Source organism: Neofelis nebulosa, chromosome 7 (genome assembly GCF_028018385.1).
Source record: "Neofelis nebulosa isolate mNeoNeb1 chromosome 7, mNeoNeb1.pri, whole genome shotgun sequence".
Taxonomy (NCBI): domain Eukaryota; kingdom Metazoa; phylum Chordata; class Mammalia; order Carnivora; family Felidae; genus Neofelis; species Neofelis nebulosa.
The window spans coordinates 11,770,281-11,914,459 of NC_080788.1; the positions used below are offsets into that span (position 1 = coordinate 11,770,281).

General features: G+C 47.1%; 1 protein-coding gene across 2 annotated transcripts; it reads left to right on the forward strand.

Annotated features, from left to right (window-relative positions):
- Nucleotides 1-24,084: 24,084 nt before the first annotated feature.
- Nucleotides 24,085-91,534, forward strand: ST8SIA2 (ST8 alpha-N-acetyl-neuraminide alpha-2,8-sialyltransferase 2). Of its 2 annotated transcripts, none has more exons than XM_058736688.1 (6): nt 24,085-24,333; nt 56,911-56,973; nt 60,732-60,860; nt 64,761-65,018; nt 71,026-71,319; nt 87,046-91,534. In XM_058736688.1, exons 1-6 carry the CDS (start codon nt 24,236-24,238, stop codon nt 87,329-87,331), a joined length of 1,128 nt encoding a protein of 375 aa, XP_058592671.1. In that variant the 5' UTR covers nt 24,085-24,235; the 3' UTR covers nt 87,332-91,534. The 2 variants fall into 2 exon arrangements, with proteins under 2 accessions (XP_058592671.1, XP_058592672.1); XM_058736689.1 differs by lacking the exon at nt 24,085-24,333 and adding an exon at nt 56,522-56,791.
- Nucleotides 91,535-144,179: the final 52,645 nt, after the last annotated feature.

Sequence of the window (144,179 nt, forward strand, 5' to 3'; positions counted from 1 at the left end):
GGTTATTCAAATGGGAAGTTGCTGACACCTTGTTTATCTGTGATGAGGTGGGAGGAGAGCTCTGGAGATGTCTGATCTGTAATCTCATTTGGTTCTTCAATGGCTGGAAGGCAAGAGGAGTCTAGAGAATGAAAGTAGTTTGTCAAGCAAGAAGTTGGACATGGAGTGAGAAAGGTGGGGGGGGGGGGTGGTGGCTGGACAGTATCATGGATGACATCAAAATTAAGGCAGGGTCTCACTGGCAAGGGCCAAAGACCCATGTGGTCTGACCAACCTGAGTTAGTGTCCCAGGTTGAGGCTATTAGCAGGCAAGTGTCCCAAACCAAGATCATTCCAGAGGGAAAGTGGGGAATAAACTTGGTGCTCAGCCCCCTTTCACTCACAGGGCAAAATATTAGGCATGATTTCCTTCTGTCTTAGGTACTTTGGATCTGATGAGTTACCTGAGAAGCTCTCAATATGGCTCAGCCTTTAGACGCTCAACCATGAACAAGCTTTGTGTGCACTTTCAACAAAGTCTACTTTTCAAAGGCAAAAATTGGGAAATAGTGAAAGAAGGACTCGTCTTCAAGGGGAAATTTTATTGCTTAGGATTTTTAAATAGATTCTATGAAACAGAGTTCTATGGAACCCAGGACCACATATGATAGGTGGACTTCTACGGATGGCAGAATTATTGATTGTGGATTACTTTTTTTCAAAGGAAGGGAATTAGAAGTCTCTTTTTGAACACCATCCTTATGACAAGTTTAAAGACCAAAAACTGTCCCAAGAATATTAGAGATATCTCAGGGCAGCTTGCATGTGGTTTGTCATGAGTTATTTTACCACTATTGCATGATATGTTAGCATAATAATGGCCTAGTGGAATCATAGATCATCCTGGAGAGATGGCAGGGTACACTGGAATGAATATGGGTGCTCCGGTCAAACAGACATAGGTTGAAATCCAGTGTCACAGTCAGCTCAGGCTTCCATAAAAAATATGGCATAAACTTGGTGGCTTCAACAATAGACATTTATTTTCTCATGGCTCTGAAGGCTGGAAGGCACAGATCAAGGTGCAGCATGATTAAGTTCTGATCAAAACTCTTTTCCCTCATTTGCAGATGGCCACCTTCTCATTGTGTCCTTATATGGAGAAGAGAAAGAGCAAACTCTGTGATGTCCTTTCTTATAGAACTACTAAGCCCATCATGAAGGTCCCCACCCTCATGACTTCCTCTAAACCTAATTATTTCCCAAAAGCCTCATTGCCAAATACTATTTTATTGGGGGTTGGGATTTCAACATATGAATTTGGGGGAGGTAAAAACATTCAGTCAATAACACTCAAGCACACCACTTACTAGCTAGGGGGTCTTAGGAAGGCCATGAGACTTTCTGAGTCTCAATTTTGTCACCTGCAAAACTGGGAGACCTGGACAATTCCCCAAGTTAAATGAGCTAAAGTACATGAAAACCGCAACATAGTCCGTGGCACATGGGAAGCATCCCACATATGTTATTGATGCAGAACACTTTTCTTCATAGACAGAAGCACCATCTACACAGATAATAAGGTAAGAGCTGATTCTGTTAAGGCAGCCCTCACATTTGGGTCTCACTTCTCTCTGGAATCAACAGTAGCACCAAGGACTTCAGAGAACATCATTTAAAAATCACTCATCTGGCATAAGTCCACCACACCTACTGAGTAGTCATCCCACCCTCACTTCCAGGGGTCCTAAATGCAAAATGCACACTCATATGAAGACACTGTCATAGCTCAGGCAAGCCTGGACTCCTGAGCACATCCACACCCTCAGCACGGGTGTCTTTCTCTGTACAACCATCTTATCCCAATGCCCTATGTTCTCTCTTCGATGTCCGTAGCATGCCTCCCACTCCAAGCATGGACTTAGATTCTCAGCCTCTTCCCACTTGTGTTTAACCCTACCCCCCCACACACACACACAAAAAAAAAAAAAAGGAAAAGGAATCCAAAAGATTTATTTCTTTCACACTCCAGGTTAAAAATTTTGGAAGGGTACAGTGTGTGTATGTACCATGGGTCTCGGTATAGACAAACTTACTAGATTTAGGAGTCTTATTTTCTCTTAAGGAGTTGTACAGCAGGTTAAAAAGTGCATGATTCATAAGTTTTGCATTCATTAGCATCATTTCTGTGCTGCTGAATGCATAATTCTGACTCATAGTTCCCACTGAACCTATAAGGAAGAGGATTTATTTTATCCTTTCCTTTTATTCATTGCTTTTTCTTCATTTTCAGTGTTTCCCTAGGACTGTGTCATGGGCAAAATTTTGCCTGTGGTTAGAGATGGAATTATAGCAGTGGGAGTTGGGAATCCGGGTACCAGTCTCTGGTTGGCTGGTACTTAGACCTGGGTGGCATGAGGTTGTTTTGAGAAGAGTTGTGGCCTCAGCCAAAATGTTTCTTGCCAATGCAGAAGAAGTCTTGACCCTAAGGTATTAGGACCTACTCCTTAATATTTTATATTTTTGATAAGCTGCTTAGACAATGTATCTTCCTTTCAATCCAACTATCCTAAAATTCATAACTAGTTTCCATCATGAATAGCAGTTCACAGAAGAAACATAAGATGTTCACTCACACATATAATGAAATGATTTTCATTTAAAACAACAAAATACCAATTTCTTTCCACCTAGCAGATGGCAAAGATCAACAAGTTTGATATAATGTTATTTTAACAGGTGTGGAGAAACATTTTGATGGAAGAGGATATTTGCATAGCTCTTTGGCAATGGCCGCCAAAATGTAAACTGAATATGATCCCTGATTCAGCAACTCTGCTCCTGGGACTTCTCATAGCTACAATGGCCCATGTGAACATGGCTGGAGAAAATCCCATGCCTGTGCAGATTGGACTCCTTTTAATTTTAGCTTCAAATCTCAAACAGCCTCCCTGACCCTGCTCAGGGATTCTACCACTCTTTCCTAGTCTCATGACTTCCTGTTTCTCTAGATGACCCCATTATACAGGTGCCTCACTTCTTACCTTGAACTTCTCTCAGCTAGAGATCCCTCCTCAGTCTTCATGGAGAAAGAGATGCAGATACAAACTTGTTCTCCCAATTTCAAAATTATGGCAGGTCTATCATGGGAAAGGAAAACAGCCTAGGATTTGCTAGTCAGCTTTAGAGGTAAATAGGTTTAAATGTCACCTATTAGCATGAGATTTTGGCCAAGTCATGTAAACTCTCTGAAATTCTTCTTCTTTACCTAAATAGCCTAGGTAGATCCTGGACATACCCTTGAAGGAAAGAGAAGAATCGAGAATAACCAAGAATGACCAAAGTCTCATACAAATAGGTGGCATTTAAACCCATTTACCCCTGAGGCCGACCAATCACCAAATCCTGTGCTGTCTTCCATGCACAGACAAACCCTCCACCATCTTTCAGTATGTTTTCTTCCTCTGGGTTTTTTCGCCTACCGTTATAAGAAATAAACTAAATTCTCTAGTTATCCTCCAAAGCCTCTTGTCAGGAAAGGACTTTTCTTATCAGAAAAGAGATCTTATTAGGAGAAGCAGGGATGAGGCCCCAGGCAGGTCTTTGTACCTTCAAAAGCAAAGGTCTTCTACTAATTTCCTCCCATAAGTACTTTCACACAAGGGAAACATTCAAAGATATAACAGGGAGAAAACAAAAAGATCCACACTCCCTCCCCTTGATTGTTTCAGGTTAATAAGCCAGAATTTGTGCAAATGGATTGACTATGATGGCCACATGAATCTGAGCCTGCCAAAAAAGATTACTCCAAAAATGAGCACAAAATGGACAAGTCAATGCCACACTCAAATGGGGTCATGATCTGCCTGTCACTCACTGTCTTCCTAAAGACATCAGATGGCATAACCTCCCAGGGTCTGGGCCATCAGATGGACTGTTAAATCTGAATTCATTCTGTATGGATGCAAAATGTACTCGATTTAGTCAACTCAAGAGAGGCTGGAAGCCAGCAGTGGGTTCCACAAAGGTTTTAAAATTATTTGCTGATCAAGGAGACTGTGAGCCCCAGCCAGCATACACCTGCAGAAGCTGGGGAAATATTCATGGGTCCTTGATCAAGGGATCCAGATGTAAGATTGGATTGGGCAGGACTGTGGGAGTCATTAATGTGTATGCATGTCATAGTGTAGGGTCCTTCCTCCTGGGACTCAGGCACCTCTTCAATCAAAAATTGGCTGAAACCAAGAATATGGGAAAGGAGATGTAATATTTTATGGAGGTGATTGCCCCCAGTCTTCTTCTCATCCATCCTTGATTTCTTCTGGTTTCACAGCTGAGCAGTAAGTACCCTTGTCGGATGCCATATATTTCATCTCTAGTGCCACTGTGTTCTATTACCTGTCTCCAGAACATTCTGAATTTTCTGTGGGTCAAGCCTCTTGGATTCCACTCCTGCCCTGGTCCTCATCATGATAAATGTGCCCACATGGCCTTCATTGTTCCAGTGCCCTCTCATCCCTATTGCTCAGTGTGCCCAGCTCAGTAACAGCTTCTCCTATCACCAGCTCTGGCTTATAGAGGAGTAAAAACCAGTGAACTTTTTGGTGATTCTGGTGCTCCCGAACCACTGGTCTTAGAAAATGGTATCTTTGAGACTTCCTTAGATAATTTGTTGAGTCTCCTGGCTTTACATGACATATCCACTTCCTAAGGGACCTACAGCCATTAATTTGCATAGGTGTACACCTAGAGAAGGGAATACTCAAATGTTTGGAGGACTGTTGGACACAGGCCTGAATTAACACAGATACTTACAAACCTAAAGCATCACTATCCTCTCCTGCTCTGTTAGGGAAGGGATCAGATGGGGTCCGGGTAATAAGTGGAAGCCTGGCCAAGTCATGGCTTACAGTAGATCCTCTGGGTCCATAGGTCCACCTACTAGTCACTTCAGGGCCCCAAATGCATATTTATGGTTAACATACGTGGGAGTTGATGCAAACCCCATATTGGGTTCTTGATCTGTGAGATGAGAACTATCACAATAGGGAAGACCAAGTGGAAGCCTCTGGAATGGTATTCACATTTGGAGGTAATTCCCATAATTCTGACATTTCTGTTCATCTTTCAAGCCAAAGGCCGTGCAGGAATGTTTCTATAACAGATAGCCTTAGAAGCTAGAAAGAGTGTTTTCCCTAAAGATAGAAACTGCAGGAGACATTCCAAGATGATAAAATCTCCCTCCTCCCAGGAGAGGATTTTCTTACCTTCCAGAGTAATGAGCCTAATCTGGAGAAGAGGATGGGCATGTTTGCCAGCAACCCTTATAAGATTTAGCATTTCCTAAGCTTAATGTTTCTTGGCTGTGACACAGACCTGTGTGTGCAGCATCTATCCATTCCACATCACCCATGGTATTTGGGGGGGGGGGGGGCAATGGGAATCCATGCAAATACATTGTGCCATGACTAATGAATTATCTAAATTTATTTTTCCTCATTTTTCTCTTACCAAATTTATGGAAATGTAGAAACCAAATTTTAGGAACTGCTTGACTGCTTGGTTTAACACACCCTCCTCCAAAACAAGATAGTAAAATTTCTTTAGGATGGTAGAAATTAGTGACACTCTTGAAGACCTAAAGCTGGGGTTGGCAAATTAAAGTCCATAGGCCAAGCCCATTCTACCACCTGTTTCTCTAAATAAAGTTTTATTGGAACACAGCCATGTTCATTTGCTTATATATTGTCTATGGCTGTTTTTGCACTACAGTAGTAGTGTCAAACATTTATAACAGAGATTGTGTGGCCACAAAGCCTAAAATATTTATTATCTTGTACTTTAAAGGTTTGCTAAAATCTAAAGGTTGCAGGGTATGAAATCCACATCATACCTCAAATGAATTCATCAATATGGCTCCTGGCAGAAACCAAATGGATCCTGAAAAATGACAATAAAGTGCCACAAACTCAACAATAGTACCCCTAATAGCAGCTGTCATGTCAAATACATTGACGTTGTTAGGGCAAATTAACATGGGCTCAGGTACATGGTATGAAAAGAGGATCTGAAACAGTATTCATTCACACGGAATGGGCAACACTATATATTCATCATTTTGTCCCAGGGATATAGGAACCCTCCTGATAAAAGAGATAGGGATGATTTGGACATCCCACAAAGCCTCACATCTTCTACATTGATTACATTATGATAATTGGGCCAGATAAGAAAGAGTTGGCTAGCACACTGGATGCTTTGGTATGACACATGGCCCTGATGGTGGAAGGTAAACTGTGCCTATGCAGGGCCTGCTACATCAATACAATTTTTAGGGTTACAGTGGTCGGGGGCATGCCAAGACATCCCCTTCCATCCTTCCAAGTAAAAGATAAAGTATTACATTTATATCTCCAGCCATGAAGAAGGAAGGAAACATAGTGCCTGGTAGGCTTCATCGAGTTCTGGAGGTATCGTATGCCACACCTGACATTACTGTTCCAGCCTACAGACTGGGTAAATTGAAACACTGCATACTTTGAGTGGATCCAGAACTTTCCATCATGATCTAAGTCTCTCAGACCCACCACGTCCTAAGGTTGGGCTGGCCCAGCAGCAGCCCATCATAAAACGGAAAAGAAGTGTGCCCAGAGGGCACAAGGAAGCTGCAGGAACAGATTGCCCAGGTCTATGACTCCTCCCTTAGCTCATGTCTGCAGCTGTATTAGAACCACATATAACTGGTTAAAGGAAGAAAACAACAAACCTTGGTTTATAGATGGATCAGTACCATGGACTGCATGCTTACATACCCTCAGAATTCATACGTTGAAGACTTACCCCCAATGTGATGGTATTCAAGGTAGGGTCGTTGGGAAGTAATTAGGTTTAGATGAGGTCATGAGGGTGTGTCCCTTGTGATGGGATAAGTGCCCTTATAAAAAAGGAAGAAGCACCAAAACTCCTCTCTCTACCATGTGAGGATACAGAGAGAAGGCAGCTGTCTGAAAGCCAGGTAAAGAGCCCTCACCAAGAACTGAACCTGTGAGAAAATAAATGTCTTTTGTTTAAGCCACACAGTTTCTGATATTTTGTTATAGTAGTCTGAGCTGACTAAGACAGCTTGGTACACAGATGTGAGCAAAAACTGGATGATGGTTGCTCTAGAGCCTCACTCCAGGCAGTCTTGAAAGACAGTGGTGAGGAAAATTCTCCCAACAAGTAGCATTTCCAGCAGCATGCTTCATTGTCCTCTTTGTACAGAAGGATAAGTGGCCAAAGGTGAGAATATATATGGCTCGTAGTTAGTGTGATTAGCCTGGCTGAGTGGTCGGGAGCCTGGACACAAAGATTTGGAGATTGAGAACAAAGAGATTTGGGTAGTGGCATGTGGATGGGCATATGGCAGTGGACACAAGGTGTGAAGATCTTTACATCAAATGTTAACATCTACCAATGAGCACCCACCATGAATGAGGCACAAAACAACCAACAAGACAAAATGACTCAGCCATTTGAATCATCCACCCTGAGTTATTGGTCACCCCAGTGCTCATACAATAGGCACATGAATAGAGTGGCCACAGAGGGAGGGGTGAATGCTATTCACAGTCCCAACAGCATGGGATCCCACTTACCAAGGTTGGTAAGCTACTGCTGCTACCGAGGGTCCATTTTCCAGCCACCGAGAAAACCCTGAGTGCCTAATATGGCAATATAGTTTAAAGAATATACAGCTGGCCACTTAAATTCTTCCATTCTGGAAGAGCTAGAGATCCTTTTTAAGAGGAATAGACGTATATTCCAAGTATAGTTTTGCCTTTCTTGTCCACATGGCCTCAGCTAGCACCACTCTCCAAGGGCTTAAAATGTTTGATCCACCAACGAGGGATCTTACATAACATTGCATCATAAGAGGCACACTTTGCAGCAAAGGAGGTGTGGAAGTTGGCTCATATGGAATCCACTGGTCATATTACATAATGCACCACCCAGAAGCTGCCAGCCTTATAGAGCAACGGAATGGCTTGTTGAATATTCAGTTGAAACACCGCTTAAACACAATACTTCATGAGGATGGGGTACCATTCTCCAGGATGCAGTATACACATTAAAGACCTTTATATGGCATTGTGTGCCCAATGAGAAGAATGCATGGGTCTGGGAACCAAGAGGTGGAAGGAGGAATGATCTTACTTAACATCCCTCTCAGTGACCCGCTGGAGAACTTTGTGCTTCCCATCCCTGCAACTGTGTTCTTCAGAGTTAGAGGTCCTTTTTGCCAATAGGGGCACACTTTTGCTAGAGGCAGAGCAAGAATGCTATTGAGTTGTAAGTTATGATTGCCACATGGGCACTTCAAACTCCTTCAGTCCAGAGACAAAGAAGAAAAGCAAGGAATCTCCATTTTGACAGAGAAAACTGTCCCTGAATGTGAGGAGAGATAGAGCTCCAGGTTATCTACTCAGTGCCTGTCAGCTGGTCTTCCCTTCCAAATGTGAAGGTGAGGGGATGGTGCACAACCCTGGCCTAAGAAGGAACGGCGACAAGGGACTCAGACCTCTGGATCACTTTATCAGGTAAGCCACTGAGACCAGCAGAGGTACTAACTGATGGTGGGGGAAATCTAGAGAACAATGAGTTCCAGGTGGGGCCCAAGACCAGCTGTCATAGGCCCTTCTAATCTTTTTCTCCTAAATTTTCCACAGGACGGGAGCAGCACTCTGGGATCTCGGCAGAGCTGCTTGGGAATGTACGTGAAGAAGTGAGTCTGGTGGTGCAAATAGTGGACTGTGGACACAGAGACATCCACTAAGATCCCTATGGAAGAGAAGGCTTGTTCCTGCAGCTGTGAAGACTGCTCTCAGAGGACAACTTCCAGCTGTCAACTCCTCCAGGTTTTCTCAGCTGCAGAGAGTGACCTCACCCAAGGGCATGTCTTTCCTAGGGTAATACAACCAATGACCCATTGTGAGGAGTATAATATCTGTCATTTTCCACTCAATGGGGAAAAATCTCTGGTTGGCCAAACATAGTCAAGAGTTCCCCATGTAGTTGGCCAAGCTTTTGTTAGGTCCACATAGCACCACTCCCCCACTCCCAACCCCCAACCCAGCCTTGCTCCCTTTACCTCTTTTTTACTGTGGTTCACAAAGAAATGAGCTGCCCCAAGCCCTATTCAAGGAAAGATATGGTGTCCAGAAGATTCAGTTAGCAGCTTCAGTGTCAGCTCCTTCCTGCTCTGTGTCAGGGACAGATAGCCCCGAAGCAGAGGTCACTCCCCTCTTGGGGGCAGCTTGCATCCAGTGGCCCAGAAAGCTCGGCTATAGAGGCTCTGCCATTTCAGTCCCATTCCAGACATGTCTGATGGACAATATTTGCTCCAGAGTCCTCCCAGCCCCCATTAGATGAAGCTGTATTAGTGGACACTGTGATTCAGTTCTCTTTTCTGCCCAATCCTGTTCCCTTCCCTTCCTTTCACAGGTGTTGAACCCTGATGAACGTCTTGCAAACCAAACTCTGTTTCAGAGAACCCAACCTACAATGAAAAGAAGGGGGGAAATGTGAATTAAAGTCACCCCAAATCACAATTTCCACCATAAATATAGAGTGTGTCTCAGACACATGATAGCTCTGTCATAAGTATATGAAATCAGCCAAATAAATTGTAAACTGTTAAGTCACCCTTCTGTTTACTCAATGACAATGTCAAAATCTCAATGTTTTCATCAGAATAAAATATAAAAGCCTGTCAGTGCTGCATCTAAGTGATGTGTAGCCCCCAAACGTTTTAAGAATGCTGGATTTATGCCATCCAGACACATTGACGTCTACTATTTTCCTATATATACCTCTAGATCTCTTACCTGGGGTGTTAGTTATCTATTGCTACATAACAAGTTACCACAAGCTTAGCAGCTCAAAACAACACACATTTATTATTTCAGTTTCTGTGAATCAGGAATCTAGACACAGCTAAGTTGGATCCTCTTTTTAAGAGTCTCCCAAAATCTGCAATCAAAATGTTGTCCAGAGTAGGGTCTCATCTGGAGGCTCAATAGGGGAAGTTCACTCAATGGTTATTTGCAAGATTCAGTTCCCTATGGGCTACTGGCTGAAGGCCTCAGTTCCTCACTGGCTGCTGGCTAGAAGCCACCACCTCCACCCTCATCCCCATTCCCTGCCAGGTGGGCCTTTCGGACATAATGGCTGTCTTCACCAATGTGAACAAGCCAAAAAGGCAGCATAGAGAGCCCAAATGCAAGACAAAAGTCACAATCTTTTGTAGCCTAATCACGGAACTGACATCCCCTCAGTGTTGCTGTATTCTATTGGTTAGAAACAAGTTTCTCACAGGAAGAGGGTTATACAAGGCTGCAACACCAGGAGGCAGACATCCCTGGGCGCCATTTTGAAGGATGCTCACCACACCATGCATCTATGTGCATGTTAATAGTTGCAAAACTGGGGTCATATTGTTCTATAATCTTCAACTTACTAAAATGAAAAACAACTTCGATATATCACCTATTTATGATGATATAAATATCACCTATTTATGACTGCTAATGACAACATTGTATTCCACTGGATAGCTGTCACATGATTTGTTCATGAAGGCCTACTGCCAGCCATTAGGTTATTCTCAATATTTCATTTCTATAAATGACATTGTCATAAACATCATGTGTCTAGACGTGTCCACATTCAATTATGTACTTCCTAAGGAAAAAAATTTCTAGAGATGGGTGGGATTGTTAGGTTGAGGGAATTCTCTCTTTGAACACTTCTGTTATGTTATGGGATGTTTTCAACTCCAATTAATGGACTTGTTTGGTTAACGACAGGCCTCCACTCCTCTCTGTAAATCATACTGCTAACCGCTTCCAGGGCATGCAGACTGTGCAGGAGGTGCACACCTCCTTCCTGGTGGGTCTGCACACTTGTATTCTCACTGATCATCAATTCTCGTATAAGTGCCTCGTATAACAGGGCTTCCATATATCGCCAAATTGGCCTCCAGAGGTGCTGCTCCAATTTACCCTCTCTGAACAGTATAGGGGATTCTCCCCCATTTAATATCTATTATGTGGGAAGGTGCTAACCCATCCTTAGTGAGGTACACACTTTCTAGGTTCTTTTTCCTAATGATGCAGGTTTCATGTTGATCCAGTTCCCAGATGGCCCTGGAGCCAGGCAGAGATCACAGTGTGTGAATCAGACTAGATGTAAAACAACAGGGAGTGGTGGAGCCTATTGAGAGCTGGGAAGCCTGTGGTCCCCTCGAGGTTTTCAGTCTCAAAAACATTTTCAAACGCTTGGCTAGTCCAAGAAAATATTTGGGAGGCTCGGATTAAACTTGGGCTATGAGTTTATGACCCATGATTTACACTTCAGAGAAAGACAGTGGAGAACAGTTATTGCCTCTGAACATGGAAAAAAGGAAAGAAAAAAAAAAAAGCATTGCCTAAGCAAAGCCAACTGCCTCAGACAGGTGACCCAAAAGCAACACATCCTTACTACAAAAAAAAAAAAAAAAAAAAAAAAAAGTCATACAAAATGGGCCAGCAGGAACTCCAAGATGGACAAAATGCAAAAATCAATAAGCCTTCTCTTCTTGGGAAGCAAAACAAGGTGTCATAAAAAGCATAAATGAATGAACAAACAGTGACAGCTTGTGGGAACAGTGTTCACTTCCTCCTTATCTGCCACAGGACCAGAGCTCTCCTGCTTTCAGAACCTGGGAGCAGTGGGAGACACACTTATAAATACTCTGCACTCGCCATGAATTGCAGCAGCTTCAATTCTACATCCCTGGGGGACTGACTATAGGAATCCATTAAGTTAATGAGGGGTTGGGTGCAGCTATATCTGTGCAACATGTGACAAGCGTCACCCCATAATTGAATCAGGGATCTTTTCCAAAGACTCTGGGGGAAGAGTTCTGGTTTCTATTTCTTAATACCATAGCACTGGGCACAGTGGTGGGCACATAAAGGGATGATACCAAATAGTGCCTCATGGCCAGTGCATGAGCTGTAAGGACATGGATGCCGTATTAATATCACTCCCGTCCTCCATTCCCTAGGAAGCGAGCAGATTTGCAGTTTTATGTACCTTCCTTGGGGGAGGGGGGAAAGGCACCAAGAGAAAGGCTGATTCTTGGTCTAATTATATGTCGGGATAACTGGGAAAGTGGAAAACATTTCATATCTTCTAACTCTTCAATTTGAATAGCTGGAAATGCACATCTACTGTTGTTGTGCCCAAATCAGGGACACTGCATTGATTTTCACCGATAGTGCAAAGTGTCCATCTATTATTGATTTCCATTATGGATTATCTGAAGAACTGCTCAAACTTACTTCCTCCACCAAGGCTGGAAGGGGCATTAATAAAAGGACCCCGCTGCACAGATAACTTGGATCTTCCAACCAGTTTTAGGTGATCCATGGTCATCTCCTGTTTTGCTTGTCTTGAATACTGATTGCTGGAGATGCTATGTCTACTTCTCATCTCAATCCCAGTTACAAGCTTGAAAACTGGCTGATGGAAAGTGGCTTCCGTGAGTCGAACACAGGTCAATAAGCAAAATGCAAGATTCTTGTCCCTCGGGTGCTCCTGTGCTCTCTAGGTTCACATTCCCTCAATCTCTCTTTTTGACCCTCCCTGGCCCAGGATCCACCCCCGCACAGGCTCAGCCCTGTAATTCCATTTCATTTTTGGAGACCCTTGTCTAGCACGGCGCCACCTGGTGGCCCCTCTCAGCGATTGCAAAAGCCCAGAAAAGTCAACCAAATGAGTGAGGATGAGAACATCCTGGATTGATCGCATGAAAGAAATCAAATGAGGGATAAAGAGAGATAAATTCCTCCTTTTGCGGAATGGCCCATAAATCCCCAACCTGTATGACAGCACAGGAAGGACTGATTCTGCAGAGACTATTTTACAAATATCAAAACTATTCTCTTCTCCACGTCTTCTCTCAAAATACCTTTTACATCGTGTTTTGTCAGTGGACAAGGATCACTTTCGAGTGGTTAACCACTCCCAACGGAAGCCTTCTCTTTAGTGGCTTCTGAAAGCAAAACTGTAAAATGGTTTTCTACTATCTAGCAAATTATGATGAATCATCAATATTATTGATACTTAATTCCTGCTTTGCACAAAGCGTCTGGCTCTCACGAAGGCTAGCTGCGTGCTATAGTCCTGGATCCCAGCAGGTACTCTGCTGTGAGAAGAAAAAAGGAACAAAGTGGCAGTTACCTTTTTAAGCAATTATCTGGTTTTTTTTTTTAGCTACGCTTTGGAAATGACAACGAAAATGTTTGTTGGATATGATTTTTACATTTCTCTACCTTTTAAAGTGGATGCTGCTTAGTGATTTCCACCACATCATGATTTGTGGTCAATTACATTCTAGAAACAAAGAAAAAGAAGTTCTTTTCCATCAGCTTCCTCTTTCCCATTGGTTTCCTCGCCCAATGCATGCCCCTAATGGATCTTGAAATGAATATAGTGGTGCTGTTATTTTCTTCCTTTGTGCACACACCTCTGCCAGGGCCAGGCTCCGTCTAAGCCATGAGGACACTCATCCTGCAAGGAGGACGCCTGCCCCTGGGGCAAGCAAACAGGAAGTAAGAAAGAGGAGGGGACGATGTGTCCCCCCTTTGCTGGGCCTGGAACCATAAGAGAACGTTTTCTTTTGAAATGAGCCTCACTACAGAAAATAAAAGAGAACCAAGAAGTTGGCAATTCAGGTGGAAAGGTAGGGTGGCAACACTAGAAATGTGGGAGCTCCTTAGAAAAAGCCAGATGGGGACGCCTGGGTGGCTCAGTCGGTTGAGCGTCTGACTCTTGGTTTTGGCTCAGCTCATAATCTCATGGCTTAGTGGGTTTGAGCCCCACATCGGGCTCTGCACTGGCAGCACGGAGCCTGCTTAGGATTCTCTCTCTCTCTCTCTGCCCCTGTCCCACTCTCTCTCACTTTCAAAATACAGATAAACTTTACAAAAAGTACAAGAAAAAGCCAGATGAAGCCCTTTATACCTTTTAAGTACAAAATTAAGTGCCAAATAAGTACTACAAGACTCATCTTAAATGGTCCACAGTAGGGATTATTCACACAGAGAACAAGGCAAAAGGAAGGATATTGTAAAGAAAGCGTTCTGAATCCAGCTGTCAGTGGTTCGTCGTCCGTTTTGCCCGCCCCCGAGCACTCAAGAACCACAATCCACACAAACAGCTGAATCCATGGACGTGAGCCAGTGTGTCCCTCTGGTAAAATTTAGAGACTTTGGCCAAGGATCTTATGGGCATTTAGAGAAGTATAATAAGCCTCTCTGGGGCCTTTCTGGATCTGAGACCCTGGCATTTTCCTTTTGGAATAAAACTGAAAGATCAAGCTGGCCTTCCTAATCTCTCTTGGATGTACGTTCTGCTGTACTGGGAAAACCACATAGCATTTTTCTGACTCAGTGTGTGAGTAACTTAAATGCTCACAGGGACTGCTGTTATGTGCCCAATTTACCTCTGGTGATGTCAGGTGGCTGGAGGCCATGGCTGCTCCCAGGGCCACTCAGGAAAATTTACGAACCTGTTTTCAGAAGAAAGAATGACCCAGAACTTACTTGTCATGTCAGTGAATTTCCAGAAACCTGCAAAATGGACCATATTTCTTCCATTGGATCAAGGCTATGACTGGGGTTCTGTTACTGACCAGCGGGCTTGGAAGCAAATAAATGCTAGCTATTACCAATAATATGTGGATATAAAGGCAGATACACAGCTACAAATCTCCATAATCATTTAAAATTATCAAAATCATCTCCCTGTTGGTGAACATCTGCTCTTAAGCTTTAGTTATACATGGGATCCCAAAGCACTCTGAAGGATATTTGTAACAACAACAAGAACAAAACAAAACAAAACAAAACAAAACACGCAACACTACTAAGCCGTAAAGATAATCTTTCTCCCAAAAATGTCAACGACAATAAATGTTACGTAGTAATAATGCCTTTAGAATTTGGAAGAGTTTGAGACAATTTGGATTTTACTGTTCAGATTAAAAAAAAAGTCTGGGGGATCTTAAATTATTGCCTTCTTTTTTCATCTCAATAAATTTCTTCCCACCAAAAAAAAAAAAAAAAGTGGGGAGGGGTTAGATATTCCAAAATAGGAAGTGGTCACATAGCTACATTCAAAGTGAGGGTCATTCTTCTCAAAGAGAGCTGTGTACAATGAGATGCAAGGACTTTATGTGTGTGGATTTGAAAAGGAAGGATGTCTTGATTATGTCCCTCGTGTTTGTCTTTCCCCCTCTGCCCCTCATTTTAATACATCTTCAGTAGAGTCGCCTGCACAAAACCTTCAGTGGCAGAGTGTGAGCTATGGTGAGAATGGAGAGGAGAGTCAGTCCCTTCAGCCCCAGGAGCTGGGTGATTTGAAGCATCGTGTGGGTGGGAGGCTACTTCCTTCTCTCCCTGCACACCAGTCACCCCTTTGGTCCAGAAGCTGGGACTTGGCTGTGACACAGAGCCACAGAGAAGTCCGGGTTCCATGCTGAGCGGGTGGCATTAGGTGAGAACAAGAGGAAAGCATCTCCAGGGCTCCCAATGCCGGTGGGCAAAGTTTTATGGATTGTGTTTTCCTTCACCAGAAACGGCAGTATGAATATTAGGCAGCTGCTCACAAAACATCAAAGAAAGAAATTGCAAAACCAATTTTCTTTACTAAATACGTGTGTTTCTATTGGGTTATTAAGAAAGAATATTAAATTCTGGCAGAAAAAAATTCAAGGCAGGGAAAATAGGCGCAACAAATTGTAATGACTTTTTTTTTTCCTGATCACAGAGTAATTTATGGTCATTGTAGAAAACGTATAAAGTGGAAAAAAGTGTGGAGAAAATAAAAAGCAACCCAAATTTCACCACCCGGAGATAACCACGCCTTGCATTTTACATACTGTGTATCTTTTCTCTTTTTGCATTATCCTAAATAATAAACAAAAGCCCGGCTGTAACGAACACTTACTTTATGCAGGCATCCTCCTAAGTACTTGAGTTACCTTCTTACCAAAACTCATGAGCTAAGTAAGTGTTATTATCTCCCCCATTTAATATCAAGAAGACAGGAACTTAGATCAATATCACGGAAAAAGCGAAGTTCCAAACAGGAATCGGTGTGATCTCAACATCAGCTCCTGTCAGGACCTTTCAAGGTGTGGCACAGGGGCCAGCGCTGGTGTGTGAACTGTACCCTCCTGGTCCATGCTGAGACAAGCACAGAAACCGAAGACAAACGTTTAGAAACATTCACAGCAGTTCCACGTTTTGCAGCATCTGTGTGTGCGATCAGGGACTCCCCTCGATGAAGAGGGTTTAGGGGTGCTCGACAGGCATGGTGAGCGGCGCTCGGTGTGAAATGCCCACTAGTGGGTGCTTTGCAATCAATGACACTTAAGAGCGAATAAAAACCCCGGTCCGGTTCCACTAATAGTTTGAGAAGCTCTACGCCAAGCCATGTCTTTAAATGTAGGTGTTATCATAATTCAGCTGTGGTGAAGCCAGTGATCAGGAGACCGTGACCATTGGAAAGATGCTTTGTTACAGCTCCCGCGAGGAGAGCACAGGCCGTGCCACACAGGGCCACAGCGTCCTTCAGGAGGCAAAGGAGTGGGAAGAAAACGTGGGCAAGAGCCTTTATTGTGGTTTTCACGGGAAGGAACAGGTTGTGGCTTAGGATTCACTTGTTTGTGTAATTTCAGGGGACTCTGGGGCACAGGGGCTGTTTCTGGCTGTCGGGTATGAGGCCTTGGGGTGATGAGGGCACAGAAATAGTGGCCCAGAGAATGAGAGTCCACAGAGGAGGTGGATGGGCTCTGGGCTCTGGATTGGCTGGTTTGCATACGAAAGGCATACTCCCAGGCAGAACCCTTACTATCTCGAGGAATTGACTAGTCCTCCGAGGGTACTTTCCAGGGTCAGGGAAGCCGTAGATGTCAAAGCATTAGAATAGAAAGATCTGCTTAATTCAGATCACTGTGCTGCCTCCCTAGGGCGATAACAAAGAGATAAATGTGGCAAACTAGGGAGTGGAGAAACCGGAAGACATCAACAACGTGGCACTCAGCTTCAGAAACAGCTCTGTTGCCACGGACTCGGGCATTTCTGGTCAGTCCGCACAATTATCTGAAGGCAGGGCTAATGAGGACTGGTGTGCAGAGCTGAAGACGGGAGAGAAAAACCCTGCGGTGAGTGGTCTCTTCCGTTCCCTTTGCGGCAGATCCCGCCACTTACCCCTCACATCTGCGCTGCCCTTGTTCCATAATGGACTATTGAGCTGAGCGCCCAGAGAGCCAGAATCAAGGTCTGCTTCATGCTTGCCCTGCAGCTGGGTGAGGTCGTGTGACAGCATTCTTCTGGCTGAAGGGGACTAAGCAGAAGCACCGTGTGGTAGGTTTCAGGAAGTTTCCTTGCTTTTTTATCTCTTCCTCCATTCTACTGCTTGGAATCTGGATGCGATGAGCCATGAGGAAGAGCCTCATCAAAGGGAAAGCTGGAAGGACCTGAATCCTAAGAACGTCAGGAGCACCCTGGCCTAAAGCCAGCCCTGCCTGCCTCCTTGGGCATTTGCACAGGAGAGAGAAATAAACTTGTTTCGAATAAGCCATTGGCATTTAGGGTTCACTGTTGCTTGCCGCTTAACCTAATCCAAATACACTCACGCAGCCCAAAAAAAACACTGTCTCTAGATCTTCCTGCAGTTTCCCAGTCTGCTTTGTCCAACCAGACTGGGGGAACTGGGGAGACAGGATGTGCAACCACAAAGACTCTGAGGCAGGAAGAGGTAGAAGACGACGCCCAAAGGGACATTTTGCAAGAAATGCATTTGGGTCCCAGGGCACTCTCCTTTGGCCACTGCTTTATGCCAAGATCCTAGCAGGTCGATATACCACTGAATGCTGCCACCGCTTTGAAGACTATCCCATCTGGAGTTTGCTGTAGAGATGTTATTTCACCGGGGCGCCTGGGTGGCTCAGTCAGTTAAGTGTCCGACTCTGGCTTAGGTCATGATCTCCTGGTCTGTGAGTTCAAGCCCCACGTTGGGCTCTGTGTTGACAGCTCAGAGCCTGGAGCCTGTTTAGGATTCTGTGTCTCCCTCTCTTGGCCACCCCCCCCAATCACTCTCTCTCATTCTCTCTCTCAAAAATAAAATAAACACTTTAAAAATTTTTCTTTAAATGATATTTCACCAGGGCACCTGGGTGGCTCAGTCGGTTGAGCATCCGACTTTAGCTCAGGTCATGATCTCACAGTTTGTGAGTTCAAGCCCCGCATCGGGCTCTGTGCTGACAGCTCAGAGCCTGGAGCCTGCTTTGGATTCTGTGTCTCATTCTCTCTCTGCCCCTCCCCCACTTGTGCTCTGTCTCTCTCTGTCTCTCAAAAATAAATAAAAATGTTAAAAAAAAATAATAAAAAAATGGTATTTCACCAAGCATGCTCACCAAGTTCATTGTTGCCACTGGTCACAGGTGTGCTGACGGTGACCCATGCTGATTGCTAAACAGAGCCATGTAAACTCCCACTAAATAAACTTATTAAACACAAAAGCCATACGTACTCAGAACTCATCACTTCCTAATTTTATTTTCTACCTTTTACTACTACCTATGCCCTTGAAATGATTTCATTTATCACACGTATGTGATGGACATACCATACCATGGTGTGCCACTGCCCACCCTTCCCAACATTGCCTTCAATGACATGATGTTGGTGGCTTGAAATTGGCCACGGGGGGAACCGGTATTCATTGGGTTTCTACAGCACTAGATAATGTGGGACCAGAAGAGGAATAAAGCTCTCTACCCCTTGGGAGTTTACAATCTCCTCGAAATGTCATGAAAAACGAGGTGAAATTGTGCATGTGTGGGACACCTGGCACGGAGTTTAGCTAGGGGACAAGACAGAGAGGATCCTGTTCTCAGCTCTAAAACTCTAAAACTAGCAATGGGCCTGTGGGTTGTCCCTTGATCTCTGGGTCCCAGCATTCTCTATCTGTAAAATCCCATGGGACCCCGAGCTCCACAAGGGCAGAAACTGTGCCTGCAGTTCACCACTGCCGCGTGGGCTTCTAGCATAATTCCAGACACACCATAGGTGATGCAGCAATATTTGTTAAGTGAGTGAATGGACAGGGGGCATGCTGTCCACCCAACTTTCCAGCTCTGACAATGGAGAGGTCTGTGATCCAAACAGAGGCTAGGAAAAGTGATACAAGAGGGAGAGCCAGGGATGGCTGACAAGAGCCAGCTTCCTTGGATGCTCATGGGGAGGGAGTCATGCTGGCATTTGGGCAAAGTTGGACGAGCTGATTCAGACATCCCAGTTGTAATTTTGCTCAAGCACTGTTGAGAATCATGAGAGCACATTCCTTTTCATTTATCTCTGCCATCTGGTCCTTGACTTCATGTTTTGGTTCAAAACCACCTTTAATCCTGACTGAAGACTTTGGAAAAATCCCAGCAAAATACTGAACCACCGCCCTCCCCCACCCCCCACCTTCTGCTATTACCCCCAGCTCCCCTGTGGAGCCCATTCCAAGTCCCTCCCAAGGTCTCTAGCAGATAATCCCAGAAACATTTACAGCACTTGCCTGGGTATATTTCTTTTCTTTCTTTAGCTAATATACAATTTTGCTATTTACAAAAGCTACAAATGGAATGCAAATGTGCCCATTTATTTTCCCATATTGTTATCAACGGGTTCTGATTTTGAAGGGGGAAATGTTGCATTTGTGAGAACATTCAAATTTGGTGTAAATTTCAAAAGGGAAGGCAGGTTCTCTCCTTATAGGAGGTGCAGAAATACAATAGCCTATTAGTCTGTTCCAACTATGATATTCTAAACTCTTTACCCCCTCCTAAACAGCCCCCTCCCCTCTACTAGGCTATTCAAAGCTCCTCCTTCAGAGATGTGAAAACACAAGGCTATTACCACTCTAATTTTTCCTTAAGCGTTCTAAACTGCTTTCTGAATGAGTTCAAGGGTGTTCAGGACTGGGTCAGAATTCTGGATAAGAAAATTATTATTTATCATTGAGGGGTTTGGGGTGTTTTTTTCTGTTTTGTTTTGTTTTTTGAGATTGGATTAAGGGGCACCTGGGTGGCTCAGTCAGTGAAGCACCCAACTCTTGGTTTCAGCTCAGAACATGATCTCAGAGTTCATGAGATCGAGCCCCGCATCAGGCTCTGTGCTGACAACGTGGAGCCTGCTTGGGATTCTCTTTCTCCCTCCCTCTCTCCCCCCACCTCTCTCTCAAAATAAATAAAAGTTTTTTTTTTTTAAAGATTAGATTAAAAGGACTGGTTTCTTCTGTGTGGACAGATAAAAATTGAGATTTATGATTACAGTCTCACCAGTGATGGAGGGTGTACTGTGAGTGAAGATAAATTTGTTCCCTGAATCCTGATATACCCAGGCCGAAGGGGATTCCATTAGAATCAAAGATGCTGCCTACTTATACATCCATTTAGAGCTGCCCAAAGTGCTGAGAGGACCTTGGCATTCCCACAATCCCAGAAGTCAATGAAGCCCAGAGGAGGCCAACTGCATTGCAATTCCCTCTCTGCCAACTGAGCTATCTTGGGCCATCGAGCCTCCTTTGAGCCTCAGTTTCCTCAAGTGTAAAATGAAGATGATGGCACCTGTGCAAAACGATTGCCAAGAGGTGTCTTTTTTGCCCCCAGGAAGTAGTTCAGATGGAAACTCGCCATATCTGGGGTGAGCGGTATAGAGAGTTTGTTGATGTGTCAGTGATACATACGGTTTTGGGGTTTTCATGAACTTCAGCTCTGGATGGGGGTCCCCACTGTTGAGGTCAGCAGCTGGAAAGAGAAGCACGCCCTTAGCCAGAGTCAGAGACAAGGAAGGGCTGCCTAATTGCTACGTGTGAATCCACTAGGTGCCTTGGGGGCTCTGCAGAACCTCCTGTTACTCTATCCCTCATTAATATGAACTTCCTAGGGCCTTATCAGTTGCCCAGATAATGAATATACTACCATTAATGTGAGTTAAAATGTTAATGTGTGGTAAAGACTTTTAATTTGCTGTCACTCCCATCTAACACCTGTGTTTTAACCCAAATACTAACTTAACCTAAAGATGTGATCACTGTGGGTTTTCCCAGTTTCTTGGAAAGACCAAGGCAGGAAAAGGGACATGTTTAAACGGAGGGGTCGGAAAGAGGGGAGCGGTCAGGATGGCTGAGCCAAGTATGTGTGCGTGTGGCAGTTAACTCAGCATCAGCAGCGATGACACTTACTGCCAATGCAATCATGTTCCCTCTTTCCAGACTCCAGGAAAAACTCAGTGTTCAGAGACAGCTATGAGGCAGCGAGTGTGCACAGGGCCATGCAGATTCAAACTGCCTCCAGACAGCATTGAGGTCAACTGTCATGAGGGTTCCCTATCACCCTCCAAATAAAATCCCGTCCCAGTAACTCTCAGTGCAAGGATAGCCTCAATAACAAGGATAGCCAGTTTTTTCCCAGCAGGTGTAGTTGAAGATGTTGCTCTGTGGGTCTGGTTACAAGCATTTCTCTATAAGGGATGGAACTGTCCAACAGTGTCCACGTTTCCTGTCCGGTCCTAATGACTCGTCTCAAGTGAGTCCAAAGAAGGAAGGCCCTGATTTGGATGAATTTAGGATCACAATAATCTCTCCATGCTGTTCAGCATAGTAAGAGTGTAGCTGGTAGAGAAGCAGGGAGCAGAGAAGAGAGAGGCCAGCCAGTTTCTTCTTGCTCTCTTGTGTGATCTTATTAATTAGTTATAAGCTATGCAGGAGACCATAGCTATAGTGCAGCTCACTCACATCCCATACCATAATTACATCTGTCTTCCTCCTAAACCATGAGCCACTAGAGGGCAGGAAATGTCTCTCTCTCTCTCTCTCTCTCTCTCACTCTCGCTCTCGCTCTCTCTTCCTCCCTCCTTCCCTCCCTCCCTCTCTCCTTCTCCCTCTCTCTCTCCTCTTCATAGCTCTAGCCTGAAGCACAGAGTGGCTAGCACTGGGTAGGTGCTCAATAAACATTGCTGAGTAATGAAGTGAATTAGTAAGTGATTGAAATATTGAGTAGCGTAGCAGGTACAACCTGTTCTTTCTTACCTCTCCCTGTTCAGATGTCACAACCATTCATCTCAGAAAAATAAAACAACAACAAATGCGATTCAACAACCCCTTAACCACCCATCAAGCAAGACAGAGGGAAAGATCAAGGCGATCAGAAGATGTGGAGACACGATGGTTAGACCATGTGGCCAGCCACACACACAGATGGTAAGCCCTCTTTTGATGCATGTTACCACCTCTAATGGACTGGGAGATGGGCATCCAACATTGTACCTCAACATCACACTCCAAGAAAAATATGGGGTATTCTGGAGAAGCTCACTGTAGGAATGGAGGTTTAAGAGGCTGGGAAAGGAATTAAATGCTGCCACGGGCATTGGTACACCCCTCCAATGGGGACAAGACGTCTGCTCCCCACAACCAAAGCTCTCCCCCTTTCTAAGGGCTGCTTCCCTTTCCTGCAGAACCGAACTTATCTCCACTTCCAGGATCAACAACAGCTGTCCAGCAGCCTCCTAGCTTGGAAGCCTTGGTCCTGTCCCTCCTTCCTAACACAAAGAGGCAGGATTCTGGCCAAAACCAGTGCTTTAAAGGCCCTCTTACCTCCCCAAGGTGACCCTGAAAGGACTTAGCCACTGCCAGCCTCTCCCCAAACCCTCTGAGAACGGGCTCTGTATTGGTGGCGCTGAAGAAATAGCCAATCTGCACCCCCCCTTCATTCTTCAGTCCTTTCCAGGCAGTTAAGATATTCCACACAGCTTCTTGAACAGGACCCTTTTCCCCAAACTCAGACCTCAAAGACCCTTTCATAAACCCGGCCATCACTTCTGGGAAGTTACATTTCCTGATTTCAGGATTGTTACAATTAGTGCAAGAAAAAAAAATTAGGTAATTATCTAATTCCAGTAAAACTTAATGGGGCCCTTCCCAGGCTAATGGTTGGTGCAAAATGTAATTTGAGTTAAATTGTCTAAGGCTGGAGAAGCGAAAAATATTCGGCATGGGGGGCATATTTTCTAGGAGGCCTTTGTGGGAGCCATATTTTTTAGGAGGCCTTTAGATCAAGGTAGGACTGGGTGGCGGGGGTGGGGGGTGTTGATTTTGCAAGGAGAGGGTAAGAGCTGGGGAGAGGAAGCCCAGCCCAGAGTTAGAAGGGCGAGGGCCAAGGCAGGGTGGGCGCTGAGTCCGCCATTGTGGGTAGAGCCGCCACTCCGGCAAGAGCCCAGAGTTCTAGCCAAGGCTGTGTGACCTCAGGCAACTCGGGGAGCCTCTCCGGATCCACTCTCGGCTGTATCAGTGGTGACCAAGATGACCGCCCTGAGGGGGTGGTTTCTCACGGGCTGAGCACCTGGCCCTCAAATTGCAATCTGCATCTCCGCCGAAGTTGGCCTATCTTAGGTATCTTTTCTCTCCTCCCCTTCCCCCACCACCCCTCCTAATTCGTCAACTGCTGAAACATCTGCCTGGTTGAAACCGCCTCCTCGCCGAGCGCTGGGGGCAGTCCCCAGGTGTAGGTCTTTGTGTCGCCAAAACTTTGCAAGGAAGCGAGGGCGCTGGACAAAGAGCGAGCGCGGGAGGGCGTCTGCCAGCCGTCTAGGGACGCCGGGCGGTGCGCGCTCTTCCCTGGGCTCAGCGCGGTACCCGGACGCCCGCGGTGCCCCGAGCCCAGCCTCCCTAGGCGGGGAGTGGCAGGTTCTGGCCACATCCCAGCGCCCTCGGGAGCTGAGAGAAGAACCAGGCGGGAGAAGCAAAGGCGGATGGCTGGACATTGGAGTTGACTAGGGTGGGAGGAGGCGAGCTGAGGCGCGGAGCAAAGCTGTCAAACTGCACTCAGAGCCCCGCGCGGGGCGGAGGAGGGAGGGGAGGGGAAGGGGAGGGAGGAGAAGGGAGGGGAGAGGAGGGGCGGGCAGGAGCGGAGAGGGAGCGAGCGGGCTCGCCGCGCCTGAGCAACCCCTGTCTGCCGCTGTCGCCGCCGCCGCCGCTGGCCCGCACTCGCCCGGAGCGCAGGGTGTCTGCCCCGCTGCGCGCCGCGCGCGGAGGCTCCGGCGCCCGCCGCTGCGCCCTCCAGCCCCCGCTCCTCGCGCCGGCCCGCGCGGGTCCCGGCGGGCGCGAACCCACCATGCAGCTGCAGTTCCGGAGCTGGATGCTGGCTGCGCTCACGCTGCTCGTGGTCTTCCTCATCTTCGCGGACATCTCGGAGATCGAAGAAGAAATCGGGTAAATAGCTGCGCCCAGGCCCGTGCGGAGCCCTGGCGGGATCTCTCCCACCCCGGTACTCCGCCCCCCACACCCGCTTTGTGTGCGCCGCGCCCCCCTAACGCTCAGCTGGAGAAGTGGGGGGGAGGTTTCGGCCCGGGGAGGCGGTGCCGGGGGACCGGGACGGTTTGGGGAGCTGAGGATGGGGGGCGCGGCTGCCGTGGGGTGTCCCCAAGCGGGGAGCACGGGCAGCCTCCAGCTGGCCCGCGTCAGGGAGCAGACTCGCCCACCCTACCCCCCTTCCCTAGCTTGTCCGCGGGCGCTGTCGCCGGGTCGAGGGAGGGCGCCGGGGAGTGTCTGGGGTGGGCGGAGGGGCCGAGAGTGGAGGAGGCAGGAGTTTCTTTGTCTCCAGCTCGGCCGCTTTCTCGCCTTGGCAAAGTGGGCAGGGGGCGCGCGGGGATCTCTGTGCTGGGGGAGGGGATCCCCGGGTCGGAGCGGAGGGCGGGGGCTCTGCACTGGCTCCCGGGAAGGGGAGTGTCCCCAGTACCCACGGACTGGCACACGATCCTCCCGCCGGCCCGGGAGCCCGGCGTTGGGGCGCCGGCTGGTACCGCTAGAGGCGGAGCGCTTGGGGCTGCGCTGAGACTCTCGCTGTCGCCTGGCTTTGGACGCTCAGCCAACCCGGCGGCGCCCCCTGCGCCCCCGGGTTCCCGTGCGCTCCCCGCGCCGATACCGAGACCGAGACCTTTCGAGAAAGTCTGTACCGTCGCCGGGGGGGGTCTTCGGGGGCCCCCAGGCGCGCTGTCTCGCCCCGGCTTTTCTGGGATCTCTCCAGAGGTGGGGAGGGACCGCGAGCCCCTGCCCTTGGCGCGGGACTTCCAGGAGTGCGCACTTGCGGCTCGGGACGCACCCGCCGTGGGTCCGGGAGGCTGAGACTCGCGCCCCGCCCGGCCACCTCCCGCACGCTCCTCGCGGTCTCTCTGCTTCAGCGCCACAAAGAGCGTCCAACCCGCGGCGGGCAGGTGGGGAGGTAGCTAGGGTTCTGAGGGGCCCTGTGGAGAGCTTCCTGGCCCAGGACAGGGAAAAGGTGAGGTCGCCGAGTGGGCAAAAGGTCCCCTCTTCCTTGGGGCTACGGCCGAGCCGGAGCCCTACTCGAGTCTGCGCCGCGCGCGCCCCCTCCTTTGTCCCATTTGTTGCCTTCATTATCACAGCGAGTTTAGGGCCCGCTACGCCGACACGTCCCTCAAAAGGGGAACGCCAGGATCCCAAGGCCCTAAGGACCCAGACCCCAGACCCGGGGGGAGGCGCCCACCTCCTACTCTCTCTTCTCCCTGCCCCTTCCCATCTCAGGAACCCAAGAATTCCTTCTGTGAACTCCACAGCACTTCAAGAACCCCTCTGTCTGCCTCTTCTTCGTCCTCGGTTTCCCCAAGAGCTCCGCAAACTTTCACAAATACTGTTCAGTTAATACATGACGTTCTCCCAAGCGGAGATAGAGGAACACGCTACTTTCCGGAGCTGTTCGCCTCAAAAACCAGGGTCGGAAAGGAAATCAGGCAAGCCAAGTCTTGGGGTGATGGATGACCCGGTGGGGAGGGCCTTCCTCCCAGTTCTCCCTCTCTCCTCCCAGATGTGGGCTTGCCTGGCCCAAACCACTTGCTGGCCTTGCCAGGTGAGAGGGACGGATCAGCAGCTGCCCATTGTTCTACTATAAAAACCTAAGGAGTGCTGCACTCATTCAGGCATCCCTGGCTTATCCATTCCCCAAACTTTTACTGAATAGCTTCTACATGCCAGGGACTTTTAATTTTTAAAACAGTCAGGAAATCACTTTGTGCATAATGCTGCACTTTCCTGCCAAATGCGTTATAGAGCCCCCACACCCCACATCAGGTTACTCCAACAGTGTATCCAGGAATAAGCCAGAAGGCCTGAGCTAAGAAGGACATTTGCATATATATATTTAAAACCCGGGGCTTTTCTGCTATGCGTGTGCCCCTGGAGACCTGTTTCATTGGGAGGTTCCCTGTTTAGGCTGACCCTGGGGAAAATTGTCAGACAGGTCAAATGTGTTATCTTCTGTGGCATTACCCTTCCTTCTTGGTGCCCCTGTCCTCAGGGTGACCCCTGGCTAGACCACTTGTGACCCAAGCTTGAGAATATCCTCCCACTTCAATCCCTCCCCCAGGCTGCCCCACAAGTGTTTAAGTGGAGTGGAGCCGTATCTAGGATTCACCGTGACTGGAGGAAGAAGGACATGGGGCAGAAGACTAGAATCCCAACAGGTCTGATATCTGCTTCAAAGCCAGGTTTCAAGCTCAGTCGTGTATATAACCCTTGGAACCAGCCCATCTTTGAGTAGCCAGTAGGGGCTCAGTGGGTTAAGAGCCCTGGCACAGTGGCCAGTAAGGGGCGCCAGGAGTAGGGTTCTGTCTTCCTTATCATAGTCCTTCCTGGGGGACCTGGAATCACACTGAAGACCATGGTGCTATTATACCAGGCATGCCCACCCTTCCCCAACTTGACCTCCCCTATGCTAGGGGAGATGGAAAATTACCTGCTGGAGAAGACGATGGTTCTGTAAAAGGATGGCTGTTTCTGGAAGGCAGTGAAGAGTGGGGACCTTGTGATTTTGAGGAAGGAAAGAAGGAAGGAAGGGGAAGGGGAAGGGGAAGGGGAAGGGGAAGGGGAAGGGAAGGGAAGGGAAGGGAAGGGAAGGGAAGGGAAGGGAAGGGAAGGGAAGGGAAGGAAGGGAAGAAGGAAGGGAGGGAGGAAGCGAGGGAGGAAGGGAGGGAAGGAAGGAAAGAGGGAAGGAAGGAAGGAAGGAAGGAAGGAAGGAAGAGAGGGAGGGAAGGAGGAAGGGAAGGAAAGAGTGAAGGAAGGAAGGAAGGGGAAAAAAGGAAGGAAAAAAAGGAAGGAAAGGAAGGAAGGAAGGGAGGAAGGGGAAAAAAGGAAGAAAGGAAGGAAGGAAGAGAAAAAGGAAAGAAGGAAGAGAGGGAGGGAAGGAGGAAGGGAAGGAAAGAGGGAAGGAAGGGGAAAAAAGGAAGGAAGGAAGGAAGGGAGGGAGGGAGAAGAAAAAAAGGAAGGAAGGAAGACTTGTCTTTCTGGAGTAAATATTCAAAGGATTAAGGAATGAGAAGTGAACAAGGAAAGAGAATTGTATATGCATATCAGGTCGAAAAAACTGAGATACACTTTTCTTAAGTTCTCCATCCGCTTTCTTGTAAAATGAAGCTTCTGGTATGGTAGTCTCAGAGGTCCTGTCCTGCCCAAGTAATCGTATGATGGGTTATGAGGGGCAGGATTTTCTTTCCGAAGCTTTTTCTGAGAGACTCGTTTCTTTTCCTCCGTGATGGTTTTCAACTTCTAACTTGCGCACTTGTGAAAATGCCTCCCTGGGGCTGGAAGAGAAAAGGAAATGTAGAAAGATGAATTCTCTGCAAAGCACTCAAACAAAGAGCAAATTCAAATTCTACATCCAACGTTGGATGGGGCTTTGATAAAACAGCCCCCATGGATTCATGCCATGCCCCAATTTTTAGACCCAGTTGTAAGCTACAATGTTTTTCTGATTGTCCCCTGAGCTTCAGTCTTACATGTAACCCACAAGAGAGGAGCGTGAGGCACGGCTGTCTTGCCCACCATGGTGTCCCCAGAACCCAACACACAGAGCATTCAATACACATCTATTGCACTGGCCCAGTGATGGCCGTGCATGGCATCCTTGGGCAAAGCAGACACCCACACAGCCTTAGGATGGAAAGGAAGTGTGAGTTTCCCCCTAGGAAACCTCCTCCCTTTTTTACAGTTAGGGTAAATTTGACCCCGGGAAGCAACTTCACCTATCCAACATCACACCCTGACCTGGTAAACAGAGGCCAGGCCCGCACAGACCTCCATATTTGCAACCCAATCCCCTCCTGCCCAGAGGATCTCCATGAACATAAAAGAGTCTCTGGTTTCAAAGGAGGTAACTGGCAATAATAACAGTCATCGTGATAATGGTGAAGATGAAGGTGATGACGATCATTAGCATTTATTGATTTACTGAGTGCTTGCTAGGAGCCAAAGGCCATTCCAAGTGCTTCATAGATGTTAATACATGTTATCCTCATGGCCACCCAATGGTCACCTCCCACTGGCAACAAGAGCTACTATTTGTTGAGTTCTGTTGTGTCAAACATGGGCTAATTGCTTTAAAGTACCACTTCACTCAATCCTTACTGAACCTCCTTAAGCTAGGTACTTGTGGCTGTCTCCAAATTATCAATGAGGAAACTGAGGCTCAGAGAGGTTTGTTGATCAAGCAAGTGACCCTAGTTCTGTGAGAAGCCAAAGCCTGTGCCTTTTTTTTTTTAATTTTTATTTATTTTTGAGAGAGAGCGAGTGGGGGAAGGGCAGAGAAAGAAGGAGAGAGAGAGAGAGAGAGAGAGAGAGAGAGAGAGAGAGAATTCCAAGCAGGGTCCACACTGTCAGCACACAGGCCCACGTGGGGCTCAACCTCAGAAACTAAGAGATCACGACCTGAGCCAAAATCAAGAGTCGGATGCTTGACCGACTGAGCCACCCAGACACCCCACAGCCTGTGCTCTTGACCACCTTGCTAGACTGCCCTGCCCTGTGGGTTCTTTCCCCCTGTGCCAATAGTAGGCAGTGGGTCTTAGAACTTAACCCATTCCCCAGGGATCTTCCACAGGCCCAGAGATTTCCTGAGAGACTGGTCTGGCCTCAGAACCTTATAAAGAGGGAAGGTGAATAAAGAAGACTGTGGAAGCACTGAGCGCCTGTCTCCCCAAAATGCCCCATTGGTCCAGTCAAGTTCAGTAATGGCGCCATCCCCCTGGCTTGCCAGACAAGCTCCCATGCCATAGGCATGGGCATCCTAGGCTCACAGCTGGGGCCTTGGCTAAAGCTTCCGGAGGGAAAACTCTCATCCCTCTGCAAATCTGATTCAGATGTCAATTGAAAGAGAATGCTGGCATCTATGTGCCATATGATTGGGCATCCAGGGGCCTGGAGCAGGAGTGATAGTAAAGATATTTAACAACGGGTCTATTGGAAGAGACATCCAACTGGTCAGAATGGATGCCATCCAGTCACCCTGGCCAGGGGTCCTAGTGCACCTCAGGGAGACATCAGACCATGTCTGGGGAAAGTAAAGGCAAGTTGGGGGGCAGAGGTGGGGTTCTACCTCTGGTCCTTGGCTGTGACCAGATCTGGGAGCAGACAGCAACTGTGGCCGTCAGCCAAGAGTGAGGTGAGGTGCACCTTTTGGTGGTGGATGAGTCCAGGCTGATGTGAAAGAAAACAAGCTCTCCTCTTTGAACATTTGAAGTGCAGGCACTTTGTAAGAAGCATACATATTTGCTCAAGACGATACAATCTTTTTTTTCATTCTTTTTTTTTTTTTTTTTTTTTTTGGAAGAAGCTCATTCTTCTCCCCAGTCATGGTGTAGTTCCCTCACCTCGCGTAGAAATATGACTGGAGGGTAAAATAAGAGAGAGAGCTCTGGTTTTTAAGTCACTTGCTCCAAGTCCTCTTGCCAACTGTTCCTAGCATCAAATTTAAATTGTAAATACAGATCCGTCTTAGAAACCAATTCACCACTCAGGGCCTCTTTCCCCTTATAAAGCAGGGTTGCTAGGTTTTTAAAAATTATTTAGGTTTTACAAATTGGGGATGTTGTGAGTTGCCAATTATAAATACTTCTCAGAGAGAGTGGAATTCCAGAAGGGCTCTCATGGCTTTTAGCACGGTGTACAAGGTAATACATAATCTGGCCCCTGCCTCCTGTTTCAGCCTCCCTGGGTTCCAGCCATTCTGTTTTGCTTACAATTTCCCGGGATGAGCCATGCCTCCATGCCTCCATGCTTTTGCACATGTTCTTTCTCCTTTCTGGAAAAGCCTTCTTGCACATCCTATCCCTCCTGAGTCCCACCCCACCCTATCCTTCCTTCCCCTGCCTCCGCTTTCAAGGCTGAGGTCTGGTATCAGTTCCTTTGTAAAGCATTTCCAGACCCCAGACCCTCCTTGGACAGTCCGCGGTAGCTGCCCCTCCTGTGTGTTCCCTTAGCATGCTGTCACGCCAGTATCCACGCCAATGAAGAGAGACTCGATTCTGTTTTAGTTCTCCCTGCCCCCAGGCCCCTGGTGATAAGCATATGGTCTAGTGCATAAAGCCCATAATATATTTTTTTGGATGAGCAAGTTCAGGCCTAGGACATGGCGAAAATAAGCTTTCAGTCTTTCTGCCCCCAAAGGTCTATACTAGTCTAATAACAAGTAAACACCCTCCACTTAGTCAGAAGGCCCTGCTTTTTCCGCCATATGCATCCAACATGGAGAGCACAGCCCTGTTAAGGGCATTGTTCATCATCTTAGAATGTTGGAGGCGGGCCAATGGAAAAGCCTTTCTAGTTTGTCAAAGAAGGAGACCTGGTGGTACGTTCAGAACTGCCAGTTCAGATAAAAACCATAGCTGTAGAGACCCACCTCCAAGCCTCTGTTTAGCTCTTTATCCTCCACTGAGCCCCTTCCAGCCCTGCCACTGCCGAGAGTGCCAGTGCCCCCAGACGTCGTCCTTTTGCCCGGAGAGCAAGTGCCAGCCCTTGTGCACCTGTATCACCTTAATGCTTCCATACGGGTGCTAAGAGCAGACTTCACTTAGAGCCAACTATTTCCTTCCAAGGGCTGATCCCCAGAAAGGATGCTGGAAGTTGCATGTTTGAAACACTGGGAGTATAAGAGACGTGAGGTCAGGTCAATGTGTGTGATCTCCAAGACTTTTGTTATTAAGCATTTTTAACTGGTGTTCTGATTTTCAAACACTGAGCAAACCAGGGAATCGTGATGGATGGGTCAAGACTTGTGGCAGCTGTGTGGACCCTAGAGAAGCTCCAGAGATTCTGGAGGAAGTTCTGGAGACAGATGGAAAGACAGAATGAACATAAATGCCATGGTGGGGGGAGGGGGGCGCAGGAGGGGTGGACACATCAGGTGGCCATCTCCTACCAGGGGATGGGTAAGTCCATTTGTCCAAGAGAAGTTCCAGGGTGAGACACTTGGGTGCCATCTGGGTCCAGGAAAACTGTCTCCTGTGTCTGAATGACTGCCGGTCTGGGGCTTCTCCTTAAGTGTTGAGATTACTCACTCTCCTGGGTGGCAGCTGGGTTGGTTTTAAATTCTCCCCAGTCGCCTGCAATTCGTCACTAGGCTAGGAAGCTGCCCGGTGTCCTGACGGGACCTGTTTGTCCCCGCGCTTCAGCTGTCACAGACTTCACAGTGGCAAGGGGAACTGCTCCATCTGGGGAGAGAGCAGTGGCTGTGACGAGACATGTATCCTGGTGACATGCCAGCAGGAGCGGCCCTTCTGGACACTTGTCCACTTGGAATCCTGATTCGCTGCTCTTGGAAATCCAGCGTCCGCCTTGCGGGGTGGGTGTGGGTGTGAGGTCCTAAATTGCTTTGCTCTGCAAACAAGGAGGCTCTTGCTTTGATGCAGACTTTCCCCCAACACTTTTGTGTTCTTATTGGAGGAACATGGAGGCCCTCAGCCCTGCCTCTAGCCCCTTTTTGAGGCTTAAAGTTTTTCCTTCCCCTCTAGCCTCTTAGTCAATGACTAGGGGGTCGAAATGATCCTTAGATCAGTGGTCCCAAAGGCTGATCTGCAGACGGGTGGTGATCTGAAAGGGAGAAGAGAAAGAAAAAAGAGAAAAAGCACAATGCATCCATGACAGTTATGTTCTTTTCAAGTTGCTCATCACCATTGCTGACAATGACTCTTCTTTGTTCAGAGATGACGTCCTTTTTTCTTTGGGGTATTCCTCCCTGAAAGAGGGTGTCAGTAGATAGTGATTGTGACAGTCTTCCTTAGCCAAAGAGGTTGATAACCCTATGACTCCCCAAATCCCAATCTGGGGGAAACATTACCCATCCCTGAAATCAAACATACTGGGGTCCGAGTTTGCCTTGAAAGGTAAAGGGAGGTGGTTGCTTCTGGAAGCATGGCTTCACTACTCACACATCTTTTCTGCTCAGAGGCGGAAGCCAACAGAGAATAACGCATCACCTGTGGGTGTCTGCTCTGCGCTGAATGATACTCTAGACCCGTGAGCCTTCTTCACCCCTGTAGCCTTCCCAGAAGTCCTGTGAGGGCTGTGTTACTGCCTCATCCACAGATGAGGAAACTGAGGCACAGAGCAGTTAAACAACTTGGCCAAAGTCACACAGCCAGTAAACTGTGCAGAGCTGGGATTTGAACCCAGGCTCCGGGAAACAAGGAGAACTATCCAGAAACGATGTGCTAAATAGCATCCAGTAGGGAAGCAGGCATGCTCCTGCTCCAAAGGCTAAAGCTGGGAAACACAAAGGTCTGTGGGAAGCACCAGTGCCAAAAGAGACCCGCGGGGCGGCGGGCCAGTGCCGAGGCCGAGACAGCATCCTGCAGCCTAAGGACCACTGCCGCGTCGAATCACCCTGTGGCACAATGGTGCTCCCGCTCTGCCTTCTGTCTTTCTGCCTCCCCCAGCCACCTGCTTGCCCCGCCAAGTCTCATCACATCGGCTCTGGAGCACGGCATTTGTTTGCCTGTCTCATTACCAGACAGACAGATACACACTGAAGGAAGAGAGAAACAACACAAATGATTAAGGCCTGGAGGAATTTTCTTCTGGGGAAAGACAGAAGGGCTGGGGCTTTCAGCTTCCTCAGGCCAGGCGGCGGGGGGGGGGCTGCTGGCGAGAGAGGAAGGAAGCTGCCAGGGGAGGGGACAGGCTTCTGCCGGGAGGAGGTACCCACCCAAGGAGCCCTGTGGCCTGGGGACTGCCTCTGGGCCCCCCGTTCTGCCAAGAGCCCCACGGGTCACCCGCTGAAGCCTCACAACCACCCTCTTTGCCCATTTGCAGAGGAGGAAGTGGAGGCCCGGAGAGGTTCCAGGATTTACTGAGGTCACGCAGGTGGGGAAACTGAGGAGCTGGGGTTCCAGGCCGGTTGGCCTGATTCCACGGCCCACGCAGGCTGTAGCCACTTTTGTGCACGGCAACTACAAGGCGGCTGGTCCTGGTCTTCCAGCTCCCGAGGCCTCCTCCGTACACTCTGCACCACACAGTTTGTACAGGGGACTGGGGACATCTGACACTGCACACTAGACTCACGGCAGGGCAGGTGAGCCTCCGAAACGCAGCGATGGCCTTTGCCCTTGGGCGCACCGTTTCGGCAGATGCTGGGGGAAGGGGCAGCCACGCTCAGACTCTGCCCGGTGAGGCGTGGGTGTGTGTCGCTGGTTACCCATCTCCGATTTCAAGAACAAGAACATTGGCTGCACTCGGAGGAGCGATACCCAGGATTAATTCACACCTTCTCTCTCGGTAAATGCCACCGTGGCTTAAATAATGAAGGGAGGAGGCAGAAGATATCCAGAGAAAATGAGTTGGTAAATTCATCAGGCCAGTGGCTTTCATTTGCTGTTCTCCTGTGAGAAGCAAATCCTCTCCTATTGAACCTCTGCAGTTCCCAAAATTTGGGAATTGGTGCTAAGAGGACCCTGGGTGATGTCTGACTATACCCTGATGGGTAGATTTAGTTCCAAGGAGAAGCAAAGAGAAGGGTAAGAAAGAAACCTGCAATGGTGCCTCTATCCCGGCCCTGGGCAGGATGCCTCTTGTGCTGCTGTGCATGAGCACGGCATGCTGACAAACGGCCTTGCATGGGCCCGCGTGGTCCAGCCTTGGGGGTAGGACCAGCCAAAGCGCCACGGCCCCTTCTCCAGCCTGCCTGGTGCTGCCCACCAAAGCTCCGACCTCTGGCAGTGTCAGAATAACTCATTTAGGTCTTCCCTGCAAATTTCTCTCAGCTGCCAACCTGAGGGTTACTGTGAGAACATTGAGGCTCTGGTCTCTTGAGAAATACTTATTGCCTGTGTGACCGCAGGCGGGTGCCCTCACCTCTCTGAGCTCCACTTTCCTAATCTAAATAACGGGGTCAATAATATCCAACTCACCGTGTTCTGAGGATTAAATAAAACACGGACTATGGGAATGAAAAATAGTATAGCCGTTATGGAAATCAGGACGGTGGTTCCTCAAAAAATTAAAAATGGAATTATCGTACGATCCAGCAATTCCACGTCTGGGCGTCTACCCCAAAGAATTGAAAGCAGGGGCCTGGACAGGTGTTTATATTCCTATGTTCACAGCAGTATTATTTACGGTAGCCAAAAGATGTCCATGGGTGGATGATAGGATAAGTAAAATGTGGCATATACAACGGGATATTACTCAACCTTAAAAAGGAAGAAAACAACGTGGATGAGCTTTGAGGACATGATGCTCAGTGAAATAAGCCAGTCACAAAAAGACAAATAGTGTATGATTCCACTTACAGGAGGGGCCTAGAGTCGTCAAACACATCCAGACAGGAAGTAGCAAGGTGGTGGCCTGCGGCTGGGGGAGGAGGGAGCTCCTATTTAATGGGTACAGAGTTTCAGTTTTGCAAAACGAGGAGAACTCTGGAGACTGGTTTTACAACCACGAGAATGTACTTAGCGCTACTGAACTGTGCAGTTAAAAATGGTTAAGATGGTGAATTGTATGTTATGTGCACTTTACCACAATTAAAAACACACATACAGATGCGAGCCGCCGGAAGAGTGTCTGGCAGGTGCTCAACACCCATTGATTTATTTTAAGAGGGTAGTTAACGATATTAACCGAGCAACATCAATGGGAACGTGCTTTAGTTCAAAAAATAATATAGTGACTAAAAGCGTGGTGCGGAGGAAGTAGGGGGAGAAAAAGAAGAAGGGATGTAGACGTAGATTTTACAGAAATACAAACTGGTGTTTGTTATATTTGGACACACTTGCTGCAGGTGAGCAAATACCCAACACCTGGGATTTAGGATTGTGGAAAGTGCAAACGCATAATTTGTGTGTGTGTGCGTGGCGTTCTGTAAATACTTGTTGGTCTGCCTGCCTGTCTCCATTCGGTGGAGGAGCCCATGAGGTCTCGTAAAAGCCCAAGCCACATGGAAGGCACCAAATGGTGGGGGAAGACAGTAGGGCGGTGGAGAGCCAGCTCATCCTCCCTAGCAGAACGAGGTCCCTAGCTGCCCCTTTCCTTACCACCTGCATTGGGGTCTCCTGATCTAGTGTTTGGGGGTCAACAGTGAATCTGAAAACAGAAAAGAGCCCCCACATGCTAATGCCCAGAGATTTGGCTCTTTCTGGCCTAGGAAGGGCTGAGACACAGCTGTCTCTTCCCTTTTAGGCTCAGGCCACATGGTTCCCATAGCACAAGAGGAATGAGCAAGTGCTGTGGGTGGATTCCAGGGATGGGAAGTGCCAGAGCTGTGGCTCAGCATCACATGAGGGTGTAAGAACACACACACATTGCTAGCCCCACCCCGGAGGTTCTGATTCAGCAGGTCCCGAGTGGGGTCTGAGAATCCAAATCTCGAACAAGTCCCAAGGATCCTTGGTCCTTCCAGGCACCATCCTTTGAGAACCACTGGGCTAGAGCCTTGTCACTCAAAGGGCAGTCCTCAGACCAGCCACATGGCATCCTCTGGAGTTTTGGTTGGTGAAAATGAAAAATCTCAGGCCTCACCCCAGACCCAGACTTAATGAAATGGAATCTGCATTGGAACAAGACCCCAGGTAACTTGTGTATACACTCTCTCCATTGGTGGGAATAGTTGGTTTCTGCAGAGTCCCAGCCCAAGGCAGTGATGTAGGCCCATGAGACAAGGGGAAACCTGTCTGAGGATCCCTGTTACCCATCACAAAGTTGGCCTAGAGTTATGTTCAAATGGATGTCAAAAGACATTAATCATAATTATAGCCACTTGCTGGAGGCCTGTGTATGCACCAGGAGCCTTTCATACATTATTTCACACATTGATTATAAAGCCCCTGCAAAACCCACCTTATGGAGAGGTAAACTGAGACTGAGATAAAGTAACTACTTACTAAACACAAAAAAAAAGAACTGAATTTTCTCAAGGTCTAGCTGGCCATTTCCCAGGTGCTGGCAATTTAGCCCTAGAGATTAACCTGCTTCTCTCTCTGTGCCCCTCTCCCAGATGAGGCAAGGCAAGGAGAAATCCTAATCAAGTATTTAACTGACTTACTAAATCAGTTTTTAAGGAGGCTGCGGCCAGTCTGTACCAGAAACAACTTTGACCCAGGCCTAGAGCACGTGAATGAAATTTCTGGAGAAGCTGGACAGCAGAGCACTCCTCGACTGGATCATTAAGCCCCCTCATGAGCTTGACTGAGAGGTGGTCATTCACACAGCAAATTGCACTCCCTTTATAGTTGGCACATACAATAACACTCCCCTAGAGTTCTTGGGGTTCCCGAGTGTTTTTGGTGACCTGCCCAGCCTACAGTCTCATTCCAAACTGTGCTCTGTTCTGGAAAGCAGAAGATTTGAGGGAGGAAGCCTCTGGGGGCGATCTAAGACAAGTATAATGGAGCCTTTTAGAACCAACCTGATCCTTCAGGTAAAGACAGCCTCTGGGCAGGTCGGTAGCAGAGAATTTAACTGCGTTTATTTTTGCCGTTACTTTCTACTCGGGGCAAGGGATATTGGTATTCTATTTATGGCAGTGATATAAAGATTCCTTTTATGATAAATTCATTTAAATTTTTAAGTGAGTCATTGCAAAGTAAAGTATTAAGTCAATAATGTGGAGCTGGCAGAACACGTGAAGGTGGATCCAGAAAACAATTGACGTCTATGCAGCGACCACGTGCTAGCCTTACTTCTTCCCCCTGGTCACTATCTGCCCCTTTGGTAGCAAACCTTCGACAACTCCTTGCAAAATTCCTATAGAGAAGAAGTGAGTTAATCTTCCCCGAAAAGTACCTAGTGACAGATACATTTTCTCACTGTACCTGGGAAATTGCCCAGCGTACAGATAAGGAATGGTCCGATGAAATAATCTTGTGAACGACTCAAAAGACAAGGACAATTTCGACTCGAGAGACCTCCCCACGCCCAGCAATGCCACTAGGTTAGACCCCTATCTTGCCGTCTTAGGGCATGCTCTCCTGCTTTTTTGCACGATTCCTTGGGCTTTATGGGTCTTGTGTGTCTTGCATGGTATCTTTCTTGCCTGCCAGATAGTAGCCCGAGGAAGGCTGGGACCATTGCAGACCTGGGTTCCATTGTACTTCCAGCTCCCTGCAGGGTGCCTGGCAGAGAGTAAGTGCTGGGTTGGAGAAAAAAAGACGGAAAGGAGGGAATTAGCTCCTTGGGGTTCAGAAAGGCCCCTGACATCGACATCCTGAGATCATGTATATGTTTCTCTCCATGGCCAGAGGTGAGAAATGTATTGAGTTATATGAGCCCCTGCCATAGAACTGTCTTCTGTGGAATCCTTAGAGTTCTATCTTATTTATAGATGAAGCCCCACTTTCCTTCTTCCTGATTCCATGAAGAAAGACCAGCCCCCTGCTAAAGTATTCCTTGCAGGGTAATTCACGGTTCTATACCGGCTCCGTGGCCTGGTACACAGAAGCCAGAGGACTGGAGGGATGTGGCCAGAATCGGGAATCAGACAGGCTGGCTCCTGGCAGGCTGAGATTAAGCTGATAAAGAAGGAGATTAATAAGGGTCTGCAACCTCTTCCATCCTGTAGCATCAAGGAGGGTTTTTAAATCAATGCTGGTCTGACTGGCTTAATGGTACCTAATCTTACCTTTTGAAGCTGGAACATTTGGGAGTTGAGATCAATTGAGAGAAAATAAAGCAAAACGTGTTGACTTTTGGATTTCTTAGTCTTCATCAGAGTCCCATTGTGTAGCGTTGTTTTTATTTTCTGTCTTGGAAGCAGGCGGAGATTAGCCACAGAGAGGGTCGTTCAGCCTGGACGAGGCAGTGGTCTGTTTACTTTTGTTCTTACTGTTTTCATCTGCCACAAGATGATCTCCGCGAGGGAAGGATCCGTTTCTGTCCCGTTCACCAGTGTGTCTCCAGTGCAGGGCACGCGGTACAGGCTCGAGTGTCAGTTTCTCACATGCAACATTTCAGTGTAACCAGGGCATGCTATGCGCCACGGGCCAGTCCGCTGGAAAAGTCCATCTGCTCCCGATGCGGGGCCGGGGCAGAAACAGCAGCCTTACTAGGCGTTCACGGTGCCCCTGGAGAAAAGCCCCGGGAGGCTCCTTGGCGCCTACTTTTCTGTGACAGTGACCATGAGCTCCGTGCAGTCATCACAAAGCTGTGTGAGTAAAATGCATCCGACTCGGTGTATACAGGTGCTCACAAGCCCTCTGTTGGATGCTGGCGCCGTGCAAGGCTGAACCCAGTACAGAGAAAGGACTCAAGGCGTTTGTGGTGTGACGGGGCAGAGAATCCTTAGGGGTTGATGACAGGCGTGTCTGGAGTGAGCAACAATTTGGAGACAGGGCTTTGGTTGTGGATTCGCCACCACCGGGCCGTTACCTTAACGGCAGGCCCTAAGCTTTCTGGGCCTCAGTTTCCCCATCTGTACAATGACCATTCGATGAACTCACACATCACAACTGGGTGCCTCCCTGGATGAGCTTCCCTGCTGGATGGAGTCCAGACTCCCTGGAAACAGCAAATCCTCTTGCTATGCCTCTGAATTCCTTGCCCTGAAATTTTAGAGCGGGGCAGTAATAGGTGCTGGTCTATTTTCACCCACCATCTGCTCTCCGTTAAATAGAATAAAAAGGCCACTGTCAGAGCGGGCAAGCTAACACACGGAGCACCTGCCACATGCCAGGCATTACAGTAGACACTTTCACATGTCAACAAAGCGCCTTGATAAACTTGCAAGAAAGGTGCAGTAGCACTGTTGTTTCCCACCTTCCAGCACCACTTGGAGACTCGTTCTATTACGGCAGGTTTGGCATTGCAGATAAATTATGCTCAATATTCCATGTTTCAGAAAAGCGCCTGAGTGTGTGCAATAAAATACGAAAAAGCTATTATCGAACATAGCTAGGTTGGTGGATTTGGAAAGCCTTCTTCCTTTGGTTTTCAGGAAGATTCATCGTCACCAACCAACCTCTCAGGTGTGCAACGGCAGAGCCTGTCCTCAGCAGTGAGCCCTGCCTTGTAATAAAAATGAAAGTGACATTATTATGCTAACGGTACTGATGATTCGTACTATAGGAGTTCCAAAGAGGGAGTCCCCACCAAGGGCTGGGGACAAGGTAGACACTTTCTAGAGGAGACAGGATCAGGGTGGGACTTACAGGAAGGGTCCAAGGACTTAGCTGGAAAAAAAAATGAAGGTGGTGATCCAGATGGGGAAAATGGCCCAGGGCAAAGAAGGTATGAGTGACAGCAAGGGGCTTGGCTGGAGTGAAGGCTTCTGGGTGCCTGGAGGTGGAGGGAAATATGCCAGGTCAGAGGGCTCAGAGCCAAGCTGTCTGTGCTGAGGAACTCACACTTGGTTCTTTGGGGAGTCACTTCAGCTTAAGCTGGGGTCCGAAGACCTCTAAAGAGTCCGTGATGGATCTCAGGAGATCTGTGAACCTCCTGAAATTGTAGGCATTTTTCTGGGCAAAGGATACATGTATTTTAAAGGATTCTCAAAGGGATCCACAAAACTGAAGACAAGATGCCATGGACAGTGGGGACCCCTGAAAGGTTTTGAACAGGAGTCTGCAGAGAATATGTGAGTTGCTCAGAAGGGGACAGGCTGGGGAGACCACTCAGGTCGTCTACAGGAGCAGCTTGGAGGGTGTGGGGTGTGGTCATGTCAATGGAAAGGAAGACAGAGTTAGGGCGTCTTGGTACAGAGAAGAAGTGACAGCACTTTGGGGACCATCAGTGGTGGCCGGGACAATGGCTTGGTCTTAAACATGATGGTTTTAACAAGATGGAGTTTATCTATGTGGGAATGAAGACATTTAAAAATAACTGAATCATCAATTATTGGAGCACAGGGACAAAAGGCCAGGTGGTCCATTCTCCTTTATGTTTCAAGTATGGCCACAAAGGCGCTGAGATGGTGAGAGATTGCCCGTGGTCACCGAGATGGTGAGCAACAGGGGACCAATCCATGAGAGAATTATATTCAGGAGGGAGGTCATGGAAGATGGAGATGGAAATTGGAAGCCATTTGTAGGGAGACATTGACTGAAGCCACGAGTAGAGATGAAATTCCTAAAGTAGCAGAGACCCTAGGATTAAGCCTTGGCCATTGCCCTCATTTAGAGGGTGGGAAGGAGAGGCCAAGACAGCAAAGGCCATGGAGAAGGATGGCCAGAAAGATGAGAGGGGAACCAAAGGAAAGGCAGTGAGCAAGAGAGGTGAGTGCTCCTGGCAGGAGGACCACAGGAATGAGTGTCTCGGCTGTTGTCAGGCCTCTGGTGACCTGTGAGACAATGATGAGGTGGAAGGAGAGTTCGAATCACGGGAATCTACCCCCAAAACCAACAGCACACTGTACGCACTGTATGTCAGCCAATTTGACAATAAATTATATTCCAAACAAAACAAAACAAAAAGAGGTCCCTGATCAAAGGAGCAGTGATCACAGTCTGGCCGCACCAGAGGTTTGAGAAGGAAGGAGAAGCAGGTCAGGGGCGGGGAGACCAGGCAGGAGGACACTATTTTACAAAGGGAAGAATGCGTTTGTAAAAATAAGGCAGAGAAACCAGGAGTGGAAGGAGAAACGGGAGGTTCTACGATAAAGCCACAATGTTGAGGTGAAAACAGGCCCAGTATCAGAGGTGGGGAGGAGGAGGGGAGTGGGAATGAAGGTTCAGAGACCATATTCTGGAGTGGGGAGGGTCCAGAAACATGAATTTTAAAGGAGAGAAGGGGCGCCTGGGCGGCTCAGTCGGTTAAGCGTCTGACTTCGGCTCAGGTCATGATCTCACGGTTCATGAGTTTGAGCCCCGCGTCGGGCTCTGGGCTGATGGCTCAGAGCCTGGAGCCTGCTTCGGATTCTGTGTCTCCCTCTCTCTCTGCCCCTCCCCCACTCGCACTCTGCCTCTCTCTCTCTCTCTCTCTCAAAAATAAATAAAGATTTAAAAAAAATTAAAGGAGGGAAGATTTGGGATCCACTGACCCATCAGGAGCTTCTTGCCTGCATGCTCTGGCCTCAGCTGACCCCTCTGCCTGGGGCTCTTCCCACAGTCCTTGGCAAGGCTGGCTCCTCATCAGATTCTAGGATTCTGACAAAATGTGGCTCCTTCAATAGCTCCTCCCTGACCAGTGCCGAGTCTTCCCCCAGTCCACAGGCTCACCACTCCCCCTGTTTTGTTCTCAGGGCCACTCTTCCTTTGCTGGGACATTTGCTTTCCTCGGGTGTGTATGTGTGTACTTCCCGTCTCCAAATGGAGATGCTAAGCACCTTCAAACGGGGAGCTCCCTGTCTATCCCCACTGTGCCCCCAGAGCCCAGCTCAGGAGCCTGTCACATAGTAGGTGCTCAGTAAGTGCGTGCTCATTGGCACAAAATGACAGGAAGGCAGAGGAATTCAGCCGTGACCAACCTCTCCTCTCCGAAAAGTTTTAACGAGAACAATAATAAAATAAAACAAAGCATCTGCCAAGCTGTTTGTATGTATTCACCATCTCAGTGACTCTTCAGAGTTTACTCCCTTGAAGGAGTGAGGAGGCTCAGTTTTAAATACTCTGCTTGTGAAGGCGGAGCTAGGGAATCACCCTAAAGCCTGTGTTCTTTTGCTATTCATTTTTTGACAGCATTGGATCAAAGACGCCTTTCTGTCAAAAAAAAAAAAAAAAAAATGCCAGGCAGTGGTAGGTGCCCTGTCCCCACTCCTCCCCATTCCGAACATGCCATGCAAAACCCTTCACATGCCAGGGTGTTTTACCAGAGCATGAAAAGGGTTACATTCCCCATCCACTTGTCAGTCCGCTCTGGTCACATGGAGAGGAATTCTCTTTGCCTGTGGATTATTCTCAACTCCAGGGAGGGGCAGACTAGCCCCTCCCCCCCCACTTCACCCTAGCTTCTTCCCTGGCATATTCCATGGGAATTTGGTGGCAGGAGAAGTGGGGAGAGGGTAGTGCTCTCAAGCAGCCCCAGTACAAAGCCCAAAATTGTACCTTGAACCACTGTTCCCAGAGCACCATGCAGAGCCACCAGCCCAGACGCTGGAGGCAGACAGGCCTGTGACTGTGATGCTCCCAGGCCCCAATCTCCCCCTCTGGGAGTCTGGACTGAAGCTCAGGGCAAGAGGAAAAGCAAAGGAGGGGCTAGTTTCTAGTCCAGCGTTGCACCTTTCATTTGTGCATATTCACAACAGACACCAGGCACAGCCTGAACTCCCTGAAAAGCTGCTAGAAACATTCCATGCATGAGGGCCAAAGCCTTCTAGAATGAAAGGGTAGGAATCCAGTCGGATGGACAGTCCCAGACTCCTGCGCGCACACCCGTTATAGGACTTGGCTTCATGCTTCCTCCTCTCCACTCTGCCCGGTGATGTTTTTTGGGCATCTGTCTGCAGTCAGGTGTAGTGTCCCAGGTACAACGACTGCCTGGCCCTGCTCTCTGGATTCTCTTCTGGGTTTGTTCCAGTTACACTAAGCCCCAGTTTGGACTCCACTCAGGCTTTGCCAGGCTTTACCTGCCCCTTCACCCCAGCCCTTTACACCACGTTCCTGATTTGGAGACAATCTGTCAGACAAAGCCGGGTTCAGATCCTGCCTCCGGCCCCTCCTTGCTGTAAATCCTTGGATTCAATGCTTACCATCTCTAACTGAATGGGAATACTAAAAATGTCCAGCTCACAGGGCTGTGATAGAGATGGAAGGAGAAAATCCTCAGCAAGGGCATGGCCTGTGAGTGCTGCATGCTAGGTGCCCAGCAGTAGTAACTCTGCATGGTCACTACTCTGGGCTCTGTCCACCCACACAAAGTTCTTCTTAAGCCCCCATCCAGACACCTGTTTCTAGATCAACCTGACACCCCCTCTGTTGCCACCATCCTCCCTACGCCTATCCCTACCCCACCCCCACCTGCTACAAGCTTCAGTGATCTTTGTTGAGTGGACTCATTTTTCCATGCCCTAACTCAGCATGGCTGGAGGTCGTGTTTTCCACCCTGAGCACCATCTCTGGGCTTTTCTCTAAGGCAATCAAGAGTGGGCTCACAGAGAGGACTGAAGGAGCAGAACCCCACCGCACTCCCTCCCCAGAGCCCCAGACTCCTGCAGAACACAGGGCGGGGTTGACGATGGAGGCCACGACTGTCACCTGAAGACAGTGGGGCTAAGTATCCTTCCGGAGCGTGGGCTGGCTTCCTCTTACTGTTCTATCAGTTGGCGATTCAATCAGTGAGCCTCAGGGAGCAGCCTTGCACTGTACTGTAGGAAGAACAAGGCTCCCAGATATTCCTTTCCAGCAGCTTTGTCTTCTACATGTTGCAGGGGGCAAAGGGCTGGGGTCCTGGGTGTTCCTTTTCTGTCTACGGTTGACTTGGTCAATAAGCATCTTGTCAGTTGTCCCTGAGGAGCAAGAAATTAGTACCCCCCAGCCACTCCCTGCACATCATCAGGTCCGGCAGGGTTACTCTGCCTGGCATAAGATGGGCTTCTGCATCAGGGGAGTTAATGGAGAAGGTGACGTGCACGTTGCTACCTGAGTAACAAAGAGTCGGTCCAGGGATCTCAAACTTCAGAGTCAGGTGGGACACATACATAAGTGAGGCAGCTCAGTGTAATACAATGGGGAATGGAAAGGACTGTGGCATATCCCCTGCCCCAACTCCAGCCAACGTGAGGCATGGCTGCTTCTCCTGTGTGTCCAGTACATGTCACTGCAGTCCCACAAAAAGACCCCACTTTATCAAGAAGGGCATCAAGACCTACAGAGGTCTAGAGCTGCAAAGGTAGAACCATCAGGAGCCAGAACCCCTAGTCCCCTAACTGATGGTCCTGGCTGGCCTCCTTCTTTTTTTTTTTTTTTTTTTTATTTTATTTATGTATTTTGAGAGAGACAGAGTGTGCAAGTGGAGGAGGGGCATAGAGACAGGGGGAGAGAGAATCACAAGCAGGCTCCATGCTGTCAGTGCACAGCCCGACACAGGGCTCGAACTCATGAAGCCACGAGATCACGACCCGAGCCAAAACCAAGAGTTGGACGCTTGACCAACAGAGCCACCCAGGTGCCCCGTGGCTGTCCTCCTTCTGTATGACACAAACACTCCCTGCTGTTGACCACTGGGCAGGCAGGGTGGGGACACATCTGACACCCAGAAAAAAACGTGACTTCAAAGTCCTCTGTAACACTGGTGCCCTCGGGGGGTTTCCTCAGGAAAAGGCCACAGCTGGCATTAATGGGGATGCTGTTTCTGAATGTGGCTCTATCAAGAAGTGAACAAAAGACGGGGAAGAAAGGCCGGCTTAAGGTAGAGGCCTTTCAAGTGCTGGCGAGGTGGGTTCAAGAGCAAAGCACGGCACGGTGGACGGGCATTCTGCTTCTCTTTAAAGAGCACGGATTTATCCACAGCAGGCCACATGAATGAAATGAGAAGTCTTCAGAGCTGCCAACCTCTTGCCTCAGGTTTTGCAGGAGTATATTTCCAACACAATGCGAAAGGGAAAAATGACGGCCAAGTTTAACACTGCGTCTGCAGCAGGAGGCCCAGGGACTGCCGATGATGGACGCTAAGTAACTGGCCAGGGGAGTCACTACCATCTGAGTGCGTGTGTCCTCCCCCAAATTCACAGGTCACAATCCTAACCCTCAATGTGATGCTGTTAGGAAGTGGCACCTTTGGGAGGTGATCAGGTCACAAGGGTGGGGCCCCCAGGACGGGATGAGTGCCCTCCCTGTAAACCCCATGGAGCACCCTCGCTTTCCCCACCACGCAAGGCTAGAACAAAGAAGGGGCCTCACCTAACTGTGCTGGCTCCCTGATCTTAATCTTCCAACCTCCAGGACAGTGAGCAATACATTTCTGTTTATAAGTTCTGTTTATAAGTTCTGTTCTAGCAGCCCAAACGGACTCAGACAGTAGGATCGAATGAATTTTCATATAAAACCATTCCTAACTGTAGCTTCCAATGGCTGGATCATGTTTTGTCTTTACTGGGGCGGTGTGGGTAAAGAATCCAACTTGAGTATTTCCCCAGTTAGCTCACCAGCTGCCTCAAGACTACTTGTTGAGCTAACCTTTGCTTCCTCTTAACCCCCTGGAGCCCCCTTGACAATATATTAAATCCTTACTTGCAGCTGGTGAAGGGTGGGGGTCAGGGACTGGCTTCTGTGGTCACAGGAGATCCCAATGCCTGCTCTGTCAGTGTTTCCACTGGGCCAAATCTTTTGGGGCCCAGTGGATCTTATTTTTAAAACCAAAATATGGAAATTAATATGTCTCTTGTACCCAGCCTGGCACATGGTGGGCTCAGGCAGATGAGGTTACTAATATTTTGCACTGATCTCTTGGAATCTGCATCCCCGTCCCAGGAATATGTTTTTTTTTTTTTTAAGTTTATTTACTTATTTTGAGAGAGACAGTGTGAGCAGGAGAGGGGCAGAAAGAGACAGGGAGAGAGAATCCCAAGCAGGATCTACCCTGTCAGCGCTGAGTCCAACACAGGGCGCAAACCCATGAACCATGAGATCAGGACCTGAGCCGAAACCAAGAGTCAGACACTTAACCAACTGAGCCACCTAGGTGCCCCAGGAATATGTTTTATTAATGTGTCCACCTGGGACAGGGATTATCACCTGGATTGGAGAAAGCATCACTCTTAGGAAGTAAATTTTGGTGGGAAAAGAGCTTTTTCATTTGGGGAAAAAAAAAAAACACATATTCTGCTATACTGTGTATTTGAAAATTTTACATAACTCATATTTTGTGAGAAAAACCATAGAAAATACTGCTGGACAAAACCTTGCTGAGTTTGAATATAGAGAAAAATCAAGACTTTTAATTGGGGGCACCCTGTCAGGGGAGCAGTGAGAATCAAGGAGGGATTTTATGTCAGTGTAAAGTGGAACCTTAAAGTGTTCAGAGGAGATGATTTAATATAACAATGGATTTTCTGAGCCAGAAGGAATCTTAACGATGCCCTGAGGACTCTAACCCATCTCTTCATTGGGGATCATTCATCATGTCATTATCTAGTAGCATATTTCCTCAAGAGGGAGAAGGTCTGTCCCATGGCCAGACCCAGGAAGCCCTGACTTTACCTCTTTACCTCTCCAGGAAGGACGCGGCCACTGGCGTCACACAATGACGGGGTTCAAATAAGACGGGGAATGAGTAACGTCCATTGCGAGATATTCACACAAGAGCTCTTCTGATGGTGTGATGAGGACGTAGACCAGATGGGAATGATGCCAGGAGGGGATGGAATGAGGAACACAGATGGTTAGCATAGACAGTGCATTAAGAAGTTTGCAAAGTGCTGGCAAGACACAGAGAAAGAACTGAGGGGAAATGTCAAATTAAGGTTGGGGTGTTTATTTCAGAAAAGCAAACAAAAGTATATAAATGCTAGTGGGTATGAGCCAGTAACTTGGCAGAGTAATCAGGAGCTGGGCTCCTGAGCCAGTCTACTGGGATCAAATCCTAGTGTCCCTACTTTGTCCCTGTGCTACCGGAAAACAGTGTTTCAACTTCTCTGTGCCTGGGTGTCGTCTTATATAGAATGGATAAGATAAATATCAGAAGTATTACAGAGCTGAAAGGAGGCTGTTGAATATAAGGAAGGGAAAAGAAATAGTAGAAGAAGAGTCTCAAAAGGCAGGAAGCAATGCAATTCAGAGCCCAGGTGGAAGCAGTGGGTTTGGATAAGAGATCAGCTAGCTTCTCTGTTTTAACAAAGGAAGGGAGGGGGCAGGCTCCTTCTATTTACAAATATTCATTGGGCCCTGATGACGTCCTGGCACTGTGCCCAACACTGGGGGCGCAGCAGTCAACAAGACAGACACAACACTTCCATCGCAAAGCTTACATTCCAGGGGCAGAAGCAGACAGGGCGCTTAATACACAAACATGGTGATAAGAAGACAAAAGGAGATAGGAGTGGGAAGGGCCAAAATGGGGGACGGGGGTGGGAAGAGCAGAGCAGATGCTATTTTATGGGATGGATGGAGAGGTCTCTCTGAGAAGGTGACATATGAGCCAAGGTTTGAACTAGCAGGGAGAGAGCCATGGAGATATCTGTAAAAAGAGTGTTCTAGGGAGAGGGCACAGCCAGTGCAAAGGCCCTGGGACTGTAGCACCCCTGGGGGAACATGGATAGGTGGGCAGTAGTATTGGAGGTGAGGCTGGGATTTCCCTTCTTCTTCCCCAAGCCATGCTTCTGGGAGGCTGAATCCTCTTCTCTACAGCAGAGGGACACTTTTAGCTTTTCTGACTCATCTATTCATTCAGCACACTCTCCAGAGCATGTTTGATGTGCAGGAGAAACACACCCCACCCCTCGCAATATGGAGATGAGCAGGACCTTGTCCTATGCTTGGCCGCGTTCTGGCAAAGCCACATGCTAGGCGACACTGCAAGTGGTAGGGAACACTTGGGTGCAGATACAACCAGGACACTGAGTAGGACCAGTGCACTGGCTCGCTGTAAAGTGGGGTCTTCAGAATGGGGACAGGAGTCCGGGGGACTCAGAAAAGCCTCCATAGCCATGAGCAACTTACAAAAGTCTTCTCTGCCAACAGCTTTACTATTTCCAGCTCAAGCAACACAATAAATATGTCTCCTCTCTGACTTACAGCTGCTTTGGTTTCTGGGTTTTTGAGTGCTCAGGATTTTGGAATGAAGCATTCTCTTAGAAGTCTATTATAAAGTCCATCGCCTTTATAACATGGGTGTGGATTGGACCATTGATGAGTCCCACATGGATTGGTAATCAGTGCCTCAGTGTACTCTGAAAGGGATCTGGTTTGGATGATAAGTCATATGGCCCCCCTCTCCCCCACCCCATTACAAGGGACAGTTCGACGATGAGAAAGGATCAGGAATAAACATGGTACAAAATGTTTGGCGTCCGAGTGACTTGTTTACTTGAATTTTGATGTGCAGATGCCTCACCGCACCTTTATATAAAGATGAGGGAAATTGGCTGGCACATAATCAAAGCCCTAAGTTCACACAGATGTTTTCTGAAGTTGAGCAAAGGGAAGAGCCATGAGCTGGTTGCTTTTTGTACACCGACAGAAGCTGAGTAACAAGCAAAAGTTTGCTGAAATCAAAGCAAATGGATAAAATTTAATAATTTAATCATAAGCTAATATGTAAAGTGAGGACAGCAGAGAAGGGAGCTGAGTAGCCAACAGGGAGAGCGCAGGGGCATAAGAGAGACACCCACAGGGGTGTAAGAGCGACACCTGCGAGCTTGCTGACATAACCCTCCTCCCTGGCATCTACAGCAGATATCTCAATCACCATGGCAACACCATGATCAAGGTGGAACCCCACACAGGTGTCTTCAGAGCTCTGTGCCCAGGGTGTTTCAGTATCTGTGAGGTTCAAGAGCTTCTGTACAGTAAGACTTGCTGTACAGGAAAAGGTGTCTCAGAGACTGTTGGGCACATCAGTAAAATTTTAGGCTTACCTGATGAGCAAGAAGCTGAGTTTATGGAACCAGAGGGGAGGGACAAACTGGTGACAGACATGGGTGGCATAGAAAATAAGTCTAAATTTGATGGAAATACCATACCCAAAGCGTCACCTGCTGCCTATAAAGTCAGAGCTGCTGTGACCTTTACAGTGACACGCAGTCCTGGCTGGCAATCCAGAAGTGACTGGTCAGTTCCTGCTTTCTATGTGATCCACGACAGTTGTCATGGTGGGGAAGAGCTGGCAGTGCAGGAGGACATAGTCCTCCTGGTTGGAGCTGTGCCCAATCAGAAGGACATCATCAAAAACAAATATGGCAAAGACATCTCCCATGTGCAGGATGAGGGGCATTTTGCTCTTGACTTCCTAGAGCAGAGGTCAGCAAAGTGTGGCTCACAGGCCATAATCCAGCCAACTACCTGTTATCACGTGGCCCTCAAGCCAAGAATATTTGGACATTTTTTAAAAGCCAGGGTAAAAAAAATCAAAGGAAGTCTAACACTAATATCGAGTGCTTTATAATATTCTGCAGTGTTCTAAAGCCTTGCATTCATTAGCACATGCAATCTTTACCAAAACCCCATGAAGTAGGTAGTGTTACTCATTTTGTAGACGGGGAACCCAACGGAAGCTTCTAGATAGGTTAAATAATAGTCAAAGGTCGCACCACTAACGATTAGTCCAGCTAGAAGTCAGACCCAGGGAGTCATCCCAGAGCCTGTGTTCTCAACCCACATCCCCATACAGAGTAAGGGTAGGTAGAGTAGAAGTCTGAGAGATTCAAGTCTCATGTTCCAGTGGGTTCATGGGAGGGAAGATAACAGTGTGGTGGAGAAGCAAGAGAAGGTTTTGTGGAGGAATGATACAGGAAGACTATTAACTCTGAACTTCAATTAGGCAAATTCTAATCTCCCCCAAAAAGAACTATATTCTTCTCATTGACAGACCTATACCAAAAAAAAAAAAAGAAAGAAAAAAGTACTCAATTACTTTTTCTATTTCATCAATGAGAAATATGTGGACATTTGTTTTTTTCTCTTGTTTAAGTTCTTCAATTTTCCCTCTTGGACCACAAAGCCTAAAATATTTGCTGTCTGACCCTTCAAAGGAAAAGTTCGCTGACTCATATCCTGGAGAATATAGAACCTTGGAGCTGCAATGAAATGTGACTAGAAAGGCTGGCTCCATTGGGGCACCTGGGTGGTCCAAGCAGTTAAGCATCTGACTCTTGATCTCAGGGTTGTGAATTCAGGCCCCACATTATGAAGGGAAAGAAAGGGAAGGGAAGGGGAGGGGAGGGGAGGGGAGGGGAGGGGAGGGGAGGGGAGGGGAGAGAGAGGGGGAGAGAGGGGGGGAGAGAGAGAGGGAGAGAAGGGAGAGAGAGGGAGAGAAAAAGAGAAAGAAAGAAAGAAAGAAAGAAAGAAAGAAAGAAAGAAAGAAAGAAAGAAAGAACTAAAAAAAGAAGAAAAGAAAAAAAGAAAAGAAAGAAGAAAGAAAGAACTAAAGAAAGAAGAAAAGAAAAAAGAAAAGAAAAGAAAAGAAAAGAAAGAAAGAAAGAAAGAAAGAAAGAAAGAAAGAAAGAAAGAAAGAAAGAAAGAAAGAAAGAAAGAAAGAAAGAAAAGGGGGCTACATTTACATGGTGGTGAATGATGTGAATGCAATAGCCTCTAGTTCTTAGAGTTTGGAAAGTATGACCTTTAACTTCAGGTTTCTTGATGACCCCAGCCATTGCCTAACTCCTGACTAGCTGGTGACTGGGTGCAAGTACTTCATCAAGGACTACCCAGTGGTGTCTACTGAAGATGCCTTAGACCAAGATGACCAGAAAGCTTGCAGGTAGTATACAGGTTGTAGGGGATGGTCTCACAGCAACCAACCCAAAACGGATTACTAAGCCTATGGACAAGAAGGCCTGCAACTACCTTCTGCTTAGAGTGAATCAGAGACCAGTGACAGAGAATCTTCAGGAATGCAAATTGGCTTAGTCCAAAGGATGGGGTGCCATGTTTCCCACTGTGCTAGGGCAACTGAAGATACTTTTATTGCCAGACTCATAGTGATGATCTGCACTGGATCAACAAGGCCGGGCCCCTTGCCCATCTGAGCACTTGGCCAAGTACAACGAGCTCCATGGAGGAGGAGATGGACAGCAAAGCTTAATTTTCTGGCAACAAACTCAGGAAGCTCCTGGGCAAGAGAGCCCCCGAGCCATTCAAATACTGGTCAACCGGTAGAACCTCTGCTCCTATTCTAATCACAGGTGCTCAAGGATCAAGACATGAACGCTTTGGAGGGGTCTTTTCTTCTCTGGTCTCGATAACGTTCTGCCTCCTTACAACTGCCACATCAAAAGCCAGGCTTCTGATACATGCAACTACATGGAGGAATCTTGAAAACATTATACTAATTGAAAGAAGCCAGATACAAAGGACAAATATTATATGATTCCATGCATATAAAATATCTAGAATGGACAAATTCACAAAGATAGGAAGTAGAGGGGCGCCTGGGTGGCTCAGTCGGTTAAGCGACTAACTTCAGCTCAGGTCATGATCTCACAGTTTGTGAGTTCGAGCCCCATGTCGGGCTCTGTGCTGACAGTTCAGAGCCTGAAGCCTGCTTCGGGTTCTGTGTCCAGCTCTGTCTCTGTTCCTCCCCTGCCTGCATTCTGTTTCTCTCTCTTTCTCTCTCTCTCTCTCTCTCTCAAAAATAAATAAACATTAAAAGAATGTTTGGGGGGAAAAAAGGAAGTAGAATAGAGGTTGCCAAGGGCTGGGAGGAGGAGGGATTGGGGAGATATTGTTTCATGGGTACGGAGTTTCTGTTTGAGGTGATAAAAAAACAAACAAACAAAAACCTGTTTCTGTGTGAAGAGAAAAATAGTGCTGATGGCTACAGGATTTTGTGAATATACTAAGGCCACTGAATTGTACGCTTTAAAAGGGTTAAAATGGGAGTTTTATGGGAGCACATTTTAGCACAATAAAAATATTTTTTAAGAAACCTGCTCTTGAACTCTGTAGGGAAGCCCTAGCTCGGTCCATGTGATTGATCCCAAATGATTCATCCCTTTCATGACTGTCCTCCCAACCATGCGTCTGTGGAGCCATATACTTATAGTGTGTCCCTTGGATGTCAACAAGTAGGAACCCCAAGTGGTTTTAAGGAAAAATTAAAAAACAACAACACATTTAATATCCTCCCAAAACTCTGAAGGAAGAACCATCTGCAAATTGATGAATTATGCTTTAGTTTAATCTTTTATTCTCAAGACTAGTCAATTGCTTAAGTTGGGTCTAGACTCTTAATTAAAGCTGACAGTTTGTTTACTGAGCCTGACTCTCCAGTGAAAAACAGAGAACACAGGAGATTCTCACACAGCTACAAGACCCCAACGTGCCGGGTGTTACCTTACCCATAAACAACTGGGCTTGGGTGAAGAGGCAACACAGAAGTGCAGTGTTCAGGTTTGCTAATTGCTTTTCACTAAAAACAGAGCTAACTGTGCATGATGTATTTTTTTTAATATGCCATTTTTATGTATTGTCTTAGTTGACCACATACACTGTACTCAGAGGAAGTATTAGGTCAGTGGTAGAAGGGAGATCACTGTGCTAAACTGTTAAGCTTTAAAGCAGTCAATCTCTATTGTCGCTGTGGCTGAGAATATTTAGCAGGGTCAAATGAACAGTGCTTATTACTAGTATTATACCTTGTTTTATAGGGTTCTTTATGTGTGCGGAGTGCTTTCCCATATATTTTCTCCTTTGCGTGATCTAAGCGCCTTTGTTTCTATGACTTAAGCACACTGTGAATTATCTTTAGCAAACCTTTCCCACTTGATCACCTTCTTACGTCACTCACCCAAGCAGATATCAGCATTCCCCTAGCATAAGGAATGTAAGCTTATTTTAATAACATTGAAGGCAAAACCTAATGAGGAAAAAAAAATCCCTTCTTAATTCATGTGATTCTTGTTGAGCCACAAATCTGCAGTCTGTTTCTTTGAATGTCTGTCTGCCCCATTCTATGGACATGTGAGAGGTAAAACTATGTCTGGTACAGGTGGAAATAATATGCAGGAACACAGTGTGCACACTGAAGAGAAGACTTTGGAAGACAAGTCCCACGAAATCTTGAAGTCAGATTTCATTCACTGAGCCCCAGTTGGGTAAGGCTGTGAAGGTGAACAAGGCAGGATCCCCCCGTTTTAATATAGGTTTTATTATTATTTAGATATGGTCAGGCCAACAGATCAGGGGACAACTGCCATTAAAAAGATATTGGTTATACTCCTAGACCCCAAGAGGAGAGGACATGGTGCACCATGCAGGGCCACATGGACGAGTGCCAGGTCGCTCAGGAGGCAGGAAGATGGGGAAAACTGTGGACAAGAGCCTTTACTGTCATTCTCACCAGAAAGAAGAGTGAGGCAGGGCAAGCAGGCTGAGAGTTGGCTAATTTGAATAATTTCATCAAGCTCTGGGACATAAGGGCTGTCCTTAGAATCTGACACCTAGCTCTGGGGTGATTAGGGCAGGGGAACAGTAGCCCAGAGTATGAGACTCCAGTAAGGGAGGTGGCAGGTGTGTGGGCTCCAGATTGGTTGGTTTGCACCCCCAGGTGAGTTGTTTACTGTCCCTAGGAATTGGCTAACCCTGGGAGGGGCAGTCCCTCCAGAGTCCACAAGACCTCAGACATCAAAGCATCAGAATACAGAAAATAAAAGATGTGGTTAATGCATGCCCTCCAGGGGCTTACATTCTAGTGTGGTGAGCAGCCAAGAAAGCTGCAACCAGGACCAAATCTCTAGTCCCTGATTTCAACTCTAAGAAGAGGAGTTTAGATGATACAAATGAGATTTTTTTTTAAAGCCTCCCATCTGTGAGTCCATGATATAATTAAATACGGAACTAAGGTGACAAATGCTATAAGAGAATTGAATGCTCTGGGAGAAGGAAAAGATGGTGGAGAAATGAAAATGGAGATGGTTCAGAAGGAAGGCGCAGGCATTGGCTTGGGGTTTAGCATGGGAAGGTGATGTGGATGGGCTGGCTGGTGGGGGATTCATCTTCCCAGGGGCACCAGGCAGAAAACAGGAGTTAGAGCAGAGATCCTGAAATGGAGACAATTTGGCCCCACGGCCCCAGGGGACATTTGGTGATGTCCAGAGACATTTGGGGTTGTCACAGCTTAAGGGGTAGGGAGGGAGGCCTGCTACTTGCCGAAAGTGATGGAGGCCAGGATGCTGCTAAACACCCTACCCCAGAACCCGCCAACAAAGAAATATCCCAACCAAATGTCAACAGTGCTAAAGCTAGGAAGACCTGAGGTAGAGGAAGGCTTGGTAGAAAGAATGCATGGAGGTGTGGTGCCACGTTGGCAAATCCGGGTGCCACTCAGCACCTGGCCTGGAGGCAGGTGAAGAGAAAGACCAGGGGCAGCTGTTGTCTGGCATATGGTCCTCTCTAAACTCGGGTCACATTAAACCAGAGGGTTCATACAGACAGTGCTCTCTCACCTGGTGCCGGCTTCCATTTCATGAAAGACACTGTGCATGGAGTTTGTTGAGGACTGTTTTTTGTACAAGCAGAGTTTTACATTTTTATGAAGTCAAATCTGTCTTGTATTTCCTCTCATGATTTCTTCTTACCTTTCTGAATGTAAAAAGTCCTTCATGTACACTCTTCATACCTCAACAAGTATATGATAAATATTCTCCTCCATTTTCTTACCAATTTCTTATGGGATACCCTCCTTAAATATGTAACTATTCGATTCAGTCTTTCCCAGAGGGTGCTGTAAGTATTCTTGGGGATAATATAAGATGCTTCTAGGAATTCCGTTGATAAATACTTTTGTGTTAATGATTTTGTGTTGTCAAATAGATATATAACCATCATATCAAACCTGTATTTTCACAGATGGCATTGCCTAGGATAAGGAGTTTTTAAAGATGAGTCCATTTTAAAACTTAAGTAGATAATGGTGTGAGTGATAAACAAAATCCAGCAAACTGGTGACAGGGGTATGAGAATGGCTGAAGTTTAGGAAACACTAGTTAAATCACTTGAAATTTATTTCACGGTGTAGAATAGAGCAACACTCAACTGACTTCCCTCCACCTCACCTCCTGGTTGTTAACCAACTACTCTGAACCATTTATTGAATTTCTCATTGATCATGATTTTTTAAAGTCGTAAATCAATTCTTATATGTAGCCTTTTTGGATGATCTTTTTTGTTCCATTAACATTTCACTAGTCTTGAGCTATTACCACAGTTTGAATTACTGCATTTGACTTAATATCTGGCCATGCAGGTCTCCTCTCCCCACAAGGAGTACTGATTTTGAGGACAGGGGTCAGGGTGGGGGTGTGAAAGGTCAGTGACATGTGGACAGCAGTACACCCAGGAAAGCCCTTGGGGTTTGACCTGAGTAGCTATAGTTACAGGGCCAGAGCCCTGAGTTACAAGGACCAAAGATCTGTCATCCCAGGGAGAAACCAGGAGGAATAAAAAGGAAATATGAGACATTGATTTAAAATGTGAAGAACAAATGATATTCCATGTAATCAAGAACCAGACAGGAAGTGATGAAATCTGAGATCCGAGGGAAGAGCTGGGAGGAGGCTCTGGGTAGGACATAGCATGCTTCCTCTTGTCTGGCTGGATGTGAAGTAGGAGGACATTGCCATTGCCAAATAATGCTAAAAAGACATTTCAGTCCATCAGGAAAAGCCATGTATGTTTTCACAGACACACACACACACACACACACACACACACACACAGACTTATACCTATAGATATGCTAACCCTAAAGAAAGTAGACAGAAAAATTCAGATGTAAAGCCAGCATAGAGATAGGCATTAACATCCCCTGAAGAGTTCTCATTAAATCATAGGATCCCTCGAAACACAGAGCTTTGCTAGTAATTTAATCATTTCTTTGGATTGTACCAACACCCTGACCAAAAAGCTAGATGGAATTTTAAAAAAATGAGAAAAGTATGAAGAAATAGCTCTTCAAACCACATAGCCTATATAGATCAGTGGGGAAAAATTGTTCAATTTAATAAAAATAACTCATCTCACAACTTTTTAAAAACACACACAGAGCGCAAAGTGGAGTAGGTACCGGGGATGGATGGATTCATCTGTTCCCTGGCCCATTATGATCGCAAAGCAGGGTGAAACTTCATGGCCTGAGAGTCCCCTGAGAATGGAATTTTCCAGAACCGAAGGGATCATGGGGCTAGAAAGGGCCTTAGAAAGCTTTTATTCCAAAACTTGATATGCCAGAAGCAGCAAAGGACTCCATTATTCCCCCAGCTCCTGCTCCCCCCACAAAGTGACACCACTTAGTATTTTTTCTGCCACCAAAAAGCAAATCATTATTACATTCGGTTGGAGGCAATGACTGAGTCGATCACTGCTGCCTCTGTTGAACTTCCGGTGTCTCAGTTTTGGAAAGAATGCGATGGACCACATCCTAACACATGTGAGTGAGAGCAAGAGAAGACTAGGGGCAGAGGCTGAATCATGCTAGCATGAATGCCAAGCCATGCTGAGTCATACTAGAGCACATGCTGAGTCATGATGAGTCATGCTAGAAAGATGCTGAGTCATGATGAGTCATGCTAGAAAGATGCTGAGTCATGATGAGTCATGCTAGAACAGACACTGAGTCATACTAGAGCACATGCTGAGTCATGACGAGTCATGATAGAGCACATGCTGAGGTGTACCTGTCCTGTGGGATTAACTACCGGAGATTAATCTCAGAGGAGTTTGTCTCAAGAGTCAAATGAGAGTCTCAAGTGGAAATCTTTGTGCGGATTCAAACAGTGTTCAAGTGGGAGGCAGGGAGGATCCGGGAGGCCTCGTTCCCTGAAAAATGCTTGGGTCTGTAGCTGGGCCAGGATGTTACCCATTCTGGAGAAGCCAAAGTAAGATCTCCTTCTCCCTCTGTAGTTCTCCAGGCGGGCTGCAGGATCTCCTGGTGATTGAAGAGGGCTTTACAAAGAAGAGCTGGGTTTATAAATAATGCATTTCCTTTGTCTTGCAGGGATTCTGGAGGCAGAGGTACAATCAGATCAGCTGTGAACAGCTTACATAGCAAATCTAATAGGTTTGTAAATTAGATTTTGTGTTCATTTGTTTTTGCTGTAAGGCAGCTATTAATCTGCTTCTCCTCTTTGCTGGATGGTGCCCTTCTTCCTTAGCAAATAGATCTGTTTTGTTTCACTTTGGCTTTGCATTTCCCTAATCACTTTTGGGGAGGAGCTGTCGATAGAAGAGCCCGTGAAATGGCCCAAGGTCTAGAGGCTTCAGAGGTGGAAAACTGAGATGGGTAAGCGGTGCTTTCTGGAAAAGAGCCCACACTCTTTGGAGCACTTGAGCCGTCAATGTGCTTATTCAGAAACTTGGCATTTTTGCTGAACAGTGGAGGCTCTGAAGAGAATCCGGACTTTCACTCCATTTCATTGTGGTAGGTGGCTTGTCCAAGAGATTAAGACAGAAAATAAAACATTCGGGAACTTCACAAAGATGTCTTAAAATTTTTAGGGAGCCCACCCAGTAATGTTAACCTTGATTATTGAATGCACAATCTAAACTCTCAAAAAAGCATTTTCTCCTGTGATGATCCCTGGCCAGGGGCAGCTGGGTATGGAGGCGTGAGCACATGTTTTGTAAGCCAACAGACTCACACTTGCCACTGGCTATGGTTGGACCATGCCTCTGAGTCCTCATTCTCCATTAATGACAACTGCTCCATAGCTCTGACTTACAGTCTTAGGAGCTCCAGCTAAAGGAACGGTAGAAGGGAGAAAAGAATGCCAAGTTACTTAACATAGACAACCACTACTGAAAATGAAGGTCTTGCTTTACTTCCTGGTGGTCAGTCTTGGAATGAGAGACCTAAATTATTTAGAGCAGGGTCTGTTATTTGCTCTTCCGTAAATTTTTTTAGGTCTCTTGACCCTATTAGACCTATCAGTTGTGTCCCTCCCTGACCCCACATGATTCAGGAAACTGACCCTCTCTCCCTGATGTCATTGCTTCTGGATATCTAATGACCCCTTAACCACCTGGGAGCTACAGATGAAGCTTATACTGTGCCTGGTAAAACGCAGAAATAAAAAAGGAGGCCATGCGACCCTAAGTTCCTCTCTCTTCTACTGTGGAAAGATGTCCCCTATTGGAGAAAAAAGATCTTGCCTCCCGAGGGGGAACGCTGTGCCCCATGGTAACTTCAGGGTGGAAGAACCTTTCTTGAAATAGCGTGAGAAGCGGGAAGAAAAGTCTTGGGAGCCAAGCAGACCTGGATTCAGTCCCCATGCTTGTTAACTGGGGCTGTGGGCAAATGATCTCTCCCCTCTGAGCCTCAGTTTCCTCACTCAATTAGAACAACCCACCAATCCAGGTGTGTTGGTGCAACATACAGCACGTAAACCAGTGAGCTGAAGTGGCTCCTGGGGTCACCTAATCCATCCCCTCGATATTATAAAGAAGAAGGCAGAGGCGAGAGACCCAAGGTGACTTGACCAAGTTCCCCAGCTCAATAGCCACAGAGCCAGGTTTAGTCCAAGAAGACCATGGCCGGTGGTGGTAGATGATGTCCCCTCTGAAGTTTCACTTGGAAGTGGAGACAGAAACAGAACATTACCCCCAGCCACGCCAGTGTTTATCTCCTTCCCTTTATTGCCTCCACCACACTGTGTCCCAGAGAAGCCTGGAAACTCCTTCTGGAGGGTTCCAAGCAAATCCCCAGGGCAAGCAGCCATGACAGATCCCTCTGCAGATCCCTCTTGCCTGAGATAGCCTGGGGTCACCCAATGTGCCCCAGTTTCTGAGGAGCTTCACCTTAGACTGAGTCCACTTTAGGCCACAGATGCCAGGTTCTAGTCACCTGTTACTGACGAGAACATCAGCTAGCCTCTTAAGAAGACAACTCCCCATCACAAGTAGTCAAGTGTTTCTATCATAGATACCATCTGATGTAAGCTGCAGTGAAGCTTGGGCTCTTGGGGTGTGACAGCTAAAGCTGTGGTCCCAAGTGTCATTGCTCCTGCCTGTGCCCTGTGCAGAAGTAGGCTGTACCAAAGGTTGACAGCCACAAGCAGTTCCTGCTGGAACCTCATGAGAGTGCAGTCAGTGACAGGTGCAGGTGACACCATGGTCCTCACTGAATTCCAGAACCTTAGAGGTGGATATCTTCCTCTTCCACACCTTCTTTCTATAAGTGGGCAAACTGAAGCTCAGAGAGGTAAAGTGGTTTACCCATAGTCACACAGCCTGTGAAATCTTTTCACTACACCTTCTGCTCCCTTTCATGAAAACAGCAAAATTTCCAAGGGTCCGGTCTTTGGTTCCCTTTTCTAGTCCTCTGCAAAAGTTACATATGTTTGAATCCAGGGCCAGCTGTATCAACCAGAGGAGTCAGGAATATAGAGAAATGGAGGTGTGTGGGGAGAACGTGCAGAGAAAATTTGCACCCCCAACTTCTCTACCTACAAAAAGAAAAATAGAGCATTGACTGTATACCTCCTTAAAAGGCCTGCAGCTTTTTTTAACGTAGGTGCTCTGAGATAAACGCCGAGGACATAGATGTTTGGTTTGAATTCTTTTTTTTTTTTTTTTAATTTATTTATTTTGAGAGAGAGCGTGCACGAGCACAAGTGCAAGTGAGGCAGGGCAGAAAGAGAGGGAGGGAAGGAGAGACAGACAGAGACAGAGAGAGAGAGAGAGAGAGAGAGCAGGTGAGGGGCAGATAGAGAGGAAGAGAGAGAATCCCAGGCAGAGTCTGGGCTGCCAGCATGGAGCCCAACATGAGGCTCAATCCCACAACCGTGAGATCATGACGTGAACTAAAATCAAGAGTCGGACGCCTAACCGACTGAGCCACCCAGGCACCCCTGGTTTGAATTTTTTAGAGCTCCAAAATTTGGCATCACAAACCCACTTATTCTAAGTGGGAGAATCCACTTAAGTGGGAGAATCCACAGCAAAGGAAATTCTGCATCTGTACATATCCGACAGAGGCAGGCTGGCTACCACACTGCCTTTAGAGATGTAATTGTAACCTAGTTTCTTAGAAACCTACTAGCATAGATTGCAACCCTCAGCATTCAAGTGGGTCCGAGCATCAGGCGGAAAGAGCGTGCGCAGCCAGAATTGTGATTTGCCCCGAGGCAGGCAGGGCCAACCAGCTCCTTCACACATCCAGGCTCCCCCCAGGGTGAAATTCAAACTCAAATTCAACAAATGGTTGTTTATTGAGCACCTGCTATGTTAGACCATCGGGGAATAAAGAAATGAATGAGGGAGCTCCCTGCTCACAGCCTAGTGGGAGAGACAGACCCAACACCGATAACTCTGGGACAAGGCGGATGTGTGAGGTGGCATCAGAGAGTACAAATGAGACCGTGATAAGATAAGGGGGAGGTGGGGGAAGCCACAGGCTGCATCTCATTCCCCTGGCATGAGCTTTTGTTTTCTCTTCATTAAGTTTGCAGACCGTCGTATAACACCCAGCTGCTAATGCAACTGTGGAGTTTCACAAAAGTAGCTCGAGAGAAGACGTATTACCATTCTGACAGTGACAGCTAGATCTCCCTGGGAGGAGACGGCGGGGCGGAGGGTGGGGAGAAAGATAGTTTTAATACCCCCTCCCTGTCTCCAAAGCGTAAGGAGCTTATACCTAAGGGAGAGAGCTCGGGCATTCCAGAGGATAAATAGACTTCCTTCTCTTCTCAGGTAATAACCTCAATGTTGCTCTCCCGAAGTTCACATCCAAGCCCGTGCAAAAACAAAACTATTAGACTTGTCGTCGGCATGCTAACACATCACGTCTACCCTCTTCCTCTTTTTTCCCCCCCCATCCAGAGCTGAAGTTGTAATAAATGGTTCCTCGTCGCCAGCTGTTGTTGACAGAAGTAATGAAAGCATTAAGCACAACATCCAGCCCGCCTCGGCCAAGTGGAGGCACAACCAGACGCTGTCTCTAAGGATCAGGTAGTGGTAATTACCAATAGGACAAGAGACAGACCTGGCCTTCTTCAGCACAAGCCGGCAAATTGCCACTCTCCATCATCTAAAGAAGTCAGGATAGAAATAAAATGTTTACCTCCCACCGAGGCAGGTGTCATCTGTAAGCGATCAATTGGAAATAAAAACCCGAGACAAGCCGAGCCGGCCAGCACGTGTATGCAGCGACCGGGGCCTGAGAGGGGGCAGGAGCACCCAGCTAGGGTCCTGGGTCTGGAAGGAGTGAGGCTCTTGGGCCAGCAGCAGCAGGAGCCTGGGGGCTAGAGACCACAGGCGGCTTCTCCCGGAGGATCCAAAGGCAGGAGTCCTTCTCTGGCAGGATATGTCTCCTGCTTGGGCCAGTGTGGCACCCGTGGCCCCCTTTCTGTGCATGACCCAGAGTGGCACGACACCTGTTTGCCAAGGGAGAAGGCTGCTTAGCCAGAGAGCAGCTCTTGTCCAGCACTTGGACCGCATGACTTTGACTTAGCCATGACTGACCCAGCAGAGGGTGGTCAGTATCACCCCAGCATCGTGCTGGGGGCCCAGGGTGCTAACGTGAATCAGACATGCTAGCAGGGAGACACAAATGTCAGACAGGAGGGTGCCACGTGACGTACACAGATGGTGTGGCTTCTCATCAATGGGTGGAAATACAGAGATCGTGCTGAGAAGAGAGCACACTTCATTTTGTAAGGGAGCTGAGAGGGATAGCAGAGAAAGGAGCAATGTGTTTTGAGCGGTAATTAGGGGTTTGCCAGGCATGCCAAGCTGCGTCCCGCTTGCACACAGGTTGACTTCCGCTATTCGCGCTCAGTGCCTCTGGAGCTCTAAGTAGGAGGTAGGGGATACGGGTGGTGAGGTGGGCACAGTCGCCTGGACCAGACGGGGAAAGCCTCAACTATGGTGGCCAACCTTCCCAGGCCTTCCCCATGGGGAGGGAGAACAGGGGGCCCAGCTACCCAAAGTGTCACCACACAGAGCAGAGAGGGGGGCCCCTTCCAGGTAGGCTCATTGTCAAAATGGAAATGCCCCCACCCCGTAGCTCTCAAGGTTTTGTGTGGGGACATGAGAGGGTGTCGGGGCTGGAGAGGCCTGAGACCCAGATGGCAGCTGAGAAGCCATCTGAAGGAACGGACTTCTGCTGCCCCCAATCTGCCACCCTCACCAGTGCCCCTCCTGGGGCCCCCTGGGTGGACGAGCTGCAGGCCTTCCTCACTCGCCCTTGGATCAGTCAGTGAGAACAGCTGTGGCAGTAACCAGTTCCCACCCACTTGGGGGCTTCAAACAATGGGAATGTATTCTCTAGCTCTGGGGCTAGAGTTCCAAATGCTCCCTCTGCAGGCCCTGGGGAGATCCTTCTTTGTCCCTTCCAGATGCTTGGGGGGGGGGGGGGGGGCAGGTGAAGGTTCCAGCCCTTTCTCACCCTGTGGCCTCATCACTCCAATCCCTGCCTCCATGTCACATGGTCTTCTTCTCTGTGTCTGCGTATTTCCCTAGCCTGCCTCTCGTACAGACACTTATCACTGGATTTAGGGCCAGGTAATCCAGGACTATCTCAAGATCCTTAATTTCATTACATCTGCAAAGATGCTCTTTGCAAATAAAGCCACATCACAGGTTCTGAGGGTTAGGGATCAGAAATATATTTAGCAGGTGGGCACTGTTCACCCACTGCACCACCTATGAGTGAAATCCTTTCCCTGGCCCTTTCTCGGCCACTGTGTAGAGAAATGGACACTACACACACACACACACACACACACACACACACACACACACTCACTTTCAGAGAAGACCAGACCATGGGAGCCTACACACAGCCACCCTGGCAGGAGCAATGTGCCTTCACCAAGGGGGAAAAGAATTTCCTTTAACTTCCTTCAATTAATCACCAAAATTATTCTTAATAAAAGATGCTGGGAGTGATTTGGAATGATGTTTAATAATTGATAGTAATTTCTCATAATTAGTTATAAATTAATTCACTCACAGAGGTGTTTATTTATGGACTTTCTGGGGGGCTCTCCTTAGTTTGAAATACTATGGGGTAAGTGCCTGCAGAGGCTGTAGCAATTTCCATACTGTGTCAGTTTGCCAAATTGTATAATCCCTGGTAAAGGGCAGGGTGGTAAATAAAATTAACGCTTCTGTTTCCTATCAAGAGATACAAATTATTCAGCAAAGGGTGTCTCCCCTGCATGATGGCAAGAGTTCCCAGTCATTCATCAGGAAAGACTAGCAGAGAGGTGGTGCCCTGCCAAGCATTCTAGTTACTTCTTGGCTATTCCAGAGGCTCCCAACCCTGGGCACATGCTGGAGTCACCTGCTGAGCTTTGGGAAGCATGCTGGGACCTGGGCCACTCTTGGAGTTGGGATTTCTCAGGTGGGATCCCAGAACTTCTGAATTCTTTATAGTCCCCTGAGTGACTGAGTGGGCACCCTCCTGGGATGCACTGCAGGTTGTAAATATCTCACATCTCACAGGCTCTCAGGCATCAGTGTTACCATCTGCACAATGGGGCAACCATCTTGCAAATTCTCACCTTTGCCAAGTGCAGGAAGGTTCTATCCCTCCAGTGTTCTGTGGAAAAGAAGACTGCCATCATTGTATCTATTCTACATAGGGATTTGCTGTAGGAAATGAAGTGCATTTAGGCTAGTGTGGGTACCAAGTTTCTTTCTATTACTTGAATCATTTCTTTTTTTTAATGTTTATTTTTGAAAGAGAGAGAGAGAGAGAGAGCACAAGCAGGGGAGGGGCAGAGAGAGGGAGACAAAGAATCTGAAGCAGGCTCTAGGCTCTGAGCTGTCAGCCCAACGCGGGGCTCAAACTCACAAACCAGGAGATCATGACCTGAGCTGAAGCCAGACAATTAACCAACAGAGCCACGCAGGTACCCCGACTTGAATCATTTCTAAAGATCTTTTGGGAGATTTAGACAGTTCTTCATGTCACTGCAGCTGCCCCCCACCCCCGACTAGGATCCCCTACCTTGGCCTGAGTGGTTTGAGTAAATCTCCCCAGGTGATTCTAAGAGGACATCTATCCTTTTTCTGACCATCCCCCATTCCAACTGTGTACTTTACCAGATGATTCTAGAACTTTCATCCTAGAGCCTAGAGAGCTGTCATTTGCTCACCTTTGTTCTGAAACAGCACAAAGGAACTTGCTCGGAGGGACCAGACAGGTATCAATATTTACAAACTCCAAACTAGATAGCAATGGGTTCAGGCAGCACACTGCATGGAATGGACCGGCTCAGGGACACCAGGCAGCATGCTCAGTCTCTCAAAGGAAGAGCAGTTGACGCACCTCACAGTATCCATTCCCATTCACCCCATAGGAAACCCTTTGCGCAGAGAAGAAAACAGACCACTGAGGAGTGAGGGACAGGTGCCATCCTGGTTCAGGACCTCCCGTCAGATGATGGCCCCGAATCCTACTGAGAGGAGAGTGTGATGTATGCTGACCGCTGTCTGGGTTTATCCGAGACACGGGTTCCCTGCCACGTGGGATTTTCAGTGATAAACGCAGGTCCTGGGCAAACCAGAGCAGTAGGTCACCCTTCCTTCCAGGGCCTTCTGTGATGAGCTCACAGTGTGTCCTAATGGAGTCATTTCTCTGGGCAGTTATCACCTCTCACAGGAAGAGGGCGTAACCACAGCAACCAGACTGGCCACGCCCGTTGTTGCCTCTGGCTCATTTCTGATACTCCCCACCTGGAACCCATTCTCAGAGGGCCTCCGAACTCAGCTTCACCCGGGGGCTGGCTGCAGCAGGCCACAGGGTGACACAGGACTGGGAAAGCCGGGTTGCAGGGCAGAGGGCAACTGGCAACAGGACAACAGGAAGACCTTTTCTTCATGTGTATTTGGTGTTTGTAGGAAGCAGATCTTGAAGTTCTTGGACGCTGAAAAGGACATTTCTGTCCTCAAGGGGACCCTGAAGCCCGGAGACATTATTCATTACATCTTCGACCGTGACAGCACAATGAACGTGTCCCAGAACCTCTACGATCTGCTCCCCAGAACGTCTCCACTGAAGAACAAGCACTTCCAGACTTGTGCCATCGTGGGCAACTCGGGGGTCTTGCTGAACAGCGGCTGCGGGCAGGAGATTGACACACACAGCTTTGTCATAAGGTAACGGCTGCAGGGGCTCTGGGCCCAGAGCGACAGGCAGGTTGAAGTTGAGCCTGGCCACTTGTCCCAGTGTCTCTGCAACCAGAGACACTGTTTGGGTTTGTCCCCATTCTCAACCTTGTGCATTAGAATTTCTTCAGGTGCCTTTAAAAGTCCTAGTGTCCAGACTGCACCCCAGTCCGATTAAATCAACCTGAGGGCTCAGGGGCATGTGGCCCAGAATGCTTTTGGTGAACAGCCAAGGTTGAGAATCTCTAATCTGACACAGAGGTAGGCAGACTATGGCCCACAGCCTGCTTTTGTCAATAAAGTTTTACTGGAACACAGTCATGCCCATTCATTTTCATATCCTCAATGGCTGCTTTCTCTCTGCAAAGTAAAGTTAGATTAGTTGGGCAGGGTTGAAGAGTTGCAACAGAGAGAGCATATACCAGAAGCCTTTATATCAGGTCCTTACAGAAAAAGTTTGCTGAGCCTTAGATAAAGCCCGGCCTGACCAGTTAGTTGGTTCAAGTTTGCAAACCTCTTTTTTTTTTTTTTTTAATTTTTTTTTTTAACATTTATTTTTGAGACAGAGAGAGACAGAGCATGAACGGGGGAGGGTCAGAGAGAGAGGGAGACACAGAATCTGAAACGGGCTCCAGGCTCTGAGCAGTCAGCACAGAGCCCGATGCGGGGCTCGAACTCACGGACCGCGAGATCGTGACCTGAGCCGAAGTCGGACCCTTAACCGACTGAGCCACCCAGGCGCCCCGCAAACCTCTTTTAAGTATTCGTGAAGGTGGTGCTCCGCTCATAACTATTATCCTGCAGTCAAAATCTGGAAAGTGAAGGGGCGACAGAGAAACTTGGGCTTGAACTTGACCATCATTCTGCTGAAATATCAGCTCTCATTGTTCAGGCTCCAGGGACACATTTGGACACAGTTGCCAATGGCCCTGATACCTGACCCCCAACCCAGACAGACTTGGAAACAAGGCCTTGCTGTCCTCTGGTCAGAAGTAGGGCACACAGAGCCTCGAGTTTCGTCCCCAAACAGTGCCCCAGCCCTGGCAGAAGTGCATACGGCATCTCACGTTTCCATCGGGGCTGTCCTGATGCAAAGAGAGCCTTGTCCTGAGGCTTTGGGAAATGGCCTTTATCACAGAATTCCCTGGGCCTTGGGACATGGGATTTTAGAAGGTGTGTTTACTCCTGTGTCCACTCTCATGGAAGAGCCACCGCAACCTAGCAGCCGAACTTGTGTTAGTGTCCCAGGCTTTGTCCGTGCCTGGCATAGCCAGTGGCTCAGTCCTTCCGGTCTAAAGACTCAGGGACAGAGGGGGAGAAGAAGGCGGGCAGAAAGCGGAGGAAATGTCTGACAGAAGCCAAAGGAGGGTCGGGGGGAGGGAAGGGGACAGAGGTGTTAAAGGTGCAGGCGGAGGGTAAAAGCAGGGGTGCCAGGCAGCATGGAGGGAGGCCTTTCTGATTTGGTGTCACACATATAAGCCATGCCTTTGTCACTAGTTTTGATGACGAGGTTTCCCTCTCTGAACTAGCCCTGCCCTAGCAATTTCCAAAGGCAACAGCTGATTCCAGCCAGAACTTTCCCTTGTGGGCACTGACACAGCAAGATGAACAGTGTGGCGTCAGAGTCCCATCTTGGCTCTGTGGCTCATTTTTGTCACACGACTCGGGAGTGTGTCACTGCCCTTTCTGGACCTCTGTTTCACCCTCTGTAAATGGAGCGGGTTGGACTGGTTGTCTTTGAGGTCCTTCCGTTAGGAATACCGGCTGTGCTCTGGGCCAGACCCGGCAAACTTTGACCTTCACAGGAGCCCCCTGAGCTTATCCAAGGGCAGAGTCATCCAGTCTGGGGCGGGGCCTAAGACCATGCATATCTAATGCCCTCCCTGCTGCTGTGCGGGCTGTACTTGGAGAGCCATGCTTTGCCTCTCCCGGGGGTCCTGTCCACACCTGTCCACACGTGCTTAGAAAAGAGGGAGCTGAAGCACCAAGGAGAGAGTGCCTCAGAACAACGCACGGTTGTCCTTCGAGCTTTACACTCTGCACGTGGCTCTCACACACCTGTGTGTTTGGGGGGTGGACTTGAGTGGTCTTTTAGGACAAGATCACAAAGCTGTTCCGGGTACAGACCCCTGCTGGTGCTGAGTGGCAGCACTGGCTCCTCCGCCCCAGTGGGGCCATTCCTCTGGGCTCTTCCCATCTGGAGGACCATCTGTGTCCTCCCCCGGGGGGATCCCACAGGCCAAAGGCCCCATAAAGAGTAAACGGGGTGTGATGCTGTGGCCACTGCCTGAGTTGGCATGTGTGAGTGTGCCTGGGCCATGTCTCCCACAACAAAGCACAAGTGTTCATCTCCCCGCTGCCTTTCCCTTGGGGTGCAGGGAGGTCACCCCACAATTCCACACCATCTCTCCTGTACCATTTGCCTCTGCAAATGAGAGCTCTCCGTGGACTCTGTGTCTCCACCCCACCTGCCTCACACTGACCATGAGCTTCCCTAAAGCGGACTGCTTGTGTCCATCGCTGAACGCCAGCCCAAGCCTGTGCCTGGCATAAATGAGGGGCTCGGGGCTCAGGCTCGGAGCAGCTTCGCTGAGAGAACAGGTGCCCGGAGGGTTCTGATGGGATGTTCTTAGTCTCCATCAATTGAAGTCTTCAATCACTTTGCCTTGCTCTGTGTCATTTGGGCCCCTCTTCTGCATGGGAGACAACAAGACCTTGCCCCCTCTCAGAAAACTCAACACTGAACCATGGGAAGACACCCCCATGCAAAATGCAATGAGGTTGCAAAATACTCAGCCTCCTGGGGGACCTGAGGGCAGGCTTCTGGAAGAAGGTGGCTGACTTTAGCACATGAAAATGGTGAGCATGAGGATGTAGTGTGAGGAAAGCCATGGAAGCAAGAAGCTAGACTCATGGATCATGGAAGCTGGTGCCTGAGTGAGCCTACGTTGTCTCGGGTGTGGCTGGGAAATGGGGCCAGACAGGAGGGCTGGTCCCCACAGGGTCCCCATGAGCCTGCAATGGCAGGTTGAAGAGACTACCTAACTCAGGGTCATATATGTACAGAGTATATTCCCAGATGTTTAGGGATCAAAACTTCACTGTTTGCTCACATTCACATGTGTACGCATGGACACACACACACACACACACACACACTTTCAATAGGGAGAGTCTTACGAACAAATGCCCTTTCACAGATAAATCCCCATCATTATCATCATGCTCATTAGTAACTTAGCATACACCAGGTGCAAATCTATGCACTTCATGTTTATTAACTTATTTTATTCTTGCAACAACCCTGTCAGGAATGTTCTATCTTGCGCTGGCTTTTGCAGGGAGGAAATTGAGGCTGAGAGACCCAGAGGTCCATGGCACACTCGGGCCAGGCTCAGGCTGTGGGCCTCACCCTGTGCCTGTGGACATGCCTGTTTCTGGAATGGATGGACTCTTGTCCAGCCCACCCACAGCCCACCCAGAATTTGCTTTGGGAGGCCGGGCCTGCTGTGGGATAAGATAGAGCTGAGCAGACTTACTCTAATGTCTCCATCATCCTCACTCAAGAAGTGGCCCCGAGACATGGTCATGGGCAAATCCTGGCCTTTGCAGCCTTCCCCTGCCTGGAATACCTTCCATTAGCTGGGTCCCATGTTGAATGAGGTTGGGAGCCTGCCCCAGGGAGGTTGAAGCCCCAGGGCTCCCCAGAGTCTATCGCACCTTACTTGGACGATATCCCGAGTGACCAGTATTGTAGCTGGGTAAGGACTTCCGTGGTTTCTCTCCCCTAATCTTCTGACCCCAGAAGCCTCCTGGGGTCAGGCTCCACATCAGTTCCTCCTTTGCCTCTCCCACAGCCCTCACTGGCCCACGATAGACTCAGTACACCTGAACTGCACTGAGGACCCTGCTCTCGGGGCCTGGTGGTTGGCCTGGAAGAGGCCCCAGGCCTTCAGGAAGCCCTCAGAAGCCTGGTTCAGCTGGGCTATAGGACAATAGGGGTAACTGTCTCTAACTGGTGGACATGATGAGATGCTCTGTTCCTCTAAGGTCTGCAGCAGGGGCCCCTGAAGGTGTCTCAAGTCAGTTCTGCTCCCTTGCAATGTGTAACCACAGTCAGCGATAGCAAGGCCAGGGTGGGAATGGGGAGAGCGGGCATTTTAGGGGGTCTAGTCTGAGCAGCAAACAGGATTTTGAGCCCGACACACCAGAGACTGAATCCTGGAGATTCCCTTACTAGCTCTGGGACTCTGGGCAAGTTACTTGGCACATTCTGGGCCTTGGTTTCCACATCCATAAAGTGAGGGTGATTAACACTGAGCCAGAATAAGATGAGCAGACCTGTGTTAAAGGACCAGGGGCTGGCACACACCCGGAGCCCCAGGATGTTAGTTTTCTTTCTGATGATCCTACTTTTTCTCCCCAATCGTTGAAGGAAGAAAGTCCTGGCTTGAAAGGAGGGTAAGTGGTGTCTCTCTGGATCTCATCATTTGGCAATGACCTGTGACCCTGGTCTTCATGTCTCCAGCCTCTGTTCTATAAATACTCACTCTAATTTCTCAGACTTAACTCCACTGGTCAAAGGGCTCCTCCACCAACAAATCTTCCGGGCAGACGGCAGCAAGGCCTCCCCAGCAGTGCCCTTGGCCACCCTAGTCTGATCAGCTTGCATCACAGGCAAGAAGCCCCAGTGTGCACATGCAAGCTGGACCCGTGAAGGTGGGAGAGTTCCCCGCAAAGCAGGCCTCTGGTGAGATATCAGAGGCCACCCACCCAGAGTCCCAGGCTTGTTCAGCAAGAGATTGCAACGGCCTTTTAGTTTGTCCTCCTAGATACAATTCCATCCACTCTAAATACCTGTACAACTTCATCTTATTGTTGTCTAGCTATTGCCTAAAATGCAAATCTGTTACTGCCCTGCTCGGGAATCTTCAGTGACTCCCTATTGCCCTTGGAGCCACATCCCTGACATATAGGCCCTGCTGACCTCTCTAGATTCATCTCTTCCACACAATATGCCCCAGAAGGCATATCGCTTGCCTTCCCTTAATACCCACACTGCTCCACACCTCTATGCCCTTACATACATTTCTTGTGCCTACAATGCCAGAGCCTGATGTTTCCCAAACTGCCTGGTTATAAGAATCACCTGAAGAGCTTGTAAAACTAAGTATCAATTCCTAGGCTCACCTGCTGAACCTGGATGCCCAGGTGAGAGACACAGTGAATCTGTATTTTTAACTACTGCCTGAAGTGATTCCTCTGCTCTGGCAAGCTGGAAAAACACTCTTCTAACTGCCTCATCCACAAATGGACTAATGCTCACCCATCCTTCTAGATTTCTCTCAGTGGTCACCACCTCTGGGAACACGACCAAACATTCCTCCTTCCCATACTAATATGGGAATATTAATAGGCCAATAGTTTGCATTTACTGAGATCTTGGTGTGGTCCAACAGGGTCCTAAGTACTCGATATGCAATGACTCCTTTAATCCCTGGAATGGGGTGCTGTTGCAATCTCTATCATAGCTAAAGAAACCATTGGGCATATTCCTTAGCTGTAGGGAAAGCTCTTAGGAAGCACAGAGAGGTTGAGCAGGTTGCCCAGAATCACACAGGTAAGAAGTAGGAGTGTGCCTTCAGAGCCCTCACTGTTACCTAACGTGGCCAGGTCACACCTGCAATAGCATGGTCATCTTGTGAGCTGAGGGTGGCTTACTTGCCTCCTTCCTCTGCTACATCCTCAACTCCAGAAGGCAGGCACTGTACAGCCCCAGGGACCAGCAAAGTTGTATGTGTGTGGTAAGAGCCTAGCAAATACGTGTGGCAGGGAAGAAGGAGCACGGGTGACAGGAGGGGTGGGTGGGTGCTGGAAGATGCCCTGGGTCTTTGGGGATGAGGAAGAGGTGAGGGGAGGCAAAGGTTGGACAAAATGAAATACAAGCAACAGCGTCTCATCTTGCCCCAAAGGACCATGATGCTTTTCTCCCTGGCAGGTGCAACCTGGCCCCCGTGCAGGAATATGCCCGGGATGTGGGGCTCAAGACAGACCTGGTGACCATGAACCCCTCAGTCATCCAACGGGCCTTTGAGGACTTGGTCAACGCCACTTGGCGGGAGAAGTTGCTGCAGCGACTGCACAGTCTCAACGGCAGCATCCTGTGGATTCCCGCCTTCATGGCCAGGGGCGGCAAGGAGCGCGTTGAGTGGGTCAACGAGCTCATCCTGAAGCACCGCGTCAACGTGCGAACTGCATACCCCTCTCTGCGCCTGCTGCACGCCGTCCGCGGGTGAGCGGCCTCTCCCTGGGGGTGGGGGCCGTCACCGAGTATGACAGGTGCTTGGTGGGCAATACTCCTTTCCCAGATGCATTTCCATTCCAGCTTACCCCCCTCACTGGTTGTATGACCTCAGCACGTCCCTGGCCTTTCTGAGCCTTCCCGCCTGGAGGAAGGAGGGGCGCTGGCAGGTGGGTTCCATCTGGCATGCCAGTTTTGACCAATCGGTAGTTGCCAGCCTGGAGAGCTGTGTTGAGAACGGTCCTCCCCTTGCTGCTGCGCGAGTGACAAACCATGAAGGGCAAGGATGGAAGGAGGAACATGTGTTGGGAGCTCTTGCAATAGTTTGGGTTGGGGCTGACTGTGGCTTTGACTGGGACAGTGGTGGCAGATGGGCAACAGCTGGCTCAGGTTTGCTGAATACTTTGGAGCAGAGGCAGCAGGATTTTCTGGTGGGTTCTGCTTTAGGACCTCCAGGGTGTGAGAAAGAGAAACATCCAGGATGGCAGTTAGGATTAGAGCTTGAGCAGGTGGATGGACAGTGGCACCATTTTCTGTGAGTGGAGAGCTGGGGAGAACCCCATGCATGCCTGGGGGTATTGAGGAAGAAGGATTTGGGGCATATTAAGCTTGAGATGCCTGTTACAAACATGCCCCTTGCACACTCCTGACCTTGCAGCTTGGGTCAGGCCCTACAACCAGATGCCCATCCAGTCACATGGCAGGGAGTTCACTGTCCTGCTCTGGGCATAAGCGAGCCCCTTGTACAGACCCCCTGTGAAATTGAAATGCTCTTTACTGGGGCCTGAGCATAACTCAGTGTGACCCTGGGAAACTCTCTAGCCAATCAAAGGACTCTTGCTGTCCTCACCAAGGTGACCCCTGAGGCACCCAAGCCTGCGACCAGCTCTGGTCTCTTTAGGGTGGGTGTCAACACAGAAACCCATTGCCCCCCAAAAAGGCCTAAAGAGACATTCAGTAAGAGGCAGCCATGCTCGTGGCTGATGGAGCAGAGTGACTCCTGATGGACACAGGGCTCACTGGGGCCACATCCCTTATCCTGGAGGTTCACCTGTCAGGCCTTCCTTCAGCATCCACTTCACCCCTGTCACAGCGTGAGTCTTGCCCCCAGAAACCCCCATCTCTTGGATTTAGGTTCCAGGCCTTAAATGTTGCCTCTTCCTGGAAGGAAGAAATTCTTTGCATGGTTTGGAGGTCAGACGGGATAAGAAAAGAAGAAGGACTGCCCCTTGGTAAAGAGAAACAGTCCCTTAGACAGGGAAAGGGCCACTACCTGGAAGAGACGTACACAGCCAGAGCTATTTCCAGCTATAATTGACTCACTTTCATCTGTCAAAATAGCATTAAGCACCAGTAATAAGCCCTTTAAACAAACAGGGCGTTAATCCTGGGATGGCAACATTTTCTCTTGCAGCAACTCCAGGGAGGAAATCCTGCAGGAGAGAGAACAGGGCAGCCTTCTGCTTTTAGCAAGGGAAAGAGGTGGGGGCGGGGGGCGGAGAGGGCTTCAGGGGCCTTGGAATGGATTTCTGCCAATGAGCCTCTCCCTCTGTGGGGTCTGGGGTCCAGGAGGGCGTTACAGGAAAGGTGGGCAGCATCTGTAGTGAGAGGGAGGGCTTGCCTTGGACTTGGTGGGAATTTACCTGGGGTTTGCTTCAAGAGGAGGAGTGGGCTGGTGGGGGCGGGGGGCACGTGGAAAAAAGCCACAGGAGAAAAGACCAAGGGATCACAGAAAAGATGGCTGAGGAGGAACCTGGCCCAGAGGCAGACCCGTCTAGCATGAAAATTATGGGCTTTGGAGTTAGGGAGCCTTGGCTTCAAATCCCGGCTCCGCTACTCATGCGGTTGAAGAGGCCCACTGTCTGCCTGAGCCCTGTTTTTTCTGTCCCTTCGCTGGGGAACACTTCCTACATCTGAGTGTGTGTCCTGTGCTGACGAAGGAGACACACAGTCAGTCAACCATAGCTCCTACCACCATGCCAGCTGCCACCAACCACCCACCAAGGGATTCGACTTGACCTATAGACTTAAGAGGTAGAAGTTAGGGGGCGCCTGGGTGGCTCAGTCGGTTAAGCATTCAACTTTGGCTCAGGTCATGCTCTCACAGTTCCTGAGTTTGAGCCCTGCATCGGGCTCTGTGATGTCAGTGCAGAGCCTGCTTCAGATCCTCTGTCCCCCTCTGTCTCTGCCCCTCCCCTGCTCATTCTCTCTCTCTCTCTCTCTCTCTCTCTCAAATAAGCAAACTTAAAAAAAAAAAAAAAAAGACCATATTTAAAAGGAAGAAGTAGAAGTAGGACCAGAAGGTGAAACCACAGGAAGGAGCCATATTAGGCTCAATTTTGATAAAGGATCCTGTAGTAGAGTGATGGATGAAGTCAGAGTCACCTGTCGGGAGTTCTTCACCTCAAAGTTCCAGTATAAACTAGTTCACAGGATAATCTTGTTCCTTATTTAAAACTCTATAATTAAATTCTGTTTATGAGGCGGGAGGGGATAAACATTTTCGTTGTGATAAAATATATACTACATAATATTTACTACTTTAACCAGTTTTAACCGGGCAGCTCAGTAGCGTTAAGTATATCGACACTGTTGGGAAACAGATCTCCAGAAGTTTTTCATCTTGCAAATCTGACACTCTGTACCTATGAAACAACAAGTCCCCTTTTCTCCAATCCCTCCAGCCCCTGGCACCACTTTCTACTTCACTTGCCATGAATTTGGCTACTTTATATACTTCCTACAAGTAGATTCGCACAGCAGTTGCCTTTCTGTGACTGACTCATTTTCACTTAATATAATGTCCTCAAGGTTCATCCATACTGTAGCATATGTCAGAATGTGCTTCCTTTTGAAGACTGAGTAATATTGTTTGTCCATTCACCCATCAAAGGACATTCAATTTTCTTTCACCTCTTGACAATTGTGAGTAGTGCTATTATGAACATAGGTGTGCTCTCTCTTCAAGACCCTGCTTTCTTTTTTTTTTTTTAATGTTTGATTTGTTTATTCTTGAAAGAGAGAGAGAGAGAGAGCAGGGGAGGGGCAGAGAGTGAGGGAGACAGAGAATCTGAAGCAGGCTCTATGCTGTCAGCACACAACCCAGCTCAGAGCTTGATCCCACAAACTGGGAGATTGTGACCTGAGCCAAAGTCAGTTGCTGAACCAACTGAGCCACTCAGGCGCCCCAAGACCCTGCTTTTGATTCTTTTGGCTACATACCCAAGTAGAATTGCTGGATCGTATGGTAGTTCTGTTTTTAATTTTTTAAAGAACCTCCACACTGTTCTCCATAGTAGCTGCACCATTTTACAATCCACCAGCAGTGCCCAAGGGTCTCGGTTTCTCCACATTTTCACTGACATTTGTCATTGAATTTTCCCACATCCCTGATAACACTTGTTATGTTTGTTTGTTTTTTATATAGTAGCCCATGTTAGCTGCTTTTAAGCATACAATTCTATTATAAGAAAGTTGCTATTCGAGGAAAACGTAGGGGAAAATCCTTATGACCTTAGGTTAAGCCACGGCTTCTTAAGAATGACACCAAAAACACAGGCAACAAAAGAAAAAACAGGTAAAATGGACTTCATCAAAATTAAAACTTCTTCTGCACCAAAAAGCTAATATATTAAAAGAGTGAAAAAAAATTCACCCACAGAATGGGAGAAAATATTTGCAAATCACATATCTGATAAGGGATTAGTATCTGGAGTACATATGGAACTCCTACAACTCAGCAACATAAATAAATCAAACAGCCCAACTTAAAAATGATTTGGATAGACATTTCTACAGAGCAGATGTACAGATGGCCAAAAAGCACATGAAAAGATGTTCAACATCACTAGTCATTGGGAGAACACGAAACCACAGTGAGGTACCACTCTACACCCACTAGGATGATGGCTATCAAAAAAGTGGGAGATAGCAAGTGTCAGTGAGGATGTGAAGAAATCAGAATCCTTGTGCCCTGCTGGTGGGAATGTCAAGTGGGGATGAACTTTGAGTCATCCTAGCATCTTCACTCTGCAAATGAGGAAGTCAATGCCCAGACGGGTTGGGTGATTTGTGGGAGACCACCCAGCCAGTGAGAGGCACAGCCAGGCACTCAAGCACATCACCCTACTCTAGCCAGTGCATGAGATGCAGCAAATTTACACCCAGCCCAGTCTGGATTGGGGGCCCAGCGAGCTCAGTGGGCCGGGCGCTGCCGCACTGGGGAAGCGGTGTTAGGAGACCACAGTGGGCAGCAGCATATATGAGCGCGGTGCACAGGGCAGTTCTGAGTATGGGGCAGCTTTCCCACCAGGCACAATGCACCAAAAGGTGAGAATACCTCAGGGTCCCACCAAACACCCGCTGGCACCTGAGGCTTGACACAGTCTTGTGGAACCCCCTGTTGAGGCTCTCAGTGTCGTTTGCCCCTTGACCTCACCTTGGTCTCTGCCCTCCCTCATTCATTTGGCTGTTGGGTGGCTTGCAATGCCCAGATATGTCCACATGCGAGTCACTGTGTTCCCAGGGCTGGTTTAGTGTCCGCAGTCCATCCATTCACGGGGAAAAAATTGTGGGATGCTCTAGTAACTGCCAATAGGCTTATTGTGAAGACCACATGAAATCATGTATGTAAATCACTTCTAGAGCCAATGCTGCTTGTGTTAAGTCCATCCAGCACTAACCCCTGGCACATAGTAGAGCCATGTCAAGAGACCAAATGACCATGGTTTCAGTTTCCCTGGTTCAACAATCTCCTAGTACACATTTGTGATTATTAACCTACTTCTGGTCACTAACTGTTTCAGGTGTAAGTGCCTACTACAAATATCCCATTTTAAAGATAAGAAAATTGAGCATTGGGTGGTAAGTAACTTGTATAAGGTCCCATGGCTGGCAAGAGACAGATTCAGGACTCCTCCCTTGCTCCGGATCACCCCCGCCCCCCGCCCGCCCCGGATCCATTTGCCCCCTGTTACAATAACCAGGGAATAATGACAGAGGCCCTAGAAGAATCATGTCAGGAAGGCCAAAGCCTGAGTTTGAGCTTAAGAAAATAATAAGAACAACAGAAAGGGCATCTTATGTTTCAAGTAAGGAAAACCAAAAAGATGAGGGCAGGTGGTGCAGAGGCTACAAAAGACAGAGGGGAAACTGGACTCTTGATTTCTCTTCTACATCTGTCTTCTCAGCAAAGAAGAGCCGTGGATAGTGTAACAAAGCCTTTGGTATCATTACTTACAATCCCACCCAACTGCTTGAAACCAGTGGTTCTCAACATGGCCCCCAGACCAGCAATATCAGCATCACCTGGGTACCTGTTAGAAATGCAAATTCTTGGGCCCAACCGGGCTTACTGAATCAGAAACTGTAGGACTGGGGCCAAGAAATCTGCATTTTAACAAACCCAGTAGGTGATTCCGATGCATGGCATAAGTTTGAGAACCTCTACTCTCAACAACACCGAGACCAATTAACATCCTGGGAGAAATCGTACACTAAGACCACTGAGAAGCTGGCTGTGATCTTCTCCAAATCATACAAAAATTGGAAAAGGGCAGTCTGGAACAGCCCATCCTTGCCCCAATTTTCTAAACATGGGTGAAATATGGACTCCACTGGGCTTGTTGTCAACCCTAAGCCAGAATTTTAAAAAGGTCAGCAGTGCAGTCAATGGCTCATGAACACCTGAAGAAGTAAACACCGAGAGCAGTTGTGCTCACCGGACGATGCCAGGGCACACTGTCCTGCTCTGCTTTTCCAAGGAGGATGGTAGACAGGTAGAGCCAGGATCAATACGCTGACAAAGTATTTCTTGATGGAGAAAGAACTGCGATCTGATGGATGGTTCAAGGAGTAAAAGGGAGCAAATGTTAACTCTCTTCTCAGAGAAGCCTTGTAAGATAGACGCTATTTTCGTCCCCATTTTCCTCACAAGGAAACAGGCTCAGAAATGCTAAGTGGATCACCCCAGGTCACTCAGATGAAGAGCGGCGGGACTAGAACCCACGTGTATAGGCTTCAGTTGTCTCTACTCTTCCACTGCCATCCCTCCTCTCATGTCCTTGACAGATAGGCTGACCACTGTCTGTTGACCGCTGACACCCAAAGACGCTAATTAATTAAAGGTTGATTTCATGGGGATCTCTAAGAACATTCCACCGGCCTCCCATCCTGCCAACTATCCCCATTTTTACGAATGGCTTAGATGAAGGCATCAGTTGTCTCCTCAGCCAATGCACAGAAGACGTGACTTTTGGGACATTCCTAATATTTGGGGCTCAGAGTTGAATCCACACGTCTTTTGATGGGCTGAAACAATTAGTCAGTCTAAGAGGGAGGAATTTAATATGGATAAATGCAAGATTCTGTACTCAAGTTCTAAACAACTGTATAATCTAAAATCTTAGATCTTATACAAAATGTACAACATTTCGAGAGTCTGGGAGATCAGCAATGACCTTGGTCAGATCCCACTTGGAGACGTTTTAGGTCCCAGGCCCAGGCATGAGAAGGACCACAGTGGCAGAGAAGTTCGAAAGTTGAAAGCTTTAGACAGAGAAGTCTCCAAAGAGCATGAGAACAATCTTTCTCCGATTAACAAGTACTTATAGGCTCCCAGAAGGCTCCAGGCCTGTCCTGGGGGAACACAAAAGTCAATGCAGCAAGGATTTTGCCCTTGAGGGGCTCAAGGATTTGGCCTGTGAGGCTCCAGGTGTAGAACTAGGGTTGAGAAGGGATACACAGGGAGTCAGGTTTCATCTGGACACCGGGAAGAACATTCCAACAAATAAAGGTCATCTGAAATGAGCTTGGTTGCCTCTTGTTCAGGCGGCAGTGAATGCCGCTCGGTGGGCCAGGACTTGGGAAACCTGCCTCAGGCAGGGTTAGTGTATTAGTTTGTGAGGACTGCTATAACAAAGGACCACAGGCCGAGTGAGCTAAATTGACAACAGGAAATTATTGTCTCACAGATATGGAAACTGGAAGTCCTTCCAAGAGCTCTGAGGGAAGAATCTGTTCCAGGCCTCTCTCTTGTGGAGGACCAGCTCCCTCGTTCTCCCTGTGTGCCTGTGCATCTCCAAATCCCCCCTGCGTATTATGACATCCATTGCATTGGAATAAGGGCCACCCTAATTACCTCATTTTAACTTCATTACCTCTGTAAAGACCCTGATCTCCAGATGAGATTCTGAGGCTGACTTCCACAGACGAGTTTTGAGGGAACATCTTTCAGCCCACAACGGTTGGGCTAGATGGTCACCTTTTCCACTCAGAGAGTCTTTGATTCATTGCACCTGTGCCAGCAGAGTCTCTAACCACTGGCTACTCTGCAGATGCTTGCCCATCTGAGGTAGTTCTTGGGCAGGGGCTTTGCAGGGAGGGGGCAGCCTGGTGCTAAGAAAGCCTGCCCTTGACTCTTCATACTGGCCCTGCCCTTGACTGAACAGCTCTTCCAGAGGGCTTCTGGCTCTGCCACACTGCAGGGTGGCACAGTGCCCCAGCTGGCTGCTGGCAAGGGAGATGAGCAACCCAGCGGAAGGACACCCAGGCAGCTGAACGTGGCTGCAGGATGGGGAACACTCTGGTCCGCAGCTGGTAGTGAATGGCTCAGATTCAATGACAACAATTCGGAAGGCTGTGACCCACTGAGCGGGTGGCCTGCGGGCAGGAAAGCAGCCTGCTGCCTGGCCCGTTTAGCTGCCCAACCGTGGGCCTGGTGCAGAGGAAGCCTGTGAATTGGTGCTTAATTGGGCACCAAAAGTGCTGAACGTAGGCCGTAGGATAGCAGTGATCCAGCGGGCGTCCCAGCCAGGGCGGGAGCAGCAGATCTGCAGAGCGGGCACTGCTGCCTGGCAGCCTGGAGAAGCCTGAGGTTGGATGGGTGAGAGAGCAAGCCTGGTGCAGAGAATAAGAGGCAAGACCAGCGCAGTTGGGAGGTGGCCCCCCACACACATGCCCGTCTCAGTCCCAAGAACGTGTCCCTAGGGCCAGTCCAGGAGCCGGGTTCCAGTCTCCTCCAGGGACGTGGAGTGTATATTCCATGACGGCGTTACATGGAGGAAAGGAGAGAGGTCTGCGGTATTAAGTCATTTTTCATAGACTGTCTCTCTATTTTTTAAATAGCAAATGCACATAGTAAAAAGAAAAATCCAAACAGTCTAAAAGGATTTAAAGTGAAAAGCAAGCAAGCCTTCCTCCACAGAGGCAGCCTGTTAAACTGGTTTTCTGTGTATACTCCTCCAGAAATAGCCACTTTTATTTTTTTTTTTTTAATTTTTTTTTCAACGTTTTTTATTTATTTTTGGGACAGAGAGAGACAGAGCATGAACGGGGGAGGGGCAGAGAGAGAGAGGGAGACACAGAATCGGAAACAGGCTCCAGGCTCCGAGCCATCAGCCCAGAGCCTGACGCGGGGCTCGAACTCACGGACCGCGAGATCGTGACCTGGCCGAAGTCGGACGCTTAACCGACTGCGCCACCCAGGCGCCCCAGAAATAGCCACTTTTAAACATAAGGGAGCGTGTTTTAAGCACCGTACCTTATATATTCTGGAAATCATTCCACATCAGTACACAGCACCTAGCTCTCCTTTACAGTGTCTGGGCAATAATTTCTGCGAGCAGAAGCCATTGGTGGTCATTGTGGGTTTTTCCAATCTTGTCCTAGTATAATCACTGCGACAGTGATCATCTTATACTGACACCTGCACACATACATGCATGTATAGGCTTGCTCGTTAGATGTGCCATCGCTAAAAAGAGATGAATGTGGGTATTGTTAGTTTGTATACAGGTTACCAAATTGCCCTCACTAGAGGTAGGTACCAATTTACACTCCCACCTACGATTATTGAAAATTCCTGTTTTTCCATAACCTTGCCAATGTGGTATATTATCAACATTTGTTATGTTTCCAATCCAGAGGAAAATGGCATCTGACTGTTGTGTGAAATGGGATTCCTTTCGTTATGAATGAGGTTAATCATTATTTTTTTTCCTGTCTGGAGTGGCGTCAGTTTAACCTCCAGGATCCAGCCACAAGTTTTCAGCCCCCAAGAGGTGGTCTTTCTGTCCCTGCTGGGCCAAAGGGTGATCCCTGTGCATGAGCGACAGTCTCTTGACTCCCCAAGGGGCCCTCCCTGTAGCAGGAGGAAGCCCTGAAGGGATCAGCATCGTGATTTTTCCTCGTGTTTTTTGGCATCATACCGTTAGCGTGCCTCTCTCATGTGCAGGCCTCGTGGCTGCCTAGAAGGGTCTATGGTAAGGCCAGCCTCCTTCACTTCTCTGACCAGTGCCCCCACAGGGAATCACTGGCCTCTGCTTGCTCATTTCCACTCATTGCTTCATTGAATAAAGATTTGTGATTCACCCACTCTGTGCATGAGCTATGCTAGGATCCGGGGTCATAAAGAAGCAGGAAGTCAGTCCACTCGCTCACAGAATTTTTAATTGTAGGGGAGGAGAAAGACAAGTAAATGAATAATTATAGCATAGGGTGATAAGTGCTCTGCTAGGGAAAGAACAGCACATAGGCACAGACCCATCTGGGGAGGTCCGGGAAGTGACATCGAAGCTGAGACCATACGAAGGAATTGCCAGCCAAGAGAACTGGGAGGTGGTGATGTCCTGCTAGAAACCAAGAAGTACCTTGTAGCCATGTGGCTGTGTATGCCAGGCGGTAGGAGGGATTTCAGGCCCAGCTCACAAGGGCTTCGCAAGCCTGGCTGAGGCCACTGGACATTCTCCCGGGGACTCCGAGAGTCACTGGGGAGTTTTTGGTGGCATGGTCTTACTTGAGGTTAACCTTGCTGACTCGACTGAAGAGCATTGGCTTGGGTAAGCATGGAGGCCTGAGGACCAGGAATGGGCCTCAACCATCCACGGGACTTAGCTCTGCACTGCCCCCCTTCCAGATTTTGAGACAAAATCCCCAGCTCTCCATCATCACAAAGCTGGGCAGCCTCATCCTGAGATGTTCCCCAGGATACCAGAGCCCTACGCAGAGGGCTGTGGTCAGAAAAGACAGCTGTGGGCCCTCAGATCAGGGCCGAGGCTGTTGATGTGGATAATGGGAGACCAGGAGTCTGAGGGTCTTGTCCCCTACTTTGCTGCTGACCTTGCACAAAGCGACACCAAGTGTCCCATGGTAACTACCTGTAAGGCATTCCTGCTCCTTAAGGACAACATGAGCTATGTCCCACAAAGTGCTTTTAGTGTCTTAGAGAAAGCCCTTTTGGCGTCTTTTTCCAACAGTGGCAACCATTGCGCTTGCCACATCCCGAGCCCAGGGAGCCAGGAAGAAGGACAAATGTGCTTTGGAGATGATTTTGGCAATCCTCATCTATTGCTGTCCATGCTCATAAAATACGGCGCTTAATCGTCTTGGCAATTGGGGTAACCAATTTGAAAAATAATTACTGCCTTCTTTGAGATTACTTTGCCTTCTAATTAAAATCTCAAGACTGGGATATTAAAGGTGCATTGTCAATACAACATCCCGGATGCACCCAGCTAACCTCATTTGGGAAGGCAAAATTAATTAGTTTGTGTTTTAACACCCAGCTGTTATCCTAAGGAAGGAAATAGTGTACAAGTCGGCCACACACACAGTCTCTAAATTGGCCAGAGCGACTGAGGAGATAGAAAGGAAATCAAGGGTGATTTGTTCCCACATGACTCAGTCAGCTTCTATTACAAGCTGCTCATTAAACGGCACCCCCGTGTCCCTGTCAGACATCGCTCAGGAGTGTTCTTGTTTACCCATGGCTGCAGGATGGGAATTAAGTGGGTCCCTCTGTGCCCCTGAGCTCTCGATTCAATCTGGAGCCTCCTTTGCTGTTAACACCTTCCCCAGTGATTGACTCTCGGTGGAAAGGCTGGCAGCAGATCCGAGAGGGCAGGCATCTCCGGCCCCGGACCCGCCAGCCACAGGTACAAGGCTGTGTGCGCTGCTGGGCGTCCCCCTTTCTGCTTTTCGACTTCTTTGTATTTTCCAGTTCCATTTGAGTCAAACGTTTGCTGAGCACAATGGTAGCCAGGATAATAGTGGTTGTAGGCTGTGCTACAGTAACAACCCCCAGACCCTTCATGGTTTAGCACAACTGAAGCTCATTGCTCATTCGTGCAAGGTGTGGTGCAGGTCGGCTCCCAGCCTCTTCCAGCCAGTGATTCAGGGATCTAGGATTCTTCCTTCTTAGGCTGACACCATCTTTATGAGAGGCTTTGAGGTTCTCCAAGGCAGAAGAGAAGAAGGGAGGGACAGCTCTTAAGAAACATTGGCCCTGGGGCGCCTGGGTGGCTTAGTCGGTTGAGTGTCTGACATCAGCTCAGGTCATGATCTCGCAGTTTGTGAGTTCGAGTTCCACTTCGGGCTCTGTGCTGACAGCTCAGAGCCTGGAGCCTGCTTCAGATTCTGTGTCTCCCTCTCTGTCTGTCCCTCCACTGCTCGCACTCTGTTTCTCTCTCTCAAAATTAAATAAATATTTTTTAAAAATTAAAAAAAAAAAGAAACATTGGCCCCCAAGGGACACATTTCTTGTCACAGCCTATTGGCAAAAACTGGTCACATGACTCCTGTCCAATTGCAAGGGATACTGGGAGATGTAGGAGGGCACATGGAGTGTTTGTTGAGTGCTGCTGTCCTCACCACAGTGCCCTGGCTGCCCCGTGCAATGAGCCAGGTGCCTCTGAAGCTCCTACCAGGAGTATAAGGCACGGCCCCAGCTCTCGAGGAAATTCCAGCACTGTTTAGGGGGGGAGACCAACCCATACACTAGTGAATTATCAGGCCAGATTGATAAGCACCACAGGAGAAGCAGGAGCAATGTTCATAATAGGTGGAAGCGATTACCTCAGTAGGAACTGGGAAGGAATGGAACAAAAAGAACATTTCCAGGAAGATGTGATTCATGTGGTTAGTTTGGGGGAGGGGGGCGGCGAGGGGAGGGGAAAGACAGTGTTCACCAAGGAGACGTGGGGATGAAAGTCACATCTGCAAGGGAGGGCAGAGCATGTGTCTGTGTAACCTCAGACCTCCTCCTGATCAAACTCTTCCCTCCCCGTCTCTGAGCACAGCACTGATGTCCTGAAAAGAAATTCATATCCAAAAGCCTTCTCAGGCGAAAGGTCTTACAATCAGAAAATAAACAAACCACAAATCCCTTAATCTGGCATGTGGCCGGTGTTAGGGCTTCAATTTGCTCAGGGAACAAATGGAGCTATGCTCTCGTGCAGGGACACTGCGGTGGCTTGCACACCCCTGAGTAGGGTCAACAGCCTCTGTGGCCAGCTCGGTCCTGGCCTCGACCCTCTCAGAATCACCCTAGGGCGGAAGAGACCCAAAAACCAGGAGTGGGGAGGCAGCGTTTTATCTAAGCTCTATCTAACCTTTTCTCAGGCACATCTAGGACTGCTGCGTTTTCCCCTGGAACCTGAAAGAGGTCAAGTTCAATCTAGGAGACCCATCAATTACCCACAGATACAGTCTGTTGACTCACCCAATAGGGCCTCACATGATGTTTTTAATTTATTTTATTTTTTTGAGAGAGAGAGAAAGAGTGTATGTGAGCAGGGGAGGGGCAGAGAGAGGAGACACAGAACCTGAACCAGGTTCCAGGCTCTGAGCAATCAGTGCTTAGACAGACACGAGGCTCGAACCCACGGACTGTGAGATCATGACCCGAACCGAAGTTGAATGCTTAACTGAACCACCCAGGAGCCCCTGTTTGTTTGTTTGTTTTAATTAGTTGCCAACATTTAAAAGCTTCGAGAAATTGCATAAAAATCCAGATCTCTGATACTCTTGGGAAAAAAAATCAGAAAATTCGGCACCACCATACTGGACAATGGTAAAACTGAGTGCCCTATTAGATGCCACAGTCCCATCACTGGCAAGCCTGAGGGTGGGCACTGGTTTTCTCTACACACATCCCAGCTCCCAGCTCACTCTGTCACATCCCCTGCCAGGCTGCCGGGCTAGATGAGTTCTCTGGGCTCAATCGTCTTTAAAACTCTACGACTATTCCTTTTAGACTCACTCGTTGCCCATCTTTTCTCTAAATATACCTTCCTCTTAGTAGAACCACCTACCAGTGAGAGCAGGGCTTTGTAGCCTTGGCTGCACATTTGAATTACTGGAGAAGGTTTTAAAATTCCCAGTGTCCAGTCTGCACCTAGAGGTTGCATTCAGGTTCAGTGCTCTTAAAGCTCCAGGCCATTCAGTGGACAGCCGAGGTCGAAAACCATCGAGTTAGAACCGAAAATGCAACAGGCTAGCACAGGAGTGGGAGAGCTCCCTGTTATCAGAGGTAGTTAAGCCAAGGTGAATGAGCGCTTTGTTAAAGATGTGTGGGAAAATCCAAACATCAGCTGCTACTCTGCTGGGATTCTTCTCCTCCTTGTACTCTCCCTGCTTTTGCCCCCGCTCCCCCGGGCCCTTCCAAGCTCAGCTCAGCCCCGTTGAACATACAAGGAAGGACACCTTCTCTGGTGAGCCTCGACCTCAGCACCAAGTGACCGCTCTGAGCTGGCTCCATGACCTCCACGTATCAGCTGGGAGTAAGCTTCTCAGCAGTGCAGGGAAGAAATGATGAAGGTCTGCGCGATGTCCACACAGGTTTTCCCCCTATTTTTTCCCAGTTGTGTTTGTGGTTAGTGGAGCCATTGTCTTGCTCTCTGCCTGTGTCCCCTTCTTCTGATTCTGGGTTGAAAAATTCAGCCACAGGGAAGTTGCTTGGCCCAGACGGGATGAAACAAGAGACCCAAGCACAGTGGTCTTCAAGTGACAGGCTCATGAGATAACAGCAGTTGCCTGTACCCGCCTCCCCCCGGAGCACACGGTGCTCCAGAGAATCATGTTTGCTCTGATTCTGGCCACCTGGGACCACAGCCTCCACCAGCAAACTCTAAGGGGAGATTCAAATCACCCACCCTGACAGGATGGACCAAGGGAGGTGGGGGGTGTCCTGGAAATAGGTTTCATTATAGCAAATATTCCTGATATACTGAAATTATATGGGTTATTAGGAATCTGTAAGCTTGTCTGAGCCAACGGCTAATACCTCCTCCCCCCCACAAAAAAAAAAAAAAAAGGATTTTAAGGTTAGCTTTCTGGAATGTCTTGGGGTTTCCCTTTGAGGGCTGCAGAAAGAACCACTTGCAAAAGACAGGGCATACCTGAGCTTCAAGAAAATCTTCCCCCTTCTCACCCAGCTTTTAGCTAAAAACCACTGTGACTAATGAAGCAGTTTCAACTTCCAGCAACATGTAAATGTTCTGCCTGGCATACTTTTACTTCTGGCGTGAATTCAATTGGTGTGTGTGACTATACAGTCACACGTATCACTGTGCTCAGGTGTCATCAGGAGCCGCACTGTGGCTGGGGAGTGCATGTGTCTCACAATGGCAGGTGGAGCACATGCGGTGAGGCCCTGAGAGTGTGAGGTCAGAAAAATACAGTCAGCGTCTGGCGTGGACACATGGTCGTGCGGAGTCGGTGGTAAGGAATTCTGTCTTTCCACCGAAGCATATGTACTGCATATAAAGGGATTCAGCCTAGGGTAAAGAGAAACCTTTACAAGAAAGAAAGAGGTTATACCACACACCCCAGTGAGTTTGAAAACCAAGCAGAAGAACCACAGTGGAGGGGCGCCTGGGTGGCTCAGTCGGTTAAGTGTCCGACTTCGGCTCAGGTCATGATCTCAGGTCTGTGAGTTCGAGCCCTGCATCGGGCTCTGTGCTGACAGCTCAGGGCCTGGAGCCTGCTTCGGTTTCTGTGTGTCTCTCTCTGCTCCTCCCCTGCTCATACTCTGTCTCTCTCTCAAAAATAATATTAAAAAAAAATTTTAATTGTCCCCTTCCTGGAACCCTTTTGTACTATCGGTGGGAATGCAAACTGGTGCAGCCACTCTGGAAAAGTGTGGAGGCTCCTCAAAAAATTAAAAATAAAACTGTCCTATTACCCAGCAATTGCACTACTAGGAATTTATCCAAAGGATATAAAAATGCTGATTCTAAGGGGCACATGCAACCCAATGTTTATAGCAGCGTTTTCAACAATAGCCAAATTATGGAACTATCCAAATGTCCATTGACTGATGGATGGATAAAGATGTGGTGTATATATACAATGGAATACTACTCAGTGATGATAAAGAATGAAATCTTGCCATTTGCAACAATGTGGATGGAACTGGAGGGTATTATGCTAAATGAAATAAGTCAGTCAAAAAAAGACAGGTATCACATGATTTCAATCATATGTGGAATTTGAGGAACTTAACAGGTGATCATATGGGAAGGGAAGGAAAAATAAGATAAAAATGGAGAGGGAGGCAAACCACAAGAGATTCTTAAATACAGAGAACAAACTGAGGGTTGATGGGGGTGGGGAAAATAGGTGATGAGCATTGAGGAGGACACTTGTTGGGATGAGCACTGGGTGTCATATGTAAGAGATGAATCGCTGGCATCTACTCCTGAAGGTAAGACTACACTGAATGTTAACTAACTTGAGAAGGAAGGAAGGAAGGAAGGAAGGAAGGAAGGAAGGAAGGAAGGAAGGAAGGAAGGAAGGAAGGAAGGAAGGAAGGAAGGAAGGAAGGAAATCTAACATTTCAAACCTTAAAAAAATAAAGAAATTGTTCCCTTCCTGGAAAAGTGATTCACGAGCTCACGTTTCTTTTTTGTTTCTCTTCTCACTTTTTCTTTTTTTTTTCAGATACTGGCTGACCAACAAAGTCCACATCAAAAGACCCACCACCGGTCTCTTGATGTACACCCTGGCCACACGTTTCTGCAACCAGATCTACCTCTATGGCTTCTGGCCCTTTCCACTAGATCAGAACCAGAACCCCGTCAAGTACCACTATTACGACAGCCTCAAGTACGGCTACACCTCCCAGGCCAGCCCCCACACCATGCCTTTGGAGTTCAAGGCCCTCAAGAGCCTGCATGAGCAGGGGGCTTTGAAACTGACTGTTGGCCAGTGTGACGGGGCCACGTAAGCTGGGCACCTCGTGGGACTCAGTGGCTCACATTTCCTGCCAGCTACACCACAGGCAGATGGGAGTCGGGGTGGTACAAATTATACAACAAGCAGGCTAGTGGTTTTCTTTGTTCAAGTGTAAAACAGTGACCAGAATATATATATCTATACCTGCATATATATATTGACCTGAGTATTTATAACTGTGTGGTGTTCATCTAGCATTAGGCAGATAAGCCACAGGAAGAAGGTGTGGAGAACCCACCCAAACCAGATGGAGACTCGGTCCATCTTTAAGGGCAGAAGGACTTGACATGAAAAAGAAGCCAGTCCCATGACTTTGGATGACAAACTGCTTCCTGGATTGGAGAGATCTTTGGGCTCATGGATGGATGGAGAGCCACCTGTTGGCAGCTGCCCCAAGCCTCCGAGATATGTGGATCCTGGGTGAGCCAAGACCCAGAAGGGACATCTTGACCCAAGTCTAAAATGGTGCTGTTCACAGAGGAGAAGGAGGTTGAGGGGTCCAGCCTGGCAGAGGAGTATAGGGACACTGGGAAGCAGAGGCCGCTTCAGAGCCGTGGGCCTTGTTCCACAAACTTGGAGTTTAACTCTCCCAGGGATGATCCCCGGTGGACCCACCTGTCCCAGCCAGGCTTCCACAGCTGTGGAGGGAAGGTTAGAGAAGAAACTATGGTCAGTGCATATTCTGGCTTTGCAAGAACCACCAAGGACCTGGACAGAGCAGGCAGATGACACTAAAGAGCCTTGCATTTTTCAAAATTTGAGACCTCCTGCTCAGGGGAGCACTCCGCCCCACAGTAAGGCAGAAGCGTGTCCAGAATGTGGTGGTTTGGCGGGTGTTCTTTAAAGCAACTAGAGTCCACCAAGGAGCAAGGGGCCCTGGGATTCCACCCTCTGGGTTAGCCCCCTTCCTGCTCTGTTAGAATGTCACTGGAGGGACCGGACTGTCCCCTTCTGCCACCGGGGAAGCCATGGCAAAAGCTTGAAAGGGCACCATCAAGATAAATGTCACCCTTTTTAAAATATACATGATTGCCTTTCTGGGTGCCTCACAGAGCCCCAGAGCGTGAGACCTGAAAAAATGTTAAGCACCCAGCTTCATTTCTCTGTAACTGCTCTGTTTGCTTTCTGCATCATGCACTCGGGGGGCCTGTGCAGCCAGACTGCCTGTGTCAATGTCACTTCCTTATCATCTTCCTATCCTGATGGTCACATTAGCCGGCGCTGAGCTCCAACACTGAGGTTTTCAAGTCTGCAGGGAGCGGTTCCAATGTCCACCTCGACCCCCACCGGCCCACCCTCCCCCACGGAGGCAGTGATTTTAGAATTTCACGAAGATCCTTCTTGCCCCCTATTAAGATTAATAGTTAAGACTTTTTTTTTTTTTTTTAACCCAAAGCCAAATGCAGTATCCGAATACTGGACACAATCTCCCTGGGGAAATCTGGGCTCCATGCCAATCACTTAGGGGCTAGAATCAGAGGTCACATATAGACAAGCATCAGCCGGCCTGATTAGTTAGATGTATTCCCTCACCTGATAAATAACAGTGTTTTCAAACATATTTGAAAGATAAGTAAAAAACCATTATCTTGAAGGTGAGGGAAGTTAAGAAAAGTAACCCAGATCTGCTCCCAAGCGCATGAGACCGGACATAATTAATCAGCGGCAATTCAGAACAGGACGTTGGCTCTAAATTCATGACTGAGGGGAAGAAGAGGCTGTGGGAAGGGTACGCAGAACCATCAACCCCCACACGTGGATACCCCAGCTCCAAACCGCGACTACGATTGCCACCCTGCATCTCTGTGTTTCTTCCCTTGTTGTTCTTGCCGTTGATGCTTGAAGTCTGAGATTTGGGATTTGCATTATAAAATGAATATTTTAAAAAGCAACAGCCCTAACAGCCTCTGTGGGAACTGAGTGGTTGGACTCCCTCACAAGAAATGGAAGTAATTAGTATCATATTTTACACTTCTCCAGAGCCTTTCATCTTGAGGATCTCAAAGGCCCTGGAAGACATTTAATGTCTGAAGCTGGCAATGCCCTGGGGAATAGGTAGAATTGCCTGGGTCTCGGTGGATTAACTAAGGCTTTGGACTCCAGAACGTTCCAGTGGTGAGTCCTAGGGAAGCTGGGATGCCAGGTCCTGGGGTTGGCCCCGCGCTCTGTGTACCGGCCAGAGCTCCGTGGAAGAGATGATTTTCCTTCTGTCCCATATTGAGCATTGTCCCCCATTGTCCCATAGTGTCCCATTGTCGTGGCTCCTTTAAACTGACAGTGGCGGCTGTTGAAGTAGAAGGAGCCCTGAGAACCTGTCCTCAGCTTCTCCCCAGAGAAGGGCTGGGGAGCCAGGACCATCCACACCCTTCTGTTCCCCAGCTCACAGGTCCTGCACCACCAGAATGCTCTGGCCACTGATGGCAGAAGCTCCAGGGGCCTGGGCTCCCCCACCGGCTCCTGCTCCTCCAGCTGGGCGCACAGTCAGGAGGCAGCCTGCCCCCTCTGCCCATTCAGAGAAGTTCAGTTTGACTGAGGCGACACCGTAGCCTCTGGCACAGGCCAGCTAGCCTGGGTGGCCCCGAGTCCCAGCCTGCATCCGTCCCTACCACCTGGTCCGCCACCTTGTGACGACAGTGGGCATGGCCATCCTCGGAGCAGGAGACCCTTCCAGTCACCTCCTGTTGACCGTTAGTCCCCGGTACTCTGCCATCACCCACCCTGGAGCCCCCGAGACCCCCATGCCCCTCAAGTCCCCAGATGACCACCTCCCTCCAGCAGCCACCTCCTTGGCTGATGGAGCCATCTAAAACTCCATCTCTCCTCCAGATCTCCTGCTCTCTTTCCTCCCCGCTCCCCTCCTTCCTCCCATTTCTGGGAGGAAGAGACATCTGTCCTCTGACCAGTGACATTTTCCCCAGCCACTCCTCTGCCACCTCTGTCCTCACTTCCCCCAGCACACACCACCCATCCCGGCTTCTGCGGCCTCTTCCCTCCCTTCCCATCACGACCAGCCTTGGGAAGCGGTCTCTGGTGCTTGAGCTGAGGTCCCCCCAACCTGGCCTCCATGCTCCAGGGACCTGCAACTCAGCACCCTCCACGTGGCCACACCAAAAGACCCCTTGTCATCCCCAAGCTCCCCACATGGCTTGGTTCCACAGTGACCCTTCCTGGATACCCCTGTCCCCTTGGTGCCCAGGATGCCATGCTCTCCTCCCTTCCCAATGTCTCATCATGTATTTATGTATTTATTTATTTATGTATTTATTATTTATTTATTGCCACCCTTACCTGGATCCAAAAAGGACCCGAGGAGGGTCAGACCATCATTTCCTTCTCTCCACCTTGCCCCACCACATGGACACTCTGTACATGGGCGCCTTCCGTGGCATCCCCACACTACCCCTTGGTGGCGCCATAGACCTCATGCACCCAAAGGCAAGTTCATTGTGTCTGCCCCCCCCTCTGCCACAATCCTCTCTCTTCATGAGAAAAGCCCCACGACCTTCTCAACCACCCAAGTCTGAGACCCAAAAGTCATCTTCGACTCTTCTCCAGGGGTCCCCTTGTCACCCCTCCCCACCAGCTCTGTCCTTGCCTCCCCGTGGCTCACACAATTGCAGCAGCATGCTCCCCTGCCCTCACTCTGGGAACGTTGGCACACCCCCGGCGTCCTGCACCTGCATGGCGATTTTTATCTCCAGCCATTCACAAAACTTTAAACATTCCCCTGACCCACAAAATAAAGTACAAGTCTTCACCCTGACACTGTAGACCACCCAGTAACACCCCATTCCTTCTTTACACCTTGCACTGGTCCATCTAGAATTGTTGCTACTTCTGGAAGGGGTGCCCGGGTTTCCTGTCTCTGTGCCTTTGGTCTTGCTGTTCTTCTTCTGTTCCCTTCAAGGCCCATTCAGAAACTACATCTTCCATGAAGCCCTCCCTGATCTACCAACCACTGGGATCTCTCCCTCCGCTGGACCACCATAGCACTTTATTTGTACCTTTCTCATGGCACTTACCATACTCTGCCTTGTATTATAGTTATCGTGCACTTGTCCTATGACCGTTCTTAGATTGTAAGCTCGCCAAGGGCAGGGACTGTGTTTTTCTCATCTGTGTCCATCACAGCACCAGGAGAGGTGCATAGCACACAGCAGTTGCTCAATAAATGTTTGTTGGATTAAATCCTGAATGCCTGTGGAGGGCTGTATAATTAATGAAGTCATTTTGCATCTGTAATGTCATAAGAACCTCCAAAAAAAAATCATATGAACTGGGCAGATGCAGAAATCATTATTCCTATTGGATGGGTCATAAAACTGAGGCAAAAAACTGCATGAAGCCCCACAGCTCACTGGCAGAATTTGCACTCGGGTCTTACCCCCTTATGGAATCTTCTGTTAATCCTTGTGGCTGGGTCACTGCAAACAGGAAACTGACCTTAAGCACAGTCCTGGCTGCCACAGGTTTGGGCATTGCCTTCACAGAGTCAGACATGAACATGAACCTCAACATGAACCCCAGATTTTGCACCCACAAAGGCAAAGCCTCCCTCCTTTTGGGGGGAGGACAAAAGCCATTCAGGTTTTACCAGGTCCCTGCGGGACCTCATAAATCATTCCCGCTATTGTTGTCACAGGGTACGAAGCCATCCGTCCAGATGGCAAAGAGACCAACAGCTCCAAGGGGCCGCCGTTTGATAAATCTCTTCATGCCTAATTAAAGCCCCCCTTCCAGAATGAACGGAACAGGAACATTTGTTGATGCCAGTCAGATGGGACTCCAGACGTGTGTGCTGCCTCATGAATGCCCTTAATAGCATCCCCAATGACACTGACAGCCTGCCCTAGCCCGCCTGTCTCTCACCAGCACTGCTGGATGGAATCATCTCTTCCCCTCTCCATCCGCCTCCTTCTGCTTCCCCTAAGCAGGGCTCTTCCCTCTGGCATCCACCAAGAGCAGGGTGAGCCTGGGGAGCCAGGTTGCAGCTCTTCTCGGGTATCTGAGCCCTGACTGGGGCAATGTGGGGGGATGGCAGAAAGGGAGGAGGGTGGGGAGCACCCTATGCCATTTCTCTGGGAAGCAAAATCCCAAGGGATTCTGCTCCAGTGGCAGGTTATCCACAGCAACAGGCAGGCAGCGGAAGGAGGTCTATCCGGAAGCAATTACCGCCCTTGGGCTTCATGGTGAGGGCAGGAGTTTCACCATTAGTGGTCCTGGTGGCGAGGGCGTATTCTACATACTACACATTGAGCCATCTATCCCCAAATCATCCAGTTTCCAGAATCACCCCCGTTGTGTATATCCAGAACCCAACAGAACCACCCAATGAGGACACTAAGGGTCCCCTGTGACTGTTCTTAGTCTTCCTCTCCATTTCCTCAGCCATCCCTCCCCTCCTGAGAACCTGGGGTGAGAAATGGGTCTCCCAGGGGATCCAAGCGCTATGTCAGGAAAGACCCAAATGCTCCAGCCATGATGTTCTAATATTAAAGAGGTTTCTCCAAAACTGACCCAGCACCAGCTGTGAGCAGCCAGAACTTGGGGAATTAATATAAAATGAGAGCCCACAGCCAAGCAGTGGGGAAGCTGCTCAGTGGCCGCGTGGACCCTGGCAGGGCAGACTCCGTGGCCAAACATGGAGGTGAGTCAAGTCGGGGTTGGCTCCACAAAACACCTCTTCGATTTGGTTCAAAGCACCTTCATGTTCTAAAACGAGGTGATCACAGGGGAGTGCCAGAGAGAGTCTGTGAAGAGACGACTGGCAATGAGAATAATTAGCCCTTCATGGAAGGTAGACGTTGCAAAGGAGACCACTCTGGGGCAAGCTGCTTTGCTCAAGGAAAGCCAGCATTGTGCATTCCCCTTGCAAGGGCCTGGGGTTGACAAGAATGTAACTCACTGTAGTAACAACTGTGGCTGCTGCTTGAGCTCAGGAGCAACCCATCTCCCCGCAAGAGCTCTGGGACCCGCACCTGCACCAGATGATCGTAGAAGCCTGCACTCAGAGCAGCAAGACACAGTCAAGATGAAGCCAGTCGACTTGGGCGCCATCTCTTCTGTAAACTGGAGAGATGCCTACGTACCTCTTTCACCAAGTCATTGTGAAAATGCATATAAAGAACCGGGTAGAGGGGCGCCTGGGGGGGCTCAGACGGTTGAGCATCTGACTCTTGTTTTTGGCTCAGGTCGTGATCTCACGGTTCATGAGTTTGAGCCCCCCGCACTGACAGTGCTGAGCCTGCTTGGGATTCTCTCTCTGTGTCTCTCTCCCTCTCTCCCTCTCTCTCTCTCTCCCCCTCCCTCTCTCCCTCTCTCCCTCTCTCAAAGATAAAGAAATAGAACGGGGTAGAGAGAGAAAAAAAAAAAAGAACGGGGTGGAGAGAGAAGCTGGGTGAGGGGAGTGGGGAGGTTCAGTGCCATAAAGCAAATGAAATGGGTGCAGCTATGAGTTTGTAGCAATCTCCCCATGTCATTGCCCTGCTCAAACAAGAGCTAGTTTCCTTCGCTCTTGGAAAAAAAAAATGCTGACATTTCCGAGACTGCAAAATTCCACGGCTTACTGGGGCTTGAAACGCCCTCCCCTTTGGCTCATGCCATTCCAGGCACACAGCTTTTTCGGCTTCTCCTAAAACTTACCGGCCTCATTCCAGTCTCAGGGACTTTGCACTTACAGTTCCCTCTACCTGGATCACAGCTTCCCCTGCCCCTTGCAAGCTGCCACCTCCTCATGTTTCGAGTTGCAAATTGAACTTCACCTCCTGGGGAGTCCATCCCTGGTCTCCCACAGCTAATTGCTCTCTATTACCTATCACATTATCCTGCTAGGTAGCCTCTATAAACTCTCTGAATTGTCTCATTTATCTTGTAGTTCTCAGCTCCAAGAAACGTCATAAAAGGTCCCAATGCCCAGGCCACACTCTGGATAAGTTTCATCAGTTTCTCCGGAAACTCATTGGGGACGTCAGTATTTTTTAAAAGCTCCTTCTGGTGCACAGCCAGGATTAAGAAACAATGGCATTTGCTCCCTTGTTTGTTGCCTGCCTGCCTGCCTTTCTAGAATGTTCAGTGGGAACTCGTTTCTGACAGCAATGTCTTGTGCCCCGGGAAGGAGAAATGTCCACCCTTCATCATTGTTGTTAATGTGTCTGCCGCGGGTGCTGGCAACAGGCTGGCAATGTGACCAGTTCTCTGGCACTCTTAGGAGGCACAAACCAGCTTTGCACTCTCAGGAGCGACACTTTGTCCCCTGCAGCCGCGTAGGTGGCTGGGTAGCAGCTGGGCAGGTGGCCAGCATTTTATCCCGTTAGCCGAGTTGGGAGTGGAGTTTTTCCGGTGCCCTTTTCACCTACTCAGAGAACTTCACAACTCCTGCCCTACCCGGGATCCCAGCTCATTTCTGGTCTGAGCAGGCTTGAGAACCCCAGCCCCATCCCACTGCAGAAGCTAGGGGCGCTTTCAAATGGCTGGTACCTCAGCCCTGCACCCAGCAGGATTCTGATACAGTTGGTTCTGAGATGAGACCTTGGCGTCTCTAGAAGGCCCCCAGGAGGCACTGAGGTGCACCCCCACGGGAAGGGCTGACCCAGACCCAGCTCAGGAATCCCTGCACCAGTTCATGGCAACTTCCCTCAGGCTGCTGGTTGGAGGTCGTTCTTTTGTTTCTGGCTTCTGGAGTTTTCCTTCCTCGATGTCAAGCTTGGTTCCGTTGCACCTGCTGGGTTCTGTTGATGCTGCTGCTGATGAAACACCTCCAGGGTTTGAGATCTCTGTATGCTTGCAGCAGGAGGAAAGGCCTGGCCTCACCTGCCTCCCCTTCCCAAATGTAAAGCTCTGTGAGGCCCGGGGCTACCTGGCATGTTCACTGAAGCATCCGCAGCACTGGAACTATGCCTGGCACAGAGAAGGCACTTCTTGTGGCCTGAATGAACAAACGGGCCCGGGCTGCAGGGAGTGAGTGCTTTAAGGAAGATTTGCACCCCATTGACCCCCAGAGTGGGAAGGACTCCTATCTTAATGGGAAGAACACCGGGGTCTCCTGAAGAGGAACAGAGATTGCACCCATTTCTCCTTGTGGGCCCTGCATGCTGGGCCCTGGGCTTTCTGTAACACTTATCTTTACAACAGCCGTGTGAGCTTCATGCCCCCATTTTATAGATTAGATCACCAAGGTCTCAGAGGCTAAAAACTTGTGCAAGATGCCAAAGCTCATGAGCAGATGGTTTGATGCCAAAGCCAACACTTAGCACAAGTCCCTCGAACCCTCTACTCTCTAGACACAAGCTGAGCCCGCATACAGGAAGGGGCTCAGGAGCACCCAGACCCCTCCCGGCCTAATGCTTGCATTGGCTCTTCCCATGGGCACAGCTGCTATAGACCCAGAACACACTTGCACAACAACGTCAACTGTTAAAAGTACTTCCTTAAACGCTAAAAAAAAAAAAAATTAAAGGGGCACCTGGGTGGCTCAGTTGATTAAGCATCCGACTTCGGCTCAGGTCACAATCTCACGGTTCATGGGTTCGAGCCCCACGTCGGGCTCTGTGCCGTCAGCTCGGAGCCTGAAGCCTGCTTCGGATTCTGTGCCTCCCTCTCTCTCTGCCCCTCCCCCAGTTGTGCTCTGTCTCTCTCTCTCAAAAATAAATAAGCATTTAAAAAATTAAAAAAAGAAAAACTACCTCCTTGCCAGCTGGTTACGAGCTACCATGCTGAGCACCCCCCCGAGTGCGCCACGCTCCAGCACCATGACCAGAGTCCACTCTGACTGGCCAGGGCCCCTCACCATTTCCCACATCATCCCCTGCTCCCAGACCCTCCAGGCAAGAGAGCGGTTGGAGCATCTGGATCACAGGGCAGGACACCACAGCCTCCTCTCTCCTTGGTGTTTTTGTGGCAGCCAGGCCTGCAGAGGTGGCTGGCTTTCCCCCCTCTTGTTTCCCGTGGACACACCCTTGACCCAGAGCGGATGTTCTGTGTAGCTCATGTGAGTGTGGGTGGTGAATTCAACCGCAGAAGCATCAAGAGACCTAAGAAGCAGGAGAGGCATCTTAGGGCAATCAGCCAGGACTGGTGGTAAGAAATGATTGCCTTCACGAGTATATGTGAGGCACAAGTGGAGGGTGGGAGATGGGCCAGGAACAGAGGGGTGGCAGGGGACCAGAAAAGGCAGGCAAGGTTCACTGACCACTAACTGAATGCTTTACGTGGACTAACTCCTCACAGTGGTCCTTGCAGGTGGACATTATCATCATTCCCACCTCACAGATGAGGACACTGAGGCAAAGGGTTTATTAATTTGCCAGGGGTCAAAATTCAAGGAAGTGACTGAGTTGGGGTTTGAACTGAAGTCCACAGATTCCAAAGTGGTGCGGGAAGCCCCTCACCATCACCTTGGTCAGCATATCTCAGTGGCCTGGGGGGCTGCATTCCTCACTGCTGGATGACCAGCCTTTTCCCACAGGTGCTGTTCCCACACCAGTCGCAGCCACCAGCCCCCGCTGACCCCCAGCTGTCACCACCAGGCCCACTGAGTGGAAACGCTCATTAGCACAGTGACAGTGACAGGCTCTGTCTGCACAGGGCCCTGTGGATGCAGCTGTTGCTTTTTGAACTTGGCGAGGAAGCGGGGACTGGACATTTCCCTCTGCACACGCCGAGCCACTTGGCCCGTGTCCGGGGATGACATGGGGGGACAGCCAAGCCACAGGCTGCTAGGAAAATGTGGAAGCGCCCTCTGTCAGAGGCTAGCCTGGAAAGGGACAGTGGACAGAGGTGAGAGGGTAAAGAGCAGGAACAGAAGAGACAGAGCATGGAAAAGGTCATGGAGCTTTCCTGTGAACTCTGCCAGATGTCACCAGCTGTCTTGCCAAGACCCTTGCTCTAACAGCCTGCCTCAAAACAACCATTCATACGAGGCTGAGTTACAGCACACAAGGGACCTCCAGACCTGCTTTGCAGCACTGGGGAACTGGGGCACCCCAGATGACCCAGCCCCAACCTTTCCTCCACAGCGTCCTGTCTGAGCTGCTGGGTCCAGCAACTTCATCCCCTGTCTGTGTTTCCCCATCAGCAAACTGGGAAAATGAAAATTTGCTTGGTTTAGATGCCCTTGTGACTAAGTCTGACCAGGCACCTTGAGCCCTCCCCCACCCCACCTCGAAAAGCCAGCGAGGCCTTCTCCAGGGCACTCAGGCCACTCAGGTGAAGCCTAGCCTGTGATGAGTTCTGCTTGGTCCCCGCCTGGCTCAGCATCTCTGCTAAGCTGTTGCAGAAGTGAGTGGCAGGGCCTGGCATGAATGGATGAACGATGCTTCCCAGTTTCCTGAAACCACTTCTCTCCAGCTCCTCAACAGATGGGCTCCCCAGCCTTGGTTTCCATACCTGAACAAAAGAGGTCCATTCCTCTGCCTTCCTCTACCTGAGAGCCACAGCTGGGATCATAGTAGTGCAGCAGATTACCATGGGTTTTGAATGCCAGTCAGAATCCCTAAATTCCCTCCCCACTGCACACCAGAAGAGGGCTTTGTCTAAGTGGCTTTGTGTCCCTGCGACACCCCGAGTCATGTAGTCTTAGGACCTGCCATTTGTTGAGTATCTACCGTTTGCTCATTGCCGCATCGGGCACTTTGCCCTCTGGGGTCAACAGTACTATCCCCATTTTATGGATGAGAAAGCCAAGGCCCATGCCTGTCAGATGGCTAGTATGGCAGCGCTGGGATCTAACTCAGAGGGAGAATTCCTTCTATGAATCTCTCCCTCCCTGATCTATGCAGCAGGTGGAGTCTGCTCATTCATTCATGCATGCATGCATGCATGCATGCATCACTCATTCATTCATCTTTTCACACACTCAAGAAACACTGGGGAGTTCCTCTGGGTGTCAGGGCACAAGAAGAGCCCGTGCTCACTCCTGAGGGGCTCACAGTCCAGTGTTGGGCATGGCAGAGGGAGGGCAGACACACAACACAGCACTGTAAGGGTACATGTGAGGGGAATGAGCAGATTGCCCAGGGAGAGCAGAAAGAAAGGAGGGAGGAACCTGGCTGGCAGGAAGGCACAACAAAGAGAAGGGCCCTTGGAGGGGCAGCTCTCAAATGAGGAGTGTTTGAATTCTTACAGTAAGTGACTGTTCCCCTTGTTGCCAGTTTTCCAGCCCGCACATGTCAGCTCCTTCCTCTCCTGTTTGTCCATTCTCTTTGATGACCTTCACTACGGAGGGGCAGTGGAACTCTAAAACATGCCCTAGCTACTCAGTTTGCGTGCCTGTGAAGACAACTCTCCTTTCCTCTACAGACACAGGACCCCAGTGGGGGCTGGGACCCTCTGGATCCTACCTCCCCACACCCTGGAAGCTTGGTGACCCTCTGGCTCTGGGAGTTGGGGGGTGTAGTCCATATACACAGCACACGGCCCCCACCAGTGAGCTCACCAGTAGGAGCAGGGCAAGGAGAGGGCCCCAAGTGGTGCCTGTGTCTGCTTATAGTTGTTCATTCATTATCAGACACACTGAGAGCCAGCAATGAACTAGCTTTCTCTGGGCACTGTGGGAGACACAGAACCTGCCCCCAGAAGCTCAGGTCTGATGGGAGGGACAGTTCTGCACAACCAATGACAGAATGAAATACAAGGGAAATGCCAGTCCAAGCAACTGGAGAGATTCAGGGCAGGCTTCACAGAGGGGAGGATAGATGAGCTGAGGCTTGAGGAATGAGTAGGATTTTGGTAGTTGGATGTTGACTTTCTTGATTGGCCCTCTGGGATGGTTCCACCCTCCTTGGCAGCAGCGAGGAGCAGGGGAAGTTTCGGGCAGCGGACTGCCACACTCCTGCCAATCCCCACCAATTTACGAAAGCCACCAAGGGAATAAACCTTGCCGCTGGCCTCCCCGCTACATTGAAATGCTGCCCCAGGTGAGGTTACCTGGATTCATGAGACCCTTGATCTGTGGACAATGGTCTCTGCCATTCCAGAGGGAGAGAAGGCAAGCAGGTGCCCACCCAAAGTGCTACAGTTTCCCAAGAGTGCTGTAAACTACGCAGACCACTGAGGCACTGATGTGCTTCCTCCTGCTCTTTCTCAAGGGACATAGGGGCCTCTAGCTTCTCACTAATGGGAGTCAAGCAGATAGAAAGGAGGAGCTAAGGATAAAAGTAGTGGCAACTCGGGCGCCTGGGTGGCGCCGTCGGCTAAGCGTCCGACTTCAGCCAGGTCACGATCTCGCGGTCCGTGAGTTCGAGCCCCGCGTCAGGCTCTGGGCTGATGGCTCGGAGCCTGGAGCCTGTTTCCGATTCTGTGTCTCCCTCTCTCTCTGCCCCTCCCCCGTTCATGCTCTGTCTCTCTCTGTCCCAAAAATAAATTAAAAAAAAAAAAAAAAAGTTGAAAAAAAAAAAAAAGTAGTGGCAACTCCATGGATCACAGAGCTGGGTGAGCAGGATCCTGCACTTTTTTCTTCAGCCCTGGAGGAAAAAAAGACCTGTCCTGGATCTGAGGAGCAGCCTCAGCACCTAATGATGTCATCAGTTGAGATCCCACCAAGCTAACCAGAATCTCCAGGAGACATGCTATCCTATTCCTGCCTGAGAGCATAAAGGATATGTGACAAGGTCCTAAATCTGAGCCCCCACCTACAAGAGGAAGAGGTGGATGGCAGGAATAAATGGGGCATGGTAAATAGTGGGGTGCCTCAAAATTTGCCTGCTTGGTTAAAAAGAAAGGAGAGGGGCGCCTGGGTGGCTCAGTTGGTTGAGCGTCCGACTTCGGCTCAGGTCACGATCTCACGGTCCGTGAGTTCGAGCCCCGCGTCGGGCTCTGGGCAGATGGCTCAGAGCCTGGAGCCTGTTTCCGATTCTGTGTCTCCCTCTCTCTCTGCCCCTCCCCCGTTCATGCTCTGTCTCTCTCTGTCTCAAAAATAAACGTTAAAAAAAAATAATAATAAAATAAAAAAAAATAAATAAATAAATAAAAAGAAAGGAGAAATTAACAAGATGACCTACCCTGAATTATATCTGGAGGTGGTGGTGGAGGACGGAAGAGAAGCCCATTCTACAAAGTGGCACCTTTTCCCAAAATATTTAAGGTACTAAGACTGATGAAAAGGAGGAGGAGCAAGGTGAGTCAAGACGCAGAGACACATGGCTAAGTGGTGGCGCTTTGCTGGTGCTTACAACCTCACACCCAACAACGCAGATGCCAAAAGAGCTCATCCCTGCTTGCATTTCCAAAGGGAGACACGAGCTACACTTCTGTCTATAACAGATGGTGACTTTGAACTCAGCCTATTTAAAAACAGCATGCACAATGTGGGGTCTAGCCTTTCTCAAGAGCTGGGGCACAGAAGGTAGCCCTGCCTACTTTTGACTCAGGCATTATCTTTGCCAATCATGAGAGAGAATTTTAAGGACAATGGGACTTCCATTATGGAATTATAAAGAGGCTTCCCAGGGAAGCACTAAGTCATAGACTAGATTCAAACCCAATTTTTCCTCCTGCATGTGCCAGTGACAAGAAGCTGGCCTAGATGGCTCTATAATTCCAGCTCATGTTTCCTATGCTGAACACAGGGCAGCTGCCACCAGAGCTTAACTCAGAAGGGCCTTAGCTGTACATCAAGGGACCGGAGAATATCAAATATTCACATGTGAATCTGTAGATAGGGGATGGGCTCAGGATGACTCATATGTACCCAGAGTAGGTTTAAAAGCAGAGTTGATTAGCTGAGTCTCAACCATATTCTAAACAAACTCCAAGCACAAAGCATGTGTTTATCCTCCCTTTGAAAAGCACAAACAATGACCCATTTCTACTGGAGAGTCTATTTCAGGCTGTACCTTCAATATAGTGTCTCTGTGTCCCACAGACACCGCCCCTCCCCTTGAAATCTCCTTTCATTCTGCCATATTCTACAAGAGAAAAAAAAAGATAAATTACGATGTGTTTCTGGAAATAAGGTCTTTTATAACTCCCTATAAAGAGAACAAAGTGGGCTCTCATCAAGCTTTCCATAAACCATTAAATAAACTCTTAAAACATTAAGAGACACTACGCGTCTTCCAAGTTGAAAAAGCCCATGATAAAGCCACAATATGCTACCCTGAAGGTTTATGGTACCAGAGTCACAGCACAACAGTTTTAGGGCTTGAGGGCATATGTGGTGGATGAATTTGTGCTCCAGGTAATGAAAAAGAAAACTCTCTCTCCACATTCAGTGGTCCTACTCTACCAAGCTCCTTTGAATTAACTATGGTTTGTCATCTACAAAAATACTCCAAAGCTAAGATACCTACTTACCACTCTTACTACAGAGAAGGAAGGCAGGGTGAGTAAAGTGCCCTGTTTTGCTTCCTGAATGGGAGTAGGACAGAGCTGTCCCAAGTTCCGATAAAAACAATTTTAAATGATAAGATGTATGTAAGATTCCAGGAATTGTCATTTAACAAGAAAGGGAGATTTCTAAAAATTGAGAGAACAGGTCTTCTGCATAAAGATGGGGATTGAACGCATCCATTTACCTCTATTGACTTTAGAAATCCTATTAAAATGATTTTTAAAAAGGATACAAATCCGGGCGCCTGGGTGGCTCAATCGGTTGAATGTCTGACTCCAGATCAGGTCATGATCTCGTGGTTCATGAGTTCGAGCCCTGAGTCGGCCTCTGTGCTGACAGCTTGGAGCCTGGAGCCTGTTTCAGATTGTGTGTCTCCCTCTCTCTCTGCCTCTCCCCCACTCGTGCTCTGTCTCTCTGTCTCTCTGTCTCTCTGCCTCTCTCTCTCTGAAAAATAAATAAACACTAAAAAATTTTTTTTAAAAAAGGATGCAAATCTTCTGGCACATAAATCATGGGAAAGAAAACAAGAGAAATTTGGAAGATGAAAAGCACAGGGATTAATACAGACTGACCTGACTACGTTGTAAGCTGGCATAGGAAAGGTGGCACCAGGTGCCTGTGAATGTGGGGTGAAGATGAGGCTAAAAACAGGAAAAATGGTTAAGAGACATTACAGTAGTGATTAAACCCTCTGATTCCCTCTGCCCTCTGGGAAACTAGATGACAGCTCCTCACACATGTAGCACTGGAGAGGATAAAACCAAAGAACTGTGGATACCAGGCAAAGGCACGGGACAGAGGGACTGAGTGATTCTGGGCATATTAAATGTTGAGATTTCCCCTCCACAAACCCCATTTTAGCCTTCTTCCTCCTTCCAGAGCATTGGATATGGGGAGTCACTCTATAGGTAAGAGATTAGAAGAACTTCTTTTGGAATCTATCTCAAGAGAAAAACACAGAAAGATATTAACACTGGGGTCCAGCCAGATCACTGTACAAGAGCCCACAGTTAAAAAGCTTGTGGCAAAGGCAGTGCTGGTCAACAAGCATTCCATCTGCTCTGCCACATTTTCCAGCCCACTTGCAGTGAGGCAGAACCTAATTCTAACTAGATATGGCCAATTGACTTTAGGCAGAAGTGGCAAAATACTTCTGGAGTAAGACATATAAGAACCAGCACAAACACACACACACACACACACACACACACACACACACACACACACACAGAGCCATCTGGTTGACGATTCCTGTACTGTGCCCAAATAGACAACATGACCCAGATGAAACAATAGAATGATGGAAACTCCCTCAAGCAGGGACCCTGAGTGCAGAGCAGAGCTCTAAAGTAACCTTCACCAAGTATGTTCTGTTAAGTGGCTGAGAAGTGGAGACTGTTTCCAAACATAAGTCTATGGGAGCTCCCCTCTACTTGCTGAATGGTATACTACCCAATTCATAAATTACTTAACAAAGCCAATTAGATCTTCAAATTAAAAAAAGAAAAGCATAAGTGTAGTCTCTCATGACTAACACAAATACACACACATATACACATACACTGACACACGAGTTTTCAAATGCTATTTTCGTTCACAGTGCTAACACATGAGCATTCAAGGATCACCAGGCGTCGGGTCCATCATCCTTCCAATTGTACCTCCTGGGCAAAGTTTCCAGACCAAATCTCCTCCTCACACCCATTGGACTCACAGAAAATTCACAACATTGCCTGCCAGCAGCCTCCATCCTCCCAGCTCTGGTGCCTCAATCTATAACTTCACCTTTAATCCTTAATCAATAACTCCAACATGTATCAGGTCACAGTCCACTGTGTCACCCAATTCTAAGGAAGAGCAGCATTCCAGGTGGTCCTCCAGAGGCTTTTCTTACTTGTTTTGCCTCCTCTCCCCTGTGGTGTGTGGATTGGGGTGTGGGGTGGGTCATATCACCTACCAACTCTACCCCCAAATATCCTCTTTCCAATTGCCATTTTCCACAATTATATGGCCTTGAGATGGGCAGTGGGTTAAGGATCAGGACACCGGATTTAGGTCACCCCCTTTACAAGTCCTGAGTGGATGTGTAGCTCCTGGCTTTGGAATGCGAGAGTCATGTTCCTGGCCTGTGGCATCTCAGCGAAAAGAGAAATAGAAAGTCACATTTTATTTATTTTTTTATTTTTCTCAATATTTATTTATTTTTGAGAGAGAGAGACAGAGTGCGAGTGGGGGAGAGGCAGAGAGAGAGAGGGAGACACAGAATCCGAAGCAGGCTCCAGGCTTTGAGCTGTCACGGGGCTCGAACCCACAAACCGTGAGATCATGACCTGAGCTGAAGTCGGACACTTAACTGACTGAGCCACCCACGCGCCCCAGAAAGTCACATTTTAATGTACCGTTACAGGTCATGGTTCAGGCAGCTTGCTTGAAAGCCTGTTCTACAGGGTCAGGCAATCTCAGGGCCTAGATTTCTTAAAGCTCAATCTCCAAGGACCCAGAAAATAGACATTTGGTAACTCAAAGGCCATGATTATAGCTGATTGAAACCCAAAGAGCTACCAGAAGAGACGGGCCACACCTCAGGGATCTCAAACGAGATGAGATTCCATTATCTAACCCTTGCTTCTGGTTTACAATCTCATTAAAATCAGAATTCCAGAGTAGCTGCATCTGTGTTTCCATGACATCAAACGGTCTGTTGTTGGAACTATTCCCTGTCTGGGCAGGAAAACCTCACAGCAATGGGCAGATGGACATAGGGGTTTGTGTACAGGCATTCCTCATGTTCGAGAATGCTTTGAAGAAGTCCGAGCAGCCTTCTTCAGTCACTAAGAGGTTTCCAAATGGTGCCCAGGATCCTCAAGGTCAATTGTTGGAACAAACTGAATCGTAGTTACAAAATGTTACTGCTGGAAAGGACCTTGGAGACATTCAATTCTAAACCAAGTAAGTGGTGGCCATGCTCACCTCCAGGCCCCAGGCTCACAGCGAACATCTAATCCACCTCACCACCATGCACACTAAGCCTCAGCCAGTACCCACCAGTGCAAGATACCATGAGAGACGAAATCCATTTGCTATTGCCAATTCTACCTAATTCCCGTATTTTATCGGTGAGGAACGTAATCCCAGCACTCGCTCAAAGTCACACAGCCAGTCAGCAGCAACGTGGGTAAACAGGAAAATGAGCCCTTCCTTCTTACTACCTTTACTCTGTCTTTCCTGTCAAGTTTCTCCAAACACTCAAGGCTTATTCTAGTTGTAGATATGATCTAGATGCCATATTTACCAGTCTCTCCTGAGCCACAGTATTTCTGCTTTTCCATTCTGAGATCACCCCAAGAAGCATCAAATTAAGTTCAAATGTGTTTGAAAGGCCTAGAACAAGCTAACTCGTTATTTATAGTCTTCAGACTTTAACAAAAAGTCAAATGTTATGCTTTCAAGTGAAAAGGCCCAACATTCTTGGAAAAGTAAAAATGGAATACTTCCAAGTGCCATATTATGGATGCACTAAATTCTTAGAACTGATTGCATTTGAGGTCTTGAGTCTAGAAGGAGCCAGAGAAAACAAAAGCCATCTCTTCAGACTTTCAGCATCTTTCTGAATCTTTTCCAGATAAACTTGCCTACCTCTGTCCAGAACAGAAAGTGCTTATGGGTTAGAGGTGACCGACAATGCAGACGTAGAGAAATAGTGCATTCTATTCTTGGATTGAATATCACTGTTCCATATGTGGGGGCAAGCCAAAACATATGGCGTTCCATCTGCAAGATGGGGCTGGCTGGGTCCCATGAATGGCTTTTAATGCGAGTAGATTCAGCCTGACTTGGTCTGCCTCCAAAGGAGAAGAAAAACCAGTGATTCAAATATTGTGTAAAACCATTGAAATTAATGGCACAAAACAAGACTCATTTGTATTCCGCCTAATTTAAAAGATGTCTGCTTGGTGTAAAGTAATGAATTAGTTACGGGGGTGTTTGGACTGAATGTTTGACATTCTCCTTGAAGGAATAAATGCCCTTTTTCCTTCTCTCAAGCCACTCTCTGTTATTCTGTGTTGTTTCCCCCCAGGAAATGCACTAAGCATTTTGGCTTCTGTAACAGGCCAGATTTCATGAAGTTCACCACACTAGGCACAGCTGATCCTGTTTCAACTCCCTAAGATGAGGTTGGGAGAGAGAATTCAAGTAGATGTTCTTTTAAAAACTGCCTAATGGGGAGTTGAGTGCAAGATGGCAGTGTAGGAAGATCCTGAACACACTCCTTCCCACAGACACAATAAATGTACAGCTACATATGGAATACTTTCCTCTGAAAAAGACCAGAAAACTGAGTAAACAGAGGATCCACAACAAAGGACAAAAAGGATAGCATCAAGCCAGGTAGGAGAGACAGAGACACGATGTCACAAAAAAAAGGGGGGGGGGGACCATCCCAGGCATTTCAATCCACAATTGGGAGGGATCTCAAAAATATAGAACTTTATCCTGAGGAGTAATGGGTTTATGTTCCACATCAGGCATCTCAACCCTTAGATCCTGCACAAGAGGAACAAGCCCCCTAAATGGCAGGCTTTGAAAAACACTGGGGATTATGTCCAGGGAAATCATAGAACTGTAGGGAATAAACAACCCAGTCTTAAAGGGCTCATGCACAGGAACTCACCCTAGGACTCAGCACAAAACATCAATTTGAAAAGCACCTATACCATATGCGAAAAAGACCCACTTATTAACCTTAAATCACCTGCCAAAGAGGCAGGAAACTATTAGGACTTCCTCTGGGGACAGAGACGCTGGAAGGCACTATATTTGCAACTTCATTCTATTTTGCCAATGATGGCACTGGCACGTGCCATTTGGAAACTATTTCCCCAACATGCTAGAGGTGGTGGGCTTACCCAGCTGAGAACACTGCCCAGTGCAACAGCAAGTCACAGATGGGCCAATTACTAGCCCTTCCTGTCCCTACACCACAGCACAACTACACACTACAGCCAAGCAGGTGCCAGTCTTACTTGCCTCTATGCCACAGATGTGGCCCCACCACAGCAGACAGGCATGTGCATCCCACATAGGGGATACCCTTTAAGTGACTAGCTCTAATAGTCAGAGGTGATTATGTTTCTGGGCTCCATGTGACATCTCCTACACAAGACCACTCCTTCAAGACTGGGAAAGGTACTTGATTTGCCTAACACATAGAAACAAACTCAGAAAGTCAGGCAAAATGAACAGACAGAGGAATATGTTCCAAGTGAAAGACCAAGACAAAACAATGGAAAAAGAAATTAATGAAATGGACTAAACAATCTACCCGAGGAAGAGTCAAAGTAATGATTATAAAGATGCTCACTGAACTTGAGAAAAGAATGGATGAGCCAAGTAGACCATCAATAAAGAGCTAGAAAATATAAGTTCCAAACAGAAGTTACAGAGCTGAAAATACAATAACTGAACTAACAAATACAATAGAAGGTTTCAACAGACTGGATGAGGCCAAAGATAAGATCAACAAACTGGAAGACAAAGAAATAGAACTCATCCAGACCGAGCAGGAAAAAAAAAAAAAACAAAAAACAAAAACTTTTAAAAAATGAATATAATTCAAGGGACTTTTGAGACAGTACTAAATGAAATAATATTTGTATTATAGGGGTCCCAAAAGGAGAAGAGAGAGGGAAAGGGCCAGAAAACTTATCTGAGAAAAATGGCCCAAAACTTACCTAAAGAAGGAGACACCCCAGGTCTAGGAATCCCAGAGAGTTCCAAATAAGATGAATCTAAAAAGAGCCACACCAAGACACTTTATAATTAAAAAGGTAAAAGTTAAAGAGAGAATCTTAAAAGCAGAAAGAAAGAAAAACTTACCACATACAAGGGAAATCACATAAGGCTATCAACAGACTTTTAAGCAGAAACTTTGTAAGCCAGAAAAGACTGTCATGACACATTCAGAGTACTAAAAGGATAAAACTTCCGATTAAGAATTCTTTACCCAGGAAGGTTATCATTCAGGAATTAAAAGAGATTATTAAGAGTTTTCCAAATAAGCAAAAGCTAAAGGAGTTCATTACCATTAAGCCAGCCTTACAAGAAATGTAAAGGGACTAAAGAAAATGGCACTAATTTATAATAAGAAAATACAAGAAAGCAAAAATCTTACCAGAAAAGGGAAAGGGAAATATATAGTAAAGGTAGTACGATCAATTACTCATAAAGCAACTATGAAGGTTAAAAGACAAAAATAGTCAAATTAACTAAAGCTATAATAATTAGTAAAGTGATGCACAAATTAAAAGATGGGAAATGTGACATCAAAAATATAAAATGGGAGGCAATGTCAAGTTTATAATGCAATCAAATTTAAGTTGCCATCAAATCAAAACAGACCTTTATTTACTTAGGAAATTATATGTGAACTTCCCAGTAACCAGAAAGCGAAAATTTATACTAAATACACAAAAGAAAATGAGAAAGTGGTCTAAGCATAACACTAAAGAAAGCCATCAAACCACGGGGGGAAAAGAAAGAAAAAAAGAAAGGAAGAGAAAAGAACTACAAAAACAGCAGAAAACAATTAACAAAATGACAATAAGCACATACTTATCAATAATCACTTCAGATGTAAACACACTAAACTCTCCAATCAAAAGACACAGAGTGGCTGAATGGATTTAAAAAAAAAAAAAAAAAAGTCAAGAACAAGACCCATCTGGGGGCATCTGGCTCAGTCAGCTGAGCATGGGACTCAATTTTGGCTCAGGTCATGATCCCAGGATCATGGGATTGAGCCCCACATGGGGCTCCATGCTGAGCATGAGCCTGCTTAATAAGATTATCTCTCTTTCCCTCTGCCCCTCTCCCCTGCTCACACTCTCTCTCCCTCTCTCTAAAATAAAATTTTAAAATGTTTTATTAAAAAACAACAAAATCAACATACAGAAATCTGTTGAGTTTCTGTACACTAATAGCAAATTATCAGAAAGAGAAATTAAGAAAACAATCCCATTTGCAACTGCATCAAAAAGAATAAGATACCTAGGAACAAATTTAACTAAGAGAGTGAAAGACCTCTACACTGAAAACTATAAAACACTGATAAAGAAATTGAAGAAGACACAAGTAAATGAAAAGATATTTCAATGCTCACATATTAGAAGAATATTGTTATTATGTTCATACTACCCAAAAAAGTCTATAGATTCAGTGCAATACCTACCAAAATTCCAATGGCATTTTTCACAGAACTAGAACAAATAATTCTAAAATTTGCATGGAACCATAAAAGATCCTGAATAGGCAGGGCAAACTTAAGAAAGAAGAAAAGAGCTGGAGGCATCATGCACCCTGATTTCAAACTATGTTATAAAGCTATAATAATCAATGGGGCACCTGGGCTCAGTTGGTTAAGTATCTGACTCTTGACCTCGGCTCAGGTCATGATCTCACAATTCATGAGACTGTCCATGCTGACAGCTCGGAGCCTGCTTGGGATTCTCTCTCCCTGTCTCTCTGCCCTGCCCATACTCACACACACACGTGTTCTCTCTCCCTTTCACTTTCAAAGTAAATAATATAAGCACTTTTTAAAAAAACAGTGCTACAATAATCAAAACAGACACACAGAACAATGCAACAGAATTGAGAGCCCAGAATTAAACCCACACATATATGAGCAATTAATTTATGACAAGGAGCCAAGAATATACAATGGAGAAAGGACAGTCTTTCAATAAATGATGTTTGAAAAACTGGGCACCCACACACAAAAGAATGAAACTATATCATTACTGCATGCAATACACAAAAATAAACTCAAAAATGTATTCAAGACTTGAATGTAAAATCTAAAACCATAAAATTCCTAGAAGACAATATAGGTAATAAGCTCCTTAGCATTGGTCTTAGTGGTATTTTTATAGATGTGACTCCAAAGAGAAGGGAAACAAAAGCAAGAATAAGCGAATGGGATTCCATCAATTAAAAAGCTGCACAGTGAGAAAAAAAAACATCGAAATGAAACGGCAATCTACTGAATGGGAGAAAATTTTTGCAAGTCATATATATGACAAAGGATTATGTATCCAAAATACATAAAGAACCCATACAACTCAACAACAACAACAATCAACCCAATTTAAAAAAGGGCAGAGAGGGGCGCCTGGGTGGCTCAGTCGGTTAAGCGTCCAACTTCGGCTCAGGTCATGATCTCATGGTTTGTGGGTTCGAGCCCCGCATCGGGCTCCGTGCTGACAGCTCAGAGCCTGGAGCCTGCTTCGGATTCTGTGTCTCCCTCTCTCTCTGCACCTACCCCACTCACACTCTATCTCTGTCTCTCAAAAATGAATAAACGTTAAAAAAAAAAATTTTAAATAAAAAAAAAGGGCAGAGAACCTAAATAAGCATTTTTCCAAAGAAAACATACAACAGCCACAAGAAAAGACATTTAACATCATTAATTATTACAGAAATGCATATCAAAACCATAATGAGTTATTATCTTACACTGGTTACAATGGCTACTGTCAACAACAGAAGAAATAACAAGTGTTGGAGAAGATGTGGAGAACAGGAAACCCTCATACGTGCTGGTGGGAACATAAGCTGGTACAGACACTATGAAAAACAGTACGGAGATTCCTCAAAAAATTAAGAATACAACTACAATATGATCCAGCTATTCCATTTCTGGGTATTTCTCCAAAGAATACAAAAACACTCATTCAAAAATATATAGGCACCACCACTCATGGCAGCATTATTTACAATATCCAGGAGAAATGGTAACAATCCCAATGTCCACCAATGGATGCACGGATAAAGATGTGGTATATACACATTTCATATATACAATGGAATACTAATCAGCCATAAAAAAAAGAATGAGATCTTGCCATTTGCAACAATATGGATGGACCTAGAGGGCATTATTCTGAGTGAAACAAGTCCGATAGAGAAAGACAAATATCGTATGGCATCACTCAAATGTGGAATCTAAAAAACAAAACAAATGAACAAACAAAATAACTCAAACGCATAGAGACAGAGAACAGATTGGTGGTTACTAGAGGGGACTGGGGTGGGAGGGTGGGAGTGAAATAGGTGGTGAGTGTCCACAGCAGATGGACAGTAACTAGACTTTTAATGGTGACCACTTTGTAGTATTACTGATGTCAAATCATAATGTCGTACACCTGAAATTTATATAATGTTGTATACCAATTTTACTTCAGTGTAAACAAAAATGCATCATGGGGTCTTCTTGGTCATGCCCCTCCAGCAAAACTCCATGGGCTGCTTATCCTCAAGGGACCAGTGGGCAGACTTGCCTTTCCTAAATGTAGCAAGAGAGAATCTGGAGTTCTTCCTTGAACAATTGCGCTGTGCTTCCATGTCACACATTTCACGTCCCAGAGGGCTCACCTGCAGCCCCTGTGATGCTCAGTCACTGACCCACAGGCCATCCACTCCTGAGATGATGGTGATGATGATGATGATAATTCAGTGAGACTCTGATCTGTGCCAGACAGCATGCTATGCGTTACATGTGAATGATCTGATTCCGTTTCAGAAGAACTTTGTAAGTTCTGTCCTCCCCGCTTTTCAGATGAAGAAAGTGTAGCTGCCAACATCACGGAGTTAGTGAACGGTAGGCCAAGAACACCAGTGTTCCTGCCCCAAGCCTATGCTGGGATCAAACAGGAAAAGGTGGGGTGGCATCCTCTGTGAGCACCCACGTGGGCTGCCGCATCTTGTGATGGGACAGCCCAGCATGCCTAAAGTGCCAGTTCACTCAAACCAGGGCTAACAAGAAAATCAACTGCTCCCTAGTCATGGTCCTTGGTCAAAGCAGTACAGGGCAGAAGCCTACACAAAACATCGATGGCGTCATTCCCACCTGGACGGGACTGGCTTCCTCAACACTGTAATATGACTCCGATCGAGACATTTCTGGGGCGCCAGGGTGGCTCAGTCAGTTAAGCACCTGACTTCAGCTCAGGTTGTGATCTCATGGTTCATGAGTTCAAGCCCCGCTTCCGGTTCTGTGCTGTCAGACCTGGAGCCTGGAGCCTGTTTCGGATTCTGTGTCTCCCTCTCTCTCTGCACTCCCCTGCTCATGCTGTGTGTGTGTCTCTCTCTCAAAAATAAATACACATTTAAAAAAATTACCTTTAAAAAAAAAAAACACTTCTGATCGAGGGGCATCTGGGTGACTCAGTTGGTTAAGCATCCAACTTTGGCTCATATCACAGTCTCAGGGTTCAAAGGTTTGAGAGTTCAAGCCCCAAACTGGGCTCTCTGCTGTCAGCACAGAGCCCATCTGGGACTCTCTGTCCCCCTCTCTCTCTACCCCTCTCCCTCTCTCTCTCCCTGTCCCTCCCCCTGTCTCTCTGGCCCTCTCCTGCCTGTGCAGGCACAGGTGCAGGTTCTCTCAAAAATAAACGTTTAAAAAAAACAGGGTGCCCAGGTGGCTCAGTGGGCTAAGCGTCCAGCTTCAGCTCAGGTCATGATCTTGCAGTCCACAAATTCGAGTCCCGCATTGGGCTCTGTGCTGACAGCTCAGAGCCTGGAGCCTGTTTCAGATTCTGTGTCTCCCTCTCTCCCTGCCCCTCCCCCACTTGCACTCTGTCTCTCTCTCCCTCAAAAATAAATAAAACATTTAAACAAAAATTTTTAAAGACACTTCTGATTGAGGCTGAAGTTAACCAAAACCCCACACTCAATCTTTCCCTATGGAGTGAAGGCTTTTGTCCATTCGGGACTTCCTAGTCACACGGTTTTCAAACCTATTTCAGCAACAAAGACCTTTTCCCCTCCAGATGAAATCGGCAAAGAGAACACCTCCATTTGAAAGGCGAGTGGGGGGCTCATGGCTTCCTTCTCTGAAAGAAGGAAATCTGGAAATCTGCTGGAAATCTGTAGTTGTAGACCCATTTTTCACCTTCTACCTGTAAGAGTCCTGACAGACCAGCCATGGACACATCTCTTGGCTTTTTGCAAGGAAGCAGAATTGTTGTGGAAAGCAGCCAGGCTCGTCGTTAACAAGAGCCATTTTCATAATTGTGTGCATTAAGGGAACCGTATCATCCTACATGATCACAGAAGGTGGAGTTCAAGGGAGTCCCCACCTGCATCATTTCCAAGAGAGAGTGTTACTGAGCCCTCTGTCTGGAGCAGCCCTCGCTCGGGTAGCAGACCAAGCATCATGTGCAAGGTGACCGTGCCTTGCTCGGTGCTTGATAGGAAGGAGGTCACAGAAGAAGCCGCTGCATCTGTTTGTGATGTGTCTTCTGGTGTTTTCAAGATCCAAGTGAAAGATATGAGGAAATTAAAAGAAGACAGTTTTAGCTCCCTGGTATCCATTCTAAAAGAATGGATTCTGAGAAAATGAAATGTAGATTTCTTTTACTGGAAAATCGTGGAGTTTTTTGTTTTTTTTTTTCTGGTTCCTTCTCGTTCCTCATTTTGACACCCAATGTAAGGCTTAGCACAATTTATTTCAGGTTTCCCTATCACAGAACACACCCATCAGAGCATTCATTGAGAAGCTATTTGTCAGCAGCTGATCCAGGAAATGCCACCACAGGGCCGGTAAATGCAAAGAAGCTGCACAAGAAGTAGGAGATGCTGAGCAGAGCTGGAGGCCCAGGAAGGCGGCCTGACGCACAGGCTCCCAGCTTTCTCCTGCCTCCAAAAGAAAGCTCCTTGTGGTGGCCATGTCTGGATAATTTACGTTATGCTGAGACACTGGCCTCTGCCCCCTCCCCACCTCCCCTGGGACAAAGACACAAAATTGCATCCGCCCACCAAGCACCCCCTCCCCATCCGCACTCACCCTCTTCCTATACAGGCCTGTATCCCCCTCCCCTAATTCAGGACCAGCCCCTGCTTCCTTCTCCAACATCCAGTCTGTAAAAAAGGCCAGAGTCCTGCCCCCTGAAGAAAGGGCCTTTAAGTCTGGCAACATGGGTGGCAGACATGAACTGTAGTCCCCCACTCGGTGTGCAAATACGGAGACCTGCTTGTCTTTCCGTAACTCGTAACTCGGGTTTAGTTCTGTTTGGAGCCATCGCTCCATAAGGCTGGGAGAAAATCTGACTTAGTTCAGAATGTCCTCATCTCCCTGTGATGGCCCCCAAATCCTGAGGACCTCTGCGGTGTCACCATCTGGTCCTTGCTGTCAACTGCCAGATGTCTGCCCACATTCCCTTTGACCCTCTCTCTCCTCAATGCCCTTGGGGCCAGCTCTGCACTGCTTCTATGCCTGTTGGAAGGTCTGGAAATGATTTCGCTCTTCATGGGGCCAGGGGGTGCTGGGGGCAGTCACCCAGCCTCCAGGCTCTACCCTTGGTGTGCCCATGAACACGCTCGCTGCCTGGGGCTCTTGCCTCCCCTGGAACGCAGTTGCCTGTGGGCCCCCACTGATGTTGTCTACTTTGAGGTGACTTGGTACCACGGTTTGCAAGGTAAGCGAGGTGGGGCAGGGACGACAAAGACAGGGATTGCTAAATGACAAGAACACAACAAAATCTCACGGTCCGTGAGTTTGAGCCCCGAGTCGGGCTCTGTGCTGACAGCGCGGAGCCTAGAGCCTGCTTTGGATTCTGTGTCCCCCTCTCACTCTGCCCCTCCTCTGCTTGTGCTCTGTTTCTCTCCCTCTCTCAAAACCCTCTCTCAAAAATAAACATTAAAAAAAATTTTTTTTTTAAATATGTTGTCACCTTCCAGGTGGCCACACAGCAGCAGCCCCGGGCTGGGATCGGTTTTCCACCCTCTTTTGAAGGTGAACCAAGCCTGAGAGGACGGGAAACAAGGATGCCTGTGGTCGTGGTGGGGACGACCCAGGACCCCGTCCTGATGAGGCAGGTTGTGAACTAGAATGAATGTTCCCGTGCAGATGGCACTGGCCTTCCCCAGAGCTCCCGGTCACTTACGTGGCCAGCTCCTAAGGAACTTGGAATGTTTGCAGCCGGCGTGTTGCTTCATCTGACACAACGCACACCGTGTGCTCAGGATGGGCACCCCAAGACTCCTGGGGTCCTTCCTACAACCCAGGGAATTGAGACTGCGGCTCCTGTTGCACTGAAGACGTTTTTATTTGTCAGCCTCCACCTCTCAGGTATGAGCTTCTCAAAACTGGCTCAGGAGAGTTCTGTCTCTACCCGCTAAAGGAGAGAGTAGTGAGAACCTGTGGGCCAGAGCCCTGGACAGGGCCAGTTTGGGAATCAGGGAATCAAGGTTTAAAGTCTGGCCATGCCTCAAGCTAGCAGTGTGATCTGGGTCTCCTGGAGCCTCCCATTTCTCTATCTGTTAACTCAAAGGCACCTGTAAGAATGGGATGAGAACATTTGTGTGCAATCCTTCGGCACAGGGTCAGGAACACAGTGAAAGCAAATGACAAAGAGAGTTCAGCCAATTCCAATGTCATGATCACCAGCTTTACCTCCAGCCCATCTCCTTACTCCTCACTCTTCCTGGGCAGGCAGAGCCGGGGAGGGGTTCTCCAAGACCCCCTCCTCACCTCCTCTGAGGAGGGGCATAAGCCCCGGCTACCTCTACCCCAGGGAAGACCTGTCTCTATGAACTGACCCAGTGAGCCCCGATTTTGTCCTGTATCTGCAGAGTTAAGAGAAGGGGTGGGAAGGGTAATGACCACCTAAGACTGGCTCTGGGGCCCTCTCTTTTTCTCCACTCCACTCAGGCTTCACTCTGCACGGGGACACGTTCTGAGTCCCCCAGATAAGCATTAGGGGCCAGAGACCAGGCGGTTTCTGTGCCAGGCACACCCCCCCCCCCCCCCCCGGGCATCTCCACTGCCCCTTGCTATAAGCTGAGCCTTTTTGGGCCAACCCACTATCCCTTAATGTCTTAGAGTGCCACCTTGGCCCTAATTTATGGGTAAAGAGACCTGCAAAACCAGAGCCCCAGACACTGAGCCCCAATATCTCTGAGGCTCAAGAGAGCTAGAAGCCAAAACCTGGAGCATTAATTTCTAGTGGCTTTGGGCAGAAGTTGTGGTTTTTCTTTGGGGCAGGACCTTCCTGGTGTTGGGAAAAGTCACCACAGTGGCTATTTTCCAGGGTGCAGACCCAAGTCCTCATGTAAGTGTCCTGAAATGGGGAGTGCTTAACAATGCAGAAGCCAATGCTATGATTGGGATGTGGGTCGCCAGGTGTGATAACCTAACAGGAAATCTTCACAGAAGGTGAGGGATACCTCTCCAAAGACAGTTTTGATGCCAGCTCTGACCTTCCCAGGCACAGGGGTGGGGAGGCTCCAGAACGAGGTAGGGGGCTAAGTGGATAACACCAGATTGACTCAGCTGTGCAAGGAGAAGCCTCACAAGCTGGGGACAGGCCTGAGGCTCAGCAAATAGATTGCTCTGGAGATGGGAGGGAGCCGGAGGCAGGTCTGACACCTGGAGGTAACAAACTTTGAGGAAGTGAAACCCCAGGACCACTTCTAAGGTTTTATTTTCTTTAATACAAATCCTTCAAGCTTCAAGTGAAGCTTTTAAAACAGATCCATGTTCGTGTTTATCTCTTAGAAGACAAAGGGAAGAGTCAGTGGTTAACTCTGGGCCAAGGCAGCTGGAGGAGGTGGGGAGCCCTCTCTGGTGGAGGGTCCCCCTTTCAGCACTTGTGGGTAGATTTCCCAGATGGGGTGGGGGTGGGGGTGCTGGACACTGACTTACCAGAAAAGCACTTGAGTTGTGGCCATTTGTTTTGTAACAGAGGGAGGAATAAGAATGCATATAAACTTATTTACTCACCGTTTAGTTTGTTTATTTGTTTCAATTTTTTATTTAAATTTTAGTTATTTAACATACAGTGCAATATTTCAGGACTAGAATTCGGTGATTCGTCACTTACCCAGTGCTCATACAACAAGTGCCCTCCCTAATACCCATCTAGCCCATTCTCCACCCACCTCCCTCCATCAACCCTGAGTTTGTTCTCTATAGTTAAGAGTCTATTATGGTTTGTTTCCCTATCTCTCTTCCCCCCTTCCTATATGTTCATCTGTTTCTTAAATTCCACATATGAGTGAAATCATATGGTAGTTGTCTTCCTCTGACTGGATTTTGCTTAGCATAATACACTCTAGCCCATCCATGTCATTGCAAATAGCAAGATTTCATCCTTTTTGATGGCTGAGTAATATTCCAGACTCACCATATTTTTTTTAGCATTTTTAATATTTACTTATTTTGGGGAGAGTGCAAGCAGGCGGGGGGAAGGGGGCTGTGGGCAGAGGGAAGGGGACGGAGCATCCAAAGTAGGCTCTGTGCTGACAGGCTTGACAGCAGTGAGCCTGATATGGGGCTTGAACTCACAAACTGTGAGATCATGACCTGAGCCGAAGTCGGACGCTCAAACAACTGAGCCACCCAGGTGCCCGTAACCATTTATTTTCAAGTACATGCCGTGTAAAGTGGTTAGGATACAGAGTGAAGAAAACAGTCACAGTTCTTGCCCGGATGGAGCTTCCAACACCAGAAACGAATGAACAATAATCATGCTGTACGCAACGTATTAATTAGGGCTCTGTGGAGTGCAACAGGAGAGATCCGAGAGCCCAAAGAGAGTGTAATGAGTGACCTCACCTACAACTCCTATTTATTGGAACATTATGCTTTGTTATATTTTTTTAATGTTTATTTTATTTTTGAGAGAGAGGGAGAGACAGACCACAGAGGAGGGGCAGAGAGAGAGGGAGACACAGAATCTGAAGCAGGCTCCGGGCTCTGAGCTGACAGCACAGAGCCCGACATGGGGCTTGAACCCACAGACTGTGAGATCACGACCTGAGCCAAAGTCGGACACTTAACTGACTGAGCCACCCAGGTGCCCCTATGCTTTATTATATTTTTAACCGCAGATCATTATATTATTTAAACATCAAATTTTGTTAGCATTTCATCATAATGGCAACCAACATCTAGTAAAAATGAGGTTCCAGACACTGTACCAGTTTTCCGGTTTGCTTTTGAGACATGCTTCTAGAACAGAATCCTGGCGATTCTCCTCAACAAACACAGCATGGGGGCAAGGGTAGCCCAGTAAAGATGACTGGTCAGGAGCAGGTGACTATTTGGGACTGAACTGAGTCCTACCAAAGTTCTTATGGGGAAGTCTTAACCCCGAGCACGTCAGAATGCAACTGTATTTGGGGACAGATAGGGTCTTCAAAGAGGTAAAATGGGGTCATATGGGTGGGCCCCAATCTAATCTGACTGGTGTCCTTATAAGATGGAGTGATTAGGACATAGATATTCACTTGGGAGACCATGTGAGGGCTCAAGAAGAAGACAACCATTTGCAAGCCAAGGAGAGAGGCCTCAGAAGGAAACAACTGTACCATCATCTTGATCTCAGACTTCCCACTTCCAGAAATGTGAGGAAATAAATGTTTAAGCTGCCCAGTCTGTGGTATTTCATTACGGCAGGCCTATAGCAGACTAACACGGGGGTCAGGGTGGGGAAGACACTCTGGGAGGAGGTAAGGACCAGCAGAGTTTGCCCACATCTCCAGCCCCTCGTCTCTGCACTGGCCAGAGGGTCAGGCCTCCCCTCCTCTCAGAGCAGATGTGGGGCCTCTGCTTCTAAAGGCAGGGGGACCCGAAGACTGATGGCAGCACGTGCCCTTTCCAGGAGCGACCTTTATCTTCCCCGATGCCCAATCATCCCTTTCGCCAGACTGACTGTTGGCAAGGGATTGAGAGCCTGATCTATCCTCCTGAAGACTCTGTGAGCGTCACATATTTTTTGCCTTCTCCCCTCTTCTTTTAACCATGGGGTGAATACAAAACAACCTCTTGAAAGTCCCCAGCAGTCATTGTGCATTCCAGCTCCTCTCCCTTTACAAGAAGCACCGAGCTTGTAGTTTAAAGGAGATTATCTCCTCAGATTTAATGAGAGTCACAGTGAAAACAGAGTCCCCAGGAAAAGAAGAAAAACACAATAAAAAAAAAAAAGGAGGAAAAAGGAGATCCGTCCAATTAGTGTCTCTAACACGGCCTCATTATACATCTACTTCTGACATTTGCCAGTGATGTTCGAATTGAGCTGCAAAAAAATGGCTTCTAAAAGGCAAATTGACATTTGCCTAACTATCCCCCACCCCTTCACCCCCTAAAATGTAAGCATTTACCACAACAGCTGGGATTAGGGCAAGGAGAACCAGGCAGGGACGGGATTCATGGCAGAGGAGGAGAGGCTGGTAATCAGGGAGCGAGACAAGGCGAGAGCACATCATGGCTACATGTGAATGACCCTCATCGTCTGTGTCTCTGTGTGATTTCCTTTTTAGGGAACATTTAATAAGATACAGAAGCCAGATTTGGTTGAGCTGAATGCAGGATCGCCATGGCAACCTTCCTTTGGAGGTTATCCAAGTCAGGTAGTGACAGCAAAGCTGAGTTAAAGGTCACCCCTGCAGAGAAAGATGGGCATTGATAAAGTATTTTAACAAGACCCAGAGGAGCTGGTATTTGAAAGCTACCTGCAGAGGACCAGCGAGGCCCCAGGAATGGGAAGCAAACAACAGCAGAGGGTGGGGGGGTGTCCTGGGGGGGATCCCACCAGAGCCAACACTGTAAACACCTCGTCCTACAGACAGAGAACTCAGGTCTCCACCGAAAGCTCAGACTTGCCAGAGCCTGTCCCTGCTCAATGGAAGGTTTGACAAGCTTTTTTACCCAGGCATTTGGATAGTAAAGAATCCTGCTTGCGCCTAAGACATGTATGCCTGAAAAGTTCTCAACAAGCCAGAGTTTTGCAAATGGAACAGCACTGACCTTCTTTATCACTCCCGAAATGCTTTATTTAATCTCTTTTCTATTAGAAAGTCACTTCAAAATCGTGGAGTTCAGAAGACCCTGCTTTGCATGACACTGAAGCCAGGAACTTGCAGAAACCATATAAATATGAATGTCTGTGTGGCTGGCCCCTCGAGAAAGGTGATAAACTACATTTTAAGCATAAGAAAATATGGAAAATTAACCCAACCTTCCTTATATATAAGTATATGCCAATTTAAATGGTGACAAAAAGATGTACATTAAAATAATAATTTTTTGCTTCTCCAATAAGCAAAAATCTAGATGTGCAGTACTACCTTGAGCTGGCGGAGAACGGGTCTCATACATTCTCGGTGGCAGTGCAAATTAGTATCGTTCCAATGGGGAATAATTTGCAAATAACTATCAAAATTCTAAATGGCTCTCCCTTTGAGCTGGAAATTCCACTTGTACATATCTGGTCTCACACAAAGATGTGTGGACGTAGATGTTCACTGCGGCCTTGTTTATATTAGCAAAACATTAGAAAAAACTTCAAGGTAGAGGAGACTGATGGAATACATTATGGAACATTCATGAAATGGAATGATAGACAGCTTTTAGAGAGACTGAGATTCGTGGCTATGGACATAAAGCAATCTCCCTGGCATTCTGAATGAAAAAAGCAAGTATAGAATCATGAGTATAGTATGCCCACCTATACCTTCCCACAGCTAGAAAACGTTACTAAGTGCATGTATTAATTTTTTAATTTTTTTTGAGAGAGAGGGAATAAGCGGAGGAGGGGCAAAGAGAGAAGAAGAGTGAGAACCCCAAGCAGGCTCCATGCTCAGCGTGGAGCTCGAAGCAGGGCTCAATCTCACAACTGCGAGATCATGACCTGAGCCGAAATCAAGAGTCAGGCACTAAGTGACTGAGCCACCCAGGTGCTGTTTAATTTTTGTATTTAACAAGTTGCATTTAAAAGGTCATCTGGGGGGGCGCCTGGGTGGCGCAGTCGGTTATGCGTCTGACTTCAGCCAGGTCACCATCTCGCGGTCCGTGAGTTCGAGCCCCGCGTCGGGCTCCGGGCTGATGGCTCGGAGCCTGGAGCCTGTTTCCGATTCTGCGTCTCCCTCTCTCTCTGCCCGTCCCCCGTTCATGCTCTGTCTCTCTCTGTCCCAAAAATAAATAAAAAACGTTGAAAAAAAAAAATTAAAAAAAAAAAAAATAAAAAAAAATAAAAAAAATAAAAGGTCATCTGGGTTTGAATTATGGGCCATTTGTCCCATGTAGTGACCTTTGCTGGTATCTCTCCAGCTTTCATTTCTCTCTTCCTGCCTCCCAGAATCTCAGCTTTATTCAGGAGTCCATCCCTCCCTTAACTACTCTATGTGATTCAAGGGACATACCCACTCAGCTCCAGTGGTGGGCCCTGAGCCAGTGGGTTTCAGGCTTGAGGGGGCATTTGAACCAGCTGGAGGGCTTATTAAATCAGAGAATTTCTGATTCTGTAGACCTGCAGTGAGGCCCTGAGAACTTTTATTTCAAAGGAAGGTTGACGCTGTTTTAGAGACCACACTTTGAGAACCCCTGATAAGCCAAGAGTATAATACCCCTCCTTTTTGCCAATGATGGCTTCTGGGATAGGTCACCTATACCTTCTGAGATACAGTGAGATGTTTGATAAAAGTTTTTTGGAATAAAACTTCCTTAAGATAGAGCCACAGGGCAAGTCAGACTTTCTCTCCTTTTTTCCTGCCCTGAACACGAAACAAGAGGAGAGTTCTAGGTGTCCTAGAATAACAAGAGAAATCAGCCTTAAGATGTTGTCGATACTCTGAAGGGTGGAAAGATCTGAGTCCTTGATGTGAAGCCCAACCCATTGCTAGACCTACCTTTACATTAACCAGTACCCCTGATTACAGTTTAAACCCCTCTGCATTGTGTCTTCTGTCACCTGCAGACAAATACATCATCACTGACACAAGTTTAGGAGACAGTATTTTAAAATATTTAAAATTAAAACAATTTTTCCTTCGTGGCAAAATGTCATAAGCAATACAAAGACTAAGAACAGATCAAGGAAAATGTTTGCAAAATGCACATCACTTGCCCCATCTCAGTTAATAACCTGGTCAAATGAGTCTTCTGGCTCTCCTTAAATCCCGTGTCACATAGAGCTAAGTACTAAAGAAATACAGCTCTGTATCAAAGCTCAAGAAAAGAATTTTATTGAATAAAAAGCTCAGGGAGGAGGAGGAACCAGAGTCTACAAAGGAAAGGTTACAACACTCAGAAAAACGTTCTTTAAAAAACTGTTTGGCCCATCTATCTTCCCCACACCCCAGAGTGGAGCTGCTCCCCTCAAGCGTCTCTCTTTCCATTTTCCTCCATTGATTCTTCTCTTTATGCTTCCTGCCTTCTCTGGATTTGTCACTATTATGTACAGACCCAACCCTCTTGGCTGCTACCAATGCCATCTCTCCCAGTTGTCCCTGGAGGGGTGTGGTTGAGAGGAAAAGACTAATATTTTATACCTTTCCAATATGGACTAATTTACAGATGAAGAAGTGACAGCAGAATTTAAATATCTTAGTTTGATCTCGAAAACCCAAGCTCTCAGCCACCACTCTAATCTGCCATCAACAAAGGATGGAGATCCCTAACACAAAAATAACTCTTCCAAATCAAAGAAGGGGGAGAAAAACCACCCTAATGGAAAAATTTGTAGAGAACACACACAAGCAAATTAAAGAAGAAAAACGAATTGGAAAAGATGTTCAAGCTCACTAGTAATAAAACGAATGGAAATTAAAACAATATTTCAGCTAGCAGATGAGCAAAGATTTTTTTTTTAATTAATTACAGCCGGTGTTGGCGAGGGTACAGAGGAAAAGGAACTCCACACTGCTGACGAAAGAATTAAGTCATTAGAAAATTAGGTAATACCCCTCCAAATTTAAAATTACCATACATTTGACCCTACAATTCTGCTTTGAGTAATTTATCCTAACGAGTTCATCAGACAAGTAGGAAAGAAATGCGTACAAGAATGTTTACAAAGCCTGTGTTTTAATAGTAAAATATGGAAACAATTTTATGCATCCATAGGGGATTAAGGGAAAGAGAGAGAGAGAGAGAAATACTGACTATGGCTTCCCAGTACAGAGCCCCACCACTGACTGCCTTGCCTACTGGATCACTGGCAACATTGGGCAAAAGCAGGCTCCCTCAGCAGGACCAGATCCTGTCCCTGTAAGACTCACAGTAGGGAGCCCCAAGGCAGAATGGGGGCTCTCTGCATGTCTCAGGCAAGTGGAGGTACTGACTTTTACAGGCCCAGCATCTCCAAGCCCCTCCTCTTCAGAGGACTAAGTGAAGCATTAGAGAAAGGCTAGAGTGTTCCTCTAGTCCAAGTGTTACCATGTGGAACCACAAACAGCAGAGGAAGGAGGTTCCCTCTACCCACACCCGAAAGTAGATATGTAGTCACAGAAAAATGTCTGGAGGTGGATAAATATCAGAAAGGGAGAAGTGGTTATCTCTGAGCAGTGGACCCATTTCCCTTCCTGTAACCCACTATTGGAGCCAGACGTGTGATTGCCTACTGAAGAAAAAGAAGGGAAGGAAAATTGACGTATTTTTTACACCCACTATGTACTGGGCTGCCTTGCCTCCAAGAGTGTAAGTTGGACACATTAGTGTCTTTCCCCAGTGAGAGAGCAGCCAGAACTTTCACCCTGGCTTACCACTGAGGAAAGAAGGAGGAAGTAGAACATTGTAAGCCAGCAGGCCTGCCATGAGACTGCAGTGGTGAGGGGCAAGGTGCCACTGAAGGCAGAAATTGATAAGGAGATGGCCCAAGCCATGGACAGATGGAAAGTGAAGAGAATATCTGCAAGGCCCACAAGAACCCTGGTAGGACCATCAAGAATCCAGATGATGACAACAGCACCCTCCATGAACCAGTCGCCTGCATACTAGCATGAAATCACATACACCTATGCCTACACCCGGATGCCATCTTGAAAAGATGGAGAATAGAGAAAAGCACTTGAAAGAAGAAAAAACTGGCCCAGTAGAGGCTGAACACAAATTTGATTGGATAGTTATAGATGAGAGTTAGAACTAACTTATGACAATTGTTACAAGACTACAAGACTGTGTAAAATTTTTTTGAATTTTATTTGGTGTGTGACTAGCATATGGAGGAAAAGGAATGCCCATACTCTGCTGGTAAGACAGTAACTGAGGAAAAATTAGGTAATACCTCTCCAAATTTAAAATCAGCATACATTTGAGCCTGCAATTCTGTTTCTAGTCATTTATCCTAACAAGTTTATCAGGCAGCAAGAAAGAAAGCAATACAAACCTACTTACAGAGCACTGTTACAGTGCAAGCGTCCTCAATCTCCTCTAGAATCGGCAGTAACTGATGGTGCCACATGTTTTCTCACATCTGAGTTAGAGTGTGTTAATTTCTACCTTATTATTCCACCATGCATTAGTCATATTTAAAGAAAAAAAATGAGGGGGATTAAATGCTTTGCTGGTTGACCTCTATTGGCAAGCTATGAAGAACTCATCTCGAGAAGGAGAAAATGATGTGTGAGTCTTTATGCAAAAGGAGAGGAGTGAGGTGTTAGAGGCAACTCACACCATGCCTTCAGGTAAGCCTGTAAGGATTTTGTTCCTACTCCTTGGACCTTGCTTTTTCTCACTTTGGGCTGTGTTTAATGTGATTTTCACGTAGGATACTGTTTACAGTACACAGGGTTGGTTGCCTGCCCAATTCCGTTCCTTTCCCATCTTTCCTGATGGCAGAGCAAAGCTCAGAGCTCCCTCAACGTAGAGCGAGCGTGAAATTTGACACCCTCCACAAAAAGCTGGGACCCCAAAAGCCATCCCTTAGTGTAAGAATGATTTAGAAAGAAACCCACCCGTCAAGAGCTGCAAGGAAAATGACCTGTCTCAAATCTCTGTGGTGAGTAGAGAAGAAAAAACATCTCCCCTGAGACTCTGTAATCCCAAATCTGACTCGTGCATGCATGTTCACAGACTGAATTAAAACACCTGCTTGATGTTAAGAACCTCAAGGAGAGAATGCAGTTCAAACAGTCCCGGGTTGGTGATTCCCCAGGCACCTGACAGCAAGGGATGCCTTCCCTATCTGAGGAACGTCATCTTCAACCCAGCTCTCAGAGCATTTCCTCAGATAAAGGTCCAAATAATATGAATTCACAATCTATAGCGAGAAATCACGAATAAGAGTCAGCTGAAAAAACAGCAGAATGAGACCTGAAAATATGGTAGCTAAGGGGATTATTGGATGCAGAATATAAAGTAAGTTTAATATGTTTTTGAAAAGTAAAGAAGAGGGATGCCTGGGTGACTCAGTTGGTTAAGCATCTGACTTCAGCTCAGGTCATGATCTCACCATTCCTGAGTCCAAGCCCCGTGTAGGGCTCTGTGCTGACAGCTCAAAGCCTGAAGCCTGCTTCGGACTCTGTGTCTCCCTCTCTCTTCCCATCCCCCACTTGTGCTCGCTCTCTCTCTCTCTCTCTCTCTCTCTGTCTCTCTCTCTCTATCAAAAATAAACATAAAAAAAGTAAATGAGAGTCAAGTAATAAACAAGCATATCTAAAAATGACTAACCAGATTTGAAGAAAAATGAATAAAACCTCTAGAAATAAAAAATATAGTAACTGAACTTGCAAATGTATTACATAAACACCACACACCTGCTACAACAGCTGAACTTAAAAAAGACTGGCAATATCAAGTGTTAACATGGATGTGGAGGAATTGAAATGCTCATACATTACCAGCAGGAATGCAAAATGGTATGGAAGCTTTGGGAAATGTTCAGCTGTTTTTTATTTTTTTTTTGAATTTTTTTTTTAACGTTTTATTTATTTTTGAGACAGAGAGAGAGACAGAGCATGAACGGGGGAGGGGCAGAGAGAGAGGGAGACACAGAATCGGAAGCAGGCTCCAGACTCTGAGCCATCAGCCCAGAGCCCGACGCAGGGCTCGAACTCCCGTACTGTGAGATCGTGACCTGAGCCGAAGTCGGACGCTTAACCGACTGAGCCACGCAGGCACCCCATGTTCAGCTGTTTTTTAAAGCTAAACATACATTTACTCCACAATCCAGAAATCCTACTCCTAGGTACTATTCATAATAAGTGAAACAAACGTCCACACACAGACCTACAAGCAAGTGTTCATAGCATTTTTATTCATAATAGCCAAAAAATTGAAACCACCCAAATTCTATCCATTGAAAAAAATGGATCAATAAATCATGGTACATCCATACAAAGGGATACTATTCAGGAATAAAACAGAATGAACTATTGATGCATGGATGAATCTCAAAAGCATGCTAAGTGAGTAAAAGAAGCCAAACATGAAAGGCTACATGCTATATGATTCCATTTAGATGGCATTCTGGAAAAGGCAAAACTATAAAAAAAGAAAATAAACCAGTGGTTTCCAGGACCTGGGAGAGGACAGACAGAAATGAATATGAAAGATCGTGAGGAAACTTTTTGAGGGGATGGAAATGCTCTATGCACTGATTGTGGTGATGATTCCACTATTGTATAATTTTGTCAAAACTGATCGTATCAAACTACTAAAAATGGTGAATTTTAGTGGCTATAAATTATATCTCAATAAACCTGACTTTAAAAAAACAAGATAACATGGGGGCACCTGGGTGGCTCAGTAGTTTAAGCATCTGACTCTTGATTCTGGCTTAGGTCATGATCTCACAGTTGTGAAATCAAGCCCTGCATTGGGCTTGGTACTGGGCATGGAGCCTGCTTGAGATTCTCCCTCTCTGCCTGTCTCTCTCTCTCTCTCTCTCCCTCTCTCTCTCTCTCTCTCTCTCAAAAAATAAAAAAGATAACATGGGGAAATTTTTATTTTCTAAAAACACACTACAGAGGTGGAGCACTTTAGACACTGCTGAAGAGAGAATTAATTAACTGGAAGTTACAGCTGAATAAATTATCTAAAAGGCAACACATGGAAAAACAGATGGTAAGTATGAAAGAAAAAATTAAATATAGAGACATGCATCTAATTAGAGCCCAGAAGAGAGACATAACCTATAAGACTCATCAGCTTGAGACTTTCTCTACATGACCCTTCTAACCATAAAGAAAATATACTTCAAAATAAGACATAATTTCCCAAATCAGTACAACTAGAAAGTTTCTAAGAAAAAGGTTCATCGGATGCGACCGGGAAGATGGCGGCGTAGGAGGATGCTGGGCTCACCGCGCGTCCTGCCGATCACTTAGATTCCACCTACACCTGCCTAAAGAACCCAGAAAACCGCCAGAGGATGAGCAGAACGGAGTCTCCGGAGCCAAGCGCAGACGAGAGGCCCACGGAAGAGGGGAGGAAGGGCGGCGAGGCGGTGCGCGCTCCACGGACTGGCGGGAGGGAGCCGGGGCGGAGGGGCGGAGGGGCGGCTCGCCGGCCAAGCGGAGCCCCCGAGTCTGGCTGGCAAAAGCGGAGGGGCCGGACGGACTGTGTTCCGACAGCAAGCGCGACTTAGCGTCTGGGAGGTCATAAGTCAACAGCTCTGCTCAGAAAGCGGGAAGGCTGGAGGACAAAGGGAGGGAGAGCTGCTGAGCCCCCGGACGGCGGAGCTCAGCTTGGCGGGGAACAAAGGCGCTCGCCAGCGCCATCTCCCCCACCCATCCCCCAGCCAGAATCCCAAAGAGAACCGGTTCCTGCCAGGGAACTTGCTCGCTCCACGCAAACACCCAACTCTGTGCTTCTGCAGAGCCAAACCTCCGGCAGCAGATCTGACTCCCTCCCGCTGCCACAGGGCCCCTCCTGAAGTGGATCACCTAAGGAGAAGCGAGCTAAGCCTGCCCCTCCCGCCCCCGTGCACCTTGCCTACCCACCCCAGCTAATACGCCAGATCCCCAGCACCACAAGCCTAGCAGTGTGCAAGTAGCCCAGACGGGCCACGCCACCCCACAGTGAATCCCGCCCCTAGGAGAGGGGAAGAGAAGGCACACACCAGTCTGACTGTGGCCCCAGCGGTGGGCTGGGGGCAGACATCAGGTCGGACTGCGGCCCCGCCCACCAACTCCAGTTATACACCACAGCACGGGGGAAGTGCCCTGAGGGTCCTCACCACTCCAGGGACTATCCAAAATGACCAAACGGAAGAATTCCCCTCAGAAGAATCTCCAGGAAATAACAACAGCTAATGAACTGATCAAAAAGGATTTAAATAATATAACAGAAAGTGAATTTAGAATAATAGTCATAAAATTAATCGCTGGGCTTGAAAACAGTATACAGGACAGCAGAGAATCTCTTGCCACAGAGATCAAGGGACTAAGGAACAGTCACGAGGAGCTGAAAAACGCTTTAAACGAAATGCAAAACAAAATGGAAACCACGACGGCTCAGATTGAAGAGGCAGAGGAGAGAATAGGTGAACTAGAAGATAAAGTTATGGAGAAAGAGGAAGCTGAAAGAAAGAGAGATTAAAAAAATCCAGGAGTATGAGGGGAAAATTAGAGAACTAAGTGATACACTAAAAAGAAATAATATACGCATAATTGGTATCCCAGAGGAGGAAGAGAGAGGGAAAGGTGCTGAAGGGGTACTTGAAGAAATTATAGCTGAGAACTTCCCTGAACTGGGGAAGGAAAAAGGCATTGAAATCCAAGAGGCACAGAGAACTCCCTTCAGACGTAACTTGAATCGATCTTCTGCACGACATATCATAGTGAAACTGGCAAAATACAAGCATAAAGAGAAAATTCTGAAAGCAGCAAGGGATAAACGTGCCTTCACATATAAAGGGAGACCTATAAGACTCGTGACTGATCTCTCCTTTGAAACTTGGCAGGCCAGAAAGGCTTGGCACGATATCTTCAGTGTGCTAAACAGAAAAAATATGCAGCCGAGAATCCTTTATCCAGCAAGTCTGTCATTTAGAATAGAAGGAGAGATAAAGGTCTTCCCAAACAAACAAAAACTGAAGGAATTTGTCACCACGAAACCAGCCCTACAAGAGATCCTAAGGAGGATCCTGTGAGACAAAGTACCAGAGACATCACTACAAGCATAAAACATACAGACATCACAATGACTCTAAACCCATATCTTTCTATAATAACACTGAATGTAAATGGATTAAATGCGCCAACCAAAAGACATAGGGTATCAGAATGGATAAAAAAACAAGACCCATCTATTTGCTGTCTACAAGAGACTCATTTTAGATCTGAGGACACCTTTAGATTGAGAGTGAGGGGATGGAGAACTATTTATCATGCTACTGGAAGCCACAAGAAAGCTGGAGTAGCCATACTTATATCAGACAAACTAGACTTTCAATTAAAGGCTGTAACAAGAGATGAAGAAGGGCATTATATAATAATTACAGGGTCTATCCATCAGGAAGAGCTAACAATTATAAATGTCTATGCGCCAAATACCGGAGCCCCCAGATATATAAAACAATTACTCATAAACATAAGCAACCTTATTGATAAGAATGTGGTCATTGCAGGGGACTTTAACACCCCACTTACAGAAATGGATAGATCATCTAGACACACAGTCAATAAAGAAACAAGGGCCCTGAATGATACATTGGATCAGATGGACTTGACAGATATATTTAGAACTCTGCATCCCAAAGCAACAGAATATACTTTCTTCTGGAGTGCACATGGAACATTCTCCAAGATAGATCATATACTGGGTCACAAAACAGCCCTTCATAAGTTTACAAGAATTGAAATTATACCATGCATACTTTCAGACCACAATGCTATGAAGCTTGAAATCAACCACAGGAAAAAGTCTGGAAAACCTCCAAAAGCATGGAGGTTAAAGAACACCCTACTAACGAATGAGTGCGTCAACCAGGCAATTAGAGAAGAAATTAAAAAATATATGGAAACAAACGAAAATGAAAATACAACAATCCAAACGCTTTGGGACGCAGCGAAGGCAGTCCTGAGAGGAAAATACATTGCAATCCAGGCCCATCTCAAGAAACAAGAAAAATCCCAAATACAAAATCTAACAGCACACCTAAAGGAAATAGAAGCAGAACAGCAAAGGCAGCCTAAACCCAGCAGAAGAAGAGAAATCATAAAGATCAGAGCAGAAATAAACAATATAGAATCTAAAAAATCTGTAGAGCGGATCAACGAAAAAATAAACAAAATTGACAAACCTCTAGCCAGGCTTCTCAAAAAGAAAAGGGAGATGACCCAAATAGATAAAATCATGAATGAAAATGGAATTATTACAACCAATCCCTCAGAGATACCAACAATTATCAGGGAATACTATGAAAAATTATATGCCAACAAATTGGACAACCTGGAAGAAATGGACAAATTCCTAAACACCCACACTCTTCTAAAACTCAATCAGGAGGAAATAGAAAGCTTGAACAGACCCATAACCAGCGAAGAAATTGAATCGGTTATCAAAAATCTCCCAACAAATAAGAGTCCAGAGCCAGATGGCTTCCCAGGGGAGTTCTACCAGACATTTAAAGCAGAGATAATACCTATCCTTCTCAACCTATTCCAAGAAATAGAAAGGGAAGGAAAACTTCCAGACTCATTCTATGAAGCCAGTATTACTTTGATTCCTAAACCAGACAGAGACCCAGTAAAAAAAGAGAACTACAGGCCAATATCCCTGATGAATATGGATGCAAAAATTCTCAATAAGATACTAGCAAATCGAAGAAACTGATCCCATTCACAATTGCACCAAGAAGCATAAAATACCTAGGAATAAATCTAACCAAAGATGTAAAAGATCTGTATGCTGAAAACTATAGAAAGCTTATGCGGGTAATTGAAGAAGATATAAAGAAATGGAAAGACATTCCCTGCTCATGGATTGGAAGAATAAATATTGTCAAAATGTCAATACTACCCAAAGCTATCTACACATTCAATGCAATCCCAATCAAAATTGCACCAGCATTCTTCTCGAAACTAGAACAAGCAATCCTAAAATTCATATGGAACCACAAAAGGCCCTGAATAGCCAAAGTAATTTTGAAGAAGAAGACCAAAGCAGGAGGCATCACAATCCCAGACTTTAGCCTCTACTACAAAGCTGTCATCATCAAGACACCATGGCATTGGCATAAAAACAGACACATAGACCAATGGAATAGAATAGAAACCCCAGAACTAGACCCACAAACGTATGGCCAACTCATCTTTGACAAAGCAGGAAAGAACATCCAATGGAAAAAAGACAGTCTCTTTAACAAATGGTGCTGGGAGAACTGGACAGCAACATGCAGAAGGTTGAAACTAGACCACTTTCTCACACCATTCACAAAAATAAACTCAAAATGGATAAAGGACCTGGATGTGAGACAGGAAACCATCAAAACCTTAGAGGAGAAAGCAGGAAAAGACCTCTCTGACCTCAGCCGTAGCAATCTCTTACTCGGCACATCCCCAAAGGCAAGGGAATTAAAAGCAAAAGTGAATTACTGGGACCTTATGAAGATAAAAAGCTTCTGCACAGCAAAGGAAACAACCAACAAAACTAAAAGGCAACCAACGGAATGGGAAAAGATATTTGCAAATGACACATCGGACAAAGGGCTAGTATCCAAAATCTATAAAGAGCTCATCAAACTCCACACCCGAAAAACAAATAACCCAGTGAAGAAATGGGCAGAAAACATGAATAGACACTTCTCTAAAGAAGACATCCGGATGGCCAACAGGCACATGAAAAGATGTTCAACGTCGCTCCTTATCAGGGAAATACAAATCAAAACCACACTCAGATACCACCTCACGCCAGTCAGAGTGGCCAAAATGAAGAAATCAGGAGACTACAGATGCTGGAGAGGATGTGGAGAAACGGGAACCCTCTTGCACTGTTGGTGGGAATGCAAACTGGTGCAGCCGCTCTGGAAAGCAGTGTGGAGGTTCCTCAGAAAATTAAAAATAGACCTACCCTATGACCCAGCAATAGCACTGCTAGGAATTTATCCAAGGGATACAGGAGTACTGATGCATAGGGGCACTTGTACCCCAATGTTTATAGCAGCACTCTCAACAATAGCCAAATTATGGAAAGAGCCTAAATGTCCATCAACTGATGAATGGATAAAGAAATTGTGGTTTATATACACAATGGAATACTACGTGGCAATGAGAAAAAATGAAATATGGCCTTTTGTAGCAACGTGGATGGAACTGGAGAGTGTGATGCTAAGTGAAATAAGCCATATAGAGAAAGACAGATACCATATGGTTTCACTCTTATGTGGATCCTGAGAAACGTAACAGAAACCCATGGGGGAGGGGAAGGGAAAAAAAAAAAAAAGAGGTTAGAGTGGGAGAGAGCCAAAGCATAAGAGACTGTTAAAAACTGAGAACAAACTGAGGGTTGATGGGGGGTGGGAGGGAGGGCAGGGTGGGTGATGGGTATTGAGGAGGGCACCTTTTGGGATGAGCACTGGGTGTTGTATGGAAACCAATTTGACAGTAAATTTCATATATTAAAAAATAAATAAATAAATAAATAAATAAATAAATAAATAAAAAAAGAACAAAAAAAAAAAAAGGAAGAAATTGTGGTTTATATACACAATGGAATACTACGTGGCAATGAGAAAAAATGAAATATGGCCTTTTGTAGCAACGTGGATGGAACTGGAGAGTGTGATGCTAAGTGAAATAAGCCATACAGAGAAAGACAGATACCATATGGTTTCACTCTTATGTGGATCCTGAGAAATGTAACAGAAACCCATGGGGGAGGGGAAGGAAAAAAAACAAAAAAGAGGTTAGAGTGGGAGAGAGCCAAAGCATAAGAGACTGTTAAAAACTGAGAACAAACTGAGGGTTGATGGGGGGTGGGAGGGAGGGCAGAGTGGGTGATGGGTATTGAGGAGGGCACCTTTTGGGATGAGCACTGGGTGTTGTATGGAAACCAATTTGACAGTAAATTTCATATATTAAATAAATAAATAAATAAATAAATAAATAAATAAAAATAAAAAAATTAAAAAAAAAAAAGAAAAAGGTTCATCAAGAACACACAAGACATCTATGGTGAAACTTTATTTTTTTTTTTTTTAATTTTTTTTTTCAACGTTTTTTATTTATTTTTGGGACAGAGAGAGACAGAGCATGAACGGGGGAGGGGCACAGAGAGAGGGAGACACAGAATCAGAAACAGGCTCCAGGCTCCGAGCCATCAGCCCAGAGCCCGACGCGGGGCTCGAACTCACGGACCGCGAGATCGTGACCTGGCTGAAGTCGGACGCTTAACCGACTGCGCCACCCAGGCGCCCCTATGGTGAAACTTTAAAATTCAGTAAAGAATATTCAAAATTAATTAAATGAAGAGATATTACATTTCATTTTCTTGAATGATATTACTTAATATAAAATTTACAGTCTGCCCTCAGTAATGTATAAATCCTATGCAATCAAAATTCTGTTTCGATTTTTTAAGGAACTCAATAAATTTACTTTAAAACATACATATAAAAATAAAGATTTGTGAGTAGGTAAATCACTTTTTAAAAGTACGGTTAGTTAAGGGACACCTGGGTGGCTCAGTCGGTGAAGCATCCAACTCTTGATTTCAGCTCAGGTCGTGATCTTATGGCTCATGAGTTTAAGCCCCGTGTCAGGCTGTGCTTGGGATTCTCTCCCTCTCTTTCTGCCCCTCCCCACTCACCCTCTCTCTCAAAATAAATAAATAAACCTAAAAAAAAGTACAGTTAATAAAGGGTCTTTGCTTACATAAGAGAGTCTACAAAGACATACCCCATATTAACAAAAAAACATTTTGGTAGTAGAGAAAAAATAGTTAAGTAGACCAACAGAAGAGAATGAAGAGCTCAGTTCAAACCTACAGATTTGGGTTAACCTTATGTATACATCCACATGCATACACACTCACATATAAATGCCTATGTACACACACATGTGCATGCACTGGAATTGAATATGTGACGAAGGTGTCACCATGAATCAGTTGGAAAAGAATGGATCATTAAATCTGATTTTAAACCTACTACTAGAGGACTTCTGATGGATCAAAGACCTGAATATGAAACGTAGTATGAACATAAAATTTATCAAAGAAAATGCACAATAACATTCTTGTGATTTGGGGGCAAGGAAGGACCCTATAAACAAATTTTCAAAAGTATAAATCATAAGGCAAACATGTTGATAAAATCAACAATTTTTCAATGTCTAAAATCAACAAGAGAATAATATCTAGAATATACAAGTAATGTGTGTAAATCAACAGGAAAGAACAGAAACCCAATAGAAAAATGAGGAAAATATAAACAAGCATTTTACTAAAAAGAAACCCCAAAACCAAAAAGGATATGAAGAGGTGCTCAAACTAATAAGTTTTATTATCCTAATAAGGATAAGAAATGAAAATGAAAATAACAATGAAATATCCATTTTCATGTGTTAGCTTGGCAAAATTAGGAAGATGGCCCATGCCATGTGTTGGAGGAGATGAGGACACAGAAACACCATACACCACTGGCAAGAGGGGTTCTGAAGCCCCATGCAGACGACTTCATCAAATTAGGAATTTGCAGGGCACCTGGGTGCTTCAGTCAGTTGGGCGTCCAACTTCGGCCCAGGTCATGATCTCACAGTTCATGAGTTCAAGCCCCACGTCGGACTCTACACTAACAGTGTGCAGAGCCTGCTTGGAATTTTCTCTCTTTCTCCATCTCTCTGCCCCTCCCACACTTGCACTTTCTCTCTCTCAAAATAAATAAATAAACTGGGACACCTGAGTGGCTCAGTCGGTAGCGTGGTCAACTTCAGCTCAAGTCATGATCTCACAGTTCATGGGTTCAAGCCCCGCATGGGGCTCTGTGCTGACCGCTCAGAGCCTGGAGCCTTCTTCATTCTGTCTCTCTTGCTCTCTGCTCATCCCTCATGAGCTTGTTCTCTCTTTCTCTCTCTCTCTCTCTCAAAATAAATAAACTTTAAAAAATAAGTATATAAACTTAAAAAAAATTAAGAGCCCATGATTCCACTCCCACCTATGGATTCCAAATATACTCTTACACAGGTCTATAAGGAGATATTTATAGAGATGTTTGCTGTAACTATTTGTGTGGCAAAGAGGTTTTCTGGGCATGTGTTACTGAGAAACTGAAGAAGCAAAATACGATAGATTTACCATGAAGCAGTTAGAAACTATGGATTAAGTCTTCATATAACGTTTAACATAAAAAGAAAGAAACCTAATGACCTATATAATACAACATATTTGTGTAAACTAAAAGTATATTCCCACCAAACAATAACATCTTCCAAAATACATACAAAGGAAAACGTGTAGATTCAACATGTTGAAGCGATTGTCCCTGGAGTATGGGGAGGGCAGTGGGAGTATCAGAAATGGGGAATAAATAAATAATGCAAGAGAGGTGCTTTGCATGAATCAATTATGATAATTCACCATTCACCATGAACTAAGAAGCATAAATAACTTGACCCTCTGCTCTTGAGGCCTCAAAAAAACAAAACAAAAAAACCCCAGAATAATAAAAGGAATTTTCTTTCTCCAAGAAAATAAATAAGGATTGGAAAGAAAGAAACAAAGCTGTCATTGTTTGCAGAATATACTATTAGGTATGTAGAATACATAGCATCTATAGATAATTAGAATTAATATGATAGTTTAAGGTTACCAGATTTGAAATCAAAATATAAAAATATTTTTCATTTCTACATACCAGCAAAATAACTGTTCAAAATGTAATTTTCAGAAGAAGCTATTTAGAACAGTACACAATTTACAGCATATGTCAACATATAGACAGTATCTAAGAATAAATTTAATTAAAATTGTGCAAGACTGGATTCTTTCCCCAATTATTTACATAGTATTGCACTATATGCACAATTACCTTGGCCCCCTGAATCTTGTCCTCAGAGCAAATATCTCCAGCTCCTTCTATGGCACACATCCAGACTCCTGTTTACCTTACTCTTGAAAACCCCAGCTTGTCACTACCTCTCTTAAAGTGTATTGACCAGGGATATACCCAGTTCAGGCCTGGAAAGTAAGCCAAGGCAGTTAAGGAGGTGATTTTCCTGGCATAGCACTCAGTAGCAGGGCGTTATCAAGGATTTGGCCACAACCCTTTCTGGACCCCAACTTAAAATTCCCTTTTCAAGATGCTGACAACAATTCAAAGGTACTGTCTTTTGACCTTGCATTCTGAGCAAGTCCTCCTCCTCCTGCCACCCAGAGCTGGCCTTCCGATCCAGACTTCGCTCTTTCTCGGCCAAAATCGAACTCCCTGGCCTTAGCTGCTTAGGTCTGGTCTGACCTCCAGAATTCTTCCAGGGTAGCTTATATTAAAGAGCTCAACCTCAAGCGTTAGCATCGCCTTAATAACAAGAAAAGTATTAAGATGGTAAATTTTGTGTGATGTATTTTGTACTACAATGAACAAGGGAAGGAGGGAGAAAGAGATGGAGGAGGGAAGGATGGAAGGAGGGAGGGAGGGAGGGAAGGAAGGAGGGGAGGGAAGGAAGGGAGGGAGGAAGGATGATGGATGGATGCTGGCTAAGCATAGTATCTGTAGCACCCAAGAGAAGAGTGTTCCCCACCCTAGCTTACCCTCTTTCTGTTCCTATCCTGACTTCACGGGGACATCACAAAAGGCCTCCTATGCACATTTGTGCCCAGCTCAGTACATACATATAAATTCACATAACACTCCTCTCCCTAAACGTGGCTGTCCCTCTGACCTTGACGTGTACAGCCCAACTTCTCAGGCCCTGGAAGCAGGCTGGAGCCCTGTGCAAAGAATATTCCTGGGCCCTGAGGCTCAGAACATGGTCTAGATGAGGGCGCAGGCACTGGGTGGGCAGGGGTTCAGCTGTCCAGCTGTAAGGGGTCCTGCACAGAACAGCCCAGGGCAGCGGGGTGACCATGGTAAGAATGGCTCCCCAGAGGAGTGAATCTTCAAGGATGGGCAGAAACCAGCTCATTCCAGGCAAGGAGAAAATATCAGGTGCAAAGCCATGATGGTAAGAGAGACTCAAGAATCCTAGGCACTGCCAATGATCCTGTGCAGAGCACAGGGGGCAAGTGGAATGGGTGGGGGTGGGGGTCAGGGGTAGAGCAAGGAATAAATGGCCAGGAGAGCAAAGGCCAGATCAGGCCTGAGAGGCCATGCTTGGATTCTGTCCAGAAAGCCGTGCGGAAGCATGACTAATTTTATGCTAAGGGGCGATGTGATGGGATTTGTATTTTAAAGAGGCAGCACCCTGCCATCGAGGAAAATAATGGAATAGAAAATGAACATGAACAAAAAGATAATGGCTAGAAAAATACAGCCTGCTGAAAGCAGATGTTGTAGGGGGCAGCCGGAGAAAGCGGGGGTCACCGGGGCGGGTGGAAGGCAGTCCGTGGAAGCACGCCCCACAGGGAGGACTTCAGCCCTGAACTGAATGCAAGTTCTTGCTCAGCAGAAAACTAGCCACATTATCTGACCTCCCTGAGCCTCGGTTTCCCTCATCTCTAAAATAGCATAGCAATTTCTAGAGAGAACTGAAATGAGAATTTAACAGAATATAAATTGCAAAGGAGGACGTTACTCATTGAAGGTGGTCGGGATCAGGAAACTCTCCCCCAGAAGACTTTTGGAGAGCTTCCACAGAGAGCAAAGGGGGACAGCAGGAAAGGCTGGGAGGAAAAACATCAGTTATCTCCCAATTTTGTCAAGGTCCTTGGCAAAGGGAGCCAGAGAAAGGAAATAGAAAGACAGACAAGTTGGAGCTTTATGAAAATGTAGAGACTCAGACAAGCCTTTGGGAGGTGCTGTGCACTTCGCTGACAAATACCCTGGAACCTGCCAGTAACAAAATGAAAAAGGAATAGCACTGATTTATTAAGAGCATATCATTTTTTTATTAAGACTTTATTTCAGGGGCACCTGGGTGGCTCAGTCGGTTATGTGTCCAACTTCGGTTCAGGTCATGATCTCACCATTTGTGAGTACGAGCCCCGCGTTGGGCTCTGTGCTGACAGCTCGGAGCCTGGAGCCTGCTTCAGATTCTGTGTCTTCCTCTCTCTCTACCCCTCTCCTGTTCACTCTCTGTCTCTCTCTGTCTCTCAAAACTGAATAGAAGTTAAAAAAAAATTTTTTTTAAGATTTTATTTTGATTCCAGTTAGGTAACATACAGTGTGATATTAGTTTCAGGTGCACAATACAGTGATTCAACAATTGTACACATCACCCTGTGTTCATCACGACAAGTGCCCTCCTTAATCCCCATCAGCTATTTCATCATATCCCGCCCCCCGCCCTTCTGGTGACCAGCAGTTTGTTCTCTATAGTGAGGAGTCTATTTCTTGGTTCATCTTTCTTTTTTTTTCCCTTTGCTCATTTGTTTTGTTTCTTAACTTCCACATATGAGTGAGATCATCTGGTATTTGTCTCTCTCTGGCTGACTTATTTCATTTAGCATTCTACTCTCTATCTCCATCCATGTCATTCTAAAAGGCAAGATTTCATTGTTTTTGATGGCTAGTACCCATTGTGTATGTCCATTCACCTCTCAGTGGACAGTTGGGCTGCTTCCATAATTTGCCTATTGTAAATAATGCTGCAATAAACATAGGGATGCATGTATTCCTTTGAATTAATGTTTTCATATTTTGGGAGAAAATATTCAGTGGTGCAATTACTGGATTGTGGGGTAATCTATTTTTAACTTTTTGAGGAATCTTTATACTGTTTTCCAGAGTGGCTGCACCAGTTTGTATTCCCACCAACAGTGCAGGAACGTTCCCCTCTTCTCCACAACCTCACCAACGCTTGTTTCTTGTGTTGTTGATTTTAGCCATTCTGATAGGTGTAAGGTAATATCTCATTGTAGTTTTGATTTTCATTTCCCTGATGATGAGCGACGTTGAGCATCTTTTTATGTGTCTGTTGGCCACCTGAATATGTTCTTTGGAGAAATGTCTATTCATATCTTCTGACCATTTTAATTAGATTATTTGGGGTGTTGCATTGTATCAGTTCTTGGTTTTTTGGTTTTTTTTTTTTTAATTTTAGAGAGAAAGACCAAACAGGAGAGAGGCAGAGGGAGAGAAAGAGAATCTTAAGCAGAGTTCACATTCAACGCAGACCCCAATGTAGGGCTCAATTTCATGACCCTGAGATCATGACCTGAGCTGAAATCAAGAGTCAGACGCTTAACTGACCGAGCCACCCAGGCACCCCTGTATCAGTTCTTTATATATGTTGGATACTAACCCTTTATCAGATATGTCACCTGCAAATATCTTCTCCCATTCAATAGATTGTCTTTTGCTTTTGTTGATTGTCCTGTGCAGAAGCTTTTTATTTTTATGTAGTCCCAATAGTCTATTTTAGCTTTTATTTCCCTTGCCCAGGAAACATGCTGCCACGACCAAGTTCAGAAAAGTTATTCCCTGTGCACTCTTCTAGGATTTTTATAGTTTCAGGTCTCACGGTTAGGCCTTTCATACATTTTGAATTTATTTTTGTGTGTGGTGTAGGAAAGTGGTCCAGTTTCATTCTTGTGTGTGTGGCTGTCCAGTTTTCCCAGTATCATTTATTGAAGAGACTATCTTTTTTCCCACTGCATATTTTTTCCTACTTTGTCAAAGATTAACTGACCATATAATTGTGGGTTTATTTCTGGGTTTTCTATTCTGTTCTACTGATCTATGTGTCTATTTTTGTGCCAGTACCATACTATTTTGAATACTACAGCTTTGTAATATAAACTAAAGTCTGGAATTGTGGTACCTCCAGTTTTGTTTTTCTTTTTCAAGATTGCTTTGGCTATTTGGGGTCTTTTGTTGTTCCACACAAATTTTAGGATTGTTTGCTGTAGTTTTGTAAGAAATGCTATTGGTATTTTGATAAAGATTGTATTAAATCTGTAGATTGATTTGGGTAGTAATAAACATTTTAACAATATTTGTTTTCCAATCCATGAGCATGGGATGTCTTTCAATTTCTTTGTGTCATCTTCAGTTTCCTTTATCACACTGTTTTATAGTTTTCAGAGTACAGGCCTTTCACTTCTGGTTAAGTTTATTCCTAGGTATCTTATTATTTTTGGTGCAATTGTAAATAGGATTGTCTTCTTAGTTTCTCTTTCTGCTGCTTCATTATTGGGATATAGAAATGCAACAGATTTCTGTACATTGATTTCATATCCTGCAACTTTACTGAATTCATTTATCAGTTCTACTAGGTTTTTTGTGGAATCTTTAGGATTTTCTATATATAGCATCATGTCACCTTCCAATAGTGAAAGTTTTACTTCTTCCTTACCAATTTGGATGCCTTTTATTTATTTTTGTTGTCTGCTTGTTGTGGCTAGAACTTCTAGTGCTATGTTGAATAAAAGTGGTAAGAGTGGACATCCTTGTCTTGTTCCTGACCTTGGGGGAAAAGCTCTCACTTTTTCCCCATTGAGCGTGATGTTAGCTGTGGGGTTTTCCTGATAAAGTCTTTATTATGCTGAGGTATGTGTACCTCTAACCCTACTTTGTTGAGCGTTTTTATCATGAATGGCTGTCGTACTCTGTCAAATGCTTTTTCTGCATCTATTGATGATCATATGGTTTTATCCTTTCTTTTTTTTTTTTTTTTTTAATTTTCTAATGTTTATTTATTTTTGAGAGAGAAAGAGAGAGACACAAAGTGCAAGCAGGGAGGGACATAGAGAGAGAGGGAGACACAGACTCCGAAGCAGGCTCCAGGCTCCTAGCTGTCAGCACAGAGCCCGACATGGGGCTCGAACCCACGAACTGCAAGGTCATGACCTGAGCCGAAGACGGACGCTTAACTGACTGAGCCATCCAGGCACCCCTGGTTTTATCCTTTCTAAGAGCATAGTTTTGTGAGTCTTGGGAGAACCATCTCAGGGACTGACAGCAACCCCCAACTCCCACACTCCCATCAAGAAACATACTTCCAGGGCACTGAAATAGGCCACATTCTTGGAGTTTCCCCCAAACAAGCTGCTCAAGGAGCTGTTCCCACAAAAATGACCACAGCTAGAGCCGCAGTTTACTGGTGCACCAAGGAGCCGATAACTCTCAATGACCAGGACACATAAAACAGGACAGTTTCAAGGAAGGTGCTGGTAAGAGCTGGCAGCAATGGGGGCGCCTGGGTGGCTCAGTCGGTTGAGCGTCCGACTTCGGCTCAGGTCACGATCTCACGGTCCGCGAGTTCGAGCCCCGCGTCGGGCTCTGGGCTGATGGCTCAGAGCCCGGAGCTTGCTTCCGATTCTGTGTCTCCCTCTCTCTCTGCCCCTCCCCCGTTCATGCTGTGTCTCTGTCTGTCTCAAAAATAAATAAACGTTAAAAAAAAAATTAAAAAAAAAAAAAAAAAAAGGGGCGCCTGGGTGGCTCAGTCGGTTGAGCGTCCGACTTCGGCTCAGGTCACGATCTCGCGGTCCGCGAGTTCGAGCCCCGCGTCGGGCTCTGGGCTAATGGCTCAGAGCCTGGAGCTTGCTTCCGATTCTGTGTCTCCCTCTCTCTCTCTGCCCCTCCCCCGTTCATGCTGTGTGTCTCTCTCTGTCTCAAAAATAAATAAACGTTAAAAAAAAAAAATTAAAAAAAAAAAAAAAGAGCTGGCAGCAATGATACAGGCAAGAGTCGGAAAGGAAACAGAAACCCACTAGCTGGCTAAGCTATTTATCAATTGTTCTTTTAAGCCTCCAAACACAGAATTCCTTCATCCAGAAATAACATTAGACGATAAATGATAAAATCCCATTAGATCAAAAATGAATTAATCATCAATCTGCCATCATTTATTTTGGGCTAAGTTAGAGCTTACCCTTAGCCTATGGCCACAGGACTTCCCTGCCATATGGCAGTTAGGATAGCAAGAGACATGGAAAACCAGCTCACACAGATGCTCCCTCCTTGCCAATTGTATCGTATGCACCAAACACACATTCTCTTTTTTTACCCCTCGAAGTAACACCTAAGGCAAAATTAACTTAAAAGTAGTACCCTCCCTCCACCGCTACCCAGTTTATCAATAAATCCTTTTCTCGGTTGGATTGAATGTCTTGTGATTCACCAGGGCAGGAATGACACACGCAGCACACCTACCACGTCTCATCCTGCCTGAGCCCCCTGCAGACAAGACTATCTGATCAGAGCCGAAGGATCCTTCTCAACTCAGCGATGCAAAAGCAAAGCATTCTAATTTTTAATTTCTTAAATGTTTACTTATTTTTGAAGAAGAGAAAAAAAGAGCGTGAGTGGGGGAGGTGGGGGGCAGAGAGGGAGGGGGACACAGAATCCGAAGCAGGTTCCAGGCTCTGAGCTGTCAGCACAGAGCCCGACGCAGGGCTCCAACTCATGAGCCGTGAGATGACGTGAGCCGAAGTCAGATGCTTAACTGACTGAGCCACCCAGGCGCCCCAAGAAGCAAAACATTCTAAGCATGTTCCTTCTTCTCAAATAACAAATGTGTTATCCTCCTCCCAATGAGAAAACATCTGTTTTGTGCCCAAGGTTCTAAGAGCTGAGGGTACTTATCCGGCAAACTTACCCTTTCCATTTCAGAAAGAACTGTCAAGGCAGGTGATAGAACAGGGCTTTCTGGGGGAGGCAGGGAGACAGAGGAAGGATTCCCTGATGCCCACTGGACTGAGAGTTAGCCTAGTATATGGGTTAAGCACATGGCTCTGAGTTCAAATCCTACCTTTATTATACTTACTGTGTGCCCTTGGGTATGTTACTTAACGTCTCTGTACCTTGGTTTCCTCATCTACAAAGTGAAAGTAACAATACCTGCCTCATAGCGTTGTTGTGCGAATTAAATAAGATAGCCTGTGAAAAGTTCCCAGGGCACACTGTTGTGTACAACAGTGTACCTTTTGTGTTGTTGTAACTCCTCTAAGCAGACAGCGTGTAAGGAGCACAGGATTCAGATGAAGGCGTTGGGTACCTCGCAGGGAGTCCAGAGGTAGGGAGTTCTGGACACAGCTGGTCACATCACAGCTGCTTTCATCGTCCGGAGTCTCGAGGAGGTCAACAATTGTTTCCCCACTATGATGAGGCAACCCTGCATTCCCAGGTGTCATGTGGCCGCTGGCAAAAAAAGGGAGGGGGCATTGCCAGCAAAGGAGACAGAGGAGACAGCTGGTGGGATGGAATCAATATCGTACGGCTCAGGCTGAATACAGTGGGGAAAGGAAAGATGTATTTGCGTGTGTGCGTGCTCACACGTGGACTCCATATGCTTACGGTTGGTTCACGGGCCGCACCTGCGTGCCTTCCAGGCATCATGGGACATGGCCGAGGGGTTCCACCGGTGTGACCACCCATCCGGGACCGGTGACATTTCGAATTGTCTGTCTCCACCTAGTCCTCTCTAGTGTATGTCAAGCCCTCAGCTGGATTTAGCCAGGTTACTTTGCTCTGGAGCCATTAGTGCTCTGAGGAATCCATAGGCTGTGATTCATCACATGCAGGGACCTGTTTGCTGCAAGCAGAGTCTCACCTGGGTGCTGCGGCATATGAAAATAAAGTTGCCTACAACCATGTACAAACACACTGTGACAATAATACAAGTAGGCAGCCTTCTTGTGTGGATTGTAGACTGGTTTAGAAGCAGAGGGGTCCAGAAATCTTTCAAGCAACAGTGGTTTAGAGGAAATGACTTATTTGGATACATCTAAAATGCTACAGGTGTAGGAATAAGATTTATGCTCTAAGTATATTTTCTGGCTCCCACTATTCTGCGACCTTAGACAAGTTACTTAAAATCCCTGAGAGCCAGTTCAGTTCCACTGTCTTTAAAACAGGTATACAATAGCTGCTTCAGAGACTTATTGGAGAGGTAAGTCAGGTAAATCATGGACATAAAGTGCCTGACCTAATGGCTGGCACTAAGAAAATATTTATGTGGTGGGTTGAATGGGCTCCCAAAAGATATGTCCACCCTGAACCTGTAAATGTGACCTTATTTGAAAAAATGGTCTTTACAGATGTGATTAAGACTCTCAAGATGGCGGGGGGGGGGGGGGGGCGGGGGGAGGGGTGTCCCTGGGTGGCTCAGTCAGTTAAGCATCTAACTCTTGATTTCAGCTCAGGTCATGATCTCACAGTTCGTGGGTTCAAGCCCCATGTCAGGCTTTGAGCTGACAGTGAGGAGCTTGCTTGGGATTCTCTGTCTCCTTCTCTCTCTGCCCCTCCCCTGCTCGCTCTCTCCCTCTCTCTCTCTCTCTCTCTCTCTCTGTCTCACACTCTCTCTCTCTCTCTCTCTCTCTCTCTCAAAAGTAAACAAACATTAAAAAAAAAAAAAGACTCTCAAGATGGGATCATTCCGGATTATCCAAGTGGACTGTAAATCCAATGACAAGTGTCCTTATAAGAGAAGGGTGGAGGGAGATTTGGAGGCCATGTGACCATGGAGGCAGAGACTGGGGTGATACACACACAAGAATGCCATCAGCTTTTCCAAAGCTAGAAAAGGCAAGAGACGCTTCTCCCCTAGAGTCTTGGGAGGGATAACACCTTGGTCTCTGGCCTTCCAAACCGTGAGAGAGAAAAATTCCTGTTGTTCTAAGCCGCTAACTTGGTCATCATTTGTAACAGCAGCCTCGGGGTAGGAACACTGCCCGGTTTGTGTGAATCCCCCATGT

What these genes read in the sequence shown, in the direction of transcription:
- ST8SIA2 (XM_058736688.1), top strand. Translation starts at nt 24,236, where the DNA reads ATGCAGCTGCAGTTCCGGAGCTGGATGCTGGCTGCGCTCACGCTGCTC. An exon ending in ACGCTGTCTCTAAGGATCAG is followed by an intron (nt 60,861 to 64,760) that starts GTAGTGGTAATT and finishes TGGTGTTTGTAG; the next exon opens with GAAGCAGATCTTGAAGTTCT. An exon ending in CTGCTGCACGCCGTCCGCGG is followed by an intron (nt 71,320 to 87,045) that starts GTGAGCGGCCTC and finishes TTTTTTTTTCAG; the next exon opens with ATACTGGCTGACCAACAAAG.